The sequence below is a fragment of the Coregonus lavaretus genome, assembly GCF_964263955.1.
Source record: "Coregonus lavaretus genome assembly, contig: SUPER_36_unloc_1, whole genome shotgun sequence".
NCBI lineage: Eukaryota > Metazoa > Chordata > Actinopteri > Salmoniformes > Salmonidae > Coregonus > Coregonus lavaretus.
The window spans coordinates 2,360,321-2,504,499 of NW_028167175.1; the positions used below are offsets into that span (position 1 = coordinate 2,360,321).

The 144,179-nt window shown below is 42.8% G+C and overlaps 4 protein-coding genes across 6 annotated transcripts; 2 read left to right on the plus strand and 2 right to left on the minus strand.

The window, feature by feature from the left end:
* Nucleotides 1–1,241: 1,241 nt before the first annotated feature.
* Nucleotides 1,242–18,564, plus strand: LOC311111076 (myosin heavy chain, fast skeletal muscle-like; the record flags this gene model as incomplete). 2 transcript variants are annotated; one of them, XM_084189073.1, is made up of 39 exons in its annotated part: nt 1,242–1,457; nt 1,785–1,931; nt 2,145–2,301; nt 2,562–2,589; nt 2,837–2,945; nt 3,052–3,144; nt 3,320–3,380; nt 3,605–3,703; nt 4,039–4,142; nt 5,664–5,802; nt 6,164–6,282; nt 6,436–6,585; nt 6,680–6,850; nt 7,076–7,379; nt 7,609–7,673; nt 7,767–7,854; nt 7,959–8,076; nt 8,295–8,418; nt 8,809–8,945; nt 9,715–9,970; nt 10,222–10,464; nt 10,788–10,964; nt 11,064–11,209; nt 11,395–11,485; nt 11,827–12,216; nt 12,318–12,444; nt 12,623–12,741; nt 12,891–13,087; nt 13,238–13,421; nt 13,557–13,722; nt 14,030–14,154; nt 15,320–15,628; nt 15,838–16,041; nt 16,200–16,325; nt 16,464–16,634; nt 16,926–17,030; nt 17,119–17,214; nt 17,686–17,817; nt 18,544–18,564. In XM_084189073.1, 39 exons carry the CDS (start codon nt 1,242–1,244, stop codon nt 18,562–18,564), a joined length of 5,814 nt encoding a protein of 1,937 aa, XP_084045199.1. The 2 variants fall into 2 exon arrangements, with proteins under 2 accessions (XP_084045199.1, XP_084045200.1); XM_084189074.1 differs by having other exon boundaries at nt 1,797–1,931.
* A 23,335-nt stretch (nt 18,565–41,899) lies between these two features.
* On the minus strand, nt 41,900–58,506 carry LOC311111071 (myosin heavy chain, fast skeletal muscle-like; the record flags this gene model as incomplete). The annotated part of the gene is made up of 35 exons (XM_084189068.1): nt 41,900–42,049; nt 42,526–42,621; nt 42,710–42,814; nt 43,400–43,570; nt 43,709–43,834; nt 43,993–44,196; nt 44,397–44,705; nt 44,883–45,007; nt 45,334–45,499; nt 45,635–45,818; nt 45,969–46,165; nt 46,319–46,437; nt 46,616–46,742; nt 46,844–47,233; nt 47,580–47,670; nt 47,856–48,001; nt 48,100–48,276; nt 48,600–48,842; nt 49,036–49,291; nt 49,981–50,117; nt 50,491–50,614; nt 50,931–51,048; nt 51,153–51,240; nt 51,334–51,398; nt 52,579–52,882; nt 53,108–53,173; nt 53,282–53,400; nt 53,729–53,867; nt 54,300–54,403; nt 54,617–54,715; nt 54,977–55,037; nt 55,216–55,308; nt 55,415–55,523; nt 55,769–55,796; nt 58,329–58,506. The coding sequence occupies 35 exons, from the start codon at nt 58,504–58,506 to the stop codon at nt 41,900–41,902; spliced, it is 5,214 nt and encodes a 1,737-aa protein (XP_084045194.1).
* A 23,482-nt stretch (nt 58,507–81,988) lies between these two features.
* LOC311111075 (myosin heavy chain, fast skeletal muscle-like) lies at nt 81,989–106,759 on the plus strand (the record flags this gene model as incomplete). 2 transcript variants are annotated; one of them, XM_084189071.1, is made up of 39 exons in its annotated part: nt 81,989–82,204; nt 82,543–82,689; nt 82,825–82,981; nt 87,006–87,033; nt 87,297–87,405; nt 87,512–87,604; nt 87,781–87,841; nt 87,981–88,079; nt 88,927–89,030; nt 89,462–89,600; nt 89,969–90,087; nt 90,241–90,390; nt 90,485–90,655; nt 90,880–91,183; nt 91,628–91,692; nt 91,786–91,873; nt 91,978–92,095; nt 92,338–92,461; nt 92,846–92,982; nt 97,377–97,632; nt 97,883–98,125; nt 98,450–98,626; nt 98,725–98,870; nt 99,056–99,146; nt 99,507–99,896; nt 99,998–100,124; nt 100,297–100,415; nt 100,559–100,755; nt 100,906–101,089; nt 101,225–101,390; nt 101,706–101,830; nt 102,817–103,125; nt 103,326–103,529; nt 103,688–103,813; nt 103,952–104,122; nt 104,415–104,519; nt 104,608–104,703; nt 105,179–105,310; nt 106,739–106,759. In XM_084189071.1, the coding sequence occupies 39 exons, from the start codon at nt 81,989–81,991 to the stop codon at nt 106,757–106,759; spliced, it is 5,814 nt and encodes a 1,937-aa protein (XP_084045197.1). The 2 variants fall into 2 exon arrangements, with proteins under 2 accessions (XP_084045197.1, XP_084045198.1); XM_084189072.1 differs by having other exon boundaries at nt 82,555–82,689.
* Nucleotides 106,760–120,427: 13,668 nt separating this feature from the next.
* On the minus strand, nt 120,428–135,836 carry LOC311111072 (myosin heavy chain, fast skeletal muscle-like; the record flags this gene model as incomplete). The annotated part of the gene is made up of 33 exons (XM_084189069.1): nt 120,428–120,577; nt 122,096–122,191; nt 122,280–122,384; nt 122,970–123,140; nt 123,279–123,404; nt 123,563–123,766; nt 123,967–124,275; nt 124,453–124,577; nt 124,893–125,058; nt 125,194–125,377; nt 125,528–125,724; nt 125,874–125,992; nt 126,167–126,293; nt 126,395–126,784; nt 127,126–127,216; nt 127,366–127,511; nt 127,610–127,786; nt 128,110–128,352; nt 128,604–128,859; nt 129,875–130,011; nt 130,303–130,426; nt 130,743–130,860; nt 130,965–131,052; nt 131,146–131,210; nt 131,485–131,565; nt 132,129–132,267; nt 132,699–132,802; nt 134,080–134,178; nt 134,329–134,389; nt 134,565–134,657; nt 134,799–134,871; nt 135,135–135,162; nt 135,785–135,836. 33 exons carry the CDS (start codon nt 135,834–135,836, stop codon nt 120,428–120,430), a joined length of 4,644 nt encoding a protein of 1,547 aa, XP_084045195.1.
* Between the last annotated feature and the right edge of the window lie 8,343 nt (nt 135,837–144,179).

Here is a 144,179-nt window from a genome sequence, read left to right on the forward strand (position 1 = left end):
ACAGTTGATTGAACACTTTGATGAAGCTGTAATTGAAAGCCTAAATGTTTCTGTTCCAGCTTTTAAATATTTTTTTAATATGGTTCCACCAGGGTGATAAATCACACTAAGCAAAGCACGAGGTAACGGCCAACTCCTTCACAAGCATGAGGTGGCTGAGGAGACAGTTCAGATATAATATAAAATAATATATATTTGTTCTCAAAATATAAAGAAAGTTGTTGATAAGGATTAATGCCACAAAAATGTAACTAAATATCGTAAGGTAAAATTTTTATTACAATTTTATTGATATAACAGTATTTGAGTGGCAGTGTTAGTAACAATGGAATCAATTTTTAAAAAATCCTTTTGATATTGTCATAATTATTATTAATGACATATCTCATTTATTTCAATTCAGTGATATTCAATTCAGAAACAAATATGACATTTAAAAGTAATGTAATGGGAGTATGTTGCTCCTGGAAGTTGGTGGCGCTAGTGAGGTCTCTCATCCAATCCATTTCCTTTACCAGAGTGGTCCATAATTAACTTTTGCTTGGTTGGCACTTTCAACCCGATATATATGCAGGCTGAGACCCCAGCATCCATTAGTCAGACACCTTCTTCCTCTGTGGTAAGACTCTCTCCGCCTCCTTAGATTTGTACATTTGTCCGATTTTGTGTGCTCAGAATCTTACATGTGTCTTGTCTATTTTAAAAAATATGCAATCAAGTGGCATTGATTTAAAATGTTTTTATTTATTTATTGTGTTTAACTTTAAATGTCTTTTCTATTAAAATCTGTAACTTTCATTTTATGGTCGAAAGTGATGCTACTGCTGTTTGGAAATTGAACAGGTGGACTAGAATTTAACTGGGTTTTCTGGGGTATTTATTTGAATTCTTGACAGAATGTGTAGTAAAGTGAGTTGGAAAATGAATGTTACAAGTTGCACCTGTAGTTGAATTGGCCGAGGCTGTCATGATTGAGTTGAATGATGTTTTCTAGCCCTTTGGGGGCTAAATGATAATGTTTTAGACTTATTCACAACACCCTAATGTTTCCCAGGGTTCTCCAAGAAGTACAAATTCATCTGTAGAAGGGGGAAAAGAAGGTGAGACATAGTTTGAGTCTTCATAAGAAAAGTGACAAATGTTCTGTGAGAGATACCACTCACAGCTCTGTTGACTGGGGAGGAAGCACCACAGAGTCAATCATGTTTCTTGTCTCATCTCTTTCCTAGTGATCCGTCACCATGAGTACGGACGCGGAGATGCAAATCTACGGCAAGGCTGCCATATACCTCCGTAAGCCTGAGAAGGAGAGGATGGAGGCACAAACCGCACCGTTTGATTCAAAGAACGCCTGCTATGTGGCAGACACCAAGGAGCTGTACCTTAAGGGTCTGGTCACTGCAAGGGCTGATGGGAAGTGTACTGTAACAGTCACGAATCCTGACGGCACTAAGGACGTAAGCCTGATTTGAAAAGTATTCAAGTTTGTGCAGTAACTATTTTTCTTTTTTTTTAATGAAATCAGTAACAAAAGATTGATTAAGAAGCATTTCTTAGTTTTTTTGTAAGCAGAATATAACCTTCAAACACATAATTTCTATCACTGCTAATTAAAAATAGCATGGAATTTTCTATATTGACTAGTTAAGTATCACCATGTATGTGTCAGTGGTTGATAACAAAGTAGTTGGATTAGATGGGGGTATGCATTATTTTTTTTTTAAAGAAGCATTCAGTCATGTCCTGTTTGATCTGTGTATAATCTAGATTTCTGACTGTTTCAGGAAGGAAAAGAGTTCAAAGAAGCAGACGTCTACCAGATGAACCCCCCTAAGTACGACAAGATTGAGGACATGGCCATGATGACCTACCTGAATGAAGCCTCTGTGTTGTATAACCTCAAAGAGCGTTATGCAGCATGGATGATCTATGTAAGATACCTGCATAAACACACACACACACACATGAACATGAGAAACACACACATACAGTACTACACATAAATGAATGGTAGAAACCAAAACATACCAATACAGTAGACCTACATTAGTATACCATAGTACACCTACATCCTCACATAAATCCAGGTAAAAGTCAATCTGATTGAGCTAATCCCCTAATTTAGTTGAATCCCTTTCATCCAGACCTACTCTGGGCTCTTCTGTGCCACGGTGAACCCCTACAAGTGGCTTCCTGTGTACGACATGGAGGTTGTCAACGCCTACAGAGGGAAGAAGAGGATGGAGGCTCCACCCCATATCTTCTCCGTCTCTGACAACGCCTTTCAGTTCATGCAGATTGGTATGCGCTCTCATGGATGAATGGATGTCCATACGTGTTTATGGCTGGATGGATGGATGCATGGACGGAAGTTAAAATATGCTTTAGAGAGGTATCTACTGTTTTCAAGTCTAGGTTAGAACAGTTTGCTGGGAATATCTGATTTTTAGTTGCCTTGAATGGAAAATGTTCCAAAATGAAATTCATGATGATGCTATGAATTCAATAAAGTACCCATAATGTTGCTTGAGTGTGATAAGCAATATGTTTTTTGGTTACAGACCAGGAGAACCAGTCCGTCCTGATTACGTAAGTTCTTTACTAACATTTCACTTGAGAAAGTGTTTCTGCTGCAATATGTTGGGTCTCTTGGGTGTGATGAAAATACATGACATTATGAATGGATTAGGCTATGCACAGGAATGAGTCGATGAGTGGGGATATTTTTTAATTTATGTAAGAAAACAGTGTATTTTTAAGTGTTATTTCTTAGTGAACGCCAATCTGACATTCAAACATGTGACTAAAACCCCTCTTTCTCTGTCATATTAACCAGTGGAGAATCCGGTGCAGGAAAGACTGTCAACACCAAGCGTGTCATCCAGTACTTCGCCACCATTGCAGTTTCTGGTGTCAAGAAGGAAGTTGACCCCAGCAAAATGCAGGTAGGTTTTACCTTTCTAACACATTTCAGTTTGGTGGGCTGTGTTCAAGCGATTGAGAAAAACTAACTTTACCAGTTTCTGAGCAACTTGTGTTTGTCTCAATCAGGGGTCTCTTGAGGATCAGATCATTGCAGCTAACCCTCTGCTGGAGGCTTACGGTAATGCCAAGACAGTGAGGAACGACAACTCGTCTCGCTTTGTAAGTACGAAGGGCATACTGTGAAAGTTACCTTAGATTGGAAACATTTATTTCAGTAGTTCCCTTTTGTTATATCAATAGATGTCCAACATTCTGTAACAATTAAAGGGTCTATCAAGGTAAAATGATAGATTTATTTAGTTGACCTATTTCTAACCCCCATGCTCTACTATAGGGTAAATTCATCAGGATTCACTTCCAAGGTAGCAAACTGGCTAAAGCTGACATTGAGACCTGTGAGTTGATTTAGATTTTTTTTTCAATGCTTTACTAAATTCACACAGATTTTTTTTGGGAGATCATAATTATCTAATTATCTCTCTCTCTCTCTCTCTCTCTCTCTCTCTCTCTCTCTCTCTCTCTCTCTCTCTCTCTCTCTCTCTCTCTCTCTCTCTCTCTCTCTCTCTCTCTCTCTCACACTCTCACTCTTTGTGTCAATCGCTCTCTCTTTCTCTCTCAGACCTGCTAGAGAAGTCCAGAGTGTCCTTCCAGCTTCCGGATGAGAGAGGCTACCACATCTTCTTCCAGATGATGACCAATCACAAACCTGATATTATTGGTAAGGCAAAGTAGAGGTTCAGGGGGGAATTTTTCCTACCTCCATGGAACTTATCACAAATGTTCATAGTCCACACTATTAATACTATTACAATGAGAACATCCATGGTAACAAGGCATCTAGATATGGGTCAGGTCTTTGGGAAATATCTATCGAGTAATGGACTGTGATGCACTAGTCCACGAGTCTCAGTCCCCTCTTTTTGATGCTATTTATTATATACTACATGTATCCTTGCGTCCATCTATTGAGTAAAGGAGGGAGAGATACTGTAAAGGTAGGACAGTCACAATTCTAAGAGATTTCACTGACAAGACATTCTCTGTTGTCCATAGAAATGTCGCTCATCACCACCAACCCTTACGACTTCCCCATGTGCAGCCAAGGTCAGATCACTGTGGCCAGCATCAACGACAAGGAAGAGCTGGATGCCACAGACGTGAGTCAAACAAAGGGCTAATCATATTCTATATTTGGAATGGGTAGGACCACCATACACACTAAATGCACTGTTCAATTCCAACTTGGTGGCAGATGGGAATTTTCATGTATTTTGTTTTGTTTTATTCTAAATGCCTTATTGTTAGTTATGCATGTGCCTCAGGGCATTCTTCATGCCTTCACACTTCGCCTTGAGGCACATACTGTACATGTAAGACATCCACAAGAGAGCACCACTAAATGCCCTGTGGAACTGTGTAAAATAGAGGTTGACGCGGGAGTGAAAATTCATTCCTTTCCCATCTTGTCCTGTCAATGTTTTTCCCGAGAAAAAATCACTCCCGTCCGCTCATTTTTTGCGCGCAGAAATACAGTATGTAGGCTATTGTGTTTGTTTAGGAAGTATGTAAAATAATTTCAGTAATGCAATATGCGACTTTGATTGTCTTACGTATCTTAGTTAAATGCACTGACTGTATGCCTAAACCTCTCTGGATAAGAGCATATTTTAAATGACCTAAAGGTAGATTGATTAAAGCTGGAGGATGAGGACAGACACCTGGAGCCTACAGCTGAGCACTGCGCACATGAGCATTTACAATACATTTACATTTTACAACATGAACATAACAAATAAACCTGAGCGGCATTACTGCATAAGTCAATACATTTTTATTTCACTCTTCACCTCAGATTGCATGGGTTTAGTTAAATACACGAACAATTGGGCTTGACTATAAAGTTGTTGGGAGTAGAGCAGCTGTGCGCTTCATGCCGCTTGCCCCGCTCTCCGGTTGGTAGCCTATTTGATTAAACCGCAACATTTTTTTTTTTTTTTACAAGCAGTGATCTAGCTTCCTTCATTGTCAGAGACAACTCCATCAAATTGAACTAAAACATAGCTCTTTCCTTGGCTTTAATGTTAATGTTAGTGATGGGACCTTGGCTGCAACAAGACGTTGCAATTTCTCTATTGAAGGCTTCATCATTTAGCCTACTAACTTAGGTTGGCATCCGAGGTAGCCTAGTGACTGGCTACAACTGGAGCGAGGGGCGAGAGTGAGCGGACAGAAGCTGGAGGGGGAAATTACAATATATTTATTTGTATTAAGTAAACTATATTAGGCCTAGCCTACACATTTTTTTTATTTTTATGAAATGCCCCACACATGACATATTTCCACCCCAAAAAAGTATGTTTACAACGATTAATGTACTGCATGTTCCTGTGGACTGTAGATCCTGTCCGAACTTTGATTCTAGAACTCCGAATCCTGCCAGAATCCCGTGGGACCCGCAAGAACCGCGGGAGTCCTATTCCCGTGTCAACCTCTAGTGTTAAAACTCATTTTGTGCTGCCAACTGCTAGTGTGTTGGCCAAGTGTAATCATGTGGATCTGAGAAGCAGGTCAAATATATCCATGCGATTTGTTCTGGTGAGAGCACAGAACTGTAGTGGACTGTAAGTGAGCAAACTACCGTTCAGTTCATCACTGTTGTACTTCCTGTCTAATACCAGGATGCCATTACAATCCTGGGCTTCAGTAATGATGAGAAAAATAGCATCTACAAGCTGACAGGAGCTGTATTGCACCATGGCAACTTGAAATTCAAGCAGAAACAGCGTGAGGAGCAGGCCGAGCCAGACGGCACAGAGGGTGAGTCCCACTCATAGATATACAATATGTAAAGAATTAGTCCCATTCCCAGTCCCACTCATATATATACAATATGTAAAGCATTAGGCCCATTCCCAGTCCCACTCATAGATATACAATATGTAAAGCATTAGTCCCATTCCCAGTCCCACTCATAGATATACAATATGTAAGACAGACAGCGCCTCATCAAAGTCCGGCAGGAGCTCATTTATGGAGACCAAATTCCAACCTCCAGAAATGATTTGAAATGATGGATGTGGGTTCAAATCAAAACCTAACCCATAACAAAGTTGGCCAAACCCTTTTGTCAGTGTGACATCAGAATCAAGTGATCTGTTGTTGTTGGTTCTCTCTCCAGTGTCTGATAAAATCGGCTACCTGCTGGGCCTGAACTCAGCTGAGATGTTGAAGGCCCTCTGCTATCCCAGAGTGAAGGTCGGCAACGAGTATGTGACCAAGGGACAGACTGTGCCTCAGGTAAGGCGGCCAAACACAGCATCTACAATTTTCTGAGCACCAGAAATATTTTGGTGATTAGTGCGTTGCTTGTTTTGAATAGTGATGTCTTCTCACCTTCTCACTATACATGGTCAATGTCTCATGTATTCATTTGAGGTATTATCATTGCAGGTTAATAACTCAGTCTCGGCTCTGGCCAAGTCCATCTACGAGAGGATGTTCTTGTGGATGGTCATCCGTATCAACGAGATGTTGGACACCAAGAATCCAAGGCAGTTCTATATCGGTGTGCTTGACATTGCCGGGTTTGAGATCTTTGATGTGAGTATGAGACCAGAACAAGACAATTAGTTGTGATTGAGATGGATTACAGCCCTGTATGATGAAATGATCCCTTTTGAAATTCCATCAACAGTACAACAGCATGGAGCAGCTGTGCATCAACTTCACCAATGAGAAACTGCAACAGTTTTTCAACCACACCATGTTCGTCCTTGAACAAGAGGAGTACAAGAAGGAGGGAATCGTCTGGGCCTTCATTGACTTCGGCATGGACTTGGCTGCCTGCATTGAGCTTATTGAGAAGGTAAACTGTCTGTTAGGATTGTAATGGACCACAACAGCAAAAGCTCATAGAGAGCGCTGTGTGAGATATTATCACAGGGGTAGAACGTATCTGACTGTTGAGAACTCTGTATCCTATTATGTGCCCCTAAATGAATATAATCGTATAATAGCATGTTTTCTAAAATAATAAATGTGATCCTAAATGTAAATATCACTAATTTGATATACATCTCTTTTCGTAAAGCCATTGGGAATCTTCTCCATCCTTGAAGAGGAGTGCATGTTCCCCAAGTCTTCAGACACTACCTTCAAGGACAAGCTGTACGCCCAACATCTTGGCAAAACCAAGGCGTTTGAGAAGCCCAAGCCTGCTAAAGGCAAGGCAGAGGCCCACTTCTCCCTGGTGCACTACGCCGGCACGGTGGACTACAACATCACTGGCTGGCTGGAGAAGAACAAGGACCCCCTGAACGACTCAGTTCTTCAGCTGTACGGGAAGTCCTCAGTCAAACTTATGGCTACCCTGTATGTCGCTGCCCCACCTGAGGGTAAGACTAGCATCACATTAAAATATTTAATTTAGCATTAGTTACAACATTTTCTTTCAAGTCTTTGAATGTATCACGATTTCTCTGGGTTATTCACTTGGTTAATTTACTCATACAATAGGTGTTATTTTACACAATCTCATTGGCAGCATTTGCATTAAGATACGTGTGAAGTTAACCTGATATTCTCTAATTTAGAATCATATATCACTTTTCCCCATTTTAACAGATACAACCAAGAAAGGGGGCAAGAAGAAGGGTGGTTCCATGCAGACTGTGTCCTCCCAGTTCAGGGTGAGCTTTTAAAATGTGTATATTCAGGCTTTCTAAAGGTGCATTGATTATCAGAAATGATTTCTGAAAAAATGGTTTGTAACCCTCTTACAGGAGAACTTACATAAGCTGATGACCAACTTGAGGAGCACTCATCCTCACTTTGTGCGCTGCCTGATCCCCAACGAGTCAAAGACTCCAGGTACAAGAACTATTGAGTTAAATATGACATATTATCAGTACAGTATCAGTAACCTTAACGAACCAATCTTTAACCTGTTAATGAGACTTGGTTTGTGTTTCCAGGTCTGATGGAGAACTTCCTGGTTATCCACCAGCTCAGGTGTAATGGTGTTCTAGAAGGTATCAGGATCTGCAGAAAGGGCTTCCCCAGCAGAATCATCTATGCTGACTTCAAGCAGAGGTACACACACACAAACACAAATGCACACACACGTACACACACACACGCACTCTCGCACGTAACACGCACACACGCACACACACACACACACAAACACACACACACAACCACAAGAAGATCTGCTCTAAGGGTTTTCCCAGCATCAGAATAGGCTTCTCTTTAACGTAATATAACCAACCTATTACGACTTGACATTTACTACATGTCTCCTCCTTCAGGTACAAAGTACTGAATGCCAGTGTCATCCCCGAGGGCCAGTTCATGGACAACAAGAAGGCTTCTGAGAAGCTGCTTGGGTCCATTGATGTGAATCATGAGGATTACAAGTTTGGACACACCAAGGTCAGTCAAATACCCCCAGCAAAAGCTAACAATAAAACACAACCTCAATGATAATATAAATTCTAACCATTCAATGTCTCTCCAGTGGATACATTCATCTTTTTATTATTTCTTAAAAATTTGAAAAAACATTGATTTCAATTAATTATCATGTGCATTGTGTCAGAGTGGTGTGGCTGCTGTTATCTGTATCAGTGTACATTATTCATCTACAACTGTAAAATAACTTACAACTTATAAACAACCTATCCCATGGTTTGTTTGTAAGCATTGCAATGTTTATGTTGGTGAAATCAATCTAGTGGCGTTGTTCCTCTCTTTTGATTCAACCCTTTCTATCTGTAACCATCTGACAGAGGTTCCATAATTGACCATGTTTACCTGTGTCAGGTGTTCTTCAAAGCCGGTCTGCTGGGTGTCCTTGAGGAGATGAGAGATGAGAAGCTGGCCTCCCTGGTCGGCATGGTCCAGGCTCTCAGCCGTGGATTCCTCATGAGGAGAGAGTTCACCAAGATGATGGAGAGGAGGTGAGGAATAGTAGACAACTTGGCAAAGAATTCTGTCAACCACCTGTATGTAAAGCATTATGATTACAGACTGTATATGCTGTGAGTTGTTCACTATGAGAAAGTATGTTATAATATTCTATTAAAGCAGCAGATTGGGATTTAGCAAGCTGTTCAATTGTTATTTAAATTAGTGATATTTACCCATTCATTCTTGAAGAATATGAAATGCCTCATGATCTTAGCATTACCTGTCAGTCATTTTACCTAGAGAGCTGTCTATACATTTAAGAGGGATTACAGTTCCCTAACCCCATTCCTCAGCTGTTTGCAAAAAGTGGTGGTGTCCCCATTTCGTTCTTCGAATCTCAGAATGTAGCTTTAAAGACGTCATCCAATGATTTTTTAAACTTTTCCTGTTCAACAGAACTGGGAATGCCCTACTCTTTGAAGTTTGCATTTGTGTCTAAAACACAATATTTTCCTTAAAACATATATTTTTACCCTTTAGTGTGTGTACTTTACTGTATTTATACTTGGGATATCGCTTTTCCACAGGAAAAGTTCAAAAAATACTGGAGGAGTTCTTTAAGCATGCCACTCACCATGTCACTCACCATGCCACTCACCATGCCACTCACCATGCCACTCACCATGCCACTCACCATGCCACTCACCATGCCACTCAGCATGCCACTCACCATGCCACTCACCATGCCACTCACCATGCCACTCACCATGCCACTCACCATGCCACTCACCATGCCACTCCATCCTTTCTGTCGACCAGAGATTCAGTCTTCACCATCCAGTACAACATCCGCTCATTCATGAATGTGAAAACCTGGCCATGGATGAAGGTGTACTTCAAGATCAAGCCCCTGCTGAAGACCGCAGAGACTGAGAAGGAGCTGGCCAACATGAAGGAGAACTATGAGAAGATGCAGACGGACCTGGCCAAGGCTCTGGCCAAGAAGAAGGAGTTGGAGGAGAAGATGGTGGCCATGGTGCAGGAGAAGAATGACCTGGCGCTTCAAGTCGCATCTGTGAGTGAGCGACGACACTCATAAGAGCCCATTTACACACACATGAACACAGACACGAACACAATCACACACACATCTGCACATATGAACACACGCACACTGTGGTTATCTCAATTTTTTTTATTGCCCATGGTATATATTTATATTTCATGCATTTAAATGCATTTGCTCTGACCTATTTGACCAAATTAAGTCTATATTTTGATACACAAAGTGAGGCCACTGATTTTTTTCTCCTGCTCTGAAACCAGGATTCAGAGAATCTGAACGATGCTGAGGAAAGGTGCGAGGGGCTCATCAAGAGCAAGATCCAGCTGGAGGCCAAACTCAAAGAGACGACCGAGAGGCTGGAGGATGAGGAGGAGATGAATGCTGAGTTGACTGCCAAGAAGAGGAAGCTGGAGGATGAGTGCTCTGAGCTGAAGAAGGACATTGATGACCTGGAGCTCACCCTGGCCAAAGTGGAGAAGGAGAAGCACGCCACTGAAAACAAGGTTTCGTAGACAGTCTAACCAAACAATAATCCAAACAATAATCAACTCAAAACAGAAAAGGAATTCAAGTTTTTTTGTGGGTGCTGTAAAAACTACGACACAAAATATTGTAATTTCATTTGTGGTGTTATCCACACATTCATTACATGTTCTGTTCCCCCCTCCTTTATGACTTCCCCTCAATACACTGGCATGGAGTACAATGCCATCTAGTGATGAATCTATAGTACAGCACTTGTTGACACATTTCTAAGATCAATTAAACTAATTATCCTATTTATGGTGAAGTACCCAAAGACTCATTTTGTTGTTGCCGTTATCAGGTTAAAAACCTGACAGAGGAGATGGCGTCTGTGGATGAGAGTGTTGCCAAGCTGACCAAGGAGAAGAAAGCCCTCCAAGAGGCCCACCAGCAGACACTGGACGACCTGCAGGCAGAGGAAGACAAAGTCAACACTCTGACCAAGGCCAAGACCAAGCTGGAACAGCAAGTGGACGACGTGAGTGGAGTTTGACATTTTGGCCATGATAGTATGTAAGATGATATTATCTTCAATTGTTTAGATTTGACCAATATATGTGTATTTTTTATTTTGTAGCTTGAGGGTTCTCTGGAGCAAGAGAAGAAGCTCCGTATGGACCTTGAGAGAGCCAAGAGAAAGCTGGAGGGAGATCTGAAACTGGCCCAGGAGTCCATAATGGACCTGGAGAATGACAAGCAGCAGTCTGATGAGAAAATCAAGAAGTAAACACAAATCAATTACCACAGTATTACCTGCCATCTTGATCAAAATAATGGTTGTTATTGGCTCATTCTTGTAATTATGAATTTGTATGTGATTCTTAAAAGCAAAGTGAATGGTAATATAGGCTCCCTTTACACTATCTAACCAAATCGAACTTTGCAATCAATGTGTTTGTGTTTGTTAGGAAGGAGTTTGAGACCACCCAGCTCCTCAGCAAGATTGAGGATGAGCAGTCTCTGGGAGCTCAGCTGCAGAAGAAGATCAAGGAACTCCAGGTACAGTACAGGATCTAACCTCCAGGACAGGAAAGCACACACCTGAATCATTTCCTGAAAAAAATGGACACATTTCTTCTGGAAGCTTCTGACGGCTCAGTAAGATGGAAGATGGTGCTTCATGATGGTGCTTCTTTCTATGGAAAGATGGTGCTTCTTACCAGTGTTAGTTCCGCCCTTGGGACACTGTCTAATGAATATAGTAAATATGTTAGTGTAACTGGCTATGTATTAACACATTTATGCTAAATATACTGTACATACTATTATTATGTAGTGAGGTTCAATTGTTTCAACTGTATTGTAGTGTTCATCCCCCCTGCTCCTGCCCCCTGTTCTAGGCTCGTATTGAGGAGCTGGAGGAGGAAATTGAGGCTGAGCGTGCTGCCAGGGCTAAGGTTGAGAAGCAGAGGGCCGATCTCTCCAGGGAACTTGAGGAGATCAGCGAGAGGCTGGAGGAGGCCGGAGGCGCCACTGCTGCTCAGATTGAGATGAACAAGAAGCGCGAGGCTGAGTTCCAGAAGCTGCGTCGTGATCTTGAAGAGTCCACCCTGCAGCATGAGGCCACAGCCGCCGCTCTGCGCAAGAAGCAGGCCGACAGTGTGGCTGAGCTCGGGGAGCAGATCGACAACCTGCAGCGCGTCAAGCAGAAGCTGGAGAAGGAGAAGAGTGAGTACAAGATGGAGATTGATGACCTCTCTAGCAACATGGAGGCTGTCGCCAAGGCTAAGGTGAGTAGTGATGTTTTGGTCAAGCAGTGTTGAGGAGGGTCAGCTACATTACCATTCAAGTAAACTGAAGTTGACAGGAGTCCCATATGTTTCACTAACAGGGCAATCTGGAGAAGATGTGCCGAACTCTTGAGGACCAGCTGAGCGAGATCAAGACTAAGAATGATGAGAATGCTCGCCAGGTCAACGACATCAGCGGACAGAGGGCCAGACTCCTGACAGAAAATGGTACCATCAACAATGAACAACAAACCAAACCAATGTAGTTCACCTCAGTAGTAAACAATAACATGTGTTGGGGGCTGTAAATCCAGTCCACATAGTTTCTGCCCTACGATACCTCAAATACATTTTCAATCTTCGAGAACAGAGACCCTATTAACAAGAGGTCACTCTTTCCCTGCAGGTGAGTTTGGCCGCCAGCTGGAGGAGAAGGAAGCCCTGGTGTCTCAGCTGACCAGAGGCAAACAGGCCTTCACCCAGCAGGTGGAGGAGCTGAAGAGGGCGATTGAGGAGGAGGTCAAGGTAAAGGACCCAAAATGGAAACCACCCACCACAATTTAGAGCTCTATATACATATAGATGGTGACTACGCCACCCTCAGAGACTTCTACTGCCATTTGTTTTACTCTCTATCTAATCTCTCTTTGTCTTTGTCTTTCTTTCTTTCTCAGGCTAAAAATGCACTGGCCCACGGTGTCCAGTCTGCCCGCCATGACTGTGACCTCCTGAGAGAGCAGTTTGAGGAGGAGCAGGAGGCCAAGGCAGAGCTGCAGCGCGGCATGTCTAAGGCCAACAGTGAGGTGGCTCAGTGGAGGACTAAGTATGAAACTGATGCCATCCAGCGCACAGAGGAGCTGGAGGAGGCCAAGTGAGTTGCACGCAGTAGCAAAAACTCAAATAAATGGTGTGGATGGTGTGGATGGTAGGAGGCTCTGAGAAAATGTTATGTCAATATGTAGTGCAACATTTGTTTCACAACAAATTGCTCACCATAACACCACCTTCTGTTGTCCAACAGGAAGAAACTGGCCCAGCGTCTGCAGGAGGCTGAGGAGACCATTGAGGCGACCAACTCAAAGTGCGCCTCCCTGGAGAAGACCAAGCAGAGACTGCAGGGAGAGGTGGAGGACCTCATGATTGACGTTGAGAGAGCCAACGCAATGGCCGCCAACCTTGACAAGAAGCAGAGGAACTTTGACAAGGTGAACATTTATAAACCTCCCTCTAGGTGATATTTTCTGTCTGCTATTTGATCAGTTGTAGTATAATTGTAGCATATTTCTGAATCAAAACTCTCCATCAATGAGTTCTACTGAAAATCCCATGTATTTCCCTAGGTTCTGGCAGAGTGGAAGCAGAAGTATGAGGAGGGTCAGGCTGAGCTGGAAGGAGCTCAGAAGGAGGCTCGCTCTATGAGCACTGAACTCTTCAAGATGAAGAACTCCTACGAGGAGGCTCTGGATCATCTGGAGACTCTGAAGAGAGAGAACAAGAACCTGCAACGTGAGCATTTGACAGCAGTTCTATTTGACTGATGTTTGACTAGTGTTTGAAAATGGAATTAACTGTAATCATCAACATTATATCAAAATTACTATTAAACCGTCTCATGTAAAGTATAAAATATACTTTTTGGGAACATGTAATTGGTATTCCTTTGAACCACCCAAGGATGTGGGGGGCAATTAGATTAGCAAGACAGTATGAAGTGCTGTTAATGAATTAACTGTTATTATGATTCAATATAAACTTCAGTGATATCCGCTGAAAATCTCCCAAGTCTAAACAGCTCCTATGTTTGTGTGTGCAGAGGAGATCTCTGACCTGACTGAGCAGATCGGAGAGACTGGCAAGAGCATCCATGAGCTGGAGAAGGCCAAGAAGACCGTGGAGACAGAGAAGTCTGAGATCCAGACCGCTCTGGAGGAGGCTGAGGTACAAACTACAGCTGTTTGATAGGAAAAGCAGTGTTACACAAGCCAATGCCAGCTACAGTCTAACGCTCCCCTTTATTGGTGTTTATTGTAGTCATTTATACAGTATGTAATTCCTTGTGTTATACACATCCAAATGTATTGAGCACAAGCGACCTTTCGCTAAGCCCCGCTCTAACATTGTGGGCAACCAATCGCAGTTCTCCAATGGATAGCAAATGTTTCAAAGACATTGCCAGTGATGGCAGTAGGAAAAACAGACAGTTGTCTTTTTTTTTTTGTTGGTTTAATTGGCTATATAATTGTACAGCTCACCAGGGTTACTTGCTACTTGTTTCCTGAAATGCAGAGCCTGTTCATGGAGTATATTTCGAATCCGATATTATACTTTTGTTACATTGTTTGCTAGCTCAGCTGGTTAGCTAGCTCTGTCTCATAGACCACCAAACGTTGCTAGCTAGCCATGTAAGTTGTTTCCTCGAAATATATACTCATGTACATTGGCTAGCTAAGTTAGTCATGTTATGAATACAACTCCCATCTGCTTTCAACATCAGGATACGATTTGAGCCCACTAGTTAGCTCCAAAAGTTGGCTAGCTAAATTAGTCATGTTATGAGTACAACTCCCATCTGCTTTCAACATCAGGATACGATTTGAGCCCACTAGTTAGCTCCAAAAGTTGGCTAGCTAAGTTAGTCATGTTATGAATACAACTCCCATCTGCTTTCAAACATCAGGATACGATTTGAGCCCACTAGTTAGCTCCAAAAGTTGGCTAGCTAAGTAAGTCATGTTATGAATACAACTCCCATCTGCTTTCAACATCAGGATACGATTTGAGCCCACTAGTCAGCTCCAAAAGTAGTTATACCTTTGACTGCATGCTATGTGAATTCAGAGCCATTCAGTGGCTAGCCACACTACAAAAATACATTTACCAGGATCCCCATGAAGCAGCTCTAATGACAGTACCACAACATACCTGAGGGGAAGTGGTTCATTTAATTGTGTATTAAAAACAGAGTTTGAGATCATTGTTTTCTCCACTAGTTAGAATGGGGAATTGGACTTCCCAGGAAAATGTTGTCCGTGGTTGCAACAGTAACCAAGGGGGACGGGGCTTAGTGAAGGGTCAATTCACCTGACTGCTTCTCTTTGTCCAGGGCACACTGGAGCACGAGGAATCCAAGATTCTGCGTGTGCAGCTGGAGCTGAACCAGATCAAGGGTGAGGTGGACAGGAAGATCGCTGAGAAGGACGAGGAGATGGAGCAGATCAAGAGGAACAGCCAAAGGGTGGTTGACTCCATGCAGAGCACCCTGGACTCTGAGGTCAGGAGCAGGAATGACGCCCTGAGGGTGAAGAAGAAGATGGAGGGAGACCTGAACGAGATGGAGATCCAGCTGAGCCACGCCAACAGGCAGGCCGCTGAGGCCCAGAAACAGCTGAGGAACGTCCAGGGACAGCTCAAGGTAAAGGGACTGGGACATCAGGCTCAAAAACCTGATCATGGGGAGGGATTTGTTTGTGAATCAGTAGAAAAGAATAGAACAGAGGAATGGAATAGTGGACTAATATACTGTAGATATTGTGGAAATGTTTACCAATGAACATGCCTATCACCAATCCTATCACCCCTACTTCCACAAGTCTAATGATACTATGTAATTGTGATCCCCAGGATGCCCAATTGCACCTTGATGACGCTGTCCGCCTCTCAGAGGATATGAAGGAGCAGGCAGCCATGGTGGAGCGCAGAAACGGTCTGATGGTGTCTGAAATTGAGGAGCTGAGAGTTGCTCTGGAGCAGACAGAGAGAGGCCGCAAAGTGGCTGAGACTGAGCTGGTTGACGCCAGCGAGCGCGTCGGACTGCTGCACTCCCAGGTACGGGTCAAAATACATTTCTAATTAAACTCAACCAAGCATACCGTTTACACACACATAGAATTTAACAGTGCTTGCTTTTAGATTTTCATAATTTCTGCCTTGTGACTTGTAAGTTCTCTTGAGAGTCAAATAAATGGCCTTGTTTCCTCCTTCAGAACACCAGCCTTCTGAACACCAAGAAGAAGCTGGAGACTGACCTGGTTCAGGTGCAGGGAGAGGTGGACGACATCGTCCAGGAAGCCAGGAACGCAGAGGAGAAGGCCAAGAAGGCCATCACTGACGTGAGTCCTTGAATTACATCAACTAGATTTGTCCCCAAGGGCCAATGGTAGCTGGGCTGGTTAACCTCACCAAAGATCTCAAGGGGGCTTTATGAGTGGTGCCTGTTGGTGCGTAAATTAAACTAAGTACCATTCCAGGCGGCCATGATGGCTGAGGAGCTGAAGAAGGAGCAGGACACCAGCTCTCACCTGGAGAGGATGAAGAAGAACCTGGAGGTCACAGTCAAGGACCTGCAGCACCGCCTGGATGAGGCTGAGAATCTGGCCATGAAGGGAGGCAAGAAGCAGCTCCAGAAACTGGAGTCCAGGGTGAGTTAACAGCAGGGTGGATTGAAAGACAGACTGCTGGAAATGCATGTGATCATATAAAAATACACAGGAGACTGGTTTAATGACTTTTTCTCTCAATAACCCACCTACATAAGGAAAAGTAGTTGTTTTCATTATAGACCCTCTAATTAAAATTGTAAAAGTATATAGGAAGAGACAACAATTGTGCCTCCTTGACTAGCAGAAGAATATACTTCTGTTTTTACAAAGATTTGTTACGTCTGATTTCACCACCTCACATAAATGCCTACCTTTATTTCTTCCACAAAGGTGCGCGAGCTCGAGACTGAGGTGGAGGCCGAGCAGAGAAGAGGTGTAGACGCAGTCAAGGGAGTCCGCAAGTATGAGCGCAGAGTCAAGGAGCTCACTTACCAGGTAAGAAAATGTGCCTTCTTCACACACTAAAGCACACTGGTTTGTGTATTAAACTATGGGGTATTGATTCTTTGATCTTCTCCCACAGACTGAGGAGGATAAGAAGAACGTTGGCAGACTTCAGGACCTGGTAGATAAGCTGCAGTTGAAAGTGAAGGCCTACAAGAGGCAGGCTGAGGAAGCGGTGAGTCACAGACTTAGTCAAATACTCTGAAAGCTTACGTTCCCTAGTAGACATTACAAAACGTCATGTCCAGACAGTTTAGTTGAAGTGTTGCTACTGCACATCAGTCAACAATGACTCAGTTGATAGTGCAAGTAATTGCTGAAGAAATGTATGCACAGTGACTCCTCTGCCTATGTGTTACCAATTTAAAAGAGAGGGGGTTGAATATTATTTAGCTTTGTGCCGGGGGCTGGTCTAGTGGTAGTGCTGCCGCCCCTATATCACATATGTCCCTGGAGGCAGCAGTTTGATCCCCTGTTCCACCACTCACTTTCTCTGCTATATCATCTATCTCCCTATATACATTGCTATCCTAAATATGTCAATAACATTTTTCGGAATATCTTTTAAAAAATTACATGAATTTGCTATCTGAAGCTTCAAACTTTGAATACTGATGTTATGCTCTCCTCTGTTTATCTCACCCAGGAGGAAGCAGCCAATAGCCATATGTCTAAGTTCAGGAAGGTTCAGCATGAGCTGGAGGAGGCTGAGGAGCGTGCTGACATCGCTGAGACTCAGGTCAACAAGCTCAGAGCCAAGACCCGCGACACTGGAAAGGTACAGAACTGCTGCTAAACGTACACTTGACTCAAATATGACCACATCAACACCACCTATGATTCATTCTTCACAGTAGTCAATACTGACATTTTACACTCACTCAAAGGTATTTAAGATCTCTGAAAAACACATTTCAGGACAGGGTTAATATAAAATCTAAATAAAAGATTAATCCAAATTTAGTTGGTTCAAAATCAAAATCAAAGCTGAGCGCTGAGTCTTAAATGCTTTATCCATTATATTATTTCCAGGTGTTCATATATTTATCATGTTCATTAATAATACTGATCCATTATATTCTATCCAAGTCTATCCATATATTTATAATGTTCATTATTAATACTGATCCATTATATTCTATCCAAGTCTATCCATATATTTATCATGTTCATTATTAATACTGATCCATTATATTCTATCCAAGTCTATCCATATATTTATCATGTTCATTATTAATACTGATCCATTATATTCTATCCAAGTCTATCCATATATTTATCATGTTCATTATTAATACTGATCCATTATATTCTATCCAAGTCTGTCCATATATTTATCATGTTCATTATTAATACTGATCCATTATATTCTATCCAAGTCTATCCATATATTTATCATGTTCATTATTAATACTGATCCATTATATTCTATCCAAGTCTATCCATATATTTATCATGTTCATTATTAATACTGATCCATTATATTCTGTATTTCTTCTTACAGGGAAAAGAAGCTGCTGAATAAACAAGACCAAAGTCTTATCAATTTCCTTTGATGCATAAAATATGATTTTCATGGTGAAATGTTGAGCATTGATTAAAAACATGTTGACCTACATAAACTTTCTTTGTGACTGTGTTATGTGAATTATTTAACAAACTATTTTAGTGTCTCTGTGCGTCTCCCAAAAGGTTGTAAGTCTTTTGGGATTTAAGTAACGGCCAGTCCCGGTCTGCATAGTCAGAGATATTTATTCATTGAGAATTCTGCCATCACAATTTCAGAGTCCATCTTTTATACTCATACGTCATACAAAAAGAAATCCCTTCCCTCTGTAGGCGGGCTGTAGTTTTCCACTCTAAAACTGCTCTACTGACCTTCAGTTCACACACACACACATATACACACATGCATACACACATACATACACACACGCACACATATCCTACTCCCTGCTTTACTCAGTTATTGCCGTTCTCACAATATTCTGCACCATGTTTTCATAACAGTTTCTCCCCTCCCTAAATTGGGAGGCCTCTTTATCTTAGTTTCTCAGTTGTCTTTGTTGTCTGGCCTAACTCTTACTCACATTGCTAAATAGTGGCTCAATGCCATAGCCTTTACTGGTCCTACACTCACACATTTCTAACACATTATACACAGGTTCAGGGTGTAATAATTAGTCATTAATAATTAATCTATCAATTCCACCCTTTGACTAAATATTACACACATACAAAATATATGTTGTTATAGAAATGAATCACACTCATTGAAGTATATAAGTTGGTTTGCATATTAAAACATTACAGGTTCATCAGGGTTACCCCATGATTAAAAGCATAACGTTACTTTTTAGCAATGATAACTAGTACATCATACTTAAAACGAGACTTTAATACACAAAAGATAATTACAATAACTTTTAAACTAGAGATTTATAGTTCTAGGAAAACATCCAGTCTCAAACTATCTGGATCGTCGTCGTCCTCCACCAAGCCTGGTAGGTCATATCCTTAATTCCTTAGGTCGGAGTCCGGGATTGGGCCGTATCTCACCATCTGTTGGGAAACCGCCTTGCTCACCAACCCTCAGACACAGGGAATAAGACAACATCCACAAAGAACAAGTATACCCATAGAAGCTATAACTTCACCCAGAATAGTTACAACAATAGTTTTCCATTTACCAAATATGTTATCAAACTAACCGTTTATGGAGCTATCAATACCAGAGTTCTCAGCCAGTTCGTTTGCCAGCGTGGTGAGTCCCTGAAGCGCTTTGGTCACGAACCCGTCCGGTGCTGTATTGTTGGGGATGAAAGTACAGCACATAGATCCAAACAGAACACAAACTCCGCCCCGCTCAGCCAAAAGCATATCTAAAGCTATTCTATTCTGCCATGTCATTAAGCTAGTTGCCGCTGTCTGCTCAGCTAATCCCTTTATTGCATCACGAGTGTGGTTTATAAATCTTTATAATTTATCCAATCTACGTTTTTATTAATTGTTGACCACCAGAAAATACTTGATTCAAACCCAGCTGCGATCTGATTCCTAGCTTTGAATTGTTCTGGAACCCCTCAAGGTACTCCTATCCCATCAATATATATATCCTTTCATCAAAGGATCCCGGGAGGAGGTTCTACTTTCTACGTGACAACTCACCAGTCTCTGACACGTTTGATTGTTTGCGTATGTAGGTGAGTTCACAATCAGTTATCACCACACAACCATCAGATGTCAGCACGGGCCTGGTTTTGGGTCCTAAAATCCTCTGGCTGCAACAAAGAGGAGAGATTAGTCATGGTCTCTTTTAGTTGTGATATTCTCTGTGTGGGAGCAGGAGCTAAGATGCCTTACCCTGTATTCTATCTTATTAGTCCTAGAAAAACAATAAGACTCCCCTGTGACTTCAAACGGAGGCAACCCAGGTCGGGATGACTTTGTTATCGGGGGATACAGATAGTGCAAGTTACTACAAGACTCTTTCACCACATTCCCAGGTGGCTTGCATGGAACCTGACAGAGAGTTAAAGCCTGTCAAGGGGAACGGAGTAGTTGTTAACCTTGGTTTGGCTGTCCTACAGGCATAACAGTCCTCTTTAGACCGTATACTGAATCCATTCCAACCACAGGTTAAAATCTATTTACTCTGTCTCCATCTGTACTACTTCCTTCAGGTCTATAGTTTTCACTGTCTCACTACCTCCCTCAGAGAGGTTTACTCTATAGGGTGCCCCAGTTGAAGAGGATATCTCACTTGTCAGGTCTGTAATCTGTTTTAGCATAATTCAGACTTTCAGACAGTACCTACCCTTATATGGGTCACACTGCCATTTCTGATAATTCCCTACTTTCACAATACTACACCTGTCCCTAAACTGTGTATGGAGATTGGTGATGTCCTTCCCTAAAGTCCCTAGTACTTCCCCTTTCCCTACGTCTAGCTGTCTCCTATGCCTTTTCAACTTGTGTTAGGTTAACTACCACTTCTGGCTGAAACAGGAGGGTCCGTGTGTGTTAGGAATATGGCCCCCACAATCAGACAGCTACCTACCGTCGGGAGACCTGTGAATCCCCACCCTCGCCCTGAGAACATGTCAGACGCCAGTGGCCAACCCATTGCTTCACCTTCTATCGAACTCACACAGGGATGATCAGACAGGGTAAGGGAATCTTCGTTAAGGAGCCAACCCCCGAGCCCTAGTGGTGATCGGTTCTTTCTCCTAACTCTGTGTTTGTTCGTCAGGTGTAGCTGGGTTTACCTTTTTGCAGTGAGTGACATGCACCCAGATGGATCTCTCAGCTATTCTGCTGGCAAAGGCAGTGTAGTATCGAGTAAATGTTGGCAATTATTGCTGATAAACAAAGGAGTCCGCTCATACTGAACCTTTGATCATAAGTTTTATTCATATCACAAGATTTCAGCATGAGGTTACAGGTGTCATGACACCCGGAGAACGGCGTCCCAGATTGCAATGGCCGCTCTAACCTCTTCGTCGTTTTTACCCAGTATATATAATCTTCCCAAGATATGGGTGGCTCCCTCTACTGTCCAATCCCCTGTCTACAACACACAGACTTCTCTGTCCTATCCGGGGTGTCACATTAAAACCATTCCCTCTGACACTAAAATAAACATCCTCTCCGGTTCCACTTAAAAACATTAACAACGTCATAATCTTAATACACTACATTCCCCCCTTCGAGACGAACTAAAAGTCTCGAAAACAAACAGAATAGGATTATGACAAGTAACAATTTATCTTATTGCGTATCTTTAACATTAAACCAAAAACATTTTTCTCTAGAGTGTAAATACCTTTCTATGAAATATGAACAAATGTTTATGAAGTGTGAATACATTACTATGAAATATGAACAAATCTTTATGGAGTGTGAGAGCGAAAAACCTGTCTGGCAGCCTTCGTTCCAAATATCCATCCATCAATCAAGACAGTAAAATTCTCTCACGGTCCCTCTGCCCCAGGCAACCACCTAGGTACTCCCGATGAATTCATAAATCTTTATCAATGCATTTGAAACTATGATGCAATTAAATACACATGTAAGCCCCTGCAAACAAAATACTATCCAAAATGTCCACTCTAAGGCTGGTCGACCCATCGGACCCTACAGTGAATCTCTATCCCTGCCTAGTCTCCCTGTCCCTAAGCATTCCCGAAATAAACAAAAACATCTAAGATCCCCACATGTATTCAATAACATCAAATATCATTCTACAAAAATTAATACCTAAGAATATGACACAAATTATGTATTACACATGCAAATATGTCTATATTTCATTGCAGACACTGGAATGTAGTCCACTACACTTCATCTCCTCCGTAGTCTCCTCTTCCAATGCATCGTTGATGATGGAATCGGAATCTTTCCACACCTTCCTTGTTCCATCTCCTCCAGTCATTCTCCTTTCATATTGTCCCTTCATATTGTCCTTGTTTGAGTATTTCAATCTCTACATATTCCCCCAAATGCTTCTGGAAGAAAAGAAAAGACCAAACAGTATCTTTTGCAAAACAACATTTTCAAATTAAAACATCAATATCAACTAAGAATATAAAAAAATGATATAAAATGATATATGAATCACATCATCCTATTTCCCCCCTTTGATTCATAACATCATACTAAAATCACACTAATATTGAAAAAAGAAAAAAAAGAAAAATGATCAAATAATCAAAAAGGATATTTATCATCAATACTCCATCCAGTCCCACTTGTCCATCTTCATCCAGATCAGGAACAGTCAACAACGGCATCTGAGCGTTGTCTCCAGGCATCACAACTCCAACCTATCTCAATATCATAGCTTTCTCAAAGGTCAGTAACAAATTACAAACATCACACACAGTGCTATCAAAACTGCTATTAAATCGTAAACCATCACTGCTCCCACTGGGCCTAACTGATCTTGCAACCAAGACTTCGCTGACCATCGAGCTCCTTCAGATCTACCAAATGCATCCCTTATATTCTTCAATGCATCTATAACTGTCTGAAATCAAAGTATAGCTAATATTATCAATATGATCTGCCAAAAATGTTACACCATACCATGGAAAAAGTCCCCCCTTCTCTCTTAGACTTATCCTCCAATGATAGGCTTCAAGACTATGAAATGTCGCCATGTCCCTTTTCACCCTACTTCCAAACCTAGATTCAGATTTATCTGTGTCCGGTGCTACCCCTCTTTTAATGGTAGAAACCTCATATGGAAGCTTCAACGTTGACATGTAACATTTACATTTACGTCATTTAGCAGACGCTCTTATCCAGAGCGACTTACAAATTGGTGCATTCACCCTATAGCCAGTGGGATAACCACATTACAATATTTTTTTTATTTTATTTTTTTTTATTTTTTTTTGGGGGGGGGGGGGGTAGAAGGATTACTTTATCCTATCCCAGGTATTCCTTAAAGAGGTGGGGTTTCAAATGTCTCCGGAAGGTGGTGAGTGACTCCGCTGTCCTGGCGTCGTGAGGGAGCTTGTTCCACCATTGGGGTGCCAGAGCAGCGAACAGTTTTGACTGGGCTGAGCGGGAACTATGCTTCCGCAGAGGAAGGGGAGCCAGCAGGCCAGAGGTGGATGAACGCAATGCCCTCGTTTGGGTGTAGGGACTGATCAGAGCCTGAAGGTACGGAGGTGCCGTTCCCCTCACAGCTCCATAGGCAAGCACCACAATGTAACAACATCCTGTCCATCCATAGGGTAAGAATATATATGCTTTATCACCACAAACCCTCCAAATATCTCTAAAATTCCCAATAGTCACATTGTCAGGCAAAAGCTAATCTTTTAACCATCAAAGTCCTGCTCTTCTTACTAACTGGAACATAAAAAGTAACATTATATTTCTCATTACTACCCTTAAGGTCATGCTTACCCAAAGTTATCATATAATCATCACAATCTGATATTCCCATAAACATACCCCTTACATCATATGTTTTATTAGAACAAAAACAACTTTTAGCCCTCAATGGTTTCACCTCCAATGCATCAGGGTTCGCTGTTACCTGATTTTCCTTCCCATCTAACAAATTCACATAGGGTAATTCATTTAACCAAGAACACTTAAACCTAGGCTTAAACAAATGTTTTGACAATGACATTATTTTATCTGTTCTGGAATTCTCAACAGACATGGACCCTCAAGATTCCTCACTGATCTTACAGAATGAGCTAGCTGCTGGAACCAAAGATTCCTACCTGCCCATCCATCTTTAATTTTCACAACAGAAGAATCAAACCCATATGCCTTCCATTTAGTTTCTCTCTTCCCTAACGAGCGGTACTGATCAGATACCTCTCCTTGTCTGTCATTAAAATCAAAGAACTCATCCTGTACCTCCATGATAGTATCCTTCACTATTTCAGATGAATCTTCTCTACCACCATCTGTTCTCCTATTTTAACCCTATCCTTACTACCATTGACAGCACTCTCCATCCGTATCATTTCAGAAAAGTTGTTGTTTGTGTCTGTGTCATACTTCCTACATTTGCTATTGCCGTCGTACCATTAATCCCTTTCAAAGTTACCATTAAAGTAGTTGATTTAGTTGATGTATTAGCCTTAACTACTTCTAGTGGGAAAGCTACCGATATCCTCTGTGTATTATTTACTGTTGGAGTGGCTACTGTAATATACTTATCCTGAACTCCTTCGGTGACTGTGGAAGCTTCAACAGATTTCAAATCTTCCATTATAAGCGTCACTTTACGAATTACATAGCCTTTTAACCAATAATTCTTAACCGGAACAAATTTTAATGCTTGCACTAGATAAGTACACATGTATTCTCCCTGATCTTTCTCTGTAACATTACGCAAAATAAATGAACAATCACTCATAACCCTCTTCCACTTCATATCGTTGTACAACCTATACCTCCTTTGACTAGGTGCAACAGCTTCTACTTCTGGTCCTGATAACAATACTTCTTCTCCATAATTATCTCTCCATGTGGGAGGAACGTCCCCATCCTAACCCTAATAACAGTCTTTTTCCCCCTAAAATTGGTGCTGGAGCTATTGGTTCCCTTATAATCAAATGCGATATATTTATGGCTTTAATAACTATCAATGTTGAAAGAGTTGAATTGCTTCTCACTGTTGTTATAATAGGCTGAAGTGTTGATGTCCTTATTGTTACTTCATCCATTCTCCCTAAGACTTTTAACTCCTTACTTGTATTTCCCTCTATCACCACTAGTTCTCTCTCTCTTCCTACTAACTAACATTGAAACTTAGCTTACTCTCCTAGTTTTTCTTAACTTTTTAATCTAATCTTTTCTCCTAACCTTTAAACCTTTTCCACTGATTTATTCACAAAATCCTTTACCACCACATTTTTAGAATATGTGATTGGGAAGTCCCCACCTGCTTCTGACTTCTTTACACACAGACTTGGCAAACGACTAAACATCCCTTAGCCTAGCCTGAAATCTCTTGGTGTAGGAATGTAACCCAGAATAACAGTCACCCCTTTTAACTTTATTTTTCAGACAGATTGTCTAATAGGCAGTCTTATAGATTATCATCCTTCCTATGATATTATCTTTTTAAGCAAATATGATTCCCAAAAACCCTACTTTTTTTTAAAATCCTCTACCAGACAGTTGTCTAGTGTACATCTTATTGTACAGTTCAATTTACACAATGCATCTCTTTCCAACAATGCAATAGGTATATGTTCTAATATTAGTATGTCTATTTTAATTTCTCGTTGATTTTTTATAGCAGAGCTCAATTGGTTCCTTAAGAGTAATTAGCTGTTTTACTACCTCAAATCCCTATCCTAATTAGTTAATTTTACATAGTGAGATGTTTAACCTCTTTAGGCTCAACACAGATAAAAGCTTTTCCACTATTCACCATCACTTCTCATAGTCCTTTTTATTTTCACTTCAATTGTTAGATATTTTTCTTCCTAATTGGTGCTACCAGCTGACACCCCCCTTCTGATCTTCTAGGCAATCTAGAATCCTTGCTCCTTTAAGGGTTCACCTGGAGAACAGGTGATCTTCACTTGCTCCTTTATCTTCCTCAGAAATTTCCTCTGTTGTTTCCTCCTGGCCCATTGCACTCACAGGTAAAGTAACCAACCTGTCCACAATTATAACACTCTTCTGAAAGTTGCTGGAAGTGTAGCTGAAACCTTCCTCCTCCTTCTAAGCCTTCTCGTCCTCTTCCTCTCCAATTCTGTGTCTGTCCAGAAACTGGCTGTGGATATGAAACACCTGGTACCGCCCTTGGTGGCTGGTACAATTGCGGTTGGCCTTGTTCAGTTGAAGCTGTAGCAGTGATTGTTGATTTGGTTCACTCTGATTCTTCATAACCAAAGCTTGTTTCTTCTCCTTCTTCTTCTCCACCAGTTGTATTTGATTGAGTTTTCTGAGAGTTTCTTCATCCTGTTCTTTCTTGTTGTTGACATATCAGGATTCTTCAACAGCTTATATTCATTTTTTTTTTTATCAATCAATAAAAATATGAATATTAAAAAATTCTACAAAAAAAAATTATTCTATTTTTAAAAAAAATTAAAATAAAAAATCAATTAAAAAATCAATTAAAAAATTATGAATAATCAAAAACAATTTTTTATTTCTATATCCTATTTTACCAATTTATCAATTGGTGGCTATCTTACCACATCCCATCCGGAAAGTAAATGCAAGTAGTCAACTTCAGACTACAATACCCATAAACCCCCTTGCTTTATAAGCACCCAATTATTTTAATTTTACAGAATAATGTCAGTACTCGATTTCCAACAGAACTGTAATCAAACCCACTCATGCACAGAAACTCCAAAATGCCATTTTTAATGAATCAGTATCTGCCAAGCCTCTGTGAAATTGTCATAACATCACACATCCTGTAGGGGAAGATTTTGTAAACAGAACAGCACCAAAACCTTCCTACTCGATCCTCTGTTGCGTCACAATCTGTCACGTGATGTATACGTCAGCACCTCCTCTCTTTCTCTCTCCTCTCGTCCTATCGTTCCTCTCATATGACAAAAGAGCATAGAAACAGACAAGAATTTTGAGTTTATACACTCACTGAGTTATTTCCAGCATTCAATATTCCTCCACTCACATTCGCTCTAAGTATTAACTCAGGAATAAATAGCTCAATAACATTTTTATTTATTTTAATCCGTCATTTAATTTTTATTTTTAATCCGTCAACATCTCTCTCTCATTTATCAATTCAATAGGTCTCAAGAAAACAGTTTTATCTTCAAACAACAGACAACGTAACAGCTAGAATACACCATTAGACTCTAAATGTCTAATTCTTTGTTCCTCCATCTGTGTCTGTGTCTGTTTCTCCCTGCAGCACAGTCTAACAGAAGTATGACCGATTTACCCAAAATCCCCCGTGTTGTAGTTTTAGTAAAATCCCTCGTGTTGTAGTTTTAGTGCCGTAAAATCAAACGTGTCATAATCTAGTGCAGTAAAATCAAACGTGTTGTAGTTTAGTAAAATCACACGCATGTGCATTACATTTAACCATACGATTTCACCGTGGAAGGGAGATTCTTAGCTCTCTCCCCAACCCAAACAGACAGTTAACAGTCCTGCTGTAACTTTATTCTCTCCTCATAGTCAAACAACATTTAACAGAGCTCACAACGCATAGAACCTGAATTCTACACACACACAAACATAATTTAAGAGGCTTTATTCCATCGCAATGGCCCTCTAAGGTCACACGTTAGCATGTAGCATGTAACACAATTAGCATTAGCATTTAGCCTTAGCATATACAGTGGGGCAAAAAAGTATTTAGTCAGCCACCAATTGTGCAAGTTCTCCCACTTAAAAAGATGAGAGAGGCCTGTAATTTTCATCATAGGTACACGTCAACTATGAAAGACAAAATGAGAAAAAAAAATCCAGAAAATCACATTATAGGATTTTTAATGAATTTATTTGCAAATTATGGTGGAAAATAAGTATTTGGTCAATAACAAAAGTTTTGTCAATACTTTGTTATATACCCTTTGTTGGCAATGACACAGGTCAAACGTTTTCTGTAAGTCTTCACAAGGTTTTCACACACTGTTGCTGGTATTTTGGCCCATTCCTCCATGCAGATCTCCTCTAGAGCAGTGATGTTTTGGGGCTGTCGCTGGGCAACACGGACTTTCAACTCCTTCCAAAGATTTTCTATGGGGTTGAGATCTGGAGACTGGCTAGGCCACTCCAGGACCTTGAAATGCTTCTTACGAAGCCACTCCTTCGTTGCCCGGGCGGTGTGTTTGGGATCATTGTCATGCTGAAAGACCCAGCCACGTTTCATCTTCAATGCCCTTGCTGATGGAAGGAGGTTTTCACTCAAAATCTCACGATACATGGCCCCATTCATTCTTTCCTTTACACGGATCAGTCGTCCTGGTCCCTTTGCAGAAAAACAGCCCCAAAGCATGATGTTTCCACCCCCATGCTTCACAGTAGGTATGGTGTTCTCTCAGCATTCTTTGTCCTCCAAACACGACGAGTTGAGTTTTTACCAAAAAGTTATATTTTGGTTTCATCTGACCATATGACATTCTCCCAATCCTCTTCTGGATCATCCAAATGCACTCTAGCAAACTTCAGACGGGCCTGGATATGTACTGGCTTAAGCAGGGGGACACGTCTTGCACTGCAGGATTTGAGTCCCTGGCGGCGTAGTGTGTTACTGATGGTAGGCTTTGTTACTTTGTTCCCAGCTCTCTGCAGGTCATTCACTAGGTCCCCCCGTGTGGTTCTGGGATTTTTGCTCACCGTTCTTGTGATCAATTTGACCCCACGGGGTGAGATCTTGCGTGGAGCCCCAGATCGAGGGAGATTATCAGTGGTCTTGTATGTCTTCCATTTCCTAATAATTGCTCCCACAGTTGATTTCTTCAAACCAAGCTGCTTACCTATTGCAGATTCAGTCTTCCCAGCCTGGTGCAGGTCTACAATTTTGTTTCTGGTGTCCTTTGACAGCTCTTTGGTCTTGGCCATAGTGGAGTTTGGAGTGTGACTGTTTGAGGTTGTGGACAGGTGTCTTTTATACTGATAACAAGTTCAAACAAGTGCCATTAATACAGGTAACGAGTGGAGGACAGAGGATCCTCTTAAAGAAGAAGTTACAGGTCTGTGAGAGCCAGAAATCTTGCTTGTTTGTAGGTGACCAAATACTTATTTTCCACCATAATTTGCAAATAAATTCATAAAAAATCCTACAATGTGATTTTCTGGATTTTTTTTCCTCAATTTGTCTGTCATAGTTGATGTGTACCTATGATGAAAATTACAGGCCTCTCTCATCTTTTTAAGTGGGAGAACTTGCACAATTGGTGGCTGACTAAATACTTTTTTTCCCCACTGTATGTACCATGTGGCGTGCAACATGTAAAAATGTAACCTGCATTGCCCTTTTCTTTGTCTTATTCTCTACCGTTTATGATGCCGTGAGTTCAATGGATATCTACTGAGAGGTTCTCCCAAGCAGATATCCCGTCGGATAAAAGATGAGCAGTAACCACAATCAAATAAATTCCACAAACCCGAGTTCTTAGAACCCACCTAATACACATCTAACGCGCAAAAGGATTTTCGGCCCATCCTGGATGGCCCCCCTGGGGTCTTTACAAGATTGCAATGCCCTAATGTATACGTATATCTGCCTTTAATATCTGCCTTGTATATCTGCCTTCAATATCTGCCTTCAATATCTGCCTTAATAACTACCATCGATTGCTCTAAAATTCCAAGCCTACTCTCCCCCCTTTTGCGCTGTTTACCAGTGCAAAAAAATTTATAATGATTAGCCAGACCCCCAGTTCTCAGCAATAAAGCAACATACCCACATCGGTCCTAACGGTACATCTCTCCAGGGCACACTCAAATAGCATGCAAACTAACAAACTCCCAAAGCGGTGAGAAAAAAACTCACCCTTATCTGGCCATGACTTCAGAACGAGTTAGCTTGGCGGCAATGAATGGAACAAAGAAGAGATGCAGTCCCTCCCTTTTCGTGACGCCATTTGTAGTATCGAGTAAATGCTGGCAATTATTGCTGATAAACAAAGGAGTCCGCTCATACTGAACCTTTGATCATACGTTTTATTCATATCACAAGATTTCAGCATGAGGTTACAGGTGTCATGACACCCGGAGAACGGCGTCCCAGATTGCAATGGCCGCTCTAACCTCTTCGTCGTTTTTACCCAGTATATATAATCTTCCCAAGATATGGGTGGCTCCCTCTACTGTCCAATCCCCTGTCTACAACACACAGACTTCTCTGTCCTATCCGGGGTGTCACATTAAAACCATTCCCTCTGACACTAAAATAAACATCCTCTCCGGTTCCACTTAAAAACATTAACAACGTCATAATCTTAATACACTACAGCAGTACTTGGTAGGGCCCTTCCCGCCAGGCCTGCTTCAGTCTCCTGGTTAGATAGAGTGGATCACCTTCTCCTTTAATTCACCTGTGGGGCACAAAACCTCTGACATACAGGTGTGGTTAATAAACTATCATACATGTTTTTTTTTGTTTTTTTTAAGTATTTTGTCCTCTCCTTCGTATATATTTAATATTTAATCCAACCATCCCCCTTTTTGACACATGATTTGGCCATGTGTCAATATTACCACCTACCTAAACAATCACTTTAGTTAATATTGGTAATTCATTATCCAATTGCCATCCCTCCACTCTCTCTTCTTTTATTTAATGGTTCAAATCAAATATATTATTACCAAATTATAATCTTCTTCACAATTTTCACAGTACTATAAATTACCCTCAACTTAGTAAAATAAACTATCTTAAAGTCCTCCTCTCATGCCTTTAGAATTTACTAGTGTGGATGTTTAATTAACACCAGAAGGTTAAAACAGAGTTCAGAGGCAATTGAAATTCCATCCCATAGTATACTGTCATGTGTCTGATATTAACAGTGTGCTGTTGTGTTAGTTGTCGAACAAAGGACAGAGAAGAGCAGCCATATCTTGTCACCAGATGGCCTAGTCTTGCAGGAGTGCAATAACAGGACAACACCCACGCCCAAGGCCACAATCACCAGATCCTCCTCACGAGTTCCCTGGACACACACAAACATTTCATTTGCACGCACACTCATTCTCAACTCCCCACGAGTTCTTTGACACACAAACATTTCACTGTGCACGCACACTCAAACTCCACTCCCCTGTCTACTGGTCGGGTGCCAAGGGCAGAGGACTCTGCCGTGCACCAATGGGGCATCTGCTCTGGACAGAGCAGACCCGCCTCCTACGCCTCGGGAACCAATCAAGGGACTAGAAGAAGGACCCCTTCCTTTATGTTACATTGTATAAAGTAATGCTGTAAACTCTGTTTAATCATCTTTCTCAACTGTCTCCATAAGAGGCAATTGATTGGGTCCATGCATGTAGCTTAAAACAGTACAAGATATCTCTGTGTTTAATAAACTGCCTTTTGCTTAAACCTAATTCCACTCTGTCCAGCGTCGTTGGTTTGTACTTCCTCTCCTAATTATGTGTTCACCAACAATACCAAACATTACCATTATTCTAAATATTTAATAAATGTTACTTATCCCAAGTGTTCATTAATCCTCATGACATTCATTCTCATAAGAAATCATATATACCCCAAACTTAGCCAAAACCTAAAAAACTCCATATACAGTGGGGAAAAAAAGTATTTAGTCAGCCACCAATTGTGCAAGTTCTCCCACTTAAAAAGATGAGAGAGGCCTGTAATTTTCATCATAGGTACACGTCAACTATGACAGACAAAATGAGAAAAAAAAATCCAGAAAATCACATTGTAGGATTTTTAATGAATTTATTTGCAAATTATGGTGGAAAATAAGTATTTGGTCAATAACAAAAGTTTCTCAATACTTTGTTGTATACCCTTTGTTGGCAATGACACAGGTCAAACTTTTTTCTGTAAGTTTTCACACACTGTTGCTGGTATTTTGGCCCATTCCTCCATGCAGATCTCCTCTAGAGCAGTGATGTATAGGGGCTGTCGCTGGGCAACACGGACTTTCAACTCCCTCCAAAGATTTTCTATAAGGTTGAGATCTGGAGACTGGCTAGGCCACTCCAGGACCTTGAAATGCTTCTTACGAAGCCACTCCTTCGTTGCCCGGGCGGTGTGTTTGGGATCATTGTCATGCTGAAAGACCCAGCCACGTTTCATCTTCAATGCCCTTGCTGATGGAAGGAGGTTTTCACTCAAAATCTCACGATACATGGCCCCATTCATCTTTCCTTTACACGGATCAGTCGTCCTGGTCCCTTTGCAGAAAAACAGCCCCAAAGCATGATGTTTCCACCCCCATGCTTCACAGTAGGTATGGTGTTCTTTGGATGCAACTCAGCATTCTTTGTCCTCCAAACACGACGAGTTGAGTTTTTACCAAAAAGTAATATTTTGGTTTCATCTGACCATATGACATTCTCCCAATCCTCTTCTGGATCATTCAAATGCACTCTAGCAAACTTCAGATGGGCCTGGACATGTACTGGCTTAAGCAGGGGGACACGTCTCGCACTGCAGGATTTGAGTCCCTGGCGGCGTAGTGTGTTACTGATGGTAGGCTTTGTTACTTTGGTCCCAGCTCTCTACAGGTCATTCACTAGGTCCCCCCGTGTGGTTCTGGGATTTTTGCTCACCGTTCTTGTGATCATTTTGACCCCACGGGGTGAGATCTTGCGTGGAGCCCCAGATCGAGGGAGATTATCAGTGGTCTTGTATGTCTTCCATTTCCTAATAATTGCTCCCACAGTTGATTTCTTCAAACCAAGCTGCTTACCTATTGCAGATTAAGTCTTCCCAGCCTGGTGCAGGTCTACAATTTTGTTTCTGGTGTCCTTTGACAGCTCTTTGGTCTTGGCCATAGTGGAGTTTGGAGTGTGACTGTTCGAGGTTGTGGACAGGTGTCTTTTATACTGATAACAAGTTCAAACAGTTGCCATTAATACAGGTAACGAGTGGAGGACAGAGGAGCCTCTTAAAGAAGAAGTTACAGGTCTGTGAGAGCCAGAAATCTTGCTTGTTTGTAGGTGACCAAATACTTATTTTCCACCATAATTTGCAAATAAATTCATAAAAAATCCTACAATGTGATTTTCTGGATTTTTTTTCTCAATTTGTCGGTCATAGTTGACGTGTACCTATGATGAAAATTACAGGCCTCTCTCATCTTTTTAAGTGGGAGAACTTGCACAATTGGTGGCTGACTAAATACTTTTTTTCCCCACTGTAATTCACTGTGTGCTCCTCTAAGACCTATCACCATTGACCTGCTGAAAACCCCCCAAAATTGAAACAACAAGGCTTTATAAACATCATACTAGGTGTGTTGTTTTTTATTTGAAAACCCCAATTAAAAAACAACAACCAAACAGCCAGGTCATGAGGACTCCTGATTTCTCTCTTCCCCTTCTGCCTACAGTTTCTTAACTGGTGCCCTTTCCTTGCACAGTAACTACACGGTTCCTCACATTCTCTAGCAAAATGTCCCGTTTTGTCACAATTGTAACACTTCCACTCACTCCTGTCTCCACTATTACCATTTCCTTCTTGTCTGTCTTTGCTACCGTAACCTCTCTTCTCTCCTAGGTATTGACTAATAGTCTCACTGTCTCTAATTCAACACAAAACCCCATCATCCAATGTACTCCCAGCAGAACTGAAAAAAAAAAAAACAGACTGTGATTTCCAGGACACTGCACCTTTGTTTCTGGCCTCACTATCTCCCCGGGAATTGGCCCTCCCTCAAGGTCCCTCCCAATCTGCTCTTGGTAAACTGCAAACCTTCTATTGCTTCTGGTTTCATAGGGTATTGCTTCTGATATGGCCTGTGATTAGATTTGGGTATCACCTGTACTGGAATTACCCCTTTTATTAATCCTACGTCTGCTGGACCCCGGGACCACAAATGCTCTGGAACTTCTTTTAAGTCTGACTCCTGTTGTTCTGTCAACAGGTATTCCTCTCCTCAGCATCTACTATTCTCATCTAAATGTACTATCTGTGGATGGGCTGTGTTGATCGCCACTCACAATATTGACCCAATCAGTGATCCTCTTACCCTTGGATACCCACTGGCCCATGTCTTTCCAGTCCTCTGCTGGCTCCTTTGCTAGGGACACATGTGGGCTCCATATTTCCCTGAACAGTCTCTGACTTTGGGGCCCTAGTTCCACCTCCACTACTGCGTGGGTGTTGTCATAGTGAAACCATTTCAAGGCTATAGTCCTTTCTGTGGTTTTAAATAATGCTTTCTCATAGATTGCATCTGGACCTGGGTGTTTGTTATACCAGAGAGTACAGTGTAGGTCATCGGGGGACATTTTAGTGGGGCCTGGTACTACATCATCAGCAAGTTCCATCAAGGTTCGGGGAATATCAGTTATTCCCCCCCCTAAACAAATCTTGCCTATACCAATAACATGGCTCCCCTTCCCCACAGACCACCATATTGTCTCTGACTATGTGTACTTTCATTCCCCTCTCAGCGGAAATGACAGCCACATTCAATTTAGTCATTACATCACGTCCTAGTAAATTTACCCGACACAGCTTAGATATCAGGATGGGTATGGTTGCCTCTCATCCTGATTGGTCATGTTTTAGGGTTATTGGGGCTGATAACCTTTCAATAAATTGATGACCAGAGGCAGATCGCACTATGATTTTCTCCCCATCAATCCTGACTCCATCTGGCTTGTCTGTTGCACAGGTTGCTGTCCTGCAGGCTCCCGTATCACAAAGGAATTTAATTTTCTTACCCATTACTGTCAATGTCAAATAAGGTTTCTGTTCCTGTTGAAGTGCTAAGTCAATAGTAGCCAATTCAAACACCTCACAATTTGGATCAAAGGGTTCCTTAGTCTTCCCCCCACTAGAGTCTACTATTTCTCCCTCAAGGACTAGTCACGCCTTATCTTCCTCTTCCTCACGCTCAAAGCTGGGGGATGGACTTCTCTCTCTCTCTTCTCTCTTTTCTCTCTTTTCTCTCCTGTCTGACTTTCTCTGCCCTTGTCCTGTACTCCTCTACCTCTGGCTCTTCCTCACCATCATCTTCCCTTCCTCCTCCAGCCCCTTCTTCCTCATAGGGAGGTGGGGCCGGTGGGGGGGGGGGGGCAACATTATTCCCCTGCACTCTCCTTCTCCTCCCTACGTATTCATCATCTGGATTTTCTCTCCATGCCTGGTCTGCCAAGTTTGGATATAACCTTTCTGCCCTCTGCTCTGGGGGAGGCACGGAGACCTCAACCTTCACTTCTCTTTCCCTCTCACTCACTTCTCTTTTCTTCCTGCCTTCTTTCTTGGCTCTGTCCTGTCTGTTATTCTGCTCATGATGGATTGCATGTCTCTCTGAGGCTATTACACAATTCAGTTATTTTCCCAACATACTCTCCGTGATCGGCCCATGGCAAAAGTGTCCTCTGGGCATCCCCTGAAACCCACTGCCCTCTAACGGCAGCCCAAACCTTACTATTCCTGTTTTGGGGTGGGTCATTCCTTCTACCGCTCTGGCCACGTCCTCTGTGTTCATGGCCTGTCTGCTAAATGGCATATTATTATTATTACTGTATACATCTAAGGTTGCTGGGGCCCCTTTCATTCCCCGCCAATAGATTAGGTAAGGCTATCAGTGGGTACTGGCCCCCTCCTTATCTCTCTCTCTCTCACTGCTTATTTCTCCTTTACACACCTTATGTATCTGTTTAAGCATGGATTCGAGTTTATCTGCGTCTAGACGTCCCTCAAAACCATACCTCTCCCTCCACCTGGTTACATAATGGAGATTTCTTCTATCCCTGGATTCCATTTTAATTACATCAAGTATTTCTCGTCCCCAGTAAATTCTGGGACCTCTTGTGAGGATTTGCCCCCCCCATGGTTGGTACTGTTAAAAATCCCTTAGCCACCTCTTCTATATAACAAGTCAATTTAACAAGTAATTCAAAATAGCTTCACACAACAACACCTTGAATCACCCCTTCCTGTATATGTAATCTTGACTAGTCCCCCAGAATTATCTCATACTTTTACAGAGGGATTGATCCCCACAATGTAATCTTGATAATTCCTGACAGTCTCATACAACAGGAATGGGTTCTCCCTCCTCTATACAACCACCTGGAACCACCCCTCCCTGTATATGTAGTCTTGACTAGTCCCCCAGAATTATCTCATACTTTTACAGAGGGATTGATCCCCACAATGTAATCTTGATAATTCCTGACAGTCTCATACAACAGGAATGGGTTCTCCCTCCTCTATACAACCACCTGGAATTATTCATGTGACTTTTGAGCAAACATTAGGTCTCACACGTATACAACCTTACATGATTATTGGTGTTGTATTGGTAACCTGGAGTTTATAAGGCTCCAGAACGGATAGAGTTACAGCAAAATCTACAGTTGTTTGTGACTTTTGACTTTACTAATATTCTATTTCTCACACATGCTACTTTAATTCCTTCTGGTGTACTTTTTTTATTTGTTTAACCCGGATTATTTGTTGACTGTTCAATAATCTCTTACAGGTTCCATCCCATAGGTGTACTTTTAATAGTTCCTTCTATTTCAACACCGGGTAGTTTCTTTTGGTAATGGCCTATTACCGTGAATCATTACGGACCCACCAACAGGTTGACTAGTCCCCCAGAATTATCTCCTACTCTACGGAGGAGTCTATCCTCACAATGTAATCTTGATAATTCCTGACAGTCAACCCCACATTTCACTTAAAATGGCTACGCATTGATCAATTTGCTACTTTTCAATATTTTAGCAAGTCCTCAAATCAATTTCACCAAGTTAATGAATAAAGACTACTGACCTTATCCTTGCAGCCGAGATTCAATGTAGGTTTGGATTCCGTCAACGTCTCTGTCATTAATCAGGTGTCCTCTGGCCTGTTTTAACCCTTAATGTCAAAGGGCAGGACTTTCTATTTACGAATGTATCATTTGAAATTTGGACGTGTCCATATAGGCCAATTCCCGCAACTGTAAAGGGTTACAACTATATTTTGAATGTTATGGATGGTCAGTACTTGCATTCATAGGTCAGTCTATACATTTGGGAGTGTTTACCAAAAAAAGTGGCCACTTTGTTGGGGTGACAGCTTTGTTGTTGTTTAAATCCCAGAATGCAATATTTTTCATGGTATGAAAAAGCTATATGCTGAGTAATAAGTCCACAGTCACAAAGGAAGTTTATGTAGGTCAACGTGTTTTTAATCAATGCTCAACATTTCACCATGAAAATCATATTTTATGCATCAAAGGAAATTGATCAGACTTTGGTCTTGTTCATTCAGCAGCTTCTTTTCCCTGTAAGAAGAAATACAGAATATAATGGATCAGTATTAATAATGAACATGATAAATATATGGACAGACTTGGGTAGAATATAATGGATCAGTATTAATAATGAACATGATAAATATATGGACAGACTTGGATAGAATATAATGGATCAGTATTAATAATGAACATGATAAATATATGGATAGACTTGGATAGAATATAATGGATCAGTATTAATAATGAACATGATAAATATATGGACAGACTTGTCACGCCCTGGCTCGGGGGACTCTCGTATGTTGAGCCAGGGTGTTAGTTTCTATGTTTTGTTGTGGGTCTAGGTTATTGTATTTCTTTGTTTGAGTGACTCCCAATCAGAGGTAACGAGTGTCAGCTGTTGGCTCGTTGTCTCTGATTGGGAGCCATATTTAACTATCTGTCTTTCACGTTGGTTTTGTGGTTTCTTGTTCTCGTTGGGTTGTGTTCAACTGTAGACGTCACGTTTCGTTTGTTATTTTGATCGTGTGATCATTTATCTAATAAAAGATGTTCACCTTCAACGCTGCGCATTGGTCCTCATTAGACGATCGTGACAGAAGAAACCACCAAGATGGGACCAAGCAGCGTGTCCAGGAGCCATCGCCAGGGAGATCCCTCACAGATCTCCTTCGCCTCCTGGACTGGGTCAAGCCGAGGGAGGAAGACAAGGGCTTGACATTATGGCAGAAGGGCGAGAGGCTGGCGAGGGATATGGAGACCTGGTCCACGGGTAGGAGAGACGCCCCGAAAATTTTTAGGGGGGGGCTCACGACGTCGGACCAGCAGGAGGCCGCGATAGAGCGGCCAAGTGGGTTGCCGGAGAAGGCCGCCGGGTTACGGGGGCCACTGGTCGAAGAGGGGATGGAGGAAGTAGAGGCACGGCGAGAGGTACTGGCGTGTGTTGCCAGTCCGGTCCGGCCCGTTCCAGATCCCGGTGTAGAGCCAGTGGTGTGTGTCCCCAGTACGGTCCGGTCTATTCCTGCTCTCGCACCGAACCTGCGGTGCGCGTCGCCAGCCCAGTCCGGCCCATTCCTGCTCCCCGCATCAAGTCTGTGGTGCGTCTCGTCAGCCCGGCTCTGCCCGTTCCTGCTCCCCGCACCAGGTCTGTGGTGCGCGTCGCCAGCCCAGTCCGGCCCATTCCTGCTCCCCGCATCAAGCCTGTGGTGCGTCTCGTCAGCCCGGCTCTGCCCGTTCCTGCTCTCCGCGCCAGGTCGGTGGTGCGCGTCGCCAGCCCGGTCCGGCCCATTCCTGCTCCCCGCGTCAAGTCTGTGGTGCGTCTCGTCAGCCCGGCTCTGCCCGTTCCTGCTCTCCGCACCAGGTCTGTGGTGCGCGTCGCCAGCCCGGTCCGGCCCATTCCTGCTCCCAGCACCAAGTCTGTGGGGCGTTTCGTCAGCCCTGTCCGGCCCGCTCCTGCGCCCCACACCAAGCCAGTGGTGTGCGTCGTCAGTGCAGCACGGCCCGTGCCTGTTCCCCACACCAAGCCAGTGGTGTGCGTCGTCGGTCCGGCACCGCACGTGCCTGTTCCACTGGAGCCGGATCCGCCGCCTAGGCGGAGTGCCCACCCAGTCCCTCCCCTGTTGTGTTTCGTTGGCGCGGTCAGAGTCCGCGCCTTTAGGGGGGGGTACTGTCACGCCCTGGCTCGGGGGACTCTCGTATGTTGAGCCAGGGTGTTAGTTTCTATGTTTTGTTGTGGGTCTAGGTTATTGTATTTCTTTGTTTGAGTGACTCCCAATCAGAGGTAACGAGTGTCAGCTGTTGGCTCGTTGTCTCTGATTGGGAGCCATATTTAACTATCTGTCTTTCACGTTGGTTTTGTGGTTTCTTGTTCTCGTTGGGTTGTGTTCAACTGTAGACGTCACGTTTCGTTTGTTATTTTGATCGTGTGATCATTTATCTAATAAAAGATGTTCACCTTCAACGCTGCGCATTGGTCCTCATTAGACGATCGTGACAGAAGAAACCACCAAGATGGGACCAAGCAGCGTGTCCAGGAGCCATCGCCAGGGAGATCCCTCACAGATCTCCTTCGCCTCCTGGACTGGGTCAAGCCGAGGGAGGAAGACAAGGGCTTGACATTATGGCAGAAGGGCGAGAGGCTGGCGAGGGATATGGAGACCTGGTCCACGGGTAGGAGAGACGCCCCGAAAATTTTTAGGGGGGGGCTCACGACGTCGGACCAGCAGGAGGCCGCGATAGAGCGGCCCAGTGGGTTGCCGGAGAAGGCCGCCGGGTTACGGGGGCCACTGGTCGAAGAGGGGATGGAGGAAGTAGAGGCACGGCGAGAGGTACTGGCGTGTGTTGCCAGTCCGGTCCGGCCCGTTCCAGATCCCGGTGTAGAGCCAGTGGTGTGTGTCCCCAGTACGGTCCGGTCTATTCCTGCTCTCGCACCGAACCTGCGGTGCGCGTCGCCAGCCCAGTCCGGCCCATTCCTGCTCCCCGCATCAAGTCTGTGGTGCGTCTCGTCAGCCCGGCTCTGCCCGTTCCTGCTCCCCGCACCAGGTCTGTGGTGCGCGTCGCCAGCCCAGTCCGGCCCATTCCTGCTCCCCGCATCAAGCCTGTGGTGCGTCTCGTCAGCCCGGCTCTGCCCGTTCCTGCTCTCCGCGCCAGGTCGGTGGTGCGCGTCGCCAGCCCGGTCCGGCCCATTCCTGCTCCCCGCGTCAAGTCTGTGGTGCGTCTCGTCAGCCCGGCTCTGCCCGTTCCTGCTCTCCGCACCAGGTCTGTGGTGCGCGTCGCCAGCCCGGTCCGGCCCATTCCTGCTCCCAGCACCAAGTCTGTGGGGCGTTTCGTCAGCCCTGTCCGGCCCGCTCCTGCGCCCCACACCAAGCCAGTGGTGTGCGTCGTCAGTGCAGCACGGCCCGTGCCTGTTCCCCACACCAAGCCAGTGGTGTGCGTCGTCGGTCCGGCACCGCACGTGCCTGTTCCACTGGAGCCGGATCCGCCGCCTAGGCGGAGTGCCCACCCAGTCCCTCCCCTGTTGTGTTTCGTTGGCGCGGTCGGAGTCCGCGCCTTTAGGGGGGGGTACTGTCACGCCCTGGCTCGGGGGACTCTCGTATGTTGAGCCAGGGTGTTAGTTTCTATGTTTTGTTGTGGGTCTAGGTTATTGTATTTCTTTGTTTGAGTGACTCCCAATCAGAGGTAACGAGTGTCAGCTGTTGGCTCGTTGTCTCTGATTGGGAGCCATATTTAACTATCTGTCTTTCACGTTGGTTTTGTGGTTTCTTGTTCTCGTTGGGTTGTGTTCAACTGTAGACGTCACGTTTCGTTTGTTATTTTGATCGTGTGATCATTTATCTAATAAAAGATGTTCACCTTCAACGCTGCGCATTGGTCCTCATTAGACGATCGTGACAAGACTTGGATAGAATATAATGGATCAGTATTAATAATGAACATGATAAATATATGGATAGACTTGGATATAATATAATGGATCAGTATTAATAATGAACATGATAAATATATGGACAGACTTGGATAGAATATAATGGATCAGTATTAATAATGAACATGATAAATATATGGACAGACTTGGATAGAATATAATGGATCAGTATTAATAATGAACATGATAAATATATGGATAGACTTGGATAGAATATAATGGATCAGTATTAATAATGAACATGATAAATATATGGACAGACTTGGAAATAATATAATGGATCAGTATTAATAATGAACATGATAAATATATGGATAGACTTGGATAGAATATAATGGATCAGTATTAATAATGAACATGATAAATATATGGATAGACTTGGATAGAATATAATGGATCAGTATTAATAATGAACATGATAAATATATGGATAGACTTGGATAGAATATAATGGATCAGTATTAATAATGAACATGATAAATATTTGGATAGAATATAATGGATCAGTATTAATAATGAACATGATAAATATATGGATAGACTTGGATAGAATATAATGGATCAGTATTAATAATGAACATGATAAATATATGGACAGACTTGGATAGAATATAATGGATCAGTATTAATAATGAACATGATAAATATATGGATAGACTTGGATAGAATATAATGGATCAGTATTAATAATGAACATGATAAATATATGGATAGACTTGGATAGAATATAATGGATCAGTATTAATAATGAACATGATAAATATATGGATAGACTTCGATAGAATATAATGGATCAGTATTAATAATGAACATGATAAATATATGGACAGACTTGGATAGAATATAATGGATAAAGCATTTAAGATTCAGTGCTCAGCTTGTACCAACTAAATTTGGATTAATCTTTTATTTAGATTTTTTATTTACCCTGTCCTGAAATGTGTTTTTCAGAGATCTTAAATACCTTTGAGTGAGTGTAAAATGTCAGTATTGACTACTGTGAAGAATGAATCATAGGTGGTGTTGATGTGGTCATATTTGAACACGAGTCAAGTGTACGTTTAGCAGCAGTCCTGTACCTTTCCAGTGTCGCGGGTCTTGGCTCTGAGCTTGTTGACCTGAGTCTCAGCGATGTCAGCACGCTCCTCAGCCTCCTCCAGCTCATGCTGAACCTTCCTGAACTTAGACATGTGCTGGTTGGCTGCTTCCTCCTGGGTGAGATAAACAGAGGAGAGCATAACATCAGTATTCAAAGTTTGAAGCTTCAGATAGCAAATTAATATTATTTTGAAAGTTTTTTTATTGATATATTTAGGATAGCAATGTATATAGGGAGATAGATGATATAGCAGAGAAAGTGAGTGGTGGAACAGAGGGATCAAACTGCTGCCTCCAGGGACATATGTGATATAGGGGCGGCAGCACTACCACTAGACCAGCCCCCGGCACAAAGCTAAATAATATTCAACCCCCTCTCTTTTAAATTGGTAACACATAGGCAGAGGAGTCACTGTGCATACATTTCTTCAGCAATTACTTGCTTCAGCAATTACTTGCACTATCAACTGAGTCATTGTTGACTGATGTGCAGTAGCAACACTTCAACTAAACTGCCTGGACATGAAGTTTTGTAATGTCTACTAGGGAACGTAAGCTTTCAGAGTATTTGACTAAGTCTGTGACTCACCGCTTCCTCAGCCTGCCTCTTGTAGGCCTTCACTTTCAACTGCAGCTTATCTACCAGGTCCTGAAGTCTGCCAACGTTCTTCTTATCCTCCTCAGTCTGTGAGAGAAGATCAAAGAATCAATACCCCATAGTTTAATACACAAACCAGTGTGCTTTAGTGTGTGAAGAAGGCACATGTTCTTACCTGGTAAGTGAGCTCCTTGACTCTGCGCTCATACTTGCGGACTCCCTTGATTGCGTCTACACCTCTTCTCTGCTCGGCCTCCACCTCAGTCTCGAGCTCACGCACCTTTGTGGAAGAAATAAAGGTAGGCATTTATGTGAGGTGGTGAAATCAGACGTAACAAATCTTTGTAAAAACAGAAGTATATTCTTCTGCTAGTCAAGGAGGCACAATTGTTGTCTGTTCCTATATACTTTTACCATTTTAATTAGAGGGGTCTATAATGAAAACAACTACTTTTCATTATGTAGGTGGGTTATTGAGAGAGATTGTCTTACACAATGCCCCTGTGTAGGGAATCTTATGCCCTCTGCCTATAACAGAACACACTTTATGTCACAAAAAAAAATTCCAGCGCTTTCCATGCCTTACTGCTTAAACACCTAGACTTTAGCTTTTAAGAGTCAATTACTCAAAAATGTAATAATACAACGTATACAATGTATTTTAACACACTAATCTTCAGGGGCACTTATTAAAAATGTATTTTCCCAAAAATTGCCAGTATGCCATATTCAAATCTTACCAAAAGTAGCTTTTTTTTGTCAGAAAATATACATTTTCCTTAAGGGGGCATTTCCCCCGAAATTTTTATATGATCACATGCATTTCCAGCAGTCTGTCTTTCAATACACCCTGCTGTTAACTCACCCTGGACTCCAGTTTCTGGAGCTGCTTCTTGCCTCCCTTCATGGCCAGATTCTCAGCCTCATCCAGGCGGTGCTGCAGGTCCTTGACTGTGACCTCCAGGTTCTTCTTCATCCTCTCCAGGTGAGAGCTGGTGTCCTGCTCCTTCTTCAGCTCCTCAGCCATCATGGCCGCCTGGAATGGTACTTAGTTTAATTTATGCACCAACTGGCACCACTCATAAAGCCCCCTTGAGATATTTGTTGTGGTTAACCAGCCCAGCTACCATTGGCCCTTGGGGACAAATCTAGTTGATGTAATTCAAGGACTCACGTCAGTGATGGCCTTCTTGGCCTTGTCCTCTGCGTTCCTGGCTTCCTGGACGATGTCGTCCACCTCTCCCTGCACCTGAACCAGGTCAGTCTCCAGCTTCTTCTTGGTGTTCAGAAGGCTGGTGTTCTGAAGGAGGAAACAAGGCCATTTATTTGACTCTCAAGAGAACTTACAAGTCACAAGGCTGAAATTATGAAAATATAAACGCAAGCACTGTTAAATTCTATGTGTGTATAAATGGTATGCTTGGTTGAGTTTAATTAGAAATGGCTTTTGACCCGTACCTGGGAGTGCAGCAGTCCGACGCGCTCGCTGGCGTCTACCAGCTCAGTCTCAGCCACTTTGCGGCCTCTCTCTGTCTGCTCCAGAGCAACTCTCAGCTCCTCAATTTCAGCCACCATCAGACCGTTTCTGCGCTCCACCATGGCTGCCTGCTCCTTCATATCCTCTGAGAGGCGGACAGCGTCATCAAGGTGCAATTGGGCATCCTGGGGTTCACAATTACATAGTATCATTAGACTTGTGGAAGTAGGGGTGATAGGATTGGTGATCATTGGTAAACATTTCCACAATATCTACAGTATATTAGTCCACTATTCCATTCCTCTGTTCTATTCTTTTCTACTGATTCACAAACAAATCCCTCCCCATGTTCAGGTTGTTGAACCTGATGTCCCAGTCCCTTTACCTTGAGCTGTCCCTGGACGTTCCTCAGCTGTTTCTGGGCCTCAGCGGCCTGCCTGTTGGCGTGGCTCAGCTGGATCTCCATCTCATTCAGGTCTCCCTCCATCTTCTTCTTCACCCTCAGGGCATCATTCCTGCTCCTGACCTCAGAGTCCAGGGTGCTCTGCATGGAGTCAACCACCCTCTGGCTGTTCCTCTTGATCTGCTCCATCTCCTCGTCCTTCTCAGCCAGCTTCCTGTCCACCTCACCCTTGATCTGGTTCAGCTCCAGCTGCACACGCAGAATCTTGGATTCCTCGTGCTCCAGTGTGCCCTGGACAAAGAGAAGCAGTCAGGCGAATTGTGCTCAATACATTTGGATGTGTATAACACAAGGAATTACATACTGTATAAATGACTACAATAAACACCAATAAAGGGGAGCATTAGACTGTAGCTGGCATTGGCTAGTGTAACACTGCTTTTCCTATCAAACAGCTGTAGTGTGTACCTCAGCCTCCTCCAGAGCGGTCTGGATCTCAGACTTCTCTGTCTCCACGGTCTTCTTAGCCTTCTCCAGCTCATGGATGCTCTTGCCAGTCTCTCCGATCTGCTCAGTCAGGTCAGAGATCTCTTCTGCACACACAAACACAGGAGCAGATTATACTTCAGAGATTTTCACAGTGGATATCGCCAATGCACTGAAGTTTATAATGAATCATAATAACAGTTAATTAATTAACAGCATTTCATACTGTCTTCCAAATCTAATTTTCCCCCACATTCTTGGGCTATTCAAAGGAATACCAATTACAAGTTCCAAAAAATAACATTTTATACTTTACATGAAAATTCTGAGATGGTTTAATAGTAATTTTGATATAATGTTGATGATTACAGTTAATTCCATTTTCAAACACTAGTCAAACATCAGTCAAATAGAACTGCTGTCAAATGCTCACGTTGCAGGTTCTTGTTCTCTCTCTTCAGAGTCTCCAGATGATCCAGAGCCTCCTCGTAGGAGTTCTTCATCTTGAAGAGTTCAGTGCTCATAGAGCGAGCCTCCTTCTGAGCTCCTTCCAGCTCAGCCTGACCCTCCTCATACTTCTGCTTCCACTCTGCCAGAACCTAGGGAAATACATGGGATTTTCATTAGAACTCATTGATGGAGGGTTCTGAATCAGAAATATGCTACAATTATACTACAACTGATCAAATAGCAGACAGAAAATATCACCTAGAGTGAGGTTTATAAATGTTCACCTTGTCAAAGTTCCTCTGCTTCTTGTCAAGGTTGGCGGCCATTGCGTTGGCTCTCTCAACATCAATCATGAGGTCCTCCACCTCTCCCTGCAGTCTCTGCTTGGTCTTCTCCAGGGAGGCGCACTTTGAGTTGGTCGCCTCAATGGTCTCCTCAGCCTCCTGCAGACGCTGGGCCAGTTTCTTCCTGTTGGACAACAGAAGGTGGTGTTATGGTGAGCAATTTGTTGTGAAACAAATGTTGCACTACATATTGACATAACATTTTCTCAGAGCCTCCTATCACCCTCACCATCCACACCATTTATTTGAGTTTTTGCTACTGCGTGCAACTCACTTGGCCTCCTCCAGCTCCTCTGTGCGCTGGATGGCATCAGTTTCATACTTAGTCCTCCACTGAGCCACCTCACTGTTGGCCTTAGACATGCCGCGCTGCAGCTCTGCCTTGGCCTCCTGCTCCTCCTCAAACTGCTCTCTCAGGAGGTCACAGTCATGGCGGGCAGACTGGACACCGTGGGCCAGTGCATTTTTAGCCTGAGAAAGAAAGCAAGAAAGACAAAGACAAAGAGAGATTAGATAGAGAGTAAAACAAATGGCAGTAGAAGTCTCTGAGGGTGGCGTAGTCACCGTCTATATGTATATAGAGCTCTAAATTGTGGTGGGTGGTTTCCATTTTGGGTCCCTTACCTTGACCTCCTCCTCAATCTGCCTCTTCAGCTCCTCCACCTGCTGGGTGAAGGCCTGTTTGCCTCTGGTCAGCTGAGACACCAGGGCTTCCTTCTCCTCCAGCTGGCGGCCAAACTCACCTGCAGGGAAAGAGTGACCTCTTGTTAATGGGGTCTCTGTTCTCTAAGATTGAAAATGTATTTGTGGTATCGTAGGGCAGAAACTATGTGGACTGAATTTACAGCCCCCAACACATGTTATTGTTTACTACTGAGGTGAACTACATTGGTTTGGTTTGTTGTTCATTGTTGATGGTACCATTTTCTGTCAGGAGTCTGGCCCTCTGTCCGCTGATGTCGTTGACCTGGCGAACATTCTCATCATTCTTAGTCTTGATCTCGCTCAGCTGGTCCTCAAGAGTACGGCACATCTTCTCCAGATTGCCCTGTTAGTGAAACATATGGGACTCCTGTCAACTTCAGTTTACTTGAATGGTAATGTAGCTGACCCTCCTCAACACTGCTTGACCAAAACATCACTACTCACCTTAGCCTTGGCGACAGCCTCCATGTTGCTGGAGAGGTCATCAATCTCCATCTTGTACTCACTCTTCTCCTTCTCCAGCTTCTGCTTGACGCGCTGCAGGTTGTCGATCTGCTCCCCGAGCTCAGCCACACTGTCGGCCTGCTTCTTGCGCAGAGCGGCGGCTGTGGCCTCGTGCTGCAGGGTGGACTCTTCAAGATCACGACGCAGCTTCTGGAACTCAGCCTCGCGCTTCTTGTTCATCTCAATCTGAGCAGCAGTGGCGCCTCCGGCCTCCTCCAGCCTCTCGCTGATCTCCTCAAGTTCCCTGGAGAGATCGGCCCTCTGCTTCTCAACCTTAGCCCTGGCAGCACGCTCAGCCTCAATTTCCTCCTCCAGCTCCTCAATACGGGCCTAGAACAGGGGGCAGGAGCAGGGGGGATGAACACTACAATACAGTTGAAACAATTGAACCTCACTACATAATAATAGTATGTACAGTATATTTAGCATAAATGTGTTAATACATAGCCAGTTACACTAACATATTTACTATATTCATTAGACAGTGTCCCAAAGGCGGAACCAAACTATCAACGGTAAGAAGCACCATCTTTCCATAGAAAGAAGCACCATCATGAAGCACCATCTTCCATCTTACTGAGCCGTCAGAAGCTTCCAGAAGAAATGTGTCCGTTTTTTTCAGGAAATTATTCAGGTGTGTGCTTTCCTGTACTGGAGGTTAGATCCTGTACTGTACCTGGAGTTCCTTGATCTTCTTCTGCAGCTGAGCTCCCAGAGACTGCTCATCCTCAATCTTGCTGAGGAGCTGGGTGGTCTCAAACTCCTTCCTAACAAACACAAACACGTTGATTGCAAAGTTCGATTTGGTTAGATAGTGTAAAGGAAGCCTATATTACCATTCACTTTGCTTTTAAGAATCACATACAAATTCATAATTTCAAGAATGAGCCAATAACAACCATTATTTTGATCAAGATGGCAGGTAATACTGTGGTAATTGATTTGTGTTTACTTCTTGATTTTCTCATCAGACTGCTGCTTGTCATTCTCCAGGTCCATTATGGACTCCTGGGCCAGTTTCAGATCTCCCTCCAGCTTTCTCTTGCCTCTCTCAAGGTCCATACGGAGCTTCTTCTCTTGCTCCAGAGAACCCTCAAGCTACAAGATAAAAATACACATATATTGGTCAACTCTAAACAATTGAAGATAATATCATCTTACATACTACCATGGCCAAAATGTCAAACTCCACTCACGTCGTCCACTTGCTGTTCCAGCTTGGTCTTGGCCTTGGTCAGAGTGTTGACTTTGTCCTCCTCTGCCTGCAGGTCATCCAGTGTCTGCTGGTGGGCCTCTTGGAGGGCTTTCTTCTCCTTGGTCAGCTTGGCAACACTCTCATCCACAGACGCCATCTCCTCTGTCAGGTTTTTAACCTGAAAACGGCAACAACAAAATTAGTCTTTGGTCACTTCACCATGAAGGGGAGATTTAGTTTAATTAATATTAGAAATGTGTCAACAAGTGCTGTACTATAGATTCAACACTAGATGGCACTGTACTCCACACCAGTGTATTGAGGGGAAGTCATAAAGGAGGGGGGCACAGAACATGTAATGAATGTGTGGATTACCCCACAAATGAAATTACACTATTTTGTGTCTTAATCTTTACAGCACCCACAAAAAAACTTGAATTCCATTTCTGTTTTGAGTTGATTATTGTTTGGATTATTGTTTGGTTAGACTGTCTACGAAACCTTGTTTTCAGTGGCGTGCTTCTCCTTCTCCACTTTGGCCAGGGTGAGCTCCAGGTCATCAATGTCCTTCTTCAGCTCAGAGCACTCATCCTCCAGCTTCCTCTTCTTGGCAGTCAACTCAGCATTCATCTCCTCCTCATCCTCCAGCCTCTCAGTCGTCTCTTTGAGTTTGGCCTCCAGCTGGATCTTGCTCTTGATGAGCCCCTCGCACCTTTCCTCAGCATCGTTCAGATTCTCTGAATCCTGGTTTCAGAGCAGGAAAAAATATAATTGGCCTCTCTTTGTGTATGAAAATATAGACTTAATTTGGTCAAATAGGTCAGAGCAAATGGATTTAAATGTATGAAATATAAAGAGATAACCACAGTGTGCGTGTGTTCGTGTCTGTGTTCATGTGTGTGTAAATGGGCTCTTATGAGTGTCGTTGCTCACTCACAGATGCGACTTGAAGCGCCAGGTCATTCTTCTCCTGCACCATGGACACCATCTTCTCCTCCAACTCCTTCTTCTTGGCCAGAGCCTTGGCCAGGTCCGTCTGCATCTTCTCATAGTTCTCCTTCATGTTGGCCAGCTCCTTCTCAGTCTCTGCGGTCTTCAGCAGGGGCTTGATCTTGAAGTACACCTTCATCCATGGCCAGGTTTTCACATTCATGAATGAGCGGATGTTGTACTGGATAGTGAAGACTGAATCTCTGGTCGACAGAAAGGATGGAGTGGCATGGTGAGTGGCATGGTGAGTGGCATGGTGAGTGGCATGGTGAGTGGCATGGTGAGTGGCATGGTGAGTGGCATGGTGAGCGGCATGGTGAGCGGCATGGTGAGCGGCATGGTGAGCGGCATGGTGAGCGGCATGGTGAGTGGCATGGTGAGTGGCATGGTGAGTGGCATGGTGAGTGGCATGGTGAGTGGCATGGTGAGTGGCATGCTTAAAGATCTCCTCCAGTGTTTTTAGAACTTTTCCTGTGGAAAAGGGATATCCCAAGTATAAATACAGTAAAGTACACACACTAAAGGGTAAAAATATATGTTTTGAAGAAAATAGTGTGAACTGAAGACTTCAAGGAAACTTCAAGGAGTTGGTCTGATGGTGGCTTTGTGATGTCATCGGCCTCCCCCCTTTGCTTGAGGAACAATAGAGGAGCAATAGAGAACAAAAGAGTAAAGCCCCACCCCTCACTTGTGCCATGCCATGAGGATACCTGGAGCACCTAATGAGATCTGCCTTTTGTTAAGTAAATCAGGTGTTTAATGAGGTGAAAAGGAGACTAGGGTAGGACTTTAAAGCTACGTTCTGGGATTCAAAGAATAACAAAACGGGGACCCCCGCCACTTTTTGCATACAGCTGAGGAATTTTTTGCCAAGTTGTCTACTATTCCTCACCTCCTCTCCATCATCTTGGTGAACTCTCTCCTCATGAGGAATCCACGGCTGAGAGCCTGGACCATGCCGACCAGAGAGGCCAGCTTCTCATCTCTCATCTCCTCAAGGACACCCAGCAGACCAGCTTTGAAGAACACCTGACACAGGTAAACATGGTCAATTATGGAACCTCTGTCAGATGGTTACAGATAGAAAGGGTTGAATCGAAAGAGAGGAACAACGCCACTAGATTGATTTCACCAACATAAACATTGCAATGCTTACAAACAAACCATGGGATAGGTTGTTTATAAGTTGTAAGTTATTTTACAGTTGTAGATGAATAATGTACACTGATACAGATATCTGCAGCCATACCACTCTGACACAATGCACATGATAATTAATTGAGATCAATTTTTTTTCAAATTTTTAAGAAATTATAAAAAGATGAATGTATCAACTGGAGAGACATTGAATGGTTAGAATTTATATTATCGTTGTCAGTTTTGCTGGGGATATTTGACTGACCTTGGTGTGTCCAAACTTGTAATCCTCATGATTCACATCAATGGACCCAAGCAGCTTCTCAGAAGCCTTCTTGTTGTCCATGAACTGGCCCTCGGGGATGACACTGGCATTCAGTACTTTATACCTGAATGAGGAGACTTGTTTAACATGTGGTAGAAATTTAGTAAATGTCAAGTTATAATAGGTTGGTCATATTACGTTAACGATAAGCCTCCTGTTGCTCAGTTGGTAGAGCAACGCCAGGGTTGTGGGTTCGTTTCCCACGTGGGGCCAATATGAAAAATTTATGCACTCACTAACTGTAAGTCGCTCTGGATAAGAGCGTCTGCTAAATGACTAAAATGTAAATGTATACGGATGCTGGGAAAACCCTTAGCGCAGAACTTTCTTTGTGTGTGTGGTGCGTGTGTGTGCGTGCATTTGTGTTTGTGTGTGTGTACCTCTGCTTGAAGTCAGCATAGATGATTCTGCTGGGGAAGCCCTTTCTGCAGATCCTGATACCTTCTAGAACACCATTACACCTGAGCTGGTGGATAACCAGGAAGTTCTCCATCAGACCTGGAAACACAAACCAAGTCTCATTAACAGGTTAAAGATTGGTTCGTTAAGGTTACTGATACTGTACTGATAAGATGTAATATTTAACTCAATATTTCTTGTACCTGGAGTCTTTGACTCGTTGGGGATCAGGCAGCGCACAAAGTGAGGATGAGTGCTCCTCAAGTTGGTCATCAGCTTGCCCAAGTTCTCCTGTAAGAGGGTTACAAACCATTTTCTCAGAGATCATTTCTGATAATCAATGCACCTTTTGAAAGCCTGAATATACACATTTTAAAAGCTCACCCTGAACTGGGAGGACACAGTCTGCATGGAACCACCCTTCTTCTTGCCCCCTTTCTTGGTTGTATCTGTTAAAATGGGGAAAAGTGATATATGATTCTAAATTAGAGAATATCAGGTTAACTTCACACTTATCTTAATGCAAATGCTGCCAATGAGATTGTGTAAAATAACACCTATTGTTTGAGTACATTAACAGAGCGGCACGTCTTGCTCTTCATTGTAATCAGAGGGCTGATATAAATACTATGCATTCCAGTCTCTCTTGGCTAAGAGTTGAGGAGAGACTGACTGCATCACTTCTTCATTTTATAAGAAACATTAATGTGTTGAAAATCCCAAATTGTTTGCATAGTCAACTTACACACAGCTCTGACACACACACTTACTCAACCAGACATGCCACCAGGGGTCTTTTCACAGTCCCCAAATCCAAAACAAATTCAAGAAAGTGTACAGGATTATATAGAGCCATTATTGCATGGAACTCTGTTCCATCTCATATTGCTCAAATAAACAGCAAACCTAGTTTCAAAAAACAGATTAAGCAACAGCTCACGACACAACACCTCTCCCCTATTTGACCTAGATATTTTGTGTGTATGTATTGATATGTAGGCTACGTGTGCCTTTAAAAAAAATGTATGTAGTTCTGTCCTTGAGCTGTTCTTGTCTATTAATGTTCTGTATTATTTCATGTTTCATGTTTTGTGTGGACCCCAGGAAGAGCAGCTGCTGCTTTTGCAACAGCTAATGGGGATCCTAATAAAATACCAAATACAAAAACCCAGTGAAAAACCCAGAGAAATGTTGATACATTTAAAGACTTTAAAGCAGCAATCAGCAGTTGAAACAATACAAATCATGCTCCCTGCCACTGTTTCTATAAAAAGCTGAGAGATGGGGCTGGAGAAATGTAACCACTGAAATTCATAGGCAGAGCTATGTACACAAGGACTGACCATCCATGATATCAACATTATAGTTTTAACCTTGTTTTGAGGCTATAAAGTGCTTGTTTACCTACACTTTGTTTACAAAAATTGGAGTAAAACAAGCTTCTATTTTGGGTTCTGAAGTGGTACGACAGTTGAACTAAGCTGATGTTCTTCAAGAAAGTTATTTTCTTCAAGAATGAATGTCGTCCAAAAATGGATGTAGCAACTGCAGATTGACCCTTTAAAGAAAATGTGGGTCTGAGTTGTAACTAGTTCTTATTTAAATATTTTAATGTGATGCTAGTCTTACCCTCAGGTGGGGCAGCGACATACAGGGTAGCCATAAGTTTGACTGAGGACTTCCCGTACAGCTGAAGAACTGAGTCGTTCAGGGGGTCCTTGTTCTTGTCCAGCCAGCCAGTGATGTTGTAGTCCACCGTGCCGGCGTAGTGTACCAGGGAGAAGTGGGCCTCTGCCTTGCCTTTGGCAGGCTTGGGCTTCTCAAACGCCTTGGTTTTCCCAAGATGCTGGTCATACAGCTTGTTCTTGAAGGAAGTGTCTGAAGCCTTGGGGAACATGCACTCCTCTTCAAGGATGGAGAAGATGCCCAATGGCTTTACGAAAAGAGATGTATATCAAATTAGTGATATTTACATTTAGGATCACATGTATTCCTTTATCAAGCATGCTATTATCAGAGTATCTTCATTTAGGGGCACAAAATAGGAAACAGAATTCTCAACAGTCAGATACCTTGTACCCCTGTGGTAATATCTCACACAGCGCTCTCTATGAGCTTTTGCTGTTGTGGTCCATTACAATCCTGACAGACAGTTTACCTTCTCAATAAGCTCAATGCAGGCAGCCAAGTCCATGCCGAAGTCAATGAAGGCCCAGACGATTCCCTCGTGTGAGAAGGTGAGAAGACATCACTATTCAAAACAAGCAACGCACTTGCCCCAAAATATTTCCGGTGTTTAGAAAATGGTAGATGCTGTGTTTGGCCGCCTTACCTGAGGCACAGTCTGTCCCTTGGTCACATACTCGTTGCCGACCTTCACTCTGGGGTAGCAGAGAGCCTTCAACATCTCAGCTGAGTTCAGGCCCAGCAGGTAGCCGATTTTATCAGACACTGGAGAGAGAACCAACAACAACAGACTCAGGGACACAAGATCACTTGATTCTGATGTCACACTGACAAAAGGGTTTGGCCAAGTTTGTTATAGGTTAGGTTTTGATTTGAACCCACATCCATCATTTCAAATCATTTCTGGAGGTTGGAATTTGGTCTCCATAAATGATCTCCTGCCGGTCTTTGATGAGGCGCTGTCTGTCTTACATATTGTATATCTATGATTGGACTGGGAATGGGACTAATTCTTTACATATTATATATCTATGAGTGGGACTGGGAATGGGACTAATGCTTTACATATTGTATATCTATGAGTGGGACTCACCCTCTGTGCCGTCTGGCTCGGCCTGCTCCTCACGCTGTTTCTGCTTGAATTTCAAGTTGCCATGGTGCAATACAGCTCCTGTCAGCTTGTAGATGCTAATCTTCTCATCGTTATTGAAGCCCAGGATTGTAATGGCATCCTGGTATTTGACAGGAAGTACAACAGTGATGAACTGAACGGTAGTTTGCTCACTTACAGTACACTACAATTCTGTGCTCTCACCAGAACAAATGGGATGGATATATATGACTGGCTTTCACAGAGCCACATGATTACGCTTGGCCAACACTAGTAGATGACAGCACAAAAGGAGTTTTCCACAGTTTCACAGGGCACTTAGTGGCACTCTCTTGTGGATGTCTTACATGTGTGTGCCTCAAGGTGAAGTGTGAAGTCATGAAGAATGCCTTGAGGCTCATGCCTAACTAAAACAAGGCATTTATAATCTGACAAAAAAAATACATGAAAATTCCCAGCTGCTACCAAGTTGGAATTGAACAGTGCATTCATTGTGTATGGTGGTTCTACCCATTCCATATCTAGAGTTTGGTTAGCCGTTTGTTTGACTCACGTCTGTGGCATCCAGCTCTTCCTTGTCGTTGATGCTGGCCACAGTGATCTGACCCTGGCTGCACATGGGGAAGTCGTAGGGGTTGGTGGTGATGAGCGACATTTCTATGGACAACGGAGAATGTCTTGTCATTTAAATCTCTTAGAATTGTGCTGTCCTACCTTTACAGTATCTCTCCTTCCTTTACTCAATAGATGGACTCAACTATATCACTGTTAAGGTTTCAAAGCTATCGGTAATTGATTACCGGAATGTTCAGTAATTTTGGTAATAATAGAAAATCTATGGCAATCTATCGTAACTCTACTTTGCCATACCAACAATCTCAGGTTTGTGATTGGTCATCATCTGGAAGAAGATGTGGTAGCCTCTCTCATCGGGAAGCTGGAAAGACACTCTGGACTTCTCTAGCAGGTCTGAGAGAGAAAGAGAGAGAGATTGACAAAAAGAGAGAGAGAGAGAGAGAGAGAGAGAGAGAGAGAGAGAGAGAGAGAGAGAGAGAGAGAGAGAGAGAGAGAGAGAGAGAGAGAGAGAGAGAGAGAGAGAGAGAGAGAGAGAGAGAGAGAGAGAGAGAGAGAGAGAGAGAGAGAGAGAGAGAGAATTAGAGAATCATGATCTCCCAAAAAAAATCTGTGTGAATTTAGTAAAGCATTGAGAAAAAATCCTAATCAACTCACAGGTCTCAATGTCAGCTTTAGCCAGTTTGCTACCTTGGAAGTGAATCCTGATGAATTTACCCTATAGTAGAGCATGGGGGTTAGAAATAGGTCAACTAAATACATCTAACATTTAACTTTGATAGACCCCTTTAAATGTTACAGAATGTTGGACATCTATTGATATAACAAAAGGGAACTACTGAAATAATTGTTTCCAATCTAAGGTCACTTTCTCACAGTATGCCCTTCATACTTACAAAGCGAGATGAGTTGTCGTTCCTCACTGTCTTGGCATTACCGTAAGCCTCCAGCAGAGGGTTAGCTGCAATGATCTGATCCTCAAGAGACCCCTGATTGAGACAAACACAAGTTGCTCAGAAACTGGTCAAGTTAGTTTTTCTCAATCGCTTGAACACAGCCCACCAAACTGAAATGTGTTAGAAAGGTAAAACCTACCTGCATTTTGCCTGGCTCTGCTTCCTTCTTGGGACCAGAAACTGCAATGGTGGCGAAGTACTGGATGACACGCTTGGTGTTGACAGTCTTTCCTGCACCGGATTCTCCACTGGTTAATATGACAGAGAAAGAGGGGTTTTAGTTTTAGCTTTCACTAAGAAATAGCATTGAAAAATACACTGTTGACCTGGTTTCTTACATAAGTAAATAATTAACAAATATTCCCACTCATCAACTTATTATTACGCATAGCCTAATCCATTCATTATGTCATATATTTTCATCACACCCAAGTGACCCAACATATTGCAGTAGAAACACTTTCTCAAGTGAGATTTTTAGTACACAACTCACGTAATCAGGACGGACTGGTTCTCCTGGTCTGTAACCAAAAAACATATTGCTTATCATACTCGAGCAACATTCTGGGTACATTATTGAATTCATAGCATCATTATGAATTTCATTTAGGAAAATTTTTCATTCAAGGTTACTGAAATCAGATATTACCAGCAAACTGTTCCAACCTAGACTAGAAAACAGTAGATAACTCTCTAAAGCATATTTTAACTTCCATCCATCCATGCATCCATCAATCTATCCATCAATCTATCCATTAATCCATCCATCAATCCATCCATCAATCCATCCATCAATCCATCCATCAACCATCCATCAATCCATCCATCCATTAATCCATCCATAACCACTTATGGACTTTGAGATCCAAGAAGGAAGTTGACCCCAGCAAAATATAGGAAGGTTGTGGCTTTTTAACACATTCCAGTTTTCTTGGCTGTGTAAACTTTTTCTCCACCTGTGAATCCTGTTTCAAGAAAAGTGTTCAAGCAATCGAGAAAACTAACTTGACCACTTTACCAGTTTCTGAGCAACTTGTTTTTGTCTCCATCAGTGGCCTCTTAAGAATCTGATCAACGCAGCTAACCCTCTGCTGGAAGCTTACGGTAATGCCAAGACAGTGAGGAATGACAACTCCATATCAACATAGGACAATTTAAATGTTTCTGTATCTCTTGCTACCTCTGTCCCTAAGCAGTTTGATTGTCTCGTTCTTAACGTGGGCCTTGGTCATAATAACCAGCTGACACTAATGGGAGTTCATCACCCCCCCTCGGCTCTCTCATGTGCTCTTAACAATTTATCTGAATTGGTATCTAAGTGTGGTCAATCTGAACTATTTATGATGGGTGATTTTATTGACTGGAGGATGCCAGTGTCAGATACACTGAAATATATTTGCTCTGAGCTAAACCTGTCTCAGCTGATAACTGAGCTTACACGGCCAAATCCTAAAGATCCATCGAAATCTACCCTGATTTATCTTATTTTCACATTATTTTCACAATAACGCCAGATGAATATGTTGCTGGTGGGGTTTTCCCACAGGATTTTTGTGACCATTTCCCCGTTTTTTCTGTGTCAGTAATGTGAAAATCTATAAATCTAAGCCTCGTGTAATCATTAAGAAATACTTAAAAAACGTTAGTGAACAAGCTTTTTTTACATGATCTATAATTGAGTGACCTTGACTGTATCTCAGCTATTCCTGAACCTGATTTGTCTTTAAGCTTTTTTCCAAATATCTTCAATACTATTGTAGAAAATCATTGCCCCTTCAAAACTGATTCATCTGAAGTCATTCATAAGAGAATTGTTGCCTTGGTCAAGGCCAGGAACACAGGCTTAGGCCCGGATTGGTAATCTTTTAGACAACTGAGGACTCAATGTGTAAGACTGACCAAGAAAGCTAAATCTGATTATTTTGTAAATACTCTTTCTGATTGTAATGGGAACCCGGCTAAATTCTGGAAAACTGTCAAATCTCTGATGGGTTGCACTTCCTCCTCTCTGACCCAACAAATTCATTCAGACTCTGGCCCCATTACGGACAAAAATGCTATCATTGATGCATTTAATCGTCTTTTTATTCCAGCTGGCTATAATTTGAAAGAGCATCTAACCCTTGTATCTCTGAGAGTGGGCTGAACGCTGATTCAGGAATTTTGCAGATTGAAAATGGTAGTCAACATTTTGTATTTCAGTAATTCACAGAAAAATAAGTCCTTGATGCCTTACTTTCTATAGATACCTAGATATCCACAGGGGCTGACCAATTGGAGCTGGGTCTGCTCAAGTGTGCTGCCCCCCGCATTGCTTGCTCAGTAACCTATAGTTTTATATTGTAATTGATTTTGACGTATTTTATTAAATTGTATATGCAGGGCTCACTTGTAAAAGAGACACTGGTCTCAATGGTGACTCCCTGATTAAATAAAGGTACATAAAACATGCACTTCTGGACATCCATCCATCCATCCATCCATCCATCCATCCATCCATCCATCCATCCATCCATCCATCTATCCATCCATCCATCCATCCATCCATCCATCCATCCATCCATCCATCCATCCATCCATCCATCCATCCATCCATCCATCCATCCATCCATCCATCCATCCATCCATCCATCCATCCATCCATCCATCCATCCATCCATCCATCCATCCATCCATCCATCCATCCATCCATCCATCCATCCATCCATCCATCCATCCATATTCATCCATCCGTTCAATCTTTAAATATATATTTTTAACTGCATACCCCCATCTAATCCAACTACTTTGTTATCCTCACTGACACATACATGGTGATTCTTAACTAGTCCATATACATTTGTAATTAGCAGCGATAAAATGTATGTGTTTGAAGGTTATATTCTGCTTACAAAAAAACCAGAGGAATCCTTCTCAATCTATCTTTTGTTACTGATTTCAATTTGCCTGTTGGCATGTTTGGATAATTTTGATGTTTATTTCAAGAAATGGAGTAATTGCACAAATCAGGCTTACCTCCTTAGTGCCGTCAGGATGCGTGACTGTTACAGTACACTTCCCATCAGCCCTTGCAGTGACCAGACCCTTAAGGTACAGCTCCTTGGGGTCTGCCACATAGCAGGCGTTCTTTGAATCAAACGGTGCGGTTTGTGCCTCCATCCTCTCCTTCTCAGGCTTACGGAGGTATATGGCAGCCTTGCCGTAGATTTGCATCTCCGCGTCCGTACTCATGGTGACGGATCACTAGGAAAGAGATGAGACAAGAAACATGATTGACTCTGTGGTGCTTCTTCCCCAGTCAACAGAGCTGTGAGTGGTATCTCTCACAGAACATTTGTCACTTTTCTGATGAAGACTCAAACTGTCTCACCTTCTTTTTCCCCTCCTACAGATGAATTTGTACTTCTTGGAGGACCCTGGGAAACATTAGGGTGTTGTGAATACGCACAAAAACCGTTTTGAATGGCATCATTCAACACAATCATTACGGCCAATTCAACTACAGGTGCAACTTGTAACATTCATTTTCCTAATGGCAACTCACTTTACTACACATTCTGTCAAGAATTCAAATAAATACCCCTGAAAACCCAGTTACATTCTAGACCACCCCCTCAATTTACAAACAGCAGGAGCACTACATTTGACCCTAAATAAAAGCTACAGGTTTGAAGTAAAACACATTTAAAGCAAAAACCTTTTTTCCCCCCCAAAACAACATTTTAAATGAATGCCACTTGATTGCATATTGTAAAATCTGACAAGGGACATGTAAATAAGTCCGTCCAGAAGTCAATTCCAACAGTGCAGTTAGCTACTGACTCAGATGCTGAGCGCAAAAAAATGATACAAATGGAAACATCTAAGGAGGTGGAGAGTCTTACCACAGAGAAGGAAGGGATCTGACTTATGGATGCTGGGGTCTCAGCCTGCTTATATCTGGTTGAAAGTGCCAACCAAGCAAAAGTTAATTATGGACCACTCTGGTAAAGGAAATGGATGGGATGAGAGACCTCTGTATTTCTGTGTCTCACTAGCGCCACCAACTTCCAGGAGCGCAAACACTCCCATTACATGACTTTTTAATGTCATATTTGTCTCTGAATTGAATTGAATTGAATTAACATCAGTAAGAGATGTCATTACTAATAATGATGACAGTATCAAAAGTTTGAGTTATCAGATTGACTCCAATGTTACTACCATTGCCCCTCAAATACTGTAATGGAGTCCATGTTACCCCACTACCACTAAAAACATTTCATAATAGTCTGACCTGATTTAGTTGAGTAACATTAATCTTTATCAACAACTTAATATGTGTATTTTGACCCATGTTTTTCTATTTTGCTTGTCAACACATCTGAACTGTGTCCTCAGTCACCTCATGCTTGTGATTTATCACCCTGGTGAAACCATATTAAATAAATATTTAAAAGCTGGAACAGAAACATTTAGGCTTTCAATTACAGCTTCATCAAAGTGTTCAATCAACTGTGTAGTTATTTATCTACAGTCTGATCTATTGAAGATGCTGCAGGGGCTTTTATTGGTCTCACATTTCAGTTGGCTAAAACCATCCAGTGGGATTCTTAAGGCTTACATAACATCAGTACAGTGCTTCAATCATCTTATCCACTCATATTTCTGACAGCAATGTAGCTGCCTCAAACTTCTATTACACTCTGAAGTTAACCGTTTAGCAGCTGGTTTTTAATAAAACTGCTATAAAATGAATAGGGGATAATTACAATAAAGTAACAGATTACTTTCCATTTCCATTTTAATTAATCCTTCACATTACAGTTTTAATATCTTTCTAAAAGACAGCTCTAGCAACTTGTGAAGGAGCCACCATCAGCAGAGACGTTGGTTAAAATGATCTTTAATACATGTATCTGAGCAAGGTCTTCTTTAAAGTCAGGCATTTCACAGCTTTCAATGTCGATCACATCTTTTCCGTTTCAAAACCTCTACATTCAAACAGTTGTTCTTTGTGTCTAATATGGTGCAGCTAAATGAATGTTCAATAGGGTGAATCCATACAGAACGTTCAGACAGAAATGTGTTTTAAAGAATAGATACGACTGTCTGTCAGATAGAATAGAGAATCATGTCAGCTCTATTGGATACATTTCTATCAGCAACGTTCAGAACATTTCACCTGAATACACCCTGCTTGTTTTGTGAGCAGTGTCCACCCAGCACATCAGTACAAGAAGACCCATAGCGGGGAGCTGCTTAATGCACTAGTTGAGCAGGGGGCTGGACTGGACTGACCATCTGGAAGGACCATCAAGGCCTTTTCATTTCTTGGACTGTGCTCTCGTCTTCACTTCAGCCAAGGTTTATTGTTTGGTATATCTGCCAACATTTCCACACAGCCTAAATCTGGCACCGATGCCACTGTTATTAGACAGAATATATTTACTTGGCGTGTTTGTGGGTGGAGAGAACATTCACACCATGCAGACCAAGAGCTAATGACATTCAAGTTATTTTAATGTGTAAAGATCTGGCATGACATATGACCTGTGTTTTTGTATCTGAGGGACATGGTGCTGGGATGTAATATGAGCCTGCATACCATGTGGATGGGCTGTCCAGAACAGGAGTTGCAGGCCTCTGAGATACTGTTAACTGCCAGACGTCATTAAACAGTTGAGTGAACTGACATGATAAAACTGTCATTGTCACATATTTAACATATTTTGGCAGGGCCTTCGGAGGTTCGGACATTAACTCTTGATCCAAGACATTTTAATGGTGCTTTCAACAACTCAGGCTCGCAATGTAGTTTAATCATCACAGACAGGAGCTTGCCTGAGACGCCCAAGAGCCTTGGCTCACGACAGCACTTTTAACATGATTCAATCCATTAAACTGTCACAGCCAGTCACAATATATGACACGTCACACGCTGTGGCATGGATCCACAAAACAACCGAGCTGGACTCGGTTCATTCATATCTTATTTTCCAGGTCACATATCAATTCAATTCAATTCAATTTAAGGGCTTTATTGGCATGGGAAACGTGTGTTAACATTGCCAAAGCAAGTGAAGTAGATATTAAACAAAAGTGAAATAAACAATAAATATTTACAGTAAACATTACACTCACTAAAGTTTCAAAATAATAAAGACATTTCAGATTATGTCTATATACAGTGTTGTAACGATGTGCAAATAGTTAAAGTACAAAAGGGAAAATAAATAAACATAAATATGGGTTGTGTTTACAATGGTGTTTGTTCTTCACTGGTTGCCCTTTTCTTGTGGCAACAGGTCACAAATCTTGCTGCTGTGATGGCACGCTGTGGTATTTCACCCAATAGATATGGGAGTTTACCAAAATGTGGTTTGTTTTCTAATTATTTGTTGGTCTGTGTAATCTGAGTGAAATATGTGTCTCTAATATCTCATGGTAAATCTATTATGGGGGCCAATGTCAGCAATGTCATCACTGTGAGGACAAGGTCAAAATAATGTGCTGGCTTGTACCGGATCTCTCTGTGGTTCACAGTATACAGTGGGGAAAAATAGTATTTTGTCAGCCACCAATTGTGCAAGTTCTCCCACTTAAAAAGATGAGAGAGGCCTGTAATTTTCATCATAGGTACACGTCAACTATGACAGACAAAATGAGAAAAGAAAATCCAGAAAATCACATTGTAGGATTTTTTATGAATTTATTTGCAAATTATGGTGGAAAATAAGTATTTGGTCAATAACAAAAGTTTCTCAATACTTTGTTATATACCCTTTGTTGGCAATGACACAGGTCAAACGTTTTCTGTAAGTCTTCACAAGGTTTTCACACACTGTTGCTGGTATTTTGGCCCATTCCTCCATGCAGATCTCCTCTAGAGCAGTGATGTTTTGGGGCTGTCGCTGGGCAACACAGACTTTCAACTCCCTCCAAAGATTTTCTATGGGGTTGAGATCTGGAGACTGGCTAGGCCACTCCAGGACCTTGAAATGCTTCTTACGAAGCCACTCCTTCGTTGCCCGGGCGGTGTGTTTGGGATCATTGTCATGCTGAAAGACCCAGCCACGTTTCATCTTCAATGCCCTTGCTGATGGAAGGAGGTTTTCACTCAAAATCTCACGATACATGGCCCCATTCATTCTTTCCTTTACACGGATCAGTGGTCCTGGTCCCTTTGCAGAAAAACAGCCCCAAAGCATGATGTTTCCACCCCCATGCTTCACAGTAGGTATGGTGTTCTTTGGATGCAACTCAGCATTCTTTGTCCTCCAAACACGACGAGTTGAGTTTTTACCAAAAAGTTATATTTTGGTTTCATCTGACCATATGACATTCTCCCAATCCTCTTCTGGATCATCCAAATGCACTCTAGCAAACTTCAGATGGGCCTGGACATGTACTGGCTTAAGCAGGGGGACACATCTGGCACTGCAGGATTTGAGTCCCTGGCGGCGTAGTGTGTTACTGATGGTAGGCTTTGTTACTTTGGTCCCAGCTCTCTGCAGGTCATTCACTAGGTCCCCCCGTGTGGTTCTGGGATTTTTGCTCACCGTTCTTGTGATCATTTTGACCCCACGGGGTGAGATCTTGCGTGGAGCCCCAGATCGAGGGAGATTATCAGTGGTCTTGTATGTCTTCCATTTCCTAATAATTGCTCCCACAGTTGATTTCTTCAAACCAAGCTGCTTACCTATTGCAGATTCAGTCTTCCCAGCCTGGTGCAGGTCTACAATTTTGTTTCTGGTGTCCTTTGACAGCTCTTTGGTCTTGGCCATAGTGGAGTTTGGAGTGTGACTGTTTGAGGTTGTGGACAGGTGTCTTTTATACTGATAACAAGTTCAAACAGGTGCCATTAATACAGGTAACGAGTGGAGGACAGAGGAGCCTCTTAAAGAAGAAGTTACAGGTCTGTGAGAGCCAGAAATCTTGCTTGTTTGTAGGTGACCAAATACTTATTTTCCACCATAATTTGCAAATAAATTCATTAAAAATCCTACAATGTGATTTTCTGGATTTTTTTCTTCTCAATTTGTCTGTCATAGTTGACATGTACCTATGATGAAAATTACAGGCCTCTCTCATCTTTTTAAGTGGGAGAACTTGCACAATTGGTGGCTGACTAAATACTTTTTTCCCCCTTCACTTTTCAGCATGCAGTGTGAAGTCAATGGAGGGCTAAATATAATATTAATCTCATAAATTTACAAAGATAAACACATGGATCAAATAGGGAGCTGTTGTGTTTTTTAGCAAGCTTTACAGTTCTTTGGACAAACATACAAAATGTTACAAGAAGTAGTCCAAATTATTACCCCGTCAGTGAACTTCTCGATGGCCAATGGCCATGTTCTGAAACTGTGTGTCAGAAATACATGCAGCTTAAAGTCGTTTCGGAATGTGACCCTCTGACATAGAAATATCAAATTATCAAACCACAGCTGCTGAGCTGATCTTGAAACTCAAATTTCATCCCATACAGTCGATGGCAGAGTTACAAGAAGCATACCAAAGCAACAGATGAGTTACGAGCCCAATATGGCCGTGTTCAGTGTCAGAAATACATCCAGCTTCCACAGCAATCTCTAAGGTAGTTTGCCATTGCTTCGATGCTTTGTTGGCAGATCTGCTCCCATCTGAGGATATGGCCTGCTTCTTTTCGGACCGCTTTAGACTCACAAACTTGTTAATGGAATTGCGATTAGGCCACACCGTCCCAGCTCTCATCCTCCCAGAGCATGCCGACCTGTACACGGACACAGGGAAAATACTGGGCATTTAATGGCAAAACCCCGTCCCACTCTAACATCTAGCACCTGTAAATAATGACAGTAGGTGAGGCATGTCACACAGAGAACATAAATATAACTGGGAATCCCACACATTGGGTCTGGGGGAGCAGGGGACTCGTCCTAGCCAAGCCTTTGGAAGAGTCAAGGACAAGTGACAGCCCAATCTACTAGATGGCTCGAGGCCAATGACCAATGTCTAGAAGGGAAACACTTCACATCCATTCGCACAATTGGAAGATTGATTTAAATCACGGGGGAAAAGGAAAGTGTTCCTGTCTGCCTGGGAATGAGTTGACCAGAAGGCGTTGAGTAGAAGGTTGTCCAGTTTAACTGCTGTTGTGGTAATTGGCTTGACCTCTATGGCAGCTGTTATATCTGGGACGACTGAAGACCTGATGGCCTTGACCTCTATGGCAGCTGTTATAGCTGGGACGACTGAAGACCTGATGGCCTTGACCTCTATGGCAGCTGTTATATCTGGGACGACTGAAGACCTGATGGCCTTGACCTCTATGGCAGCTGTTATATCTGGGACGACTGAAGACCTGATGGCCTTGACCTCTATGGCAGCTGTTATATCTGGGACGACTGAAGACCTGATGGCCTTGACCTCTATGGCAGCTGTTATATCTGGGACGACTGAAGACCTGATGGCCTTGACCTCTATGGCAGCTGTTATATCTGGGACGACTGAAGACCTGATGGCCTTGACCTCTATGGCAGCTGTTATATCTGGGACGACTGAAGACCTGATGGCCTTGACCTCTATGGCAGCTGTTATATCTGGGACGACTGAAGACCTGATGGCCTTGACCTCTATGGCAGCTGTTATATCTGGGACGACTGAAGACCTGATGGCCTTGACCTCTATGTAAAACAATTACTCTTTGGATCGACATAAAAAAAGTGGTTACAAGTAAATGAGTTTGGTTTTCTCAGTAGACAAAAGCTATGTTTGTTGAAACCAAATATATGATCCAATGCCATCAGGGGGGTCAGGTAGCCTAGCAGTTAGAGTGTTGGGCCAGTTACTGAAGGGTCGCTGGTGCTAATACGCAACTGTCAAAGTGACCTTGAGCAAGGCATTAATTTGCTCCAGGGGGGCTGTACCTTTAAAACAACACATTTCACTGCACCTATCTGGTGTATGTGAAAATAAAACATATTTTATTATTAACCAACCTATATTTCAAGTTGCATCCTATTTATTTCAACACTCAACTTACTTTTCCCCTTTGGTTAAACCTAATAAATAACTTTACCCCTTTGGTTAAACCTAATAAATATGTTACCCCTTTGGTTAAACCTAATAAATATGTTGCCCCTTTGGTTAAAGCTAATAAATATGTTGCCCCTTTGGTTAAAGCTAATAAATAATGTTTCCGCTTTGGTTAAAGCTAATAAATATGTTGCCCCTTTGGTTAAAGCTAATATATAATGTTTCCCCTTTGGTTAAACATAATAAATATGTTTCCCATTTGGTTAAACCTAATAAATAACTTAAATACAAACAAGGATGAGTATAAAAAACATTAGGAACACCTGCTATTTCCATGACATAGACTGACCAGGTGAATCCAGGTGAAAGCTATGATCCCTTATTGATGTCACTTGTTAAATCCACTTCAATCAGTGTAGATGAAGGGGAGGAGACAGGTTAAAGAAGGATTTGTAAGCGTGGAGACAATTGAGACATGGATTGTGTATGTGTGCCATTCAGAGGGTAAATAGGCAAGACAAATTAAGTGCCTTTGAACGGGGTGTGGTTCTAGGTGCCAGGCACACCGGTTTGTGTCAAGAACTGCAACACTGCTGGGTTTTTCACGCTTAACAGTTTCCCGTGTGTATCAAGAATGGTGCTCCACCCAAAGGACATCCAGCCATCCCTGTGTAACATCTTCGACACCTTGCGGTCCACAAATTGAGGCTGTTCTGAGGGCAAAAGAGGGTGCAACTCAATATTATGAAGGTGTTTCTAATGTTTGGTACACTCAGTGTATATACAACCCATTTTTTCATGTTGTAGCAAGTAGATTTTTCACTTTGGAATTACCTATCCAAACGCGGCGCGCAATTGGCCCAGCGTCGTCCAGGGTAGGGGAGGGAATGGCCGGCATGGATTGGCAGAGCATGGCGTTTCCAACGCCAGGGTTGTGGGTTCGCTTCACACTGGGGGCCAGTATGAAAAAATAAATAATGTATGCACTCACTAACTGTAAGTCGCTCTGGATAAGAGCGTCTGCTAAATGACTAAAATGTAAATGTAAAATGTATTCAACTGGGTTACAAGCAATTCAATCAATTTCATGTTAATGAAGATATTAAGTTGGTTCCATAACATGAAATAATGCCTCCAAACACTTTGTGTGGAAGTAAAATAACCCCATAACATCGAAGACCCACCACCATATTTTACAGTAGGGACATTCTGTATTTCTGGAAATGTGTCAGTTTAAGAGAGAGATATCTGTTTGTCTGCATGGGCTGCTCTCAATCCACTGCTTACGCCTATGGCACCCTTCCGCCTCTATGGGCTATAGTACATTTACATTTACATTTTAGTCATTTAGCAGACGCTCTTATCCAGAGCGACTTACATATTTTTATTTATTTTATACTGGCCCCCTGTGGGAATCGAACCCACAACCCTGGCGTTGCAAACACCATGCTCTATCAACTGAGCTACATCCCTGCCGGCCATTCCCTCCCCTACCCTGGACGACGCTGGGCCAATTGTGCGCCGCCCATGAGTCTCCCGGTCGCGGCCGGCTGCGACAGAGCCTGGATTCGAACCAGGATCTAGTGGCACAGTTTTGCACTGCGATGCAGTGCCTTAGACCACTGCGCCACTCAGGAGCTAGTAGGAAAGTCCAAATTCAATATTTGATCAAATATCTTTTACATATATTTTTGTATACCTAAATCAAATAGCTAAATGATCCATGGTATGACCATCTTAAAACAATTCCATATGTTAGCTTAGTAGAACCCCCTACTCAGCTGACATGTTAATTAACATCAATCCAGGTGTTCTGAGAGCTGGCCTGTGTCTGCAATGTAGTCAACCTGGAAGGTAACTGCCCCACTTCTCCAAAAACTGCCTTCTGACACCATGTGTCTAGTCTGTTTAGACTGACTGTTTGGCCTTCATTTCAACCACTGTGGATATATTTATATCCCTCTCATACAAGTCTGAAACCTCTGCTATGTGTTTGATATGCTGACAAAGCTATCTAGCCTCTAAGTCATTTGAAGCCTCTGGTAAATGTGTATGATTGTAACGTTACCGTATACAAGAAAGGCTTTTTTCATGTTATTGCTTGCGTAGCAGATGGGGGATCTGTGAAACTCACCCCTCAGCCTGAAGTGTCTCCACTTGCGCTGCCTAATAGAAGCATTAGCATTAGCATTAGCATTAGCATTAGCATTAGCATTAGCATTAGCATTAGCATTAACAATACATTTCAATTAACTTCCTACATCCCTGAGGGACAATCATTTCTGCCAGGGATAGGATACAATTAAAAGGCGATAAATATACACTTAACAGAACAGTCAAAAGCACGTTAATGGAATTGGATGATATTTGATGAAACCTGTTAAAAGTCATAACAATAATAACTTTATTTATATACGGCTTTTCACACAAGTAACAAAGTGCATGACATCATAAAATAATAAAATAAAATACTTGTCTGAACAAAGAAACAAAACCAAGAAGGATGAATGAAAAAAGAACATAGATAATAATTAAAATCACACATTAAAATCACACATTAAAATCACATTGATCCCCCCCCCTTTTTTTTTTACGCTGCTGCTACTCGCTGTTTATTATCTATGCATAGTCACTTTACCCCTACCTACATGTACACTACCAGTCAAAAGTTTGGAAACACCTACACATTCAAGGGTTTTTCTTTATTTTTTACAATTATTTACATTGTAGAATAATAGTGAAGACATCAACACTATGAAATAACAAGGAAGCCCCTCCTGAGTCCTGCATTGATCCCCCGTTTCCTAAAACACTAGCACACGTTGTCTATAAATAGACTAGCCAACCACCTGTCAGGGGAACCCTTCCCTACATGCTGACTCACAGAGATCAGGGTGGAGAGGTTAACTGGGGTTATTTAACTGTTTGTTTTGGACATGCTTTAGGCTCCTCCCATTTCCCTCCAGGATCTCTATCAGGCACCTCCAGTAACCTTTGCAGTGGCAGGCAAAAAAAATGGCTTCTTGCGTACGTTTAGTGCCCTCTATTGGAGAATAGTAATACTACATGTTGTTTGGAGATCTGCAATAAATAGCAAGGCCAATGTTTATTAGGGCATGCAACGAAAAACATCTTCAAACATTTTGCAATAAAAACCTTTTTTTTGGGGTCGAAAATAGTCCCTCCTTGTTTCAGTCTTTTTTTCTGTTTGGTGAAACACAACTCAGGACTATTTCACTATCAATGCATAGTCACTTTACCCCTACCTACAAGTACATATTACCTCAATTACCTCTTCTAAACTGTACCCCCTCACATTGACTCGGTACCGGTACCCCCTGTATATAGCCTTGTTATTGTTATTTTATTGTTGCTCTTTTATTTATTTTACTTTCGTTTATATAGTTAATATTTTCTTAACTCTTATTTTTTCGTAAAACTGCATTGTTGGTTAAGGGCTTGTAAGTAAGCATTTCAAGGCAAGGTCGACACCTGTTGTATTTGGTGCATGTGAGTGTAGGAACAATGGTGCCACATCTCAGCATGTCTCTTGTCCAAAGAGGACATATACTTCAATAGCATCATAATGACATGAAAACAACATCTAAAGTACTTCGCAAAGTTGATCTGTTTCCACTGGCCAAGACCAAATGAAAGGTGAGGTACATGCTATTGCTGTGTCCTGTATCCTCAGTCGCTGGCCTGTGTTTACGGAGGTCAAAGTACATGCTTGTTTTTACTGTTGTTTTATATGTTGCTGTTGTTGAGGTGTTTTAACACTTTCAGCATCCTAATTGGTCTTCCTGCCTGAAGTGATGGGCTAGAATGCCTGGACAGAGGAAGTGATCGGTTACAATGCCTGGACACAGGAAGTGATCGGTTACAATGCCTGGACAGAGGAAGTGATCGGTTACAATGCCTGGACAGAGGAAGTGATCGGTTACAATGCCTGGACAGAGGAAGTGATCGGTTATAATGCCTGGACAGAGGAAGTGATCGGTTACAATGCCTGGACACAGGAAGTGATCGGTTACAATGCCTGGACAGAGGAAGTGATCGGTTACAATGCCTGGACACAGGAAGTGATCGGTTACAATGCCTGGACAGAGGAAGTGATCGGTTACAATGCCTGGACAGTGGAAGTGATGGGATATATAGATGGGACTCTGGACAGAGGAAGTGATGGGATATATAGATGGGACTCTGGACAGAGGCAGTGATGGGATATATAGATGGGACTCTGGACAGAGGAAGTGATGGGATATATAGATGGGACTCTGGACAGAGGAAATGATGGGATATATAGATGGGACTCTGGACAGAGGAAGTGATGGGATATATAGATGGGACTCTGGACAGAGGAAGTGATGGGATATATAGATGGGACTCTGGACAGAGGAAGTGATGGGATAGCTAGATGGGACTCTGAACAGAGGTAGTGATGGGATATATAGATGGGACTCTGGATAGAGGAAGTGATGGGATATATAGATGGGACTCTGGACAGAGGAAGTGATGGGATATATAGATGGGACTCTGGACAGAGGCAGTGATGGGATATATAGATGGGACTCTGGATAGAGGAAGTGATGGGATATATAGATGGGACTTTGGACAGAGGAAGTGATGGGATAGATAGATGGGACTCTGGACAGAGGAAGTGATGGGATACCTAGATGGGACTTTGGATAGAGGCCAGTCAGCTGCATCTTCTAGGCTAGGTCCTTCAAGCTTCACCAGTTCTGTGATTCTCTCTCATTATGTCTGAGCAGTAAGAGGATCCCGCTGGAATTGGAGAACGCTTACAGAAATATGGAAACAATGTTGACATGAGCCAAGGCGCTGGGGTATCTCAGCCAAACTCCTGTCTGTGGTGCTAAAACTACTTGGCGACCACAGGCTGAGTCGTCTACAGCACCTTTAGAATGTATTGGATCAAGAGTTACTGTCTGATCCTCTCAAGGCCCAGCCAAAATACCTCAAATATGTAAAATGGCAGTTTTATAATGACAGCTTACTCAACATTAAGTCTGCATGGCACGAATGTTCTCTCCATCCACAAACACGCTTTAGTGAATAAATTCAGTCTAATAACTCTGAGATCGCTGCCAGAATTACACTGTGTGGAAATGTCAGCCCTTCCACATTAAACAGACGTTTGGAACGTAAAATGTGTGCCCCTCCAGTGAGTGTGATATGTTACGTTACAAATTGAATAATGGTATGGTTATGTAGCTCTTTCCTGGTTACCTAAGGGAAATTCCACCCCTATTCATTATCTCATGCCAGTGTCTACGTATGTGAAAAAGGCATGTTTAGTGGTTAAGGGCGGCAGGTAGCTTAGTGGTTAAGAGCGTTGTGCCAGTAACCGAAAGGTCGCTGGTTCTAATCCCCAAGCCGACTAGGTGAAAAATCTGTTGAGGTGCCCTTGAGCAAGGCACTTAACCCTAATTGCTCCTGTAAGTCGCTCTGGATAAGAGCGTCTGCTAAATGACTAAAATGTAAATGTAATGTTTCTATGAAAAAAAGGTCCTAACAAATTACTCTCTGTGACATCACAGGGTAGGATTTGAAGTATGAAAAATTGTGATTTTCAAAACCTACAACAAGTTTCTAACCAGAGGGATCTTCTCGCTTCCCACGTCAACGTGAATCTCATAGCGTTTGAAAATCACTGTTTTTAACTTTTGATGATGTCATCGGGCAGAACTTTTTAACTTTATATATTTTTTCTTCTACAAAATGTAGAAATGTGCAGTTTTCACATTTGTAGACACTGGCATTGTGCTGGAGATAATGAAAATGAGGTTGAAAAGTGGCGGAGTTGCCCTTTAAGACAGAAACTAAAGTAGGGAGGTTGGTCGGGAAGGATGGATGGGTGGATACTGCGACCCTCTAGTAATCCAAAGGTTGCATGTTCGAGTCGCGTCGGGGACAACTGTAGCATTTTAGCTACTCTTCCCTTAACCCCTTCCTAACCTTTGTCGTTCTCCTGTTCTTTGTCGATACGACACAACAAGCCACCTGGTCTCAGAATAAGAAATGTAATACTACATGTCCTTCAAGACGTGTGATACATTAGGTCATCCAATTCGTATGATATTGTACGACAGGGTAAGACGTATCATACGATATGTCCTCCAATTCGTATGATTTCGTACGACAGGGTAAGACGTATCATACGATATGTCCTCCAATTCGTATGATATTGTACGACAGGGTAAGACGTATCATACGATATGTCCTCCAATTCGTATGATATCGAACGGCAGGGTAAGACGTATCATACGATATGTCCTCCAATTCGTATGATATCGTACGGCAGGGTAAGACGTATCATACGATATGTCCTCCAATTCGTATGATATCGTACGGCAGGGTAAGACGTATCATACGATATGTCCTCCAATTCGTATGATATCGTACGGCAGGGTAAGACGTATCATACGATATGTCCTCCAATTCGTATGATATCGTACGACAGGGTAAGACGTATCATACGATATGTCCTCCAATTCGTATGATATCGTACGACAGGGTAAGACGTATCATACGATATGTCCTCCAATTCGTATGATATCGTACGACAGGGTAAGACGTATCATACGATATGTCCTCCAATTCATGTGATATTGTAAGACTGCTATTCCATTCATAATGTAATGTATCATACTACATTTATATCCCAAATCTTACTAATTGCCCTGATGCTAGGTTGGGAAATGTTTTCAGATATACACCAAACAATAAACCTTGGCTCCAGTGAAGACGAGAGCACAGTCCAAGAAATTAAAACGCTCTCTCTAGAGAGACTACAACAATCATTTTTCTAACTTTGGTCACCCAACTTCAAGTATTCCATGAGATATCTACCCTGGTCTCTGAGAACTCCCACAACTCGAAAAATTCTGTTTAAAACAATTTAGTGTGTTGTTGTTGTTGGTGCCCTGCTCTGCCCTCGACTGGTTCAGGTCATATCTTTGTGGCAGACATTTCTCAGTGAGCATGGGTGGTCCAGTATTGTCCCCAGCACCTATTCACTATGGTGTCCCTCAGGGGTCAATTCTGGGCCCCATCCTTTTCACCCTGTATATGCTTCACCCTGGTGACATCAACCGCAATCATAACATTCAGTTTCACTGCCAGGCGGATGACACGCAGCTCTATTTACCAATCAGACCCAGTGACCAAGCTAGCATAGCTTCCCTTCACGAGTGTCTTGCTGACATCAAATGTTGGGTGTCTGACAATTTTCTCCAGCTCAATGATGAGAAATCAGAGGTTGATTTTATTCGGTCCCCACCTTGCTAGAACTCAGATTGTAGATAACCTTGGTCACTTGTCCACAAATGTAAAGCCTGCGGCCAGAAACCTTGGTGTCTTCTTTGACCCTTGACCCTAAAGCTTGAGCTGCATGTTAAAATAGGTTGTCCAATCCTGCCTTTATCATCTAAGAAATATAGCTAAAGTCAAGTCTTTTATTTCAGTCACTGATCTGGAAAAACGTATACATGCTTTTATTTCCTCACGCCCAGATTACTTCTGCCAGATGACTTTTATGACGTTTTTGAGCTGAAGACCATTGCGCTACGTTTCAAAAAGCCTACAAAAGTAAAAAAACTGCACTGCTATTTCCTGGAAAATTACGTGTCACATTCATAGGGTATAAGCCAATAGTAACTCACTTCCTGAAATCATGCTTTTGACACAGATGATGAAGCTAGTCATTTGTTGATCTAACTTCATCAGTCTTCCAGCAACAATAATTTTTCTAACTTTAGTCACCTTACTTTGAACTGGTTTCATCCAAATATCATCCAATTCGATAAACAACATGATTTTGACTGTTCAGGGCCTTTAAGTGTTTATTGCCTTTTAACTGTATCATATGATGCCGGATGTTCATTTAAGTTTATAGTTAATGCTAATGCTAATGCTTCTATTTGACAGCTCAAGTGGAGACACTTCAGGCTGAGGAGTGAGTTTCACAGATCCCCCATCTACTACACAAGCAATAACATGAAAAAAGCATTTCATGTATTTGGTAACGTTAGACTTATCCACATTTACCAGAGGGTTCAAATTGCAATGAGTTAGAGGTTAGATAGCGTTGTCACCATATTAAACACATAGCGGAGGCCACAGACTTGTTAGATAGCGTTGTCACCATATTAAACACATAGTGGAGGCCACAGACTTGTTAGATAGGGCTATAAATAGAAACATAATGAAAAATATTTTCTAAATGTTTATATCTTAATTAGCATGAGCTGTGCACTCTTGTACCAGCACGCCATTAAAACAGAAACTATATATTTCATGAGATGCAAAACATTACTCAGTGTCAAATTAATTAGCATGATATTGATTGTTGACTGCACCGAAAGGTTGGAATGAAGGCCGAACAGTCAGACAAAACAGACTAGACACATGCTGTCAGAAGGCAGTTTGTGGAGAAGTGGGCAGTTACCTTCCAGGCTGACTACAAAAAAATAGGATTATGGAGTGCATTGCAGACACAGGCCAATATCTAACAATTTCACAACATATACCCAATGCACACAAATCTAAGTAAGGAATGAATTAAGAATATATACATTTATGGACAAGCGATGTCAGAGCGGCATGGACTAAGATACAGTAGAATAGTATAGAATACAGTATATACTGTACATATGAGATGAGTAATGATATGTAAACATTATTAAAGTGGCTAGTGTTCCATTTCTTACAGTGGCCAGTGATTTCTAGTCTATGTCTATAGGCAGCAGACTCTAATGTGCTAGTGATGGCTGTTTAACAGTCTGATGGCCTTGAGATAGAAGCAGTTTTTCAGTCTCTCGGTCCCAGCTTTGATGCACCTGTACTGACCTGGCCTTCTGGATGATAGCGGGGTGAACAGGCCGTGGCTCGGGTGGTTGATGTCTCTCGGTCCCAGCTTTGATGCACCTGTACTGACCTGGCCTTCTGGATGACAGCGGGGTGAACAGGCCGTGGCTCGGGCGGTTGATGTCCTTGACGATCTTCCTGTGTAAATAGGAAGAGGGAGTTCCTGATGAAAATTTTCTGAAAGAGGAAACATGAACTACCTGAGAAAGGAAGGTTGGCTGGAATTAAAAAGCTATACATACATACATACTATACATACAGTGCCTTCAGAAAGTATTCAGATCCCTTGACTTTTTCCACATTTTGTTACGTTACAGCCTTATTCTAAAATTAATGTAAAAAAATTTTTTCCCTCTCATCAATCTACACACAATACCGGATAATGACGAAGCAAAAACAGGTTTTTAGACATTTTTGCTAATTTAGTAAAAATAGAAAACAGAAATATCACATTTGCAAACACTACCCGTCAAAAGTTTTAGAACATCTACTCATTCAAGGGTTTTTCTCTATTTTTTCTCCCCACATTGTAGAATAATAGTGAAGACATCAAAACTATGAAATAACACATATGGAATCATGTAGTAACCAAAAAAGGGTTAAACAAATCAAAATATATGTTATATTTGAGATTCTTCAGAAAAAATTCCACAAATTAACTTTTAAGAAGGCACACCTGTTAATTGAAATGCATTCCAGGTGACTACCTCATGAAGTTGGTTGAGAGAATGCCAAGAGTGTGCAAAGCTGTTGTCGTATCGAGTGAGTGGTGGCAATTATTGCTGAGTCTGCTCATACTGAATCCTTGATCATAAGTTTATTCAGATCACAAGTTTCAGCATAAGTGACAGGTGACATGACACCCGGAGAGCGACGCCTCAGAATGGCTGCTCGTTCTGCCCTCTCCTTCGTTTTCCCCCCTATTTATAAACAATGATGCTCCCTCTTCTGGCCAATCACCAGTCTCCCCTGTCTACAACACACTTCCTGTCTGTTGTATGTGGCGTTACACCTAAAACATTCCCTCTTGATACTAACATAAACAACATTCCATTTCTTCATGAAAAACATTTAACACCATCATAATCTTAATACACTACACTGTCATCAAGGCAAAGGGTGGCTATTTGAATAATCTCAAATATAAAATATATTTTGATTTGTTTAACACTTTTTTGGTTACTACATGATTCTATATGTGTTATTTCATCGTTTTGATGTCTTCACTATTATTTTACAATGTAGAAAAGGGTAAAAATAAAGAAAAACCCTTGAATGAGTAGGTGTTCTAAAACTTTTGACCGGTAGTGTAAGTATTCAGACCCTTTACTCAGTACTTTGTTGAAGCACCTTTGACAGCAATTACAGTCTTGAGTCTTCTTGGGTATGACGCTACAAGCTTGGCACACCAGTATTTGGGGAGTTTCTCCATTTCTTCTCTGCAGATCCTCTCAAGCTCTGTCAGGTTAGATGGGGAGCGTTGCTGCACAGCTATTTTCAGGTCTCTCCAGAGATGTTCGATCGGGTTCAACTCCGGGCTCTGCCTGGGCCACTGAAGGACATTCAGAGACTTGTCCCGAACCCACTCCTGCGTTGTCTTGGCTGTGTGCTTAGGGTCGTTGTTCTGTTGGAAGGTGAACCTTCGCCCCAGTCTGAGGTCCTCTCTGTACTTTGCTCCGTTCATCTTTGCCTCGATCTTGACTAGTCTCCCAGTCCCTGCTGCTGTAAAACATCCCTACAGCATGATGCTGCCACCACCATGCTTAACCGTAGCGATGGTGCCAGGTTTCCACCAGATGTGACGCTTGTCATTCAGGCCAAAGAGTTAAATCTTGGTTTCAGCAGGCCAGAGAATCTTGTTTCTCATGGTCTGAGAGACTTTAAGTGCCTTTTGGCAAACTCCAAACGCGCTGTCATGTGCTTCCGTCTAGTCACTCTACCATAAAGGCCTGATTGGTGGAGTGTTGCAGAGATGGTTGTCCTTCTGGAAGGTTCTCCCATCTCCACAGAGGAACTCTAGAGCTCTGTCAGAGTTACCATCGGGTTCAATGGGTCTGCATACTTTCCGAAGGCACTGTATATACATACATACATACATACAGTTAAAGTCGGAAGTTTACATACACTTAGGTTGGAGTCATTAAAACTTGTTTTTCAACCACTCCACAAATTTCTTGTTAACAAACTATAGTTTTGGCAAGTCAGTTAGGACATCTACTTTGTGCATGACGCAATTAATTTTTCCAACAATTGTTTACAGACAGATCATTTCACTTATAATTCACTGAATCACAATTCCAGTGGATCAAAGTTTACATACACTAAGTTGACTGCGCCTATAAACAGCTTGGAATATACCAGAAATGATGTCATGGCTTTATAAGCTTCTGATAGGCTAATTGACATCATTTGAGTCAATTTGAGGTGTACCTGTGGATGTATTTCAAGGCCTACCTTCAAACTCAGTGCCTCTTTACTTGACATCATGAGAAAATCAAAAGCAATCAGCCAAGACCTCAGAAAAGAAATTGTAGACCTCCACAAGTATAAACACCATGGGACCACGCAGCCGTCATACCACTCAGGAAGGAGACGTGTTCTGTCTCCTAGAGATTAACGTACTTTGGTGCGAAAAGTGCAAATCCCTCCCAGAACAACGGCAAAGGACCTTGTGAAGATGCTGGAGGAAACAGGTACAAAAGTATCTATATCCACGTTAAAACGAGTCCTATATCGACATAACCTGAAAGGCCGCTCAGCAAGAAAGAAGCCACTGATCCAAAACCGCCATAAAAAAGCCAGACTACGGTTTGCAACTGCACATGGGGACAAAGATCTTACTTTTTGGAGAAATTTCCTCTGGTCTGATGAAACGGAAATAGAACTTTTTGGCCATAATGACCATCGTTATGTTTGGAGGAAAAAGGGGAAAGCTTGCAAGCCGAAGAACACCATCCCAACCGTGAAGCACGGGGGTGGCAGCATCATGCTGTGGGGGTGCTTTGCTGCAGGAGGGACTGGTACACTTCACAAAAGAGATGGCATCATGAGGAAGGGAAATTATGTGGATATATTGAAGCAACATCTCAAGATATCAGTCAGGAAGTTAAAGCTTGGTTGCAAATGAGTCTTCCAAATGGACAATGACCCCAATCTTACTTCCAAAGTTGTGGCAAAATGGCTTAAGGACAACAAAGTCAAGGTATTGAGTGGCCATCACAAAGCCCTGACCTCAATCCTATAGAACATTTGTGGGCAGAACTGAAAAAGCGTGTGCGAGCAAGGAGGCCTACAAACCTGACTCAGTTACACCAGCTCTGTCAGGAGGAATGGGTCAACATTCACCCAACTTATTGTGGGAAGCTTGTGGAAGACTACCCAATATGTTTGACCCAAGTTAAACAATTTAAAGGCAATGCTACTAAATACTAATTGAGTGTATGTAAACTTCTGACACACTGGAAATGTGATGAAAGAAATAAAAGCTGAAATAAATCATTCTCTCTACTATTATTCGGACATTTCACTTTCTTAAAATAAAGTGGTGATCCTAACAGACCTAAGACAGGGAATTTTTACTAGGATTAAATGTCAGGAATTGTGAAAAACAGAGTTTAAATGTATTTGGCTAAGGTGTATGTAAACTTCCGACTTCAATATGCCTACTTAAGAACTCTGATTCCGGTCATTATTGAGATGATTGTGATATTAAAGTTGCCTGTTATTATGACAGTTTGACATAAATCCCTCAGCAGAGGCTCCTATCATCAGGTCTTCAGTCGTCCCAGATATAACAGCTGCCAGAGGTCAAGGCAATTACCACAACAGCAGTTAAACTGGACAACCTTCTACTCAACACCTTCTACTCAACTCATTCCCAGGCAGACAGGAACACTTTCCTTTTACCCCGTTATTTAAATCAATCTTCCAATTGTGCGAATGGATGTGAAGTGTTTCCCTTCTAAACATTGATCATTGGCCTCGAGCCATCTAGTAGATTGGGCTGTCACTTGTCCTTGACTCTTCCAAAGGCTTGGCTAGGACGAGTCCCCTGCTCCCCCTGACCCAATGTGTGGGATTCCCAGTTATATTTATGTTCTCTGTGTGACATGTTCTCTGTGTGACATGTTCTCTACTGTCATTATTTACAGGTGCTAGATGTTAGAGTGGGACGGGGTTTTGCCATTAATTGCCCAGTATTTTCCCTGTGTCCGTGTACACGTCGGCATGCTCTGGGAGGATGAGAGCTGGGACGGTGTGGCCTAATCGCAATTCCATGAACAAGTTTGTGAGTCTAAAAATAAAGCGTTCCTAAAAGAAGAAGGCCATATCCTCTGGTGCACAGCTCAAATGGCAGCAGATCTGCCAACAAAGCAACGAAGCAATGCCAAACTACCTTAGAGATTGCTGTGGAAGCTGGATGTATTTCTGACACTGAACACGGCCATATTGGGCTCGTAACTCATCTGTTGCTTTGGTATGCTTCTTGGAACTCTGGCATCGACTGAATGGGATGAAATTGGAGTGTCAAGAACAGCTCAGCAGCTGGAGAAGTTCACTGACAGGAGGTAATACCTCTTGGAACATTTTGTACGTTTGTCCAAAGATCTGTAAAGCTTGCTAAAAAAAAACACAACAGCTCCCTATTTGATCCAAGTGTTTATCCTTGTACATTTCGGAGATAAATATTATATTTAGCCCTCCATTGACTTCACACTGCATGCTGAAAAGTGAAGACCCCATAACCGATACTGTAAACCACAGAGAGATCCGGTACAGGTCAGCACATTATTTTGACCTTATTAGTCGACCATGAGGTCCTCACATTGCTGACATTGGATTGGCCCCCATAATAGATTGACGGTGAGATCTGAATAAGATGTGAAGGATCCGAGTCCAGCTTGGTTTTTTTGTGGATCCATGCCACAGCATGTGACATGTCATATCCAGATATAGATGTGACTGGCTGTGACATTTTAATGGATTGAATCATGTTAAAAGTGCTGCAGGTGAACCAAGGCTCTTGGGCGTCTCAGGCAAGCTCCTGTCTGTGATGATTAAACTACATTGCGAGCCTGAGTTGTTGAAAGCACCATTAAAATGTCTTGGATCAAGAGTTAATGTCCGATCCTCCCAAGGACCTGCCAAAATATGTTAAATATGTACAATGACAGTTTTATAATGTCAACTGTTTAATGACAGCTTCTACCCCCAAGCCATAAGACTCCTGAACAGCTAATCATGACTACCCGGACTATTTGCATTTACTTATCTATTTTTTACTTAACACTTTTTTTCTTCTCTTAAAACTGCATTGTTGGTTAAGGGCTTGTCAGTAAGCATTTCACTGTAAGGTCTACACCTGTTGTATTCGGCGCATGTGGCAAATAACATTTGATTTGATTTGATTTGACGTCTGGCAGTTAACAGTATCTCAGAGGCCTGCAACTCCTGTTCTGGACAGCCCATCCACATGGTATGCAGGCTCATATTACATCCCAGCACTATGTCCCTCAGATACAAAAACACAGGTCAGATATCATGCCAAATCTTTACACATTAAAATAACTTGAATGTCATAAACTCTTGGTCTGCATGGTGTGAATGTTCTCTCCACCCACAAACATGCCAAGTAAATATCTTCTGTCTAATAACAGTGGCATCGGTGCCAGATTTAGACTGTGTGGAAATGTTGGCAGATATACCAAACAATAAACCTTGGCTGACGTGAAGACGAGAGCACAGTCCAAGAAATGAAAAGGCCTTGATGGTCCTTCCAGATGGTCAGTCCAGTCCAGCCCCCTGCTCAACTAGTGCATTAAGCAGCTCCCCGCTATGGGGCTTCTTGTTGTGCTGGGTGGACACTGCTCACAAAACAAGCAGGGTGTACGCAGGTGAAATGTTCTGAACGTTGCTAATAGAAATGTATTGAATAGAGCTGACATGATTCTCTATTCTATCTGACAGACAGTCGTATCTATTCTTTAAAACACATTTCTGTCTGAACGTTCTGTATGGATTCACCCTATTGAACATTCATTTAGCTGCACCACATCAGACACAAAGAACAACTGTTTGAATGTAGAGGTTTTGAAACAGAAAAGATGTGATCGACATTGAAGGCTGTGAAATGTCTGACTTTAAAGAAGACCTTGCTCAGATACATGTATTAAAGATCATTTTAACCAACGTCTCTGCTGATGGTGGCTCCTTCACAAGTTGCTAGAGCTGTCTTTTAGAAAGATATTAAAACTGTAATGTGAAGGATTGATTAAAATGGAAATGGAAAGTAATCTGTTACTTTATTGTAATTATCCCCTATTAATTTTATAGCAGTTTTATTAAAAACCAGCTGCTAAACGGTTAACTTCAGAGTGTAGTAGAAGTTTGAGGCAGCTATATTGCTGTCAGAAATATGAGTGGATGAGATGATTGAAGCACTGTACTAATGTTATGTAAGCCTTAAGAATCCCACTGGATGGTTTTAGCCAACTGAAATGTGAGACCAATAAAAGCCCCTGCAGCATCTTCAATAGATCAGACTGTAGATAAATAACTACACAGTTGATTGAACACTTTGATGAAGCTGTAATTGAAAGGCTAAATGTTTCTGTTCCAGCTTTTAAATGTTTATTTAATATGGTTTCACCAGGGTGATAAATCACAAGCATGAGGTGACTGAGGACACAGTTCAGATGTGTTGACAAGCAAAATAGAGAAACATGGGTCAAAATACACATATTAAGTTGTTGATAAAGATTAATGTAGCTAAACTAAATAAGGTCAGATTATTATGAAATGTTTTTAGTGGTAGTGGGGTAACATGGACTCCATTACAGTATTTGAGGGGCAATGGTAGTAACATTGGAGTCAATCTGATAACTCAAACTTTTGATACTGTAATCATTATTAGTAATGACATTTCTCACTGATGTTAATTCAATTTAATTCAGAGACAAATATGACATTAAAAAGTCATGTAATGGGAGTGTTAGCGCTCCTGGAAGTTGGTGGCGCTAGTGAGACACAGAAATACAGAGGTCTCTCATCCGATCCATTTCCTTTACCAGAGTGGTCCATAATTAACTTTTGCTTGGTTGGCACTTTCAACCAGATATAAGCAGGCTGAGACCCCAGCATCCATAAGTCAGATCCCTTCCTTCTCTGTGGTAAGACTCTCCGCCTCCTTAGATGTTTCCATTTGTATAATTTTTTTTTGCGCTCAGCATCTGAGTCAGTAGCTAACTGCACTGTTGGAATTGACTTCTGGACGGACTTATTTACATGTCCCTTGTCAGATTTTACAATATGCAATCAAGTGGCATTCATTTAAAATGTTGTTTTGGGGGGAAAAAATTGTTTTTGCTTTAAATGTGTTTTACTTCAAACCTGTAGCTTTTTTTTAGGGTCAAATGTAGTGCTCCTGCTGTTTGTAAATTGAGGGGGTGGTCTAGAATGTAACTGGGTTTTTAGGGGTTTTATTTGAATTCTTGACAGAATGTGTAGTAAAGTGAGTTGCCAATAGGAAAATGAATGTTACAAGTTGCACCTGTAGTTGAATTGGCCGTAATGATTGTGTTGAATGATGCCATTCAAATGTTTTTTGTGTGTATTCACAACACCCTAATGTTTCCCAGGGTCCTCCAAGAAGTACAAATTCATCTGTAGGAGGGGAAAAAGAAGGTGAGACATAGTTTGAGTCTTCATAAGAAAAGTGACAAATGTTCTGTGAGAGATACCACTCACAGCTCTGTTCACTGGGGAGGAAGCACCACAGAGTCAATCATGTTTTCTTGTCTCATCTCTTTCCTAGTGATCCGTCACCATGAGTACGGACGCGGAGATGCAAATCTACGGCAAGGCTGCCATATACCTCCGTAAGCCTGAGAAGGAGAGGATGGAGGCACAAACCGCACCGTTTGATTCAAAGAACGCCTGCTATGTGTCAGACACCAAGGAGCTGTACCTTAAGGGTCTGGTCACTGCCAGGGCCGAAGGGAAGTGTACTGTAACAGTCACGCATCCTGACGGCACTAAGGAGGTAAGCCTGATTTGTGCAAGTACTCCATTTCTTGAAATAAACATCAAAATTATCCAAACATGCCAACAGGCAAAATGAAATCAGTAACAAAAGATAGATTGAGAAGGATTCCTCTGGTTTTTTTTGTAAGCAGAATATAACCTTCAAACACATACATTTTATCGCTGCTAATTACAAATGTATATGGACTAGTTAAGAATCACCATGTATGTGTCAGTGGGTGATAACAAAGTAGTTGGATTAGATGGGGGTATGCAGTTAAAAATATATATTTAAAGATTGAACTCGTATTTAATGAGCAAAAAGCATTCAGTCATGTATATTTTTGACGGTTTCAGGCAGGAAAAGAGTTCAAAGACGCAGACGTCTACCAGATGAACCCACCTAAGTACGACAAGATTGAGGACATGGCCATGATGACCTACCTGAATGAAGCCTCTGTGTTGTATAACCTCAAAGAGCGTTATGCAGCATGGATGATCTATGTAAGATACCTGCATAAACTTACACACACACACACATGAACCTGAGAAACACACACCTACATCCTCACATAAATCCAGGTAAAAGTCAATCTGATTGAGCTAATCCCCTAATTTAGTTGAATCCCTTTCATCCAGACCTACTCTGGGCTCTTCTGTGCCACGGTGAACCCCTACAAGTGGCTTCCTGTGTACGACATGGAGGTTGTCAACGCCTACAGAGGGAAGAAGAGGATGGAGGCTCCACCCCATATCTTCTCAGTCTCTGACAACGCCTTTCAGTTCATGCAGATTGGTACGAGCTCTCATGGATGGATGGATGGATGGATGGATGGATGGATGGATGGATGGATGGATGGATGGATGGATGGATGGATGGATGGATGGATGTGCCCCAGGGTCACTAACACATCTATTCTAAATGCATTTTGGATTCATCTTTCCAAACATGTGGGGCAAGAAATCTAAATGCTGGCGTCCCTAGCTATTTACACACCAAAGGAGTCTCCAGAGTTATTAACCGACCCTGTGAACAGGGTTTTGGTAACTAGTCATTTTAAATCTTAACAGTGACGTTAGGTCAGTCGGAAGCTTGTGGAGCAGGGCTTTGTAAACAAATAGAGCGTAACGATGTGATCAACGTGACATCAAAGAGGTCCAGGCGACCTTTTGGTAAAGAACACAGAGATGATTAATACAACGGTCTCCTGTGATAAAACGAAGGGCATTATGGTAAAGAACACAGTGATGAGTAATACAACGGTCTCCTGTGATAAAACGAAGGGCATTATGGTAAAGAACACAGAGATGAGTAATACAACGGTCTCCTGTGATAAAACGAAGGGCATTATGGTAAAGAACACAGAGATGAGTAATACAACGGTCTCCTGTGATAAAACGAAGGGCGTTATGGTAAAGAACACAGAGATGAGTAATAAAACTGTCTCCTGTGATAAAATGAAGGGCATTATGGTAAAGAACACAGAGATGACTAATAAAACTGTCTCCTGTGATAAAACGAAGGGCATTATGGTAAAGAACACAGAGATGAGTAATAAAACTGTCTCCTGTGATAAAATGAAGGGCGTTATGGTAAAGAACACAGAGATGACTAATAAAACTGTCTCCTGTGATAAAACGAAGGGCGTTATGGTAAAGAACACAGAGATGAGTAATAAAACTGTCTCCTGTGATAAAATGAAGGGCGTTATGGTAAAGAACACAGAGATGACTAATAAAACTGTCTCCTGTGATAAAACGAAGGGCGTTATGGTAAAGAACACAGAGATGAGTAATAAAACTGTCTCCTGTGATAAAATGAAGGGCATTATGGTAAAGAACACAGAGATGACTAATAAAACTGTCTCCTGTGATAAAACGAAGGGCATTATGGTAAAGAACACAGAGATGAGTAATAAAACTGTCTCCTGTGATAAAACGAAGGGCATTATGGTAAAGAACACAGAGATGACTAATAAAACTGTCTCCTGTGATAAAACGAATCATGGCGTTATGAAAAACGGCCTCCATGAGTTTAAGAGTAGAAGCAGCTGCACTTTGATAAATACTATCACCATAATCAGGAACAGGTAGAAAGGCTGACTGCACAATCTGCTTCCTGCTGACTAGAGAGAGACAAGATCTGTTTCTGTAAAAAAAACAAAAAAAAGCACACTTTAAAACGTAGTTTCTTAACAAGCTCATTCGTATGTGTTTTAAATGATGAATCATTTTCAAATAAAAAATAACAAGGTATTTGTATGCAGGGACTCGTTTAATTATAAAACCATCTGATGTGTGAAAATGTAATCCATCTGAAATAATCTTACAAGAACTTGAAAACAACATGTATTTAGTTTTGACAATATTATGCACAAGTTTTTAAATCAGTAAGGGCTTCCTTTACAGCTGCAGATCAGACAGTAGCCTTGACACAGCCAGGTCAGCAGTCGGAACAATTGTGTACATAATAGCAAATTTCGCATATAGAAGAAATGTACAATTTTTAACAGATAGCATTTATATAAATGGTGAAAAGAACAGGTCCTAGTATCGACCCTTTATGTACCTCAAGAAATTCGGACTTAACCCCATCAATTACGATGGCTTGAGTTCTGTCGCTAAGATAATCGTGAAACCATAAGCAGGCGTCAAAGCTCAGGTCAATCGAGGACAACTTGTTCAATAAAATAGCATGATCAACAGTATCAAACTCTTTGGAAAAGGTCCACAAACAAGGCGGCACAATTCAGTTTAGTGTCTAAAGCGTTGACAATATCATTAGCAACTAATGTGGTTGCTGTGATTAGTGCTGTGCCCTGGCCTAAACCCTGATTGATTTATATTTAAAGTACTATGCTCAGATAAAAAGTGTGAAGTTGCTTGTTTTGATTTGAGAATCTTAGCATGGAAGCCTGGAGATGATACGATAATTATCAAGATAACTACTATTCCTGCCCTTATGGACTGGCAGCACATAAGCTGTTTTACATACTTTTGGAATATTTCCTGTGAACAATGTTAGATTGAAGATATGGGTTACTGAGCCAGCAATGCGGGGGGCAGCACACTTGAGCAGACCCGGCTCCAATTGGTCAGCCCCTGTGGATATCTAGGTATCTATAGAAAGTAAGGCATCAAGGACTTATTTTTCTGTGATTTACTGAAATGCAAAATCTTGACTACTGTTTTCAATCTGCAAAATTCCTGAATCAGCGTTCAGCCCACTCTCAGAGATACAAGGGTTAGATGCTCTTTCAAATTATAGCCAGCTGGAATAAAAAGATGATTAAATGCATCAATGATAGCATTTTTGTCCGTAATGGGGCCAGAGTCTGAATGAATTAGTTGGGTCAGAGAGTAGGAAGTGCAACCCTTTAGAGATTTGACAGTTTTCCAGAATTTAGCCGGGTTCCCATTACAATCAGAAAGAGAATTTACAAAATAATCAGATTTAGCTTTCTTGGTCAGTCTTACACATTGAGTCCTCAGTTGTCTAAAAGATTACCAAAACGGGCCTAAGCCTGTGTTCCTGGCCTTGACCAAGGCAACAATTCTCTTATGAATGACTTCAGATGAATCAGTTTTGAAGGGGCAATGATTATCTACAATAGTATTGAAGATATTTGGAAAAAAGCTTAAAGACAAATCAGGTTCAGGGTTAGCTGAGACACTGTCAAGGTCACTAAGTTATAGATCATGTAAAAAAAAGCTTGTTCACTAACGTTTTTAAAGTGCCTCTTAGTGATTACACGAGGCTTAGATGTACACATTTTCACATCTCTGACACAGACAACTGGGCAACGGTCACAAAAATCCTGTGGGAAAACCCCACCAGCAACATATTCATCTGGCGTTATTGTGAAAATAAGATAAATCAGGGTAGATTTCGATGGATCTTTAGGATTTGGCCGTGTCAGCTCAGTTATCAGCTGAGACAGGTTTAGCTCAGAGCAAATATCTTTCAGCGTATCTGACACTGGTGACCTCCAGTCAATAAAAGCACCCATCATAAATAGTTCAGATTGACCACACTTAGATACCAATTCAGATAAATTGTTAAGAGCACATGAGAGAGCCGAGGGAGGGTGATGAACTCCCATTAGTGTCAGCTGGTTATTATGACCAAGGCCCACGTTAAGAACGAGACAATCAAACTGCTTAGGGACAGAGGTAGCAAGAGATACAGAAACATTTAAATTGTCCTATGTTGATATGGAGTTGTCGTTCCTCACTGTCTTGGCATTACCGTAAGCTTCCAGCAGAGGGTAAGCTGCGTTGATCAGATCCTTAAGAGGCCACTGATGGAGACAAACACAAGTTGCTCAGAATCTGGTAAAGTGGTCAAGTCAGTTTTCTCGATTGCTTGAACACTTTTCTTGAAACAGGATTCACAGGTGGAGAAAAAGTTTACACAGCCAAGAAAACTGGAATGTGTTAAAAAGCCACAACCTTCCTACATTTTGCTGGGGTCAACTTCCTTCTTGGATCTCAAAGTCCATAAGTGGTTATGGATGGATTAATGGATGGATGGATTGATGGATGGATTGATGGATGGATTGATGGATGGATTGATGGATGGATTAATGGATAGATTGATGGATGGATTGATGGATGCATGGATGGATGGAAGTTAAAATATGTTTTAGAGAGTTATCTACTGTTTTCTAGTCTAGGTTGGAACAGTTTGCTGGTAATATCTGATTTCAGTAACCTTGAATGAAAATGTTCCTAAATGAAATTCATAATGATGCTATGAATTCAATAATGTACCCAGAATGTTGCTCGAGTATGATAAGCAATATGTTTTTTGGTTACAGACCAGGAGAACCAGTCCGTCCTGATTACGTGAGTTGTGTACTAAAAATCTCACTTGAGAAAGTGTTTCTGCTGCAATATGTTGGGTCACTTGGGTGTGATGAAAATATATGACATAATGAATGGATTAGGCTATGCACAGGAATGAGTCGATGAGTGGGAATATTTGTTAATGATTTACTTATGTAAGAAAACAGGTCAACAGTATATTTTTCAATGCTATTTCTTAGTGAAAGCCAATCTGACATTCAAACATGTGACTAAAACCCCTCTTTCTCTGTCATATTAACCAGTGGAGAATCCGGTGCAGGAAAGACTGTCAACACCAAGCGTGTCATCCAGTACTTCGCCACCATTGCAGTTTCTGGTGCCAAGAAGGAAGCAGAGCCAGGCAAAATGCAGGTAGGTTTTACCTTTCTAACACATTTCAGTTTGGTGGGCTGTGTTCAAGTGATTGAGAAAAACGAACTTTACCAGTTTCTGAGCAACTTGTGTTTGTCTCAATCAGGGGTCTCTTGAGGATCAGATCATTGCAGCTAACCCTCTGCTGGAGGCTTATGGTAATGCCAAGACAGTGAGGAACGACAACTCGTCTCGCTTTGTAAGTATGAAGGGCATACTGTGAAAGTGACCTTAGATTGGAAACATTTATTTCAGTAGTTCCCTTTTGTTATATCAATAGATGTCCAACATTCTGTAACATTTAAAGGGGTCTATCAAAGTTAAATGTTAGATGTATTTAGTTGACCTATTTCTAACCCCCATGCTCTACTATAGGGTAAATTTATCAGGATTCACTTCCAAGGTAGCAAACTGGCTAAAGCTGACATTGAGACCTGTGAGTTGATTTTGATTTTTTCTCAATGCTTTACTAAATTCACACAGATTTTTTTGGGGAGATCATAATTATCTAATTATCTAATTCTCTCTCTCTCTCTCTCTCTCTCTTTGTCAATCTCTCTCTCTTTCTCTCTCAGACCTGCTAGAGAAGTCCAGAGTGTCCTTCCAGCTTCCCGATGAGAGAGGCTACCACATCTTCTTCCAGATGATGACCAATCATAAACCTGAGATCGTTGGTATGGCAAAGAGTTTCAGAGGACATGTTTCCCACCCCCATCTGTGAAACTTTTAAAAAATGTCCACAGTCCGGACTATTAATAGTATTACAATGAGTACATCCAATGTAACAAGGCATCTAGATATGGATTAGGTCTTTAAGAAAGTAATGCACTGTGATTAGGTTTGCAAATGGAGGGTATTTTACTGGAAACTTTTCCAAGTTTACCAGTAAACTACCAGCATTTTGGTATCTTTCAAGGATTTTATGTAAAACATCCAGTGGCCCTTTTGGGTGTTTCAGATTATCCCAGGGGTCTGTCATTATCTCTGGCCCTCTGTGTGGCCTTATCACAAGTAAAATATGAAACAATTACTAATATAATATGATTTTAAAATAGAAAATAGAATGACAAATCTGTAAAACATTATCCTAAATATAAACCATGAACTTAGTGAGTACCATTGGTGTTTAATATCAGGGTTTCAGCATGAAATGTAATTATTCAATTTAATTTAATTACTGAAGATTCCAGTAACTTTGATAAATTTCCGATAGTTTTGAAACCCTAATGGTGACGTACTTGAGTCCATCTATTGAGTAAAGGAGGGAGAGATACTGTAAAGGTAGGACTGCACAATTTTAAATTTTAGTCATTTAGCAGACACTCTTTTCCAGAGCGACTTACAGTTAGTGAGTGCATACATTTTCATACTGGCCCCCCTGGCCCCACGTGGGAATCGAACCCACAACCCTGGCGTTGCAAGCGCCATGCTCTACCAACTGAGCTACAGGGCACTATGAACATTAATAGTGTGCACAATTCTAAGAGATTTAAATGACAAGACATTCTCCATTGTCCATAGAAATGGCGCTCATCACCACCAACCCCTATGACTTCCCCATGTGCAGCCAGGGTCAGATCACCGTGGCCAGCATCAACGACAAGGAAGAGCTGGATGCCACAGACGTGAGTCAAACAAAGGGCTAACCAAACTCTAGATATGGAATGGGTAGAACCACCATACACACTGAATGCACTGTTCAATTCCAACTTGGTAACAGCTGGGAATTTTTATGTATTTTCTTGTCAGATTCTAAATGCCTTGTGTTAGTTAGGCATGAGCCTCAAGGCATTCTTCATGACTTCACACTTCACCTTGAGGCACACACATGTAAGACATCCACAAGAGAGGGCCACTAAGTGCCCTGTGAAACTGTGTAAAACTCCTTTTGTGCTGTCATCTACTAGTGTTGGCCAAGCGTAATCATGTGGCTCTGTGAAAGCCAGTCATATATATCCATCCCATTTGTTCTGGTGAGAGCACAGAACTGTAGTGGACTGTAAGTGAGCAAACTACCGTTCAGTTCATCACTGTTGTACTTCCTGTCAAATACCAGGATGCCATTACAATCCTGGGCTTCAATAATGATGAGAAGATTAGCATCTACAAGCTGACAGGAGCTGTATTGCACCACGGCAACTTGAAATTCAAGCAGAAGCAGCGTGAGGAGCAGGCCGAGCCAGACGGCACAGAGGGTGAGTCCCACTCATAGATATACAATATGTAAAGCATTAGTCCCATTCCCAGTCCCACTCATAGATATACAATATGTAAAGAATTTGTCCCATTCCAAGTCCCAAATATAGATATACAAAACGTAAAGCATTAGTCCCATTTCCAGTCCCACTCATAGATATACAATATGTAAGACAGACAGCGCCTCATCAAAGTCCGGCAGGAGATCATTTATGGAGACCAAATTCCAACCTCCAGAAATGATTTGAAATTATCAATGTGGGTTCAACGAACCCACAGAAAACACAGCCAAACCCTTTTGTCAGTGTGACATCAGAATCAAGTGATCTTGTGTTCCTGAGTCTGTTGTTGTTGGTTCTCTCTCCAGTGGCTGATAAAATCGGCTACCTGCTGGGCCTGAACTCAGCTGAGATGTTGAAGGCTCTCTGCTACCCCAGAGTGAAGGTCGGCAACGAGTATGTGACCAAGGGACAGACTGTGCCTCAGGTAAGGCGGCCAAACACAGCATTTGCCATTTTCTAAGCACCGGAAATCTTTTGGTGATTAGTGCGTTGCTTGTTTTGAATAGTGATGTCTTCTCACCTTCTCACTATACATGGTCAATGTCTCATGTATTCATTTGAGGTATTATCATTGCAGGTTAATAACTCAGTCAGTGCTCTGGCCAAGTCCATCTATGAGAGGATGTTCTTGTGGATGGTCATCCGTATCAACGAGATGTTGGACACCAAGAATCCAAGGCAGTTCTATATCGGTGTTCTTGACATTGCCGGGTTTGAGATCTTTGATGTGAGTATGAGACCAGAACAAGACAATTAGTTGTGATTGAGATGGATTACAGCCCTGTATGATGAAATGATCCCTTTTGAAATTCCATCAACAGTACAACAGCATGGAGCAGCTGTGCATCAACTTCACCAATGAGAAACTGCAACAGTTTTTCAACCACACCATGTTCGTCCTTGAACAAGAGGAGTACAAGAAGGAGGGAATCGTCTGGGCCTTCATTGACTTCGGCATGGACTTGGCTGCCTGCATTGAGCTTATTGAGAAGGTAAACTGTCTGTCAGGATTGTAATGGACCACAACAGCAAAGCTCATAGAGAGCGCTGTGTGAGATATTATCACAGTGGTACAAGGTATCTGACTGTTGAGAATTCTGTTTCCTATTTTGTGCCCCTAATTGAAGATACGCTGATAATAGCATGCTTGATAAAGGAATACATGTGATCCTAAATGTAAATATCACTAATTTGATATACATCTCTTTTCATAAAGCCATTGGGCATCTTCTCCATCCTTGAAGAGGAGTGCATGTTCCCCAAGGCTTCAGACACTTCCTTCAAGAACAAGCTGTATGACCAGCATCTTGGGAAAAACAAGGCGTTTGAGAAGCCCAAGCCTGCTAAAGGCAAGGCAGAGGCCCACTTCTCCCTGGTTCACTACGCCGGCACGGTGGACTACAACATCACTGGCTGGCTGGACAAGAACAAGGACCCCCTGAACGACTCAGTTCTTCAGCTGTACGGGAAGTCCTCAGTCAAACTTATGGCTACCCTGTACGTCGCTGCCCCACCTGAGGGTAAGACTAGCATCATATTAAAACTCCTTGAAAGGGTTAATCTGCAGTTGTAACATTTACATTTCTTGAATTTGTTCTGGATTTGGGGACTGTGAAAAGACCCCTGGTGGCATGTCTGGTGGGGTAAGTGTGTGTGTCAAAGCTGTGTGTAAGTTGACTATGCAAACAATTTGGGATTTTCAACATATTAATGTTTCTTCTAAAAAGAAGAAGTGATGCAGTCAGTCTCTCCTCAACCCTTAGCCAAGAGGGACTGGCATGCATAGTATTTATATCAGCCCTCTGATTACAATGAAGAGCAAGACGTGCCGCTCTGTTAATTTACTCATACAATAGGTGTTATTTTACACAATCTCATTGGCAGCATTTGCATTAAGATAAGTGTGAAGTTAACCTGATATTCTCTAATTTAGAATCATATATCACTTTTCCCCATTTTAACAGATACAACCAAGAAAGGAGGCAAGAAGAAGGGTGGTTCCATGCAGACTGTGTCCTCCCAGTTCAGGGTGAGCTTTTAAAATGTGTATATTCAGGCTTTCAAAAGGTGCATTGATTATCAGAAATGATCTCTGAGAAAATGGTTTGTAACCCTCTTAAAGGAGAACTTGGGCAAGCTGATGACCAACTTGAGGAGCACTCATCCTCACTTTGTGCGCTGCCTGATCCCCAACGAGACAAAGACTCCAGGTACAAGAAATATTTAGTTAAATATGACATCTTATCAGTACAGTATCAGTAACCTTAACGAACCAATCTTTAACCTGTTAATGAGACTTGGTTTGTGTTTCCAGGTCTGATGGAGAACTTCCTGGTTATCCACCAGCTCAGGTGTAATGGTGTTCTAGAAGGTATCAGGATCTGCAGAAAGGGCTTCCCCAGCAGAATCATCTATGCTGACTTCAAGCAGAGGTACACACACACAAACACAAATCAATTCCTGCATGCACGCACACACACACACAGAATCACACACGCACACAATCACACACACACACACACACACACACACAAACAGACAGACACACAGAAATATCTTCTCTAAGGGTTTTCCCAACATCAGAATAGCCTTATCGTTAACGAAATATAACCAACCTATTATAACTTGACATTTGTTAAATTTTACCACATGTTAAACATGTCTCCTCATTCAGGTACAAAGTACTGAATGCCAGTGTCATCCCCGAGGGCCAGTTCATGGACAACAAGAAAGCTTCTGAGAAGCTGCTTGGGTCCATTGATGTGAATCATGAGGATTACAAGTTTGGACACACCAAGGTCAGTCAAATACCCCCAGCAAAAGCTAACAATAAAACACAACCTCAATGATGATATAAATTCTAACCATTCAATGTCTCTCCAGTTGATCTATCCATCTTTTCGTTATTTTTTAAGAATTTGAAAAAATCTCAATTAATTATCATGTGCATTGTGTCAGAGTGGTGTGGCTGCTCTTATCTGTATCAGTGTACATTATTCATCTACAACTGTAAAATAACTTACAACTTATAAACAACCTAACCCATGTTTTGTTTGTAAGCACTGCAATATTTATGTTGGTGAAATCAATCTAGTGGCGTTGTTCCTCTCTTTTGATTCAACCCTTTCTATCTGTCACCATCTGACAGAGGTTCCATAATTGACCATGTTTACCTGTGTCAGGTGTTCTTCAAAGCTGGTCTGCTGGGTGTCCTTGAGGAGATGAGAGATGAGAAGCTGGCCTCTCTGGTCGGCATGGTCCAGGCTCTCAGCCGTGGATTCCTCATGAGGAGAGAGTTCACCAAGATGATGGAGAGGAGGTGAGGAATAGTAGACAACTTGGCAAAGAATTCTGTCAACCACCTGAATGTAAAGCATTATGCTGTGAGTTGTTCACAATGAGAAAGTGTGTTATAGCAGCAGTTTGGGATTTAACAAGCTGTTCAATTGTTATTTAAATTTGTGATATTTACCCATTCATTCTTGAAGAATATGACTCCTCCTGATCTTAGCATTACCTGTCAGTCCTTTCATCTAGAGAGCTGTCTACAAATGTAAGTGGGGTTACATTTCCCAAGCCCAATTCCTCAGCTGTATGCAAAAAGTGGCATTGGTCCCCGTTTTGTTATTCTTTGAATCCCAGAACGTAGCTTTAAAGTCCTACCCCAGTCTCCTTTTCACCTCATTAAACACCTGATTTACTTAACAAAAGGCACATCTCATTAGGTGCTCCAGGTATCCTCATGGCATGGCACAAGTGAGGGGTGGGGCTTTCCTCTTTTGTTCTCTATTGCTCCTCTATTGTTCCTCAAGCAAGGGGGGAGGCCGATGACATCACAAAGCCACCATCAGACATTTACATTTTACATTTACATCATTTAGCAGACGCTCTTATCCAGAGCGACTTACAAATTGGTGCATTCAACTTATGATAGCAAGTGGGACAACCACTTTTTTTCTTATTTTTTTTAATGGTGGGGGAGGGGGGGGGGGGGGGTAGAAGGATTACTTTATCCTATCCCAGGTATTCCTTAAAGAGGTGGGGTTTCAAGTGTCTCCAGAAGGTGGTCAGTGACTCCGCTGTCCTGGCGTCGTGAGGGAGCTTGTTCCACCATTGGGGTGCCAGAGCAGCAAATAGCTTTGACTGGGCTGAGCGGGTGACTGGGCTGAGGGGGTGTAGGGTCTGAACAGAGCCTGAAGGTAAGGAGGTGCCGTTCCCCTCACAGCTCCGTAGGCAAGCACCATGGTCTTGTAGTAGATGTGAGCCTCAACTGGAAGCCAGTGGAGTGTGCGGAGGAGCGGGGTGACATGAGACAACTTGGGAAGGTTGAACACCAGATGGGCTGCGGCGTTCTGGATAAGTTGTAGGGGTTTAATGGCACAGGCAGGGAGCCCAGCCAACAGTGAGTTGCAGTAATCCAGACGGGAGATGACAAGTGCCTGGATTAGGACCTGTGCCACTTTCTGTGTAAGGTAGGGTCGTACTCTGCGAATGTTGTGGAGCATGAACCTGCAGGATCGGGTCACCGCTTTGATGTTAGCAGAGAACGACAGGGTGTTGTCCAGGGTCACGCCAAGGCTCTTTGCACTCTGGGAGGAGGACACAATGGAGTTGTCAACCGTGATGGCGAGATCATGGAGCGGGTAGTCCTTCCCAGGGAGGAAGAGCAGCTCCGTCTTGCCGACGTTCAGCTTGAGGTGGTGATCCGACATCCACACTGATATGTCTGCCAGACATGCAGAGATGCGATTCGCCACCTGGTTATCAGAAGGGGGAAAGGAGAAAATTAGTTGTGTGTAGTCTGCGTAGCAATGATAGGAGAGACCATGTGAGGATATGACAGAGCCAAGTGACTTGGTGTATAGAGAGAAAAGGAGAGGGCCTAGAACTGAGCCCTGGGGGACACCAGTGGTGAGAGCACGTGGTGCGGAGACAGATTCTCGCCACGCCACCTGGTAGGAGCGACCTGTCAGGTAGGACGCAATCCAAGAGTGAGCAGCGCCGGAGATGTCCAACTCGGAGAGGGTGGAGAGGGGGATCTGATGGTTCACAGTATCAAAGGCAGCAGATAGGTCTAGAAGGATAAGAGCAGAGGAGAGAGAGTTAGCTTTAGCAGTGCGGAGAGCCTCCATGACACAGAGAAGAGCAGTCTCAGTTGAATGACCAGTCTTGAAACCTGACTGGTTTGGATCAAGAAGGTCATTCTGAGAGAGATAGCAGGAGAGTTGACTAGAGACGGCACGCTCAAGAGTTTTGGAGAGAAAAGAAAGAAGGGATACTGGTCTGTAGTTGTTGACATCGGAGGGATCGAGTGTAGGTTTTTTGAGGAGGGGTGCAACTCTCGCTCTCTTGAAGACTGAAGGGACATGGCCAGCGGTCAAGGATGAGTTGATGAGCAAGGTGAGGTAAGGGAGAAGGTCTCTGGAAATGGTCTGGAGAAGAGAGGAGGGGATAGGGTCAAGCGGGCAGGTTGTTGGGCGTCTGGCCGTCACAAGTCGCAAGATTTCATCTGGAGAGAGAGGGGAGAAAGAAGTCAAAGCATAGGGTAGGGCAGTGTGAGCAGGACCAGCGGTGTCATTTGACTTAATAAATGGGGATCGGATGTCGTCAACCTTCTTTTCAAAATAGTTGACGAAGTCATCCACAGAGAGGGAGGAGGGAGGGGGAGGAGGATTCAGCAGGGAGGAGAAGGTGGCAAAGAGCTTCCTAGGGTTAGAGGCAGAGGCTTGAAATTTAGAGTGGTAGAAAGTGGCTTTAGCAGCGGAAACAGAGGAAGAGAATGTAGAGAGGAGGGAGTGAAAAGATGACAGGTCCGCAGGGAGTCTAGTTTTCCTCCATTTCCGCTCGGCTGCCCGGAGCCCTCTTTTGTGAGCTCGCAATGAGTCGTCAAGCCACGGAGCAGGAGGGGAGGACCGAGCCGGCCGGGAGGATAGGGGACATAGAGAGTCAAAAGATGCAGAAAGGGAGGAGAGGAGGGTTGAGGAGGCACAATCAGGAGATCAGAGGGAGAAGGATTTAGCAGAGGGAAGAGATGATAGGATGGAAGAGGAGAGAGTAGTGGGAGAGTGAAGGTTGCGACGGCACATTATTACATTTTACATTTTAGTCATTTAGCAGACGCTCTTATCCAGAGCGACTTACAGTTAGTGAATACATCTTTTTTTTTAATACTGGCCCCCCGTGGGAATCGAACCCACAACCCTGGCGTTGCAAACGCCATGCTCTATCAACTGAGCTACATCCCTGCCGGCCATTCCCTCCCCTACCCTGGACGACGCTGGACCAATTGTGCGCCGCCCATGAGTCTCCCGGTCGCGGCCGGCTGCGACAGAGCCTGGATTCGACCCAGGATCTCTAGTGGCACAGTTAGCACTGCGATGCAGTGCCTTAGACCACTGCGCCACTCAGGAGTACTCATCCATTATCTCATCCATTATCATGTACTCATCCATGTACTCATCCATTATGAGGAGTACTCATCCATTATCATCTGAGTAGGGGCAGAGTGAGTAGTGTTGGAGGAGAGCGAGAGAGAAAAGGATACAAAGTAGTGGTCGGAGACTTGGAGGGGAGTTGCAGTGAGATTAGTAGAAGAACAGCATCTAGTAAAGATGAGGTCAAGCATATTGCCTGTCTTATGAGTAGGGGGGGACGGTGAGAGGTTGAGGTCAAAAGAGGAAAGGAGTGGAAAGAAGGAGGCAGAGAGAAATTAGTCAAAGGCAGACGAAGGGAGGTTAACGTCACCCAGAACTGTGAGGGGTGAGCCATCCTCAGGAAAGGAACTTATCAAGGCGTCAAGCTCATTGATGAACTCTCCAAGGGAACCTGGGGGGCGATAAATGACAAGGATGTTAAGCTTGAATGGGCTAGTGACTGTGACAGCATGGCATTCAAATGAGGAGATAGACAGATGGGTCAGGGGAAAAAGAGAGAATGTCCACTTTAGAGAGATGAGGATTCCTGTGCCACCGCCGCGCCGACCAGATGCTCTCGGGGTATGCGAGAACACATGGTTAGACGAGGAAAGAGCAGTAGGAGTATTTTCTGTGGTAATCCATGTTTCCGTCAGCGCCAAGAAGTCGAGGGACTGGAGGGTAGCATAGGCTGAGATGAACTCTGCCTTGTTGGCCGCAGAATGGAAGTTCCAGAGGCTGCCAGAGACCTGGAACTCCACTTGAAAAGCCACCATCAGACCAACTCCTTGAAGTTTCTTTGAAGTCTGCAGTTCACACTATTTTCTTCAAAATGTATATTTTTACCCTTTAGTGTGTGTACTGTACTGTATTTATACTTGGGATATCGCTTTTCCACAGGAAAAGTTCTAAAATCACTGGAGGAGATCTTTAAGCATGCCACTCACCATGTCACTCACCATGCCATTCACCATGCCACTCACCATGCCACTCACCATGCCACTCACCATGCCATTCACCATGCCACTCACCATGTCACTCACCATGCCACTCACCATGCCACTCACCATGCCACTCACCATGCCACTCACCATGCCACTCACCATGTCACTCACCATGCCACTCACCATGCCACTCACCATGCCACTTACCATGCCACTCACCATGTCACTCACCATGCCACTCACCATGCCACTCACCATGCCACTCACCATGCCACTTACCATGCCACTCACCATGCCACTCACCATGTCACTCACCATGCCACTCACCATGCCACTCCATCCTTTCTGTCGACCAGAGATTCTGTCTTCACCATCCAGTACAACATCCGCTCATTCATGAATGTGAAGACCTGGCCATGGATGAAGGTGTACTTCAAGATCAAGCCCCTGCTGAAGAGTGCTGAGACTGAGAAGGAGCTGGCCAACATGAAGGAGAACTATGAGAAGATGCAGACGGACCTGGCCAAGGCTCTGGCCAAGAAGAAGGAGTTGGAGGAGAAGATGGTGTCCATGGTGCAGGAGAAGAATGACCTGGCGCTTCAAGTCGCAGCTGTGAGTGAGCAACGACACTCATTAGAGCACATTTATACACAAATGAACATAGACACGACCACAATCACACAAACATCTGCACATGTGAACACACGCACACTTTGGCAATCTCAAAAAAATGTATTGCCCATGGTATATATTTATATTTCACACATTTAAATTGATTTGCACTGACCTATTTGACCAAACTAAATTTATATTTTGATACACAAAGAGAGGCCAATGATATTTTCTCCTGCTCTGAAACCAGGATTCAGAGAATCTGAACGATGCTGAGGAAAGGTGCGAGGGGCTCATCAAGAGCAAGATCCAGCTGGAGGCCAAACTCAAAGAGACGACCGAGAGGCTGGAGGATGAGGAGGAGATGAATGCTGAGTTGACTGCCAAGAAGAGGAAGCTGGAGGATGAGTGCTCTGAGCTGAAGAAGGACATTGATGACCTGGAGCTCACCCTGGCCAAAGTGGAGAAGGAGAAGCACGCCACTGAAAACAAGGTTTCGTAGACAGTCTAACCAAACAATAATCCAAACAATAATCAACTCAAAACAGAAATGGACTTCAAGTCTTTTTGTGGTGTGCTGTAAAAACTAAGACACAAAATAGTGTAATTTCATTTGTGGGGTAATCCACACATTCATTACATGTTCTGTTCCCCCCTCGTTTATGACTTCCCCTCAATACACCGGAATGAAGTACAGTGCCATCTAGTGTTGAATCTATAGTACAGCACTTGTTGACACACTTCTAATATTAATTAAACTAAATCTCCCCTTCATGGTGAAGTGACCAAAGACTAATTTTGTTGTTGCCGTTTTCAGGTTAAAAACCTGACAGAGGAGATGGCGTCTGTGGATGAGAGTGTTGCCAAGCTGACCAAGGAGAAGAAAGCCCTCCAAGAGGCCCACCAGCAGACACTGGACGACCTGCAGGCAGAGGAGGACAAAGTCAACACTCTGACCAAGGCCAAGACCAAGCTGGAACAGCAAGTGGACGACGTGAGTGGAGTTTGACATTTTGGCCATGATAGTATGTAAGATGATATTATCTTCAATTGTTTAGATTTGACCAATATATGTGTATTTTTATCTTGTAGCTTGAGGGTTCTCTGGAGCAAGAGAAGAAGCTCCGTATGGACCTTGAGAGAGCCAAGAGAAAGCTGGAGGGAGATCTGAAACTGGCCCAGGAGTCCATAATGGACCTGGAGAATGACAAGCAGCAGTCTGATGAGAAAATCAAGAAGTAAACACAAATCAATTACCACAGTATTACCTGCCATCTTGATCAAAATAATGGCTGTTATTGGCTCATTCTTGTAATTATGAATTTGTATGTGATTCTTAAAAGCAAAGAGAATGGTAATATAGGCTCCCTTTACACTATCTAACCAAATCGAACTTTGCAATCAACGTGTTTGTGTTTGTTAGGAAGGAGTTTGAGACCACCCAGCTCCTCAGCAAGATTGAGGATGAGCAGTCTCTGGGAGCTCAGCTGCAGAAGAAGATCAAGGAACTCCAGGTACAGTACAGGATCTAAGCTCGTGTCCAGGAAAGCACACACCTGAATCATTTCCTGAAAAAAACGGACACATTTCTTATGGTAGCACACATTTTTCCTGGTGGCTTCTGACGGCTCAGTAAGATGGAAGATGGTGCTTCATGATGGTGCTTCTTTCTATGGAAAGATGGTGCTTCTTACCGGTGTTAGTTCCGCACTTGGGACACTGTCTAATTAATATAGTAAATATGTTAGTGTAACTGGCTATGTATTAACACATTTATGCTAAATATACTGTACATACTATTATTATGTAGTGAGGTTCAATTGTTTCAACTGTATTGTAGTGTTCATCCCCCCTGCTCCTGCCCCCTGTTCTAGGCCCGTATTGAGGAGCTGGAGGAGGAAATTGAGGCTGAGCGTGCTGCCAGGGCTAAGGTTGAGAAGCAGAGGGCCGACCTCTCCAGGGAACTTGAGGAGATCAGCGAGAGGCTGGAGGAGGCCGGAGGCGCCACTGCTGCTCAGATTGAGATGAACAAGAAGCGTGAGGCTGAGTTCCAGAAGCTGCGTCGTGATCTTGAAGAGTCCACCCTGCAGCACGAGGCCACAGCCGCCGCTCTGCGCAAGAAGCAGGCCGACAGTGTGGCTGAGCTCGGGGAGCAGATCGACAACCTGCAGCGCGTAAAGCAGAAGCTGGAGAAGGAGAAGAGTGAGTACAAGATGGAGATTGATGACCTCTCCAGCAACATGGAGGCTGTCGCCAAGGCTAAGGTGAGTAGTGATGTTTTGGTCAAGCAGTGTTGAGGAGGGCCAACTACATTACCATTCAAGTAAACTGAAGTTGACAGGAGTCGCATATGTTTCACTAACAGGGCAATCTGGAGAAGATGTGCCGTACTCTTGAGGACCAGCTGAGCGAGATCAAGACTAAGAATGATGAGAATGCTCGCCAGGTCAACGACATCAGCGGACAGAGGGCCAGACTCCTGACAGAAAATGGTACCATCAACAATGAACAACAAACCAATGTAGCACACTTCAGTAGTAAACAATAACAAGTGTTGGGGCTCTAAATCCAGTCCACATAGTTTCTGCCCTACAATACCTCAAATACATTTTCAATCTTAGAGAACAGAGACCCCATTAACAAGAGGTCACTCTTTCCCTGCAGGTGAGTTTGGCCGCCAGCTGGAGGAGAAGGAAGCCCTGGTGTCTCAGCTTAACAGAGGAAAACAGGCCTTCACCCAGCAGGTGGAGGAACTGAAGAGGCAGATTGAGGAGGAGGTCAAGGTAAGGGACCCAAAATGGAGACCACCCACCACAATTTAGAGCTCTATATACATATAGACGGTGACTTCGCCACCCTTAAAGACTTCTACTGCCATTTGTTTTACTCTCTATCTAATCTCTCTTTGTCTTTCTTTCTTTCTCAGGCTAAAAATGCACTGGCCCACGGTGTCCAGTCTGCCCGCCATGACTGTGACCTCCTGAGAGAGCAGTTTGAGGAGGAGCAGGAGGCCAAGGCAGAGCTGCAGCGCGGCATGTCTAAGGCCAACAGTGAGGTGGCTCAGTGGAGGACTAAGTATGAAACTGATGCCATCCAGCGCACAGAGGAGCTGGAGGAGGCCAAGTGAGTTGCATGCAGTTGCAAAAACTCAAATAAATGGTGTGGATGGTGAGGGTGATAGGGGGCTCTGAGAAAAGGTTATGTCAATATGTAGTGCAACATTTGTCTCACAGCAAATTGCTCACCATAACACCACCTTCTGTTGTCCAACAGGAAGAAACTGGCCCAGCGTCTGCAGGAGGCTGAGGAGACCATTGAGGCGACCAACTCAAAGTGCGCCTCCCTGGAGAAGACCAAGCAGAGACTGCAGGGAGAGGTGGAGGACCTCATGATTGACGTTGAGAGAGCCAACGCAATGGCCGCCAACCTCGACAAGAAGCAGAGGAACTTTGACAAGGTGAACATTTATAAACCTCACTCTAGGTGATATTTTCTGTCTGCTATTTGATCAGTTGTAGTATAATTGTAGCATATTTCTGAATCAAAACTCTCCATCAATGAGTTCTAATGAAAATCCCATGTATTTCCCTAGGTTCTGGCAGAGTGGAAGCAGAAGTATGAGGAGGGTCAGGCTGAGCTGGAAGGAGCTCAGAAGGAGGCTCGCTCTATGAGCACTGAACTCTTCAAGATGAAGAACTCCTACGAGGAGGCTCTGGATCATCTGGAGACTCTGAAGAGAGAGAACAAGAACCTGCAACGTGAGCATTTGACAGCAGTTCTATTTGACTGATGTTTGACTAGTGTTTGAAAATGGAATTAACTGTAATCATCAACATTATATCAAAATTACTATTAAACCATCTCATGTAAAGTATAAAATATACTTTTTGGGAACATGTAATTGGTATTCCTTTGAACCACCCAAGGATGTGGGGGGCAATTAGATTAGCAAGACAGTATGAAGTGCTGTTAATGAATTAACTGTTATTTTGATTCAATATAAACTTCAGTGCACTGGTGATATCCGCTGAAAATCTCCCAAGTCTAAACAGCTCCTATGTTTGTGTGTGCAGAGGAGATCTCTGACCTGACTGAGCAGATCGGAGAGACTGGCAAGAGCATCCATGAGCTGGAGAAGGCTAAGAAGACCGTGGAGACAGAGAAGTCTGAGATCCAGACCGCTCTGGAGGAGGCTGAGGTACAAACTACAGCTGTTTGATAGGAAAAGCAGTGTTACACTAGCCAATACCAGCTACAGTCTAATGCTCCCCTTTATTGCTGTTTATTGTAGTCATTTATACAGTATGTAATTCCTTGTGTTATACACATCCAAATGTATTGAGCACAAGCGACCCTTCGCTAAGCCCCGCTCTAACATTGTGGGCAACCAATCGCAGTTCTCCAATGGATAGCAAATGTCGTCGAGTCGGACACATCGGACAAGCTCTTGTTTCAAAGACATTGCCAGTGATGGCAGTAGGAAAAACAGACAGTTGTCTTTTTTTTTTTTTTGGTTTAATTGGCTATATAATTGTACAGCTCACCAGGGTTACTTGCTACTTGTTTCCTGAAATGCAGAGCCTGTTCATGGAGTATATTTCGAATCCGATATTATACTTTTGTTACATTGTTTGCTAGCTCTGTCTCATAGACCACCAAACGTTGCTAGCTAGCCATGTAAGTTGTTTTCTCGAAATATATACACATGTACATTGGCTAGCTAAGTTAGTCATGTTATGAATACAACTCCCATCTGCTTTCAAATATCAGGATACGATTTGAGCCCACTAGTTAGCTCCAAAAGTTGGCTAGCTAAGTTAGTCATGTTATGAATACAACTCCCATCTGCTTTCAAACATCAGGATACGATTTGAGCCCACTAGTCAGCTCCAAAAGTAGTTATACCTTTGACTGCATGCTAAGTGAATTCAGAGCCATTCAGTGGCTAGCCACACTACAAAAATACATTTACCAGGATCCCCATGAAGCAGCTCTAATGACAGTACCACAACATACCTGAGGGGAAGTGGTTAATTTAATTGTGTATTTAAAACACAGTTTGAGATCATTGTTAGAATGGGGAATTGGACTTCCCAGGAAAATGTTGTCCGAGGTTGCAACAGTAACCAAGGGGGACGGGGCTTAGTGAAGGGTCAATTCACCTGACTGCTTCTCTTTGTCCAGGGCACACTGGAGCACGAGGAATCCAAGATTCTGCGTGTGCAGCTGGAGCTGAACCAGATCAAGGGTGAGGTGGACAGGAAGATCGCTGAGAAGGACGAGGAGATGGAGCAGATCAAGAGGAACAGCCAGAGGGTGGTTGACTCCATGCAGAGCACCCTGGACTCTGAGGTCAGGAGCAGGAATGACGCCCTGAGGGTGAAGAAGAAGATGGAGGGAGACCTGAACGAGATGGAGATCCAGCTGAGCCACGCCAACAGGCAGGCCGCTGAGGCCCAGAAACAGCTGAGGAACGTCCAGGGACAGCTCAAGGTAAAGGGACTGGGACATCAGGCTCAAAAATCTGATCATGGGGAGGGATTTGTTTGTGAATCAGTAGAAAACAATAGAACAGAGGAATGGAATAGTGGACTAATATACTGTAGATATTGTGGAAATGTTTACCAATGATCACCAATCCTATCAACCCTACTTCCACAAGTTTAATGATACTATGTCATTGTGATCCCCAGGATGCCCAATTGCACCTTGATGACGCTGTCCGCCTCTCAGAGGATATGAAGGAGCAGGCAGCCATGGTGGAGCGCAGAAACGGTCTGATGGTGTCTGAAATTGAGGAGCTGAGAGTTGCTCTGGAGCAGACAGAGAGAGGCCGCAAAGTGGCTGAGACTGAGCTGGTAGACGCCAGCGAGCGCGTCGGACTGCTGCACTCCCAGGTACGGGTCAAAAGCCATTTCTAATTAAACTCAACCAAGCATACCGTTTACACACACATAGAATTCAACAGTGCCTGCTTTTAGATTTTCATAATTTCTGCCTTGTGACTTGTAAGTTCTCTTGAGAGTCAAAGAAATGGCCTTGTTTCCTCCTTCAGAACACCAGCCTTCTGAACACCAAGAAGAAGCTGGAGACTGACCTGGTTCAGGTGCAGGGAGAGGTGGACGACATCGTCCAGGAGGCCAGGAATGCAGAGGAGAAGGCCAAGAAGGCCATCACTGATGTGAGTCCTTGAATTACATCAACTAGATTTGTCCCCAAGGGCCAATGGTAGCTGGGCTGGTTAACCACACCAAAGATCTCAAGGGGGCTTTATGAGTGGTGCCAGTTGGTGCATAAATTAAACTAAGTACCATTCCAGGCGGCCATGATGGCTGAGGAGCTGAAGAAGGAGCAGGACACCAGCTCTCACCTGGAGAGGATGAAGAAGAACCTGGAGGTCACAGTCAAGGACCTGCAGCACCGCCTGGATGAGGCTGAGAATCTGGCCATGAAGGGAGGCAAGAAGCAGCTCCAGAAACTGGAGTCCAGGGTGAGTTAACAGCAGGGTGTATTGAAAGACAGATTGCTGGAAATGTATTTGATCATATAAAAATACACAGGAGACTGGTTTAACGACTTTTTCTCTCAATAACCCACCTACATAAGGAAAAGTAGTTGTTTTCATTATAGACCCCTCTAATTAAAATGGTAAAAATACATAGGAACAGACAACAATTGTGCCTCCTTGACTAGCAGAAGAATATACTTCTGTTTTTACAAAGATTTGTTACGTCTGATTTCACCACCTCACATAAATGCCTACCTTTATTTCTTCCACAAAGGTGCGTGAGCTCGAGACTGAGGTGGAGGCCGAGCAGAGAAGAGGTGTAGACGCAGTCAAGGGAGTCCGCAAGTATGAGCGCAGAGTCAAGGAGCTCACTTACCAGGTAAGAACATGTGCCTTCTTCACACACTAAAGCACACTGGTTTGTGTATTAAACTATGGGGTATTGATTCTTTGATCTTCTCCCACAGACTGAGGAGGATAAGAAGAACGTTGGCAGACTTCAGGACCTGGTAGATAAGCTGCAGTTGAAAGTGAAGGCCTACAAGAGGCAGGCTGAGGAAGCGGTGAGTCACAGACTTAGTCAAATACTCTGAAAGCTTACGTTCCCTAGTAGACATTACAAAACTTCATGTCCAGGCAGTTTAGTTGAAGTGTTGCTACTGCACATCAGTCAACAATGACTCAGTTGATAGTGCAAGTAATTGCTGAAGCAAGTAATTGCTGAAGAAATGTATGCACAGTGACTCCTCTGCCTATGTGTTACCAATTTAAAAGAGAGAGGGTTGAATATTATTTAGCTTAGTGCTGGGGGCTGGTCTAGTGGTAGTGCTGCCGCCCCTATATCACATATGTCCCTGGAGGCAGCAGTTTGATCCCTCTGTTCCACCACTCACTTTCTCTGCTATATCATCTATCTCCCTATATACATTGCTATCCTAAATATATCAATAAAAAAACTTTTAAAATAATATTAATTTGCTATCTGAAGCTTAAACTTTGAATACTGATGTTATGTTCTCCTCTGTTTTCCTCACCCAGGAGGAAGCAGCCAACAGCCACATGTCTAAGTTCAGGAAGGTTCAGCATGAGCTGGAGGAGGCTGAGGAGCGTGCTGACATCGCTGAGACTCAGGTCAACAAGCTCAGAGCCAAGACCCGCGACACTGGAAAGGTACAGAACTGCTGCTAAACGTACACTTGACTCGTGTTCAAATATGACCACATCAACACCACCTATGATTCATTCTTCACAGTAGTCAATACTGACATTTTACACTCACTCAAAGGTATTTAAGATCTCTGAAAAACACATTTCAGGACAGGGTTAATATAAAATCTAAATAAAAGATTAATCCAAATTTAGTTGGTTCAAAATCAAAATCAAAGCTGAGCGCTGAGTCTTAAATGCTTTATCCATTATATTATTTCCAGGTGTTCATATATTTATCATGTTCATTATTAATACTGATCCATTATATTCTATCCAAGTCTATCCATATATTTATCATGTTCATTATTAATACTGATCCATTATATTCTATCCAAGTCTATCCATATATTTATCATGTTCATTATTAATACTGATCCATTATATTCTATCCAAGTCTGTCCATATATTTATCATGTTCATTATTAATACTGATCCATTATATTCTATCCAAGTCTATCCATATATTTATCATGTTCATTATTAATACTGATCCATTATATTCTATCCAAGTCTATCCATATATTTATCATGTTCATTATTAATACTGATCCATTATATTCTATCCAAGTCTGTCCATATATTTATCATGTTCATTATTAATACTGATCCATTATATTCTATCCAAGTCTATCCATATATTTATCATGTTCATTATTAATACTGATCCATTATATTCTATCCAAGTCTATCCATATATTTATCATGTTCATTATTAATACTGATCCATTATATTCTATCCAAGTCTATCCATATATTTATCATGTTCATTATTAATACTGATCCATTATATTATATCCAAGTCTATCCATATATTTATCATGTTCATTAATAATACTGATCCATTATATTCTATCCAAGTCTATCCATATATTTATCATGTTCATTATTAATACTGATCCATTATATTCTATCCAAGTCTGTCCATATATTTATCATGTTCATTATTAATACTGATCCATTATATTCTATCCAAGTCTATCCATATATTTATCATGTTCATTATTAATACTGATCCATTATATTCTATCCAAGTCTATCCATATATTTATCATGTTCATTATTAATACTGATCCATTATATTCTATCCAAGTCTATCCATATATTTATCATGTTCATTATTAATACTGATCCATTATATTCTATCCAAGTCTATCCATATATTTATCATGTTCATTATTAATACTGATCCATTATATTCTATCCAAGTCTATCCATATATTTATCATGTTCATTTTTAATACTGATCCATTATATTCTATCCAAGTCTGTCCATATATTTATCATGTTCATTATTAATACTGATCCATTATATTCTATCCAAGTCTATCCATATATTTATCATGTTCATTATTAATACTGATCCATTATATTCTGTATTTCTTCTTACAGGGAAAAGAAGCTGCTGAATAAACAAGACCAAAGTCTGATCAATTTCCTTTGATGCATAAAATATGATTTTCATGGTGAAATGTTGAGCATTGATTAAAAACATGTTGACCTACATAAACTTCCTTTGTGACTGTGGACTTATTACTCAGAAAACAGCTTTTTTCATACCATAGAAATATTGTACTTGAATTAAAGGAGCAATCTGAGATTCAAGCAACGTCAATAACACCCCAACAAAACAGCCAATTTTTTTGGTAAACAGCTGAGGGATGCCATACAATTCATAGACAGAGCTATGGATGCAAGGACTGAGCATCCATAACATCAAAATAATTGTTTTAACCCTTTACACTCGGGGGTATTGGCCTGTATGGACAAGGCCAAATTGAAATGTTTAGAAAAGAAACAAATATGAGAAGCATATGCATAACCATGGTAGCAATGGAGAGAGAACACTTTGGTGACTGTGCGGAAAATTCTCATGAACAAAGTTCTCAGGATTCAACAAACCTAATTTTTGCATTTTAATTTTGTGCCAGATAATGCACACAATAATCTCATGTGGCCAGACTACGTGAAAATAAATGGTAATTGATCATCTAACCAAATTACGCAAGATTTTAGTTCTGGGTTAACCGAGATTATGCGCATATACATGGGAAAATAATGAAAAATGTGATATTGATTTATAAGTTAATTTGCATTTCAATTTTTAAAAAATGCAGATATACACTTCCATAATGATTAGCATTACCTCCTGCCCTCTAGTGGTGAAATGACAGTAATTCACATTACAAACACGGTAACAGACATTATAAACACGGTAACAGATATTATAAATACGGTAACAGACATTATAAACGTGGTAACAGACATTATAAACGTGGTAACAGACATTATAAACGTGGTAACAGATATTATAAACACGGTAACAGACATTATAAACGTGGTAACAGACATTATAAACACGGTAACAGACATTATAAACGTGGTAACAGACATTATAAACACGGTAACAGACATTATAAACACGGTAACAGATATTATAAACACGGTAACAGACATTATAAACGTGGTAACATATATTATAAACACGGTAACAGACATTATAAACGTGGTAACAGACATTATAAACACGGTAACAGACATTATAAACACGGTAACAGACATTATAAACACGGTAACATACATTATAAACACGGTAACATACATTATAAACAGGCAACCGGCTTTTGAAGGTTCAGATGGATAAATGTACCTTTCATGAAGAAAATAGAATAGTCTGATTAGTGCTCACAAAATCACGAAAACAAAACAATTAGCTGGCTCATTAATCCTAATTTATTTGATTGAAGAACACACTGTACAGTCTGAAAGACACTTAACGATAACTGAACTATTCATCGCATGGACAACATTTTCACAAAAAGTGCATTTAATATATGGATTGAATGCTTTTGTGAAACACTTCCTGTAGGGATGAAATGTGTCTCAGCACTAGATCCAATACATGGATTGAATGCCTGCTGTATATACTGGACATACTCTCAGCAGCTCTGAGGATCGGCAGTAAATAGTCTTTAAAATGGCTGACAAGATGAGGCCAATCTTTAGCCGTGTAGTGAAGTCGGTCTGTATCCAGGGAAGGGTAGTTTCTGTCTCTCCTTCACCTCGAAGGAGGTGTATGAGGGGGTGATGGTGTCGACGCTGGCCATACTCAGAGGGGGTGACGGTGTCGACGCGGGCCATACTCAGAGGGGGTGATGGTGTCGACGCGGGCCATACTCAGAGGGGGTGATGGTGTCGACGCGGGCCATACTCAGAGGGGGTGATGGTGTCGACGCGGGCCATACTCAGAGGGGGTGATGGTGTCGACGCGGGCCATACTCAGAGGGGTGATGGTGTCGACGCGGGCCATACTCAGAGGGGGGTGATGGTGTCGACGCGGGCCATACTCAGAGGGGGTGATGGTGTCAACGCGGGCCATACTCAGAGGGGGTGATGGTGTCGACGCGGGCCATACTCAGAGGGGGGTGATGGTGTCGACGCGGGTCATACTCAGAGGGTAGTGGTGGTGTCGACGCGGGCCATACTCAGAGGGGGTGATGGTGTCGACGCGGGCCATACTCAGAGGGGGTGATGGTGTCGACGCGGGCCATACTCAGAGGGGGTGATGGTGTCGACGCGGGCCATACTCAGAGGGGGTGATGGTGTCGACGCGGGCCATACTCAGAGGGGGTGATGGTGTCGACGCGGGCCATACTCAGAGGGGGTGATGGTGTCGACGCGGGCCATACTCAGAGGGGGTGATGGTGTCGACGCGGGCCATACTCAGAGGGGGTGATGGTGTCGACGCGGGCCATACTCAGAGGGGGTGATGGTGTCGACGCGGGCCATACTCAGAGGGGGTGATGGTGTCGACGCGGGCCATACTCAGAGGGGGTGATGGTGTCGACGCGGGCCATACTCAGAGGGGGTGATGGTGTCGACGCGGGCCATACTCAGAGGGGGGTGATGGTGTCGACGCGGGTCATACTCAGAGGGTGGTGATGGTGTCGACGCGGGCCATACTCAGAGGGGGTGATGGTGTCGACGCGGGCCATACTCAGAGGGGGTGATGGTGTCGACGCTGGCCATACTCAGAGGGGGTGATGGTGTCGACACGGGCCATACTCAGAGGGGGTGCTGGTGTCGACGCGGGCCATACTCAGAGGGGGGTGATGGTGTCGACGCGGGCCATACTCAGAGGGGGTGATGGTGTCGACGCGGGCCATACTCAGAGGGGGTGATGGTGTCGACGCTGGCCATACTCAGAGGGGGTGATGGTGTCGACGCGGGCCATACTCAGAGGGGGTGATGGTGTCGACGCTGGCCATACTCAGAGGGGGTGATGGTGTCGACGCGGGCCATACTCAGAGGGGGTGATGGTGTAGACGCGGGCCATACTCAGAGGGGGTGATGGTGTCGACGCGGGCCATACTCAGAGGGGGTGATGGTGTCGACGCGGGCCATACTCAGAGGGGGTGATGGTGTCGACGCGGGCCATACTCAGAGGGGGTGATGGTGTCGACGCGGGCCATACTCAGAGGGGGTGATGGTGTCGACGCTGGCCATACTCAGAGGGGGTGATGGTGTCGACGCTGGCCATACTCAGAGGGGGTGATGGTGTCGACGCGGGCCATACTCAGAGGGGGTGATGGTGTCGACGCTGGCCATACTCAGAGGGGGTGATGGTGTCGACGCGGGCCATACTCAGAGGGGGTGATGGTGTCGACACGGGCCATACTCAGAGGGGTGATGGTGTCGACGCGGGCCATACTCAGAGGGGGGTGATGGTGTCGACGCGGGCCATACTCAGAGGGGGTGATGGTGTCAACGCGGGCCATACTCAGAGGGGGTGATGGTGTCGACGCGGGCCATACTCAGAGGGGGGTGATGGTGTCGACGCGGGTCATACTCAGAGGGTAGTGGTGGTGTCGACGCGGGCCATACTCAGAGGGGGTGATGGTGTCGACGCGGGCCATACTCAGAGGGGGTGATGGTGTCAACGCGGGCCATACTCAGAGGGGGTGATGGTGTCGACGCGGGCCATACTCAGAGGGGGTGATGGTGTCGACGCGGGCCATACTCAGAGGGGGTGATGGTGTCGACGCGGGCCATACTCAGATGGGGTGATGGTGTCGACGCGGGCCATACTCAGAGGGGGTGATGGTGTCGACGCGGGCCATACTCAGAGGGGGTGATGGTGTCGACGCTGGCCATACTCAGAGGGGGTGATGGTGTCGACGCGGGTCATACTCAGAGGGGGTGATGGTGTCGACGCGGGCCATACTCAGAGGGGGTGATGGTGTCGACGCGGGCCATACTCAGAGGGGGTGATGGTGTCGACGCGGGCCATACTCAGAGGGGGTGATGGTGTCGACGCGGGCCATACTCAGAGGGGGTGATGGTGTCGACGCGGGCCATACTCAGAGGGGGTGATGGTGTCGACGCGGGCCATACTCAGAGGGGGTGATGGTGTCGACGCGGGCCATACTCAGAGGGGGGTGATGGTGTCGACGCGGGTCATACTCAGAGGGTGGTGATGGTGTCGACGCGGGCCATACTCAGAGGGGGTGATGGTGTCGACGCGGGCCATACTCAGAGGGGGTGATGGTGTCGACGCTGGCCATACTCAGAGGGGGTGATGGTGTCGACGCGGGCCATACTCAGAGGGGGTGCTGGTGTCGACGCGGGCCATACTCAGAGGGGGGTGATGGTGTCGACGCGGGCCATACTCAGAGGGGGTGATGGTGTCGACGCGGGCCATACTCAGAGGGGGTGATGGTGTCGACGCTGGCCATACTCAGAGGGGGTGATGGTGTCGACGCGGGCCATACTCAGAGGGGGTGATGGTGTCGACGCTGGCCATACTCAGAGGGGGTGATGGTGTCGACGCTGGCCATACTCAGAGGGGGTGATGGTGTAGACGCGGGCCATACTCAGAGGGGGTGATGGTGTCGACGCGGGCCATACTCAGAGGGGGTGATGGTGTCGACGCGGGCCATACTCAGAGGGGGTGATGGTGTCGACGCGGGCCATACTCAGAGGGGGTGATGGTGTCGACGCGGGCCATACTCAGAGGGGGTGATGGTGTCGACGCGGGCCATACTCAGAGGGGGTGATGGTGTCGACGCGGGCCATACTCAGAGGGGGTGATGGTGTCGACGCGGGTCATACTCAGAGGGGGTGATGGTGTCGACGCGGGCCATACTCAGAGGGGGTGAGGGTGTCGACGCGGGCCATACTCAGAGGGGGTGATGGTGTCGACGCGGGCCATACTCAGAGGGGGTGATGGTGTCGACGCTGGCCATACTCAGAGGGGGTGATGGTGTCGACGCTGGCCATACTCGGGTCCTCATCAAACTCGAGGTTGATGTAGAAGAGTTCTACCTGCAACCAAAAAGGGTTCTTCTAAGGGTTCTCCTATGGGGACAGTTGAAGAACCCTTCAAGGTTCTAAACAGCACCTTTTCTTTCTAGCGTAGGGACCGAAGGGCAACATAGGCTGAGATGAACTCAGCGTTCTTCACCCGCAGATCTGCAGTTCCATAAGCTGCCGGAGACTAGGAATTCCACATGGGTTGTGCATTCTGGGTACAACAACAACAATAACGCCCTCCATTCTCCTTTTATGATGACAATAACGCCCTCCATTCACCTTTTATGGTGACAATAACGTCCTTTATTTACTGTATCATTAGGCCCTTTTGGAATTAGGCCACAGCAGTTAGTTGTAGAAAGAGCACTGACATATTTGATCACATTTCTGTAGAGGTGTGGGCAGAATGTTTTGATATTTTCCAGTGACTTTTTCAAACTAAACATGTATGCTGCCTATAGGGAGTGCATGTCTGCGCATTCTGCAAGATTGATTGTATATTGGAAATAATTTAAACGTAGACTACAGCCCACACTTCTATGCAAAGGATGAATAGTTTATTCATATTTATTAATATTTAGTTTATCAATAGATTATTGTGTTTCTACGTCCTGCCTTGGTATAGGCTCTGAGATTAAATAGGTTTATGATGTCACGCTCCGATCCTGCCTTGGTATAGGCTCTGAGATTAAATAGGTTTATGATGTCACGCTCCGATCCTGCCTTGGTATAGGCTCTGAGATTAAATAGGTTTATGATGTCACGCTCCGATCCTGCCTTGGTATAGTCTCTGAGATTAAATAGGTTTATGATGTCACGCTCCGATCCTGCCTTGGTATAGGCTCTGAGATTAAATAGGTTTATGATGTCACGCTCCGACCGCTCAGCAGTACTGTAGCCTATACATACTGTCAAATATTTTACATAAGCTACTGGTCTATTTACTGTGTTGGTAGAATGTATACTCTTTTTTTTGCAGTATCTGATGCTGTATCTGGAAGGACTGGGACAGTTTGCCAAACAGAGAAAACAATGTCAAATTGTTGTGGAGCTGTCAGCGGAACGTTTGAATTCAACAATGTTTTGCACTAACCTAAATATGCTGGACTTCCCGCAAGTTCTGAAACATTGTCCAGGCTACTCAAAACAAATAAATTGAAATTACAGTAGGCTACATACAATAGTGGCAAACATACTTCAAAGTAAAATATCAACTGTCTTGATGTTCACCACTCTAATAAAAAAAATCCTGGGTTAAAAACAACCCAGCGCTGGCTAAATATTGGACAGAACACACTTTGGGTTCTTTTTGACCACCCAGCCAATTGGGCACTTAAGCCTTGATCAAATTGTTCCTGCAGTCTGAACAGCCAAAAAGCAAACGGAATCGGACATTTCAAGACACTCTTCAAACTTTCTTCGTAAGTGGTTTGAAATCAGATACAAATCGGATTCCTGGTCATGCGGACTTATGTCTGAACGGTCAAAGCAACAGGGAAATGTCCATGGCAGGCATCGTCGCCGCCTTAGCTTGCTACATACATTTGAGTGAAGGGAAGCATGAGCGCCACCACCGGTCAGCCTGCACCACTGGGCACACACCCGTCATTACATTGACAAATAGCATAGCCATGTCTGCAAACGACTGCTGTCTGAACACACACACAAATCCTATTTGGTCACTTGTAACTTGCTGTTTGGACAGTCAGTATTTCCAAAACGGATTTGAAAAGCAAAACTGATCTGAGCATTAAGGCCTGCTGTGTGAACAGGGCTTTAGTTGGGTTATTGAGCTATGGCCCACCGGGTCAGAACAGAAGACTGGCGGCATTGGATTAGTCGGGGCGTGGCTTTCAGATAGTTATTTTTGGCCAGCCGTAATAGTAAATGTCATTCCGGTTAATCTGTTCTGTTGTAATTGTCTACACGTGTTTAGGTTGAGTTCCTCAAGTGCCTATAATTATCCCAGTGTTGAGATAGTTACCGCTTTATGGTATTTATATAATAATGTTATTAATTGTATAATAATGTTATTAATATATGCAATGTACAAAAATATTGAAGGACAAAATGTATTTGCAGTGTACAAACATAACACGATGAAAAGGAATGACATTTACTCTGAAAGCCACGCCCCAAATAGGCCACGCTTCCTGGAAATAACCTATGGATTACGTTAACAAATACCCATCTGCTGGGTCAACCCATCTGAAAGTGAATAAAGTGAATAAAACCCCAATGTGATGGTAATCTAAAACTGTGACCTATTGGGGGCGTGGATTTTAGAGAGCTATTTTTGGCCACATGTAAGGGTAAATGTAATTCTGTTCGTCATGTCGAGTTTGTACACTGCAAATTTCAATTATCCTTCAATTTTTTTACACATTACATATTTTAATATAAATTGAATAAAATTATTATTTAAATATTTTAACAAGTGCCAAAGGTTAAATAAATAAAAATATCCACATTTAAATACTTAGGCACACTTGCCTGCTTGCAATACAATACTTCAACCACTAGAAGGAAAGGACTTTCTCATGTCAAGTTCAGTTTTTATAAATGTCAACTTTTGCGGGGAAACTGGCTCACTTTCTGAGCCCGAGCCTGGTAATGATGGTCATGATGTGGATGATTCTGGTCCAGTTGGAGTTACGTTTTTGGAGAAAGTGGACCCCTTGCCTTTTGGCCGATCCATATTGTAGTTTGAGGGTGGGTTGGATGAAGTTCAGGGGGTGCGGGCATTCCGCACCACGCGAATGGGGGGCAAGAGTTGTTACTTGCTTTGCTCTCAAGAACAGGGAGCCATTGAAAGGCGTGATTACTTGGGAAGCGGTATAGGTGATGTTGGATCATTCCCAGTGTCTGTGACGCCTGCAGTTTGATGCGACGCAGACCCGGTTGCAAGAGTGGTGAAACAGAAGAGTCACTGTCTGTTCTTTGAAATTTTTGATGTTGAGTCTTTACCCGACAAAGTAATGGTAGGATATACAGTGCTTTCAGAAAGTATTCCCCTTGACTTATTCCACATTTTGTTGTGTTACAGCCTGAATTCAAAATGGACTAAAATAAAACAAATTTGACCCATCTAGACACAATACCCCATAATGACAAAGTGAAAACATGTTTTTAGAAATGTTCGCAATTGTATTGTAAATTAAATGCAGAAATATCTCATTTACATTAGTATTCATACCCCAGAGTCAATACATTTTAGAATCACCTTCGGCAGCGTTTACAGCTGTGAGTCTTTCTGGGTAAGTCTCTAAGAGCTTTGTACACTGGACTGTACAATATTTGCCATTGTTATTTTCAGAATTCTTCAAGCTCTGTCTTGTTGATCATTGCTAGACAACCATTTTCAAGTATTGCCATAGATTTTCAAGCAGATTTAAATCAAAACTGTAACTCGGCCTCTCAGGAACATTCACTGTCTTCTTGGTAAGCAACTCCAATGTAGATTTGGCCTTGTGCTTTATGTTATTGTCCTGCTTAAAGGTGAATTCATCTGCCAGTGTCTGTTGGAAAACAGACTGAACCAGGTTTTCCTCTAGGATTTTGCCTGTGCTTAGCTCCATTCCATTCATTTTTTATCCTGAAAAACTCCCCAGTCCTTAACGATTACAAGCATACACATAACATGATGCAGGCACCACTATGCTTGAAAACATGGAGAGTTGGAGAGTCTGTAATGTGTTGCATTGGACTTGCCCCAAACATAACACTTTGTATTCAGGACAAAAAGTTAATTGCTTTACCACATTTTTTGCAGTGTTACTTTAGTGCCTTGTTGTAAACAGGATGTATGTTTTTGAATATTTGTTATTCTGTACAAGCGTCCTTCTTTTCACTCTGTCATTTAGGTTAGTATTGTGGAGTAACTACAATGTTGTTGATCCATCCTCAGTTTTCTCCCATCACAGCCATTAAACGCTGTAACTGTTTAAAAGTAACCATTGGCCTCATGGTGAAATCCCTGAGCGGTTTCCTTCCTCTCCGGCAACTGAGGAAGGACGCCTGGATCTTTGTAGTGACTGGGTGCATTGATGCACAATCCAAAGTGTAATTAATATTGCAGATAGATTATAACTTCCATCAATGTAATTGTCTGCATCACTTCCAATCCCCCATATATATTTTTCATATATAGGTGCTTCAACAAAGTACTGAGTAAAGGGTCTGAATACTTCTGTAAATGTGATATTTCCGTGTTTTTTTAAAATATATAAATGTGTACAAAATTCTAAAAACCTGTTTTTGCATTGTCATTATGGGCTATTGTGTGTAGATTGATGAGGGATTTTTTATGTTTTTTATCCATTTTAGAATAAGGCTGTAACGTAACAAAATGTGGAAAAAGTCAAGGGGTCTGAACACTTTCCGAATGCACTGTAAATTACGTTACTTGCATTACTTCTTCCAACGCTCCTGGGACAATGTACATTTTGCTGCAGCACTACAACGACAACTCAGCGACACAATGGTTGGAATTATCTGAGCAGGGCTTGGGTCATTTAATAAGTCATTGTCTCAACGCAGCCTTGAAATGCATGGACAGAGTCTGGGAGCCAAGATGATTTGGATGGACTCCGTCATTCCTGTAGAGCATCTCCTGTTTCCAGAAGGTGTCAAAGTGATCTATAAAAGTTAAGCCAACAGAGCTAATCTTTTAGCCAGATGTGTAATGCCAGTCGCCTGCTGAATCCTTCACACCCGTGGCCCAACTATGGTACCGGGCCTGACACAATTGGACGCTTTTTTTGAAACTTTCAGAGCTAGAATCAGTTCTTTAAAAACAATTTACAGGGTGCTCCCGAGTGGCGCAGCGATCTAAGGCTTGAGGCGTCACTACAGACCCGGGTTCGATCCCAGGCTGTGTCACAGCCGGCCGTGAACGGGAGACCCATGAGGCGGCGTAACTGAACTAAATGCCAGGAAAATAACCTCAACATCAACAAAACAAAGGAGCTGATCGTGGACTTCAGGAAACAGCAGAGGGAGCATGCCCCAATCCACATCGACGGGACCGCAGATGAGAAGATGGAAACCTTCAAGTTCCTTGACGTACACATCATTGACAATCTGAAATGGTCCACCCACACAGAGAGTGTGGTGAAGAAGGCACAATAGCGCCTCTTCAACCTCAGGAGGCTGAAGAAATTTGTCTTGGCACCTAAAATCCTCACAAACTTTTACAGATGCACAATTGAGAGCATCCTGTCGGGCTGTATCACCGCATGGTACGACAACTGCACCGCCCGCAACCCCAGGGCTCTCCAGAGGGTGGTGCGGTCTGCCCAACGCATCACCGGGGGCACACTGCCTGCCCTCCAGGACACCTACAGCACCCGATGTCACAGGAAGGCCAAAAAGATCATCAAGGACATCAACCACCCAAGCCACGGCCTGTTCACCCCGCTATCATCCAGAAGGCGAGGTCAGTACAGGTGCATCAAAGCTGGGACCAAGAGACTGAAAGACAGCTTCTATCTCAAGGCCATCAGACTGTTATATAGCCATCACTAGCCGGCTACCACCCGGTTACTCAACCCTGCACCTTAGAGGTTGCTGCCCTATATACATAGACATGGAATCACTGGCCACTTTAATAATGGAACAATAGTCACTTTAATAATGTTTACATGCTGCTTTACTCATCTCATATGTATATACTGTATTCTCTTCTACTGTATTTTAGTCAATGCCACTCCGACATTGCACGTCCTAATATTTATATATTTCTTAATTCCATTCTTTTACTTTTAGATTTGTGTATTGTTGTGAATTGTTAGATACTACTGCACTGTTGGAGCTAGGAACACAAGCATTTCGCTACACCCACAATAACATCTGCTAAATATGTGTATGTGACCAATAACATTTGATTTGATTTGATAATTGGCCCAGCATCGTCCGGGTTAGGTGAGTGTTTGGCTGGCTGGGATTTCCTTGTCCCATCGTGCTGAAGCGACTCCTTGTGGCGGGCTGGACGCCTGCAAGCTGACTTCGGTCACCAGCTGGACGGTGTTTCCTCCGACACATTGGTGCAGCTTGCTTCCGGGTTAAGTGAACAGTGTGTCAAGAAGCAGTGCGACTTGGCAGGGTCGTGTTTCGGAGGATGCATTGATCTCCACCTTCGCCTCTCCCGAGTCTGTAGGGGAGCTGCAGCGATGGGACGAGGCTGTAACTACCAATTGGATATAACGGAATTGGGGAGAAAAAAAAGGGGGTAAAAGTAAAAAACTAACAAACAAACAAAATGTACAGCAGTTCCGAGCTAGCCCTCCACATGGACAGCGTCAGCCCCCGGTATCTGTCGTAGAACGGTAGGAAGCCGCCTTGTAATGTCCTGTACTTGCGCTCCAGGATACCACAGGGTTTTTACCCCAGGAACCGAGATGTTCCTCACCGTGGAGCTGCCGATGACGACAGCTGGTGCAAAGGCTGAGGATGGTGCCCCCCCCCCCGAGGATCAATGGACGGTGAGGCCTGATGAACCCTAACCAGCTGTAGAATCCATCATGGCTGATGGAGGGGCCGGGTCGTGTTTTCGGAGGACGCATGGATCTCCACCTTCGCTTCTCCCGAGTCTGTAGGGGAGTTGCAGCCATGGGACAAGACTGTAACTACCAATTGGATATCACGAAATTGGGGAGAAAAAGGGGGTAAAAGTAAAAAATAAACATTATTGCAGGTGTAGTCTCTGACATGGTCCAATGAGGAGGTGAGCTCTGAAGATTTAAAATAACCTCCCTGGTTTTTGTGGTTGAATCTTTGTTTGAGATTCACTGCTTGACTGAGGTACCTTACAGATAATTGTATGTGTGGGGTACAGAGACGAGGTAGTCATTCAAAAATAATGTTATTAAACACTATTATTGCAGACAGAGTGAGTCCATGCAACTTATTAGGTGACTTGTTAAGCAAATTTGTGCCAGTGGAGTAGTGCTTTGAGTGTTTTCCACAAAATTCTATACGTCGGAAGATCCATCATGGTGGACTTTATGGGTTCTTGAGGCACATTCGTTCCTTGTAAAGAGAGGGCCCTACATACCGAAGTTCATGACTCTAGGTCAAACGGGGTCAGGGGAGTGACCTTGCAAAAATTAGCGTTTTCAATCACTTGTTATAGCGCCACCATACTGGCTAGTTGGCATGGCATCGCATGAGAGGATGTGGCCCACTGCCTTTTACCATCTTGCCAAGTTGCACCCTGCTAGGCCTTACCATCACACGGGACTTTGCATTTTTTCACCAAATTGACGGAAGAACCGGAATACCAACAAATACCCCTAAGAATCCTGTCTTGTTTCCTGAGAACTTTGTTTTGATCATTTCCCAACAATCTCCAAGGTGTTCCCTTTCAATTGCTACCATGGTTATGCATATTCTTCTCATAGTATTTTATTTTAGAAACATTTGAAATTTGGACGTGTCGATATAGGCCAATTCCCGCGACTGTAAAAGGGTTACAACTATAATTTGAATGTTATGGATGGTCAGTACTTGCATTCATAGGTCAGTCTATACATTTGGGAGTGTTTACCAAAAAAAGTGGCCACTTTGTTGGGGTGGCAGCTTTGTTGTTGTTTAAATCCCAGAATGCAATATTTTTATGGTATGAAAAAGCTATATGCTGAGTAATAAGTCCACAGTCACAAAGGAAGTTTATGGTCAACGTGTTTTTAATCAATGCTCAACATTTCACCATGAAAATCATATTTTATGCATCAAAGGAAATTGATCAGACTTTGGTCTTGTTCATTCAGCAGCTTCTTTTCCCTGTAAGAAGAAATACAGAATATAATGGATCAGTATTAATAATGAACATGATAAATATATGGATAGACTTGGATAGAATATAATGGATCAGTATTAATAATGAACATGATAAATATATGGATAGACTTGGATAGAATATAATGGATCAGTATTAATAATGAACATGATAAATATATGGATAGACTTGGATAGAATATAATGGATCAGTATTAATAATGAACATGATAAATATATGGATAGACTTGGATAGAATATAATGGATCAGTATTATTAATGAACATGATAAATATATAGATAGACTTGGATAGAATATAATGGATCAGTGTTAATAATGAACATGATAAATATATGGATAGACTTGGATAGAATATAATGGATCAGTATTAATAATGAACATGATAAATATATGGATAGACTTGGATAGAATATAATGAATCAGTATTAATAATGAACATGATAAATATATGGATAGACTTGGATAGAATATAATGGATCAGTATTAATAATGAACATGATAAATATATGGACAGACTTGGATAGAATATAATGGATCAGTATTAATAATGAACATGATAAATATATGGATATACTTGGATAGAATATAATGGATCAGTATTAATAATGAACATGATAAATATATGGACAGACTTGGATAGAATATAATGGATCAGTATTAATAATGAACATGATAAATATATGGATAGACTTGGACATAATATAATGGATCAGTATTAATAATGAACATGATAAATATATGGATAGATTTGGACATAATATAATGGATAAAGCATTTAAGATTCAGTGCTCAGCTAGTACCAACTAAATTTTGATTAATCTTTTATTTCGATTTTTTATTTACCCTGTCCTGAAATGTGTTTTTCAGAGATCTTAAATACCTTTGAGTGAGTGTAAAATGTCAGTATCGACTACTGTGAAGAATGAATCATAGGTGGTGTTGATGTGGTCATATTTGAGTCAAGTGTACGTTTAGCAGCAGTTCTGTACCTTTCCAGTGTCGCGGGTCTTGGCTCTGAGCTTGTTGACCTGAGTCTCAGCGATGTCAGCACGCTCCTCAGCCTCCTCCAGCTCATGCTGAACCTTCCTGAACTTAGACATGTGCTGGTTGGCTGCTTCCTCCTGGGTGAGATAAACAGAGGAGAGTATAACATCAGTATTCAAAGTTTGAAGCTTCAGATAGCAAATTAATATTATTTTTAACGTTTTTTTATTGATATATTTAGGATAGCAATGTAAATAGGGAGATAGATGATATAGCAGAGAAAGTGAGTAGTGGAACAGGGGATCAAACTGCTGCTTCCATGATTGTGACGGCGGCAGGTAGCGTAGTGGGTATGAGCGTTGTGCCAGTAACCGAAAGGTCGCTGGTTCTAATCCCCGAGCCGAATAGTTGAAAAGTCTGTCGATGTGCCCTTTAGTAAGGCACTTAACCCTAATTGCTCATGTAAGTCGCTCTGGATAAGAGCGTCTGGTAAATGACTAAAATGTGAAAAGTGTAAATATGACTGCAACGCTTAACAAAGAGTTGCAGTTATTTTCAGAGTGGGTGGCAAGGAATAAGTTAGTCCTAAATATTTCTAAAAACTAAAAGCATTGTACATGGCACAAATCATTCACTAAACCCTAAACCTCAACTAAATTATGTGGAAATTGAGCAATTTGAGGTGACTAAACTGCTTGGAGTAACCCTGGATTGTAAACTGTCACGGTCAAAACATATTGATACAACAGTAGCTGTGGATGTACACAGAGAGCTAACATTAATAATATGCATGTCAATCTCTCCTGGCTCAAAGTGGAGGAGAGATTGACTTCATCACTACTTGTATTTGTGAGATGTATTGACATGTTGAATGCACCGAGCTGTCTGTTTGAACTACTGGCACAGAGCTCATACACCCATGCGTACCCTACAAGACATGCCACCAGAGGTCTCTTCACAGTCCCCAAGTCCAGAACAGACTATGGGAGGTGCACAGTACTACATAGAGCCATGACTACATGGAACTCTATTCCACATCAGGTAACTGATGCAAGCAGTAAAATTAGATTTAAAAAACAGATAAAAATACACCTTATGGAACAGCGGGGACTGTGAAGCAACACAAACATAGGCGCAGACACATGCATACACACACACGATAACATACGCACTATACACACACGTACACATGGATTTTGTACTGTAGATATGTGGTAGTGGTGGAGTAGGGGCCTGAGGGAACACAGTGTGTGCCAAATCAAGTGTTATGTTTTACATTGTAGGTGTTGTGTATTAATCTACAGTAGAGCCATGCTAACACCACAATCATGCTCATTTGAACACATCGAGAGTTGAATGGGGAACACTGCAACAGAGTTAAATCTTTAACACTTTCAAAAGTGTTATTTTAACACAAGTTCAGTGGGACTCATATGTTCACTGAAAATAGTGTTCATTTTACACTTTCAGAGTTAAATGTACACCATTGATTTTGCTGTGTAGGAGTCACTGTGCATACATTTATTCAGCAATTACTTGCACTATCAACTGAGTCATTGTTGCAACACTTCAACTAAACTGTCTGGACATGAAGTTTTGTAATGTCTACTAGGGAACGTAAGCTTTCAGAGTATTTGACTAAGTCTGTGACTCACCGCTTCCTCAGCCTGCCTCTTGTAGGCCTTCATTTTCAACTGCAGCTTATCTACCAGGTCCTGAAGTCTGCCAACGTTCTTCTTATCCTCCTCAGTCTGTGGGAGAAGATCAAAGAATCAATACCCCATAGTTTAATACACAAACCAGTGTGCTTTAGTGTGTGAAGAAGGCACATTTTCTTACCTGGTAAGTGAGCTCCTTGACTCTGCGCTCGTACTTGCGGACTCCCTTGACTGCGTCTACACCTCTTCTCTGCTCGGCCTCCACCTCAGTCTCGAGCTCCCGCACCTTTGTGGAAGAAATAAAGGTAGGCATTTATGTGAGGTGGTGAAATCAGACGTAACAAATCTTTGTAAAAACAGAAGTATATTCTTCTGCTAGTCAAGGAGGCACAATTGTTGTCTGTTCCTATATACTTTTACCATTTTAATTAGAGGGTCTATAATGAAAACAACTACTTTTCATTATGTAGGTGGGTTATTGAGAGAGATTGTCTTACACAATGCCCCTGTGTAGGGAATCTTATGCCCTCTGCCTATAACAGAACACACTTTATGTCGCAAAAAAAAATTCCAGCGCTTTCCATGCCTTACTGCTTAAACACCTAGACTTTAGCTTTTAAGAGTCAATTACTCAAAAATGTAATAATACAACGTATACAATGTATTTTAACACACTAATCTTCAGGGGGCACTTATTAAAAATGTATTTTCCCAAAAATTGCCAGTATGCCATATTCAAATCTTACCAAAAGTAGCTTTTTTTTGTCAGAAAATATACATTTTCCTTAAGGGGGCATTTCCCCTGAAATTTTTATATGATCACATGCATTTCCAGCAGTCTGTCTTTCAATCCACCCTGCTGTTAACTCACCCTGGACTCCAGTTTCTGGAGCTGCTTCTTGCCTCCCTTCATGGCCAGATTCTCAGCCTCATCCAGGCGGTGCTGCAGGTCCTTGACTGTGACCTCCAGGTTCTTCTTCATCCTCTCCAGGTGAGCGCTGGTGTCCTGCTCCTTCTTCAGCTCCTCAGCCATCATGGCCGCCTGGAATGGTACTTAGTTTAATTTATGCACCAACTGGCACCACTCATAAAGCCCCCTTGAGATCTTTGGTGTGGTTAACCAGCCCAGCTACCATTGGCCCTTGGGGACATATCTAGTTGATGTAATTCAAGGACTCACGTCAGTGATGGCCTTCTTGGCCTTCTCCTCTGCGTTCCTGGCCTCCTGGACGATGTCGTCCACCTCTCCCTGCACCTGAACCAGGTCAGTCTCCAGCTTCTTCTTGGTGTTCAGAAGGCTGGTGTTCTGAAGGAGGAAACAAGGCCATTTATTTGACTCTCAAGAGAACTTACAAGTCACAAGGCAGAAATTATGAAAATACAAATGCAAGCACTGTTAAATTCTATGTGTGTGTAAATGGTATGCTTGGTTGAGTTTCATTAGAAATGGCTTTTGACCCGTACCTGGGAGTGCAGCAGTCCGACACGCTCGCTGGCGTCTACCAGCTCAGTCTCAGCCACTTTGCGGCCTCTCTCTGTCTGCTCCAGAGCAACTCTCAGCTCCTCAATTTCAGCCACCATCAGACCGTTTCTGCGCTCCACCATGGCTGCCTGCTCCTTCATATCCTCTGAGAGGCGGACAGCGTCATCAAGGTGCAATTGGGCATCCTGGGGTTCACAATGACATAGTATCATTAGATTTGTGGAAGTAGGGGTGATAGGATTGGTGATCATTGGTAAACATTTCCACAATATCTACAGTATATTAGTCCACTATTCCATTCCTCTGTTCTATTCTTTTCTACTGATTCACAAACAAATCCCTCCCCATGTTCAGGTTGTTGAGCCTGATGTCCCAGTCCCTTTACCTTGAGCTGTCCCTGGACGTTCCTCAGCTGTTTCTGGGCCTCAGCGGCCTGCCTGTTGGCGTGGCTCAGCTGGATCTCCATCTCATTCAGGTCTCCCTCCATCTTCTTCTTCACCCTCAGGGCGTCATTCCTGCTCCTGACCTCAGAGTCCAGGGTGCTCTGCATGGAGTCAACCACCCTCTGGCTGTTCCTCTTGATCTGCTCCATCTCCTCGTCCTTCTCAGCCAGCTTCCTGTCCACCTCACCCTTGATCTGGTTCAGCTCCAGCTGCACACGCAGAATCTTGGATTCCTCGTGCTCCAGTGTGCCCTGGACAAAGAGAAGCAGTCAGGCGAATTGTGCTCAATAGATTTGGATGTGTATAACACAAGGAATTACATACTGTATAAATGACTACAATAAACACCAATAAAGGGGAGCGTTAGACTGTAGCTGGCATTGGCTAGTGTAACACTGCTTTTCCCATCAAACAGCTGTAGTTTGTACCTCAGCCTCCTCCAGAGCGGTCTGGATCTCAGACTTCTCTGTCTCCACGGTCTTCTTAGCCTTCTCCAGCTCATGGATGCTCTTGCCAGTCTCTCCGATCTGCTCAGTCAGGTCAGAGATCTCCTCTGCACACACAAACATAGGAGCTGTTTAGACTTGGGAGATTTTCAGCGGATATCACCAGTGCACTGAAGTTGATATTGAATCATAATAACAGTTAATTAATTAACAGCACTTCATACTGTCTTGCTAATCTAATTGCCCCCCACATCCTTGGGTGGTTCAAAGGAATACCAATTACATGTTCCCAAAAAGTATATTTTATACTTTACATGAGATGGTTTAATAGTAATCTTGATATAATGTTAATGATTACAGTTAATTCCATTTTCAAACACTAGTCAAACATCAGTCAAATAGAACTGCTGTCAAATGCTCACGTTGCAGGTTCTTGTTCTCTCTCTTCAGAGTCTCCAAATGATCCAGAGCCTCCTCATAGGAGTTCTTCATCTTGAAGAGTTCAGTGCTCATAGAGCGAGCCTCCTTCTGAGCTCCTTCCAGCTCAGCCTGACCCTCCTCATACTTCTGCTTCCACTCTGCCAGAACCTAGGGAAATGCATGGGATTTTCATTAGAACTCATTGATGGAGGGTTCTGAATCAGAAATATTTTACAATTATACTACAACTGATCAAATAGCAGACAGAAAATATCACCTAGAGTGAGGTTTATAAATGTTCACCTTGTCAAAGTTCCTCTGCTTCTTGTCAAGGTTGGCGGCCATTGCGTTGGCTCTCTCAACGTCAATCATGAGGTCCTCCACCTCTCCCTGCAGTCTCTGTTTGGTCTTCTCCAGGGAGGCGCACTTTGAGTTGGTCGCCTCAATGGTCTCCTCAGCCTCCTGCAGACGCTGGGCCAGTTTCTTCCTGTTGGACAACAGAAGGTGGTGTTATGGTGAACAATTAGTTGTGAGACAAATGTTGCACTACATATTGACATAACATTTTCTCAGAGCCCCCTATCACCCTCACCATCCACACCATTTATTAGAGTTTTTGCTACTGCGTGCAACTCACTTGGCCTCCTCCAGCTCCTCTGTGCGCTGGATGGCATCAGTTTCATACTTAGTCCTCCACTGAGCCACCTCACTGTTGGCCTTAGACATGCCGCGCTGCAGCTCTGCCTTGGCCTCCTGCTCCTCCTCAAACTGCTCTCTCAGGAGGTCACAGTCATGGCGGGCAGACTGGACACCGTGGGCCAGTGCATTTTTAGCCTGAGAAAGAAAGAAAGACAAAGACAAAGAGAGATTAGATAGAGAGTAAAACAAATGGCAGTAGAAGTCTCTGAGGGTGGCGTAGTCACCGTCTATATGTATATAGAGCTCTAAATTGTGGTGGGTGGTTTCCATTTTGGGTCCTTTACCTTGACCTCCTCCTCAATCGCCCTCTTCAGCTCCTCCACCTGTTGGGTGAAGGCCTGTTTGCCTCTGGTCAGCTGAGACACCAGGGCTTCCTTCTCCTCCAGCTGACGGCCAAACTCACCTGCAGGGAAAGAGTGACCTTTTGTTAATGGGGTCTCTGTTCTCTAAGATTGAAAATGTATTTGAGGTATCGTAGGGCAGAAACTATGTGGACTGAATTTACAGCCCCAACACATGTTATTTACTACTGAGGTGAACTACATTGGTTTGGTTTGTTGTTCATTGTTGATGGTACCATTTTCTGTCAGGAGTCTGGCCCTCTGTCCGCTGATGTCGTTGACCTGGCGAACATTCTCATCATTCTTAGTCTTGATCTCGCTCAGCTGGTCCTCAAGAGTACGGCACATCTTCTCCAGATTGCCCTGTTAGTGAAACATATGCGACTCCTGTCAACTTCAGTTTACTTGAATGGTAATGTAGTTGACCCTCCTCAACACTGCTTGACCAAAACATCACTACTCACCTTAGCCTTGGCGACAGCCTCCATGTTGCTGGAGAGGTCATCAATCTCCATCTTGTACTCACTCTTCTCCTTCTCCAGCTTCTGCTTGACGCGCTGCAGGTTGTCGATCTGCTCCCCGAGCTCAGCCACACTCTCGGCCTGCTTCTTGCGCAGAGCGGCAGCTGTGGCCTCGTGCTGCAGGGTGGACTCTTCAAGATCACGACGCAGCTTCTGGAACTCAGCCTCGCGCTTCTTGTTCATCTCAATCTGAGCAGCAGTGGCACCTCCGGCCTCCTCCAGCCTCTCGCTGATCTCCTCAAGTTCCCTGGAGAGATCGGCCCTCTGCTTCTCAACCTTAGCCCTGGCAGCACGCTCAGCCTCAATTTCCTCCTCCAGCTCCTCAATACGGGCCTAGAACAGGGGGCAGGAGCAGGGGGGATGAACACTACAATACAGTTGAAACAATTGAACCTCACTACATAATAATAGTATGAACAGTATATTTAGCATAAATGTGTTAATACATAGCCAGTTACACTAACATATTTACTATATTCATTAGACAGTGTCCCAAGGGCGGAACTAACAACGGTAAGAAGCACCATCTTTCCATAGAAAGAAGCACCATCATGAAGCACCATCTTCCATCTTACTGAGCCGTCAGAAGCTTCCAGAAGAAATGTGTCCGTTTTTTTCAGGAAATGATTCAGGTGTGTCCTTTCCTGGACAGGAGCTTAGATCCTGTACTGTACCTGGAGTTCCTTGATCTTCTTCTGCAGCTGAGCTCCCAGAGACTGCTCATCCTCAATCTTGCTGAGGAGCTGGGTGGTCTCAAACTCCTTCCTAACAAACACAAACACGTTGATTGCAAAGTTTGATTTGGTTAGATAGTGTAAAGGGAGCCTTCATTCATAATTACAAGAATGAGCCAATAACATCCATTATTTTGATCAAGATGGCAGGTAATACTGTGGTAATTGATTTGTGTTTACTTCTTAATTTTCTCATCAGACTGCTGCTTGTCATTCTCCAGGTCCATTATGGACTCCTGGGCCAGTTTCAGATCTCCCTCCAGCTTTCTCTTGGCTCTCTCAAGGTCCATACGGAGCTTCTTCTCTTGCTCCAGAGATCCCTCAAGCTACAAGATAAAAACACACATATATTGGTCAAATCTAAACAATTGAAGATAATATCATCTTACATACTATCATGGCCAAAATGTCAAACTCCACTCACGTCGTCCACTTGCTGTTCCAGCTTGGTCTTGGCCTTGGTCAGAGTGTTGACTTTGTCCTCCTCTGCCTGCAGGTCGTCCAGTGTCTGCTGGTGGGCCTCTTGGAGGGCTTTCTTCTCCTTGGTCAGCTTGGCAACACTCTCATCCACAGACGCCATCTCCTCTGTCAGGTTTTTAACCTGAAAACGGCAACAACAAAATTAGTCTTTGGTCACTTCACCATGAAGGGGAGATTTAGTTTAATTAATATTAGAAATGTGTCAACAAGTGCTGTACTACAGATTCAACACTAGATGGCACTGTACTCCACGCCAGTGTATTGAGGGGAAGTCATAAAGGAGGGGGGAACAGAACATGTAATGAATGTGTGGATTACCCCACAAATGAAATTCCACTATTTTGTGTCTTAATCTTTACAGCACCCACAAAAAAACTTGAATTCCTTTTCTGTTTTGAGTTGATTATTGTTTTGATTATTGTTTGGTTAGACTGTCTACGAAACCTTGTTTTCAGTGGCGTGCTTCTCCTTCTCCACTTTGGCCAGGGTGAGCTCCAGGTCATCAATGTCCTTCTTCAGCTCAGAGCACTCATCCTCCAGCTTCCTCTTCTTGGCAGTCAACTCAGCATTCATCTCCTCCTCATCCTCCAGCCTCTCAGTCGTCTCTTTGAGTTTGGCCTCCAGCTGGATCTTGCTCTTGATGAGCCCCTCGCACCTTTCCTCAGCATCGTTCAGATTCTCTGAATCCTGGTTTCAGAGCAGGAGAAAAAAATCAGTGGCCTCACTTTGTGTATCAAAATATAGACTTAATTTGGTCAAATAGGTCAGAGCAAATGCATTTAAATGCATGAAATATAAATATATACCATGGGCAATAAAAAAAATTGAGATAACCACAGTGTGCGTGTGTTCATATGTGCAGATGTGTGTGTGATTATGTTCGTCTCTGTGTTCATGTGTGTGTAAATGTGCTCTAATGAGGGTCGTTGCTCACTCACAGATGCGACTTGAAGCGCCAGGTCATTCTTCTCCTGCACCATGGACACCATCTTCTCCTCCAACTCCTTCTTCTTGGCCAGAGCCTTGGCCAGGTCCGTCTGCATCTTTTCATAGTTCTCCTTCATGTTGGCCAGCTCCTTCTCAGTCTCTGCGGTCTTCAGCAGGGGCTTGATCTTGAAGTACACCTTCATCCATGGCCAGGTTTTCACATTCATGAATGAGCGGATGTTGTACTGGATGGTGAAGACTGAATCTCTGGTCGACAGAAAGGATGGAGTGGCATGGTGAGTGGCATGGTGAGTGGCATGGTGAGTGGCATGGTGAGTGGCATGGTGAGTGACATGGTGAGTGGCATGGTGAGTGGCATGGTGAGTGGCATGGTGAGTGGCATGGTGAGTGACATGGTGAGTGGCATGGTGAGTGGCATGGTGAGTGGCATGGTGAGTGGCATGGTGAGTGACATGGTGAGTGACATGGTGAGTGGCATGGTGAGTGGCATGGTGAGTGGCATGGTGAGTGACATGGTGAGTGGCATGGTGAGTGGCTTGGTGAGTGGCATGGTGAGTGGCATGGTGAGTGGCATGCTTAAAGATCTCCTCCAGTGATTTTAGAACTTTTCCTGTGGAAAAGCGATATCCCAAGTATAAATACAGTAAAGTACACACACTAAAGGGTAAAAATATACATTTAGAGGAAAAATAGTGTGAACTGAAGACTTCAAGGAAACTTCAAGGAGTTGGTCTGATGGTGGCTTTGTGATGTCATCGGCCTCCCCCCTTGCTTGATGAACAATAGAGGAGCAATAGAGAACAAAAGAGGAAAGCCCCACCCCTCACTTGTGCCATGCCATGAGGATACCTGGAGCACCTAATGAGATGTGCCTTTTGTTAAGTAAATCAGGTGTTTAATGAGGTGAAAAGGAGACTGGGGTACGACTTTAAAGCTACGTTCTGGGATTCAAAGAATAACAAAACGGGGACCCCTGCCACTTTTTGCATACAGCTGAGGAATTTGGCTAGGGAAATGTAACCCCTGACAGGTAATGCTAAGATCATGAGGCATTTCATATTCTTCAAGAATCAATGAGTAAATATCAAACATTTAAATAACAATTGAACAGCTTGCCAAAAATCCAAACTGCTGTTTTAATAGAATATTATAACATACTTTCTCATAGTGAACAACTCACAGCATATACAGTCTGTAATCATAATGCTTTACATACAGGTGGTTGACAGAATTCTTTGCCAAGTTGTCTACTATTCCTCACCTCCTCTCCATCATCTTGGTGAACTCTCTCCTCATGAGGAATCCACGGCTGAGAGCCTGGACCATGCCGACCAGGGAGGCCAGCTTCTCATCTCTCATCTCCTCAAGGACACCCAGCAGACCAGCTTTGAAGAACACCTGACACAGGTAAACATGGTCAATTATGGAACCTCTGTCAGATGGTGACAGATAGAAAGGTTTGAATCAAAAGAGAGGAACAACGCCACTAGATTCATTTCACCAACATAAACATTGCAATGCTTACAAACAAACCATGGGTTAGGTTGTTTATAAGTTAGATAAATAAGAGATAAATGTTTTTTCAAATTTTTAAGAAATAATAAAAAGATGAATGTATCAACTGGAGAGACATTGAATGGTTAGAATTTATATTATCGTTGTCAGTTTTGCTGGGGATATTTGACTGACCTTGGTGTGTCCAAACTTGTAATCCTCATGATTCACATCAATGGACCCAAGCAGCTTCTCAGAAGCCTTCTTGTTGTCCATGAACTGGCCCTCGGGGATGACACTGGCATTCAGTACTTTGTACCTGAATGAGGAGACTTGTTTAACATGTGGTAGAAATTTAGTAAATGTCAAGTTATAATAGGTTGGTCATATTACGTTAACGATAAGCCTCCTGTTGCTCAGTTGGTAGAGCAACGCCAGGGTTGTGGGTTCGTTTCCCACGTGGGGCCAATATGAAAAATGTATGCACTCACTAACTGTAAGTCGCTCTGGATAAGAGCGTCTGCTAAATGACTAAAATGTAAATGTATACGGATGCTGGGAAAACCCTTAGCGCAGAACTTTCTTTGTGTGTGTGGTGCGTGTGTGTGCGTGCATTTGTGTTTGTGTGTGTGTACCTCTGCTTGAAGTCAGCATAGATGATTCTGCTGGGGAAGCCCTTTCTGCAGATCCTGATACCTTCTAGAACACCATTACACCTGAGCTGGTGGATAACCAGGATGTTCTCCATCAGACCTGGAAACACAAACCAAGTCTCATTAACAGGTTAAAGATTGGTTCGTTAAGGTTACTGATACTGTACTGATAAGATGTCATATTTAACTCAATATTTCTTGTACCTGGAGTCTTTGACTCGTTGGGGATCAGGCAGCGCACAAAGTGAGGATGAGTGCTCCTCAAGTTGGTCATCAGCTTTCCCAAGTTCTCCTGTAAGAGGGTTACAAACCATTTTTTCAGAGATCATTTCTGATAATCAACGCACCTTTTGAAAGCCTGAATATACACATTTTAAAAGCTCACCCTGAACTGGGAGGACACAGTCTGCATGGAACCACCCTTCTTCTTGCCCCCTTTCTTGGTTGTATCTGTTAAAATGGGGAAAAGTGATATATCATTATAAATTAGAGAATATCAGGTTAACTTCACACTTATCTTAATGCAAATGCTGCCAATGAGATTGTGTAAAATAACACCTATTGTATGAGTACATTAACAGAGCGGCACGTCTTGCTCTTCATTGTATTCAAAACAAGCAACGCACTAATCACCAAAGGATTTCCGGTGCTTAGAAAATGGCAAATGCTGTGTTTGGCCGCCTTACCTGAGGCACAGTCTGTCCCTTGGTCACCTACTCGTTGCCGACCTTCACTCTGGGGTAGCAGAGGGCCTTCAACATCTCAGCTGAGTTCAGGCCCAGCAGGTAGCCGATTTTATCAGCCACTGGAGAGAGAACCAACAACAACAGACTCAGGAACACAAGATCACTTGATTCTGATGTCACACTGACAAAAGGGTTTGGCCAAGTTTTTTATGGGTTAGGTTTTGATTTGAACCCACATCCATCATTTCAAATCATTTCTGGAGGTTGGAATTCGGTCTCCATAAATGATCTCCTGCCGGTCTTTGATGAGGCGCTGTCTGTCTTACATATTGTATATCTATGATTGGGACTGGGAATGGGACTAATGCTTTACATATTGTATATCTATGAGTGGGACTGGGAATGGGACTAATGCTTTACATATTGTATATCTATGATTGGACTGGGAATGGGACTAATGCTTTACATATTGTATATCTATGAGTGGGACTGGGAATGGGACTAATACTTTACATATTGTATATTTATGAGTGGGACTGGGAATGGGACTAATGCTTTACATATTGTATATCTATGAGTGGGAATGGGAATGGGACAAATTCTTTACATATTGTATATCTATGAGTGGGACTGGGAATGGGACTAATGCTTTACATATTGTATATCTATGAGTGGGACTCACCCTCTGTGCCGTCTGGCTCGGCCTGCTCCTCACGCTGTTTCTGCTTGAATTTCAAGTTGCCATGGTGCAATACAGCTCCTGTCAGCTTGTAGATGCTAATCTTCTCATCATTATTGAAGCCCAGGATTGTAATGGCATCCTGGTATTTGACAGGAAGTACAACAGTGATGAACTGAACGGTAGTTTGCTCACTTACAGTACACTAAAGTTCTGTGCTCTCACCAGAACAAATGGGATGGATATATTTGACTGGCTTTCACAGAGCCACATGATTACGCTTGGCCAACACTAGTAGATGACAGCACAAAAGGAGTTTTACACAGTTTCACAGGGCACTTAGTGGCACTCTCTTGTGGATGTCTTACATGTATGTGCCTCAAGGTGAAGTGTGAAGTCATGAAGAATGCCTTGAGGCTCATGCCTAACTAAAACAAGGCATTTAGAATCTGACAAAAAAATACATGAAAATTCCCAGCTGTTACCAAGTTGGAATTGAACAGTGCATTCATTGTGTATGGTGGTTCTACCCATTCCATATCTAGAGTTTGGTTAGCCCTTTGTTTGACTCACGTCTGTGGCATCCAGCTCTTCCTTGTCGTTGATGCTGGCCACGGTGATCTGACCCTGGCTGCACATGGGGAAGTCGTAGGGGTTGGTGGTGATGAGCGCCATTTCTATGGACAATGGAGAATGTCTTGTCATTTAAATCTCTTAGAATTGTGCACACTATTAATGTTCATAGTGCCCTGTAGCTCAGTTGGTAGAGCATGGCGCTTGCAACGCCAGGGTTGTGGGTTCGTTTCCCATGGGGGGCCAGTATGAAAATGTATGCACTCACTAACTGTAAGTCGCTCTGGAAAAGAGCGTCTGCTAAATGACTAAAATTTTAAATTGTGCAGTCCTACCTTTACAGTATCTCTCCCTCCTTGACTCAAGTACGTCACCATTAGGGTTTCAAAACTATCGGTAATTTATCAAAGTTACTGGAATCTTCAGTAATTTTGGTCATTAGCAGAAAACCCATCGCAATCTATTGTAACTTTGGTAATTTATACTTTAATAACTTTTTTTTAATGTATTCATATATACGTCTCTTCCAACTATTCCAAATGCCACCAGTTTGATGCCAAAATATTGACAACCAATGCATATTGACATAGTAAAATAAATCAGATTTTGTAAAAATAAATTGAATAATTACATTTCATGCTGAAACCCTGATATTAAACACATTTACATTTACATTTACGTCATTTAGCAGACGCTCTTATCCAGAGCGACTTACATTATTTTATAATTTTTTTGTATATATATATATATTTTTCATACCCCCTGTGGGAATCGAACCCACAACCCTGGCGTTTCAAACACCATGCTCTATCAACTGAGCTACATCCCTGCCGGCCATTCCCTCCCCTACCCTGGACGACGCTGGGCCATGGGTCTCCCGGTCACGGCCGGCTACGACAGAGGCTGGATTCGAACCAGGATCTCTAGTGGCACAGCTGGTATTCACTAAGTTCATGGTTTATATTTAGGATAATGTTTTACAGATTTGTCATTCTATTTTCTATTTTAAAATCATATTATATTAATAATTGTTTCATATTTTACTTGTGATAAGGCCACACAGAGGGCCAGAGATAATTACAGACGCCTGGGATAATCTGAAACACCCAAAAGGGCCACTGGATGTCTTACATAAAATCCTTGAAAGATACCAAAATGCTGGTAGTTTACTGGTAAACTTGGAAAAGTTTCCAGTAAAATACCCTCCATTTGCAAACCTAATCACAGTGCACTACTTTCTTAAAGACCTAATCCATATCTAGATGCCTTGTTACATTGGATGTACTCATTGTAATACTATTAATAGTCCGGACTGTGGACATTTTTTAAAAGTTTCACAGATGGGGGTGGGAAACATGTCCTCTGAAACTCTTTGCCATACCAACGATCTCAGGTTTATGATTGGTCATCATCTGGAAGAAGATGTGGTAGCCTCTCTCATCGGGAAGCTGGAAGGACACTCTGGACTTCTCTAGCAGGTCTGAGAGAGAAAGAGAGAGAGATTGACACAAAGAGAGAGAGCGAGAGAGAGAGAGAGAGAGAGAATTAGATAATTAGATAATTATGATCTCCCCAAAAAAATCTGTGTGAATTTAGTAAAGCATTGAAAAAAAAATCAAAATCAACTCACAGGTCTCAATGTCAGCTTTAGCCAGTTTGCTACCTTGGAAGTGAATCCTGATGAATTTACCCTATAGTAGAGCATGGGGGTTAGAAATAGGTCATCTAAATACATCTATAATTTTACCTTGATAGACCCTTTAATTGTTACAGAATGTTGGACATCTATTGATATAACAAAAGGGAACTACTGAAATAAATGTTTCCAATCTAAGGTAACTTTCACAGTATGCCCTTCATACTTACAAAGCGAGACGAGTTGTCGTTCCTCACTGTCTTGGCATTACCGTAAGCCTCCAGCAGAGGGTTAGCTGCAATGATCTGATCCTCAAGAGACCCCTGATTGAGACAAACACAAGTTGCTCAGAAACTGGTAAAGTTAGTTTTTCTCAATCGCTTGAACACAGCCCACCAAACTGAAATGTGTTAGAAAGGTAAAACCTACCTGCATTTTGCTGGGGTCAACTTCCTTCTTGTCACCAGAAACTGCAATGGTGGCAAGTACTGGATGACACGCTTGGTGTTGACAGTCTTTCCTGCACCGGATTCTCCACTGGTTAATATGACAGAGAAAGAGGAGTTTTAGTCACATGTTTAAATGTCAGATTGGCTTTCACTAAGAAATAGCATCGAAAAATACACTGTTGACCTGGTTTCTTACATAAGTAAATCATTAACAAATATTCCCACTCATCAACTTATTATTACGCATAGCCTAAGCCATTCATAATGTAATATATTTTCATCACACCCAAGTGACCCAACATATTGCAGCAGAAACACTTTCTCAAGTGAGATTTTTAGTACACAACTCACGTAATCAGGACGGACTGGTTCTCCTTGTCTGTAACCAAAAAACATATTGCTTATCATACTCGAGCAACATTCTGGGTACATTATTGAATTCATAGCATCATCATGAATTTCATTTAGGAAAATTTTTCATTCAAGGTTACTGAAATCAGATATTACCAGCAAACTGTTCCAACCTAGACTAGAAAACAGTAGATAACTCTCTAAAGCATATTTTAACTTCCATCCATCCATGCATCCATCAATCCATCCATCAATCTATCCATTAATCCATCCATCAATCCATCCATCAATCCATCCATCAATCCATCCATTAATCCATCCATAACCACTTATGGACTTTGAGATCCAAGTAGGAAGTAGACCCCAGCAAAATGCAGGAAGGTTGTGGCTTTTAAACTCATTTCAGTTTTCTTGGCTGTGTAAACTTTTATTCCACCAGTGAATCCTGTTTCAAGAAAAGTGTTCAAGCAATCGAGAAAACTGACTTGACCACTTTACCAGATTCTGAGCAACTTGTGTTTGTCTCCATCAGTGGATCTGATCAACGCAGCTAACCCTCTGCTGGAAGCTTACGGTAATGCCAAGACAGTGAGGAACGACAACTCCATATCAACATAGGACAATTTAAATGTTTCTGTATCTCTTGCTACCTCTGTCCCTAAGCAGTTTGATTGTCTCGTTCTTAACGTGGGCCTTGGTCATAATAACCAGCTGACACTAATGGGAGTTCATCACCCTCCCTCGGCTCTCTCATGTGCTCTTAACAATTTATCTGAATTGGTATCTAAGTGTGGTCAATCTGAACTATTTATGATGGGTGATTTTATTGACTGGAGGTCACCAGTGTCAGATACGCTGAAAGATATTTGCTCTGAGCTAAACCTGTCTCAGCTGATAACTGAGCTTATAATAATAATAATAATATGCCATTTAGCAGACACTTTTATCCAAAGCGACTTACAGTCATGCGTGCATACATTTTTGTATATGGGTGGTCCCGGGGATCGAACCCACTACCTTGGCGTTACAAGCGCCGTGCTCTACCAGCTGAGCTACAGAGGACCACGGCCAAATCCTAAAGATCCATCGAAATCTACCCTGATTTATCTTATTTTCACAATAACGCCAGATGAATATGTTGCTGGTGGGGTTTTCCCACAGGATTTTTGTGACCGTTGCCCAGTTGTCTGTGTCAGAGATGTGAAAATGTGTACATCTAAGCCTTGTGTAATCACTAAGAGGCACTTAAAAAACGTTAGTGAACAAGCTTTTTTTTACATGATCTATAATTGAGTGACCTTGACTGTATCTCAGCTATCCCTGAACCTGATTTGTCTTTAAGCTTTTTTCCAAATATCTTCAATACTATTGTAGATAATCATTGCCCCTTCAAAACTGATTCATCTGAAGTCATTCATAAGAGAATTGTTGCCTTGGTCAAGGCCAGGAACACAGGCTTAGGCCCGGATTGGTAATCTTTTAGACAACTGAGGACTCAATGTGTAAGACTGACCAAGAAAGCTAAATCTGATTATTTTGTAAATACTCTTTCTGATTGTAATGGGAACCCGGCAAAATTCTGGAAAACTGTCAAATCTCTAAAGGGTTGCACTTCCTCCTCTCTGACCCAACTAATTCATTCAGACTCTGGCCCCATTACGGACAAAAATGCTATCATTGATGCATTTAATCGTCTTTTTATTTCAGCTGGCTATCTTTTTTGAAAGAGCATCTAACCCTTGTATCTCTGAGAGTGGGCTGAACTGTCACGCTCGTCTAAGGAGGAGGACCAAGGCGCAGCGTTGAAGGCAAACATCTTCTTTATTTAATAAATGATCACACGATCAAAACAAAACGAAACCGTGACGTCCCTGGTTACATACACCAACCAACACGGAACAAGAAACCACAAACACAAAGTGAAAGACAGACAGTTAAATATGGCTCCCAATCAGAGACAACCAGCTGACACTCGTTGCCTCTGATTGGGAGTCACTCAGGCCAACATAGAAATACAAACATAGAATTACACACCCTGGCTCAACATAACAGTGTCCCCAGAGCCAGGGCGTGACAGTACCCCCCCCTAAAGGCGCGGACTCCGACCGCGCCAACTAAATACCACAGGGGAGGGACCGGGTGGGCACTCCGCCTTGGCGGCGGATCCGGCTCCGGGCCTGATCCCCACTCCCTCTCCAACCCCCCAAAGTACCCCTGGTCCGGTCTGGCCCCGCTGGCCGGAGCTGGACTGCACACTGATGGAGCGGATTGCTCTAGCTCCGGCGTAACGCATCTGACCGGTGCCGGACCAGGCACCAGTGGAACAGGCACGGGCCGTGCCGGACCGACGACGCACACCACTGGCTTGGTGTGGGGAACAGGCACGGGCCGTGCTGGACTGACGACGCACACCACTGGCTTGGTGTGGGGAGCAGGAGCGGGCCGGACAGGGCAGACGAAACGCACCACTGACTTGGTGCGGGGAGCAGGCCGGGCCGAGCTGGCGACACGCACTGTAGACTTGGTGCGGGGAGCAGGAACGGGCAGAGCCGGGCTGACGAAACGCACCACAGACTTGGTGCGGGGAGCAGGAATGGGTCGGACTGGGCTGGCGACGCGCACCACAGACTTGGTGCGGAGAGCAGGAACGGGCCGGACAGGGCTGACGAAACGCACCACAGACTTGGTGCGGGGAGCAGGAATGGGCCGAGCCGGGCTGACGAAACGCACCACAGACTTGGTGCGGAGAGCAGGAACGGGCCGGACAGGGCTGACGAAACGCACCACAGACTTGGTGCGGGGAGCAGGAATGGGCCGAGCCGGGCTGACGAAGCGCACCACTGACTTGGTGCGGGGAGCAGGAACGGGCCGAGCCGGGCTGACGAAGCGCACCACTGACTTGATGCGGGGAGCAGGAACGGGCCGAGCCGGGCTGACGAAGCGCACCACTGACTTGGTGCGGGGAGCAGGAACAGACCGGACCGTACTGGGGACACACACCACTGGCCCTACATCGGGATCTGGAACGGGCCGGACCGGACTGGTAACACACCCCAGTACCTCTCGCCGTGCCTCTACACCTTCCATCCCCTCTTCTACCAGTGGCCCCCGTAACCTGGCGGCCTCCTCTGCCAACCCGCTGGACCGCTCTACCGCGGCCTCCTGCTGCCCCGACGTCGTGAGCCCCCCCCTAAAAAATTTCTGGGGGTCTCTCCTCCCCGTGGGCCAGGCCTCTATCGTTCTCACCCAACTCTAGCTCTTCTGCCCCCAATTCCAGCCATTCTGCTCTTCATTAGACTTGACCCAGTCGAAACTCTTCCTCCACTGTTCCCAAGTCCATCCACTCTGCTCTTTACAAGGCTGGACCCAGTCGAAGGTTGCCACGGAGATCTGCAAGCGATTCCCCAGGCGATGGCTCCTGGACACGCTGCTTGGTCCAGTTTTGGTGGTTTCTTCTGTCACGCTCGTCTAAGGAGGAGGACCAAGGCGCAGCGTTGAAGGCAAACATCTTCTTTATTTAATAAATGATCACACGATCAAAACAACAAAACGAAACCGTGACGTCCCTGGTTACATACACCAACCAACACGGAACAAGAAACCACAAACACAAAGTGAAAGACAGACAGTTAAATATGGCTCCCAATCAGAGACAACCAGCTGACACTCGTTGCCTCTGATTGGGAGTCACTCAGGCCAACATAGAAATACAAACATAGAATTACACACCCTGGCTCAACATAACAGTGTCCCCAGAGCCAGGGCGTGACATGAATGCTGATTCAGGAATTTTGCAGATTGAAAACGGTAGTCAAGATTTTGCATATCAGTAAATCACAGAAAAATAAGTCCTTGATGCCTTACTTTCTATAGATACCTAGATATCCACAGGGGCTGACCAATTGGAGCCGGGTCTGCTCAAGTGTGCTGCCCCCCGCATTGCTGGCTCAGTAACCCATATCTTCAATTTAACATTGTTAACAGGAAATATTCCAAAAGTATGTAAAACAGCTTATGTGCTGCCAGTCCATAAGGGCAGGAATAGTAGTTATCTTGATAATTATCGTATCATCTCCAGGCTTTCATGCTAAGATTCTCAAATCAAAACAAGCAACTTCACACTTTTTATCTGAGCATAGTACTTTAAATATAAATCAATCAGGGTTTAGGCCAGGGCACAGCACCTATCACAGCAACCACATTAGTTGTTAATGATATTGTCAACGCTTTAGACACTAAACTGAATTGTGCCGCCTTGTTTGTGGACCTTTTCAAAAGAGTTTGATACTGTTGATCATGCTATTTTATTGAACAAGTTGTCCTCGATTGACCTGAGCTTTGACGCCTGCTTATGGTTTCATGATTATCTTAGCGACAGAACTCAAGCCATCGTAATTGATGGGGTTAAGTCCGAATTTCTTGAGGTACATAAAGGGTCGATACTAGGACCAGTTCTTTTCACCATTTATATAAATGCTATCTGTTAAAAATTGTACATTTCTTCTATATGCGAAATTTGCTATTATGTACACAATTGTTCAGACTGCTGACCTGGCTGTGTCAAGTCTAATCTGCAGCTGTAAAGGAAGCCCTTACTGATTTAAAAACTCGTGCATAATATTGTCAAAACTAAATACATGTTGTTTTCAAGTTCTTGTAAGATTATTTCAGATGGATTACATCTTCACACATCAGATGGTTTTATAATTAAACGAGTCCCTGCACACAAATACCTTGTTATTTTTTATTTGAAAATGATTCATCATTTAAAACACATACGAATGAGCTTGTTAAGAAACTACGTTTTAAAGTGTGCTTTTTTTTGTTTTTTACAGAAACAGATCTTGTCTCTCTCTAGTCAACAGGAAGCAGATTGTGCAGTCAGCCTTTCTACCTGTTCCTGATTATGGTGATAGTATTTATCAGCCTTTCTACCTGTTCCTGATTATGGTGATAGTATTTATCAGCCTTTCTACCTGTTCCTGATTATGGTGATAGTATTTATCAGCCTTTCTACCTGTTCCTGATTATGGTGATAGTATTTATCAACCTTTCTACCTGTTCCTGATTATGGTGATAGTATTTATCAACCTTTCTACCTGTTCCTGATTATGGTGATAGTATTTATCAGCCTTTCTACCTGTTCCTGATTATGGTGATAGTATTTATCAACCTTTCTACCTGTTCCTGATTATGGTGATAGTATTTATCAACCTTTCTACCTGTTCCTGATTATGCTGATAGTATTTATCAACCTTTCTACCTGTTCCTGATTATGGTGATAGTATTTATCAGCCTTTCTACCTGTTCCTGATTATGGTGATAGTATTTATCAGCCTTTCTACCTGTTCCTGATTATGGTGATAGTATTTATCAGCCTTTCTACCTGTTCCTGATTATGGTGATAGTATTTATCAGCCTTTCTACCTGTTCCTGATTATGGTGATAGTATTTATCAACCTTTCTACCTGTTCCTGATTATGCTGATAGTATTTATCAGCCTTTCTACCTGTTCCTGATTATGGTGATAGTATTTATCAACCTTTCTACCTGTTCCTGATTATGGTGATAGTATTTATCAGCCTTTCTACCTGTTCCTGATTATGGTGATAGTATTTATCAGCCTTTCTACCTGTTCCTGATTATGGTGATAGTATTTATCAACCTTTCTACCTGTTCCTGATTATGCTGATAGTATTTATCAGCCTTTCTACCTGTTCCTGATTATGGTGATAGTATTTATCAACCTTTCTACCTGTTCCTGATTATGGTGATAGTATTTATCAGCCTTTCTACCTGTTCCTGATTATGGTGATAGTATTTATCAGCCTTTCTACCTGTTCCTGATTATGGTGATAGTATTTATCAGCCTTTCTACCTGTTCCTGATTATGGTGATAGTATTTATCAACCTTTCTACCTGTTCCTGATTATGGTGATAGTATTTATCAGCCTTTCTACCTGTTCCTGATTATGGTGATAGTATTTATCAACCTTTCTACCTGTTCCTGATTATGCTGATAGTATTTATCAACCTTTCTACCTGTTCCTGATTATGGTGATAGTATTTATCAGCCTTTCTACCTGTTCCTGATTATGGTGATAGTATTTATCAGCCTTTCTACCTGTTCCTGATTATGGTGATAGTATTTATCAGCCTTTCTACCTGTTCCTGATTATGGTGATAGTATTTATCAACCTTTCTACCTGTTCCTGATTATGGTGATAGTATTTATCAACCTTTCTACCTGTTCCTGATTATGGTGATAGTATTTATCAGCCTTTCTACCTGTTCCTGATTATGGTGATCGTATTTATCAACCTTTCTACCTGTTCCTGATTATGGTGATAGTATTTATCAACCTTTCTACCTGTTCCTGATTATGCTGATAGTATTTATCAACCTTTCTACCTGTTCCTGATTATGGTGATAGTATTTAACAGCCTTTCTACCTGTTCCTGATTATGGTGATAGTATTTATCAGCCTTTCTACCTGTTCCTGATTATGGTGATAGTATTTATCAGCCTTTCTACCTGTTCCTGATTATGGTGATAGTATTTATCAACCTTTCTACCTGTTCCTGATTATGCTGATAGTATTTATCAGCCTTTCTACCTGTTCCTGATTATGGTGATAGTATTTATCAACCTTTCTACCTGTTCCTGATTATGGTGATAGTATTTATCAGCCTTTCTACCTGTTCCTGATTATGGTGATAGTATTTATCAGCCTTTCTACCTGTTCCTGATTATGGTGATAGTATTTATCAACCTTTCTACCTGTTCCTGATTATGCTGATAGTATTTATCAGCCTTTCTACCTGTTCCTGATTATGGTGATAGTATTTATCAACCTTTCTACCTGTTCCTGATTATGGTGATAGTATTTATCAGCCTTTCTACCTGTTCCTGATTATGGTGATAGTATTTATCAGCCTTTCTACCTGTTCCTGATTATGGTGATAGTATTTATCAGCCTTTCTACCTGTTCCTGATTATGGTGATAGTATTTATCAACCTTTCTACCTGTTCCTGATTATGGTGATAGTATTTATCAGCCTTTCTACCTGTTCCTGATTATGGTGATAGTATTTATCAGCCTTTCTACCTGTTCCTGATTATGGTGATAGTATTTATCAGCCTTTCTACCTGTTCCTGATTATGGTGATAGTATTTATCAACCTTTCTACCTGTTCCTGATTATGGTGATAGTATTTATCAACCTTTTTACCTGTTCCTGATTATGGTGATAGTATTTATCAGACTTTCTACCTGTTCCTGATTATGGTGATAGTATTTATCAGCCTTTCTACCTGTTCCTGATTATGGTGATAGTATTTATCAGCCTTTCTACCTGTTCCTGATTATGGTGATAGTATTTATCAACCTTTCTACCTGTTCCTGATTATGGTGATAGTATTTATCAACCTTTCTACCTGTTCCTGATTATGCTGATAGTATTTATCAACCTTTCTACCTGTTCCTGATTATGGTGATAGTATTTATCAGCCTTTCTACCTGTTCCTGATTATGGTGATAGTATTTATCAGCCTTTCTACCTGTTCCTGATTATGGTGATAGTATTTATCAGCCTTTCTACCTGTTCCTGATTATGGTGATAGTATTTATCAACCTTTCTACCTGTTCCTGATTATGGTGATAGTATTTATCAGCCTTTCTACCTGTTCCTGATTATGGTGATAGTATTTATCAGCCTTTCTACCTGTTCCTGATTATGGTGATAGTATTTATCAACCTTTCTACCTGTTCCTGATTATGCTGATAGTATTTATCAGCCTTTCTACCTGTTCCTGATTATGGTGATAGTATTTATCAACCTTTCTACCTGTTCCTGATTATGGTGATAGTATTTATCAGCCTTTCTACCTGTTCCTGATTATGGTGATAGTATTTATCAGCCTTTCTACCTGTTCCTGATTATGGTGATAGTATTTATCAGCCTTTCTACCTGTTCCTGATTATGGTGATAGTATTTATCAACCTTTCTACCTGTTCCTGATTATGGTGATAGTATTTATCAGCCTTTCTACCTGTTCCTGATTATGGTGATAGTATTTATCAACCTTTCTACCTGTTCCTGATTATGCTGATAGTATTTATCAACCTTTCTACCTGTTCCTGATTATGCTGATAGTATTTATCAGCCTTTCTACCTGTTCCTGATTATGGTGATAGTATTTATCAACCTTTCTACCTGTTCCTGATTATGGTGATAGTATTTATCAGCCTTTCTACCTGTTCCTGATTATGGTGATAGTATTTATCAGCCTTTCTACCTGTTCCTGATTATGGTGATAGTATTTATCAGCCTTTCTACCTGTTCCTGATTATGGTGATAGTATTTATCAACCTTTCTACCTGTTCCTGATTATGGTGATAGTATTTATCAGCCTTTCTACCTGTTCCTGATTATGGTGATAGTATTTATCAACCTTTCTACCTGTTCCTGATTATGCTGATAGTATTTATCAACCTTTCTACCTGTTCCTGATTATGGTGATAGTATTTATCAGCCTTTCTACCTGTTCCTGATTATGGTGATAGTATTTATCAGCCTTTCTACCTGTTCCTGATTATGGTGATAGTATTTATCAGCCTTTCTACCTGTTCCTGATTATGGTGATAGTATTTATCAACCTTTCTACCTGTTCCTGATTATGGTGATAGTATTTATCAACCTTTCTACCTGTTCCTGATTATGGTGATAGTATTTATCAGCCTTTCTACCTGTTCCTGATTATGGTGATAGTATTTATCAACCTTTCTACCTGTTCCTGATTATGGTGATAGTATTTATCAACCTTTTTACCTGTTCCTGATTATGCTGATAGTATTTATCAACCTTTCTACCTGTTCCTGATTATGGTGATAGTATTTAACAGCCTTTCTACCTGTTCCTGATTATGGTGATAGTATTTATCAGCCTTTCTACCTGTTCCTGATTATGGTGATAGTATTTATCAGCCTTTCTACCTGTTCCTGATTATGGTGATAGTATTTATCAGCCTTTCTACCTGTTCCTGA